Raw genomic sequence first — 144,179 nt, 5'->3', positions numbered from 1 at the left:
AAGAAAGTTGCCAAAAAAGAGGACTAGAAGGGAGGAAAGCGCAGAACACTGCTACCCTCCCCCACTCACAGATTCGGCACTCTCCGACCAACAGAAAGGAGGAAAAAAACAAACTAAACGACCAACAAGAACAAAATATGCATCAAGCGGGACTGTGAGTGGAAAGTAACTATTTCAGCCACCATACCCCGTGAACTGGAGCTGTGGAGAACCCTGCAGGATTCGCCGCGGAGGTGAGCTAATGGCTCCAGGCGCCATTAGAGAACAACAGAGACTCTGGAGTCCTGCACACAGCCCCGGGCTGGCCAGTAAGCTTGCGCGGAAAAGCGACACACTTGAAGATCATGGCTGCCCAGGTACCCGCGCCTACGACCTAGGCTTGTGGGGAAATGCACGGGGGCCCTCACTGAGGTGAAAGTCCCTCACTGAGTTATCAGAAACCAGGGGCCCGGACACGGGAGTGGGGTGCAAAAGGCGCTATTTCTGTGGTCATTGAACTGGGCTACAGCCCGCGTCCTGGACCTGAGGGCTTTGGAACTGAGACCCGGGGCACGAAATTCGGGGCGTAGGTCCTCCACGTCAGTGGGGCACAAGGCAGACACAGCACCCCAAGCAGTTGAGGTTTTCCCTAGCATTCCCACTCTGTTCCCTGTCCCACAGGGTGAAAAAAACAGCTCCCCAAGAACAATAGGAGAGATCTCTGGCGCCACCTAGCGACCAGAAAAAAAGTCACTAACACCCCATAGAACAGGGAGCTTTCTTCAGAAAAGACTGCTTGAAACCGGCAGAAGGCTCCTGGAGGAGCCCATGACCAGCTGGGAAGTTAGACCACCCCATGCCCCTTCAGACCAGCAGTCTGAGCCCACAGGGGGAGCGGGCACCCATGGCGAGGGCAGAACAGGCACGCAGAAGAGTGTGCCTGTGACCGGACGTGCAGGGAGTGCATCCCACATTGCTATTTTATAACAGGTGCATTTCTTCAGTAAAGACTGCCTGCAGAAATCTCCCTCAGGAGCCAGAGGTGAGCGGGGAAGCTTGCCCACGCCAGGCCCCTTCTGGCCTGTAGTCCAAACCCAGAGGGGGAGCGGGAACCCACCGCTGGGGCAGACCAAGCACACAGGGTTGTGGGTCCCAACATCAGCATTTTAGAACAGGGACCTTTCTTCAGTAAAGACTGCTTGAAACCGACAGATGGCTCCCAGAGGAGCTAGAGGGGAGTGGAGAAGTTCACCCAAGATTCCAGCCAGTCCCAGAAAAACAGTGTCCCAATGCATACGACAAATTAGAAAACAAATAGTAGGGAGTAGAAGAACCACACGCAACCTAACAACTCCTCAGGAAAAAAGCACAACACAAAAAGAAAACCACCCCCCAGATTGCAATCACAGTAACTTGGAAGAACTTCTGAGCCTTCCAGAAAGAGAATTTAAAATTGCCGTGATTAAAAAAAAAAAATGACAGAACTCATACAGAAAACAATGATAAGAAGAAGGAAATTGAGTCCCTAAAGAGGGAAGCAAAGGAAACACAGGGGATCAAAGAATTAATGGAGGAACTAAAGAACTCTGGGAAAAGCAATGAAAGCAGAATAGATGAAATGGAAGAAAGAATAAGTACTCTTGAAGACACAGAAATAAAAAGAACCAAAACAGAAAAGGAAAGAGAAGTACGAAGGAAAAAGAACGAAGAAAGACATCGGGAACTATCTGACTCCATGAGGAAAGGAAATATAAGAGTTATTGGAATTCCAAAAGGAGAGGAGAGATATGTAGGGAAAGAGAAAATATTCCAGGAGATAATTGAAGAGAACTTCCCAAATGTGAAGAAGGAGCTGAAAATTGATATACCAGAAGCAAGAAGAACACCAAACTTCCACGACAAAAGGAAAAATACAGCAAGACACATAATAGTAAAGCTCCCAAGAATCCAGGACAATGAAAAAATAATGAAGCTGACAAGAGGGAAGAAACAGATAACATTCAAAGTAAAACCAATCAGGCTGACATCAGACTTCTCTGAAGAAACTCTACGGGCAAGTAGAGAGTGGAGGGACATAGTCAACAGACTCCAAGAAAACAGATGCCAACCAAGAATACTCTATCCCGCAAAGCTCTCCTTCCTCTATGAAGAAAGAATAAGGACCTTCCCAGACAAACAGAAACTCCAGAATTTCATTACTACTAAACCCCCACTCCAAAAAATACTACAAGGAATCCTAAAGAAAGAACCTCAGAGGGACGAATAACAACAACAAAAGAAGGCCAAAAAAGTTATTAAAAGAATAAATATACAAAATGAAAGGAAAGACAAACACAATGGCAAATACAGATGCTAACATATCAATATTAACTCTAAATGTAAATGGACTACACTCTTCAATAAAAAGACACAGAGTTGCACCCTGGATTAAGAAACAAAATCCAACATTTTGCTGTCTCCAGGAAACACATTTAGCTACAAAAGATAAAAATAGACTCAAAGTTAAAGGATGGAAAACAATCCTACAAGCAAATGGACCAAAAAAGAAAGCAGGAATAGCTATTCTTATATCAGATAAAACAGATTTCAAACTCAAAAAGATAAAAAGAGACCCCAATGGTCACTACATTATGATCAAGGGGACAATACTTCAAGAAGAAATAACACTCACTAACATACACTCACCAAACGAAGGAGCACCAAAATATATCATACAACTGTTGTCATCTCTGAAAACAGACATCAGAGAAAACACATACATAGTGGGAGATTTCAACACACCACTATCAACAATGGATAGATCAACAAGACAAAAAGTAAGTAAAGAATATAAAGCTCTAAATGAGGACCTAGAGCATTTGGTCTTAACGGACATCTATAGAACACTAAACCCAAAAAAAAAAAACGGAGTACACATTCTTCTCAAGCGCACATGGTTCATTCTCCAGGATCAATCACATACTGGGGCACAAGACAAACATCAACGGATACACCAAGATTGAAATCATACCAACCATCTTTTCTGACCATGAAGGCATAAATCTAGAAATAAACCATAAAAAGAAGGCAAGGAACTTTCCTACCTCATGGGGATTAAAAACCACACTACTGGAAGACCACTGGACTAATGAGGAGATCAAAGAAGAAATTAAAAAAAATTCTTCGAATTGAATGACAAGGAGGACACAAATTTCCTAAATGTGTGGGATGCAGCAAAAGCAGTATTAAGAGGAAAATATATAGCAATAGAAGCACAAACCAAGAAACAAGAAAGAACTCAAAGACTACCAAATCTCGAAGCTCAAAAATCTAGAAAAAGAACAACAAAAAAACCCAAAAACAGTAGAAGAAAAGCAGAAATAAATGAAATTGAAAGAAAAAAAATCCAAAAGATCAATGAAACCAAGAGATGGTTCTTCGAAAAAAATCAATAAAATAGACAAACCCCTAGCCAGGCTCAAAAAGGAAAAAAGGGAGAAAGCACAAATAAACAGGATCATCAAAGAAAGCGGAGAAATCACAACGGACACAGCAGAAATCAAAAGAATAATCAGTAACTATGAACTATGAACAGTTATATGGAAACAAGTTCAACAATCTCGAGGAGATGGACAAATTCCTACAACTCTACAATCACCCAAAGCTAGATAAAGAAGAATTAGAACACCTAAACAGACCAATTACAAGCAGCGAAATTGAAATGGTAATCAAAAACCTCCCCACAAACAAAAGCCCAGGACCTGATGGATTTACAAATGAATTCTACCAAACATTCAGATACGAATATGTGCCTATACTTCACAATCTCTTCCAAAAAATTGAGAAGGATGGGACAATACCAAACATGTTCTATGAAGCCAGCATTACACTAATAAAAAAAAAAATGAAAAAAGAACAACACAAAAAAGGAAAACTACAGGCCAATCTCCCTAATGAACACTGATGCAAAAATCCTCAATAAAATTTTAGCTATCAGAAATCAACAGTGTATCCATAAGTTAATTCACCATGACCAAGTAGGGTTTATTCCAGCGACACAAGGATGGTTTAACATCCGAAAATCAATCAACGTTATCCAACACATCAACAAAAAAAAAATAAAATAAAAACCGTATGATAATATCAATCAATGCTGAAAAAGCTTTCGACAAAGTGCAACACCCATTCATGATAAAAGCCCTTGAAATTCTTGGGATACAAGGAACATACCTCAAAATCATAAAGGCCATCTATGAGAAGCCAACAGGCAGTATCATTCTCAATGGTGAAAAGCTGAAAGCAATTCCATTAAGATCTGGAACAAGACAAGGATGTCCACTCTCACCACTGCTTTTCAATATAATACTGGAAGTCCTAGCCAGAGCAATAAGACAAGAGAAAGACATACAAGGAATCCAAATAGGAAAAGAAGAAGTCAAACTATCACTATTTGCAGATGATATGATAATATACATAGAGAACCCAAAAAACTCCACAGAAAAACTAATTCAACTCATCAATCAGTTCAGTAAAGTGACAGGATACAAAATCAACACGCAAAAGTCAGTAGCCTTCCTATACACAAACAATAAATCTGAAGGAGAATAAATAAAAAAAAAACATCCTTTTTATTATCAAAACAAAAAAAAATCAAATATTTGGGAATATCTAACAAAAGAGGTAAAGGACCTATACAAAGAAAACTATAAAACACTGTTAAAAGAAATAGAAGAAGACACAAAGAAATGCAAAGGCATCCACTGCTCATTGATTGGAAGAATAACCATTATTAAAATGGCCATCAACCAAAAGCAATATACAGATTTAATGCTATTCCAATCAAAATTTCAAAGTCATTCTTCAAAGAAATATAACAATTTTTGATAAAATTCATATGGAATCACCAAAAACCCCAAATAGCCAAAGCTCTCCTGAAAAAAAAAGGGAGTGGACGTATCACACACCCAGACATCAAACTATACTACAAAGCCATAATCATCAAAACTGCATGGTATTGGAACAAGAACAGACATACAGAACAATGGAATGGAATAGAAAATCCAGAAATAAACCCTTAGATTTATGATCAACTAATCTTTGACAAAGGAGCAAAGACTATGCATTGGAGCAAAGAAAGTTTGTTCAATGAATGGTGCTGGGAAAACTGGGTCACTACATGCAAAAGAATGAAGCTTGACCACTACCTCACACCATACACAAAAACCAACTCAAAATGGATTAAAGAACTAGACTTAATACCTGAAACCATAAAATACATAGAAGGAAATATAGGCGAAACACTACGTGATATTCACATCAAAGGCATCTTTACAGACACGTCACTCAAAGCAGTGATAGTGAAGGCAAAGATAAACTGCTGGGACTACATCAAATTAAAGACCTCTGCACCGCAAAAGAGACAATAACAAAAACAAAGAGAAACCCCACCAACTGGGAGAACATTTTTGCACACAACACTAATGATAAAGGACTGATGACAAAAATCTGCAAAGAGCTGATGAGACTCAACAACAACAAAGAAAATAATCCAGTCAAAAAAATGGGCAGGAGAGCTAAAAAGAAACTTCTTTGAAGAGGAAATGCAAATGGCCAACAGGCCTATGATAAAATGTTCAACATCACTTGTAATCAGGGAAATGCAAATCAAAACTACCATGAGATACCATCTTACACCAGTGAGAATGGCACATATTAAAAAAAAACTAGCAACAACAAATGTTGGCAAAATGTGGAGAAAAAGGAACTCTTCTGCACTGTTGGTGGGAGTGCAAACTGGTCCAACCACTATGGAGAGCTGTGTGGAGATTTCTTGACCTACTAAACATAGAGCTTCCATATGATCTAGCAGTTCCACTCCTAGGTATTTACCCAAAGGACACGGAAACATCAATTCCAAAGAACACCTGCACCCCTATGTTTATCACAGCACTATTTACAATAGCTAATCTTTGGAAACAGCCCACATGCCCAAAAATAGATGACTGTATCAAGAAGATATGGTACATATATATCATGGAATATTACTCAGCAATCAAAAAAGATAAACACATGCAATTTGCAGCAACATGGGTGGCGCTGGAAGGGATCATGCTCAGCGAAATAAGCCAGAAAGAAAAAGAAAAATATCGGATGGTCTCACTCATAGCAGGAATGTAGAAAACTTAAATAAGGAAGCAGTAAAATAAATAAGTATAAGAAAGTGAAAATCAAAATCAACAAAAAAACTATGATCCAGAGACACATTTTGGGGGGTGTGGGGCGGGAGGGGAGGGATTGTGGTCAGAATGGGGGGGCTGCAATTGTATGGGGAATATAAAAATAAAATTTATTTTTTAAAAAAATAAAAAAAATAAAAGCATCAGGAGTGAGTGATAGATGAATTTACAGGGACCCTTGAATCCTGGATTTGCACTACCCCACTCAAGTCTGTACTACATGTATGAGCCCTTTACAGAAATAAAAAATCATTATTCTGAAATCATTATTCTATTTAATCAGTGTCCAAAATGTAAACAAACAGGGCAGATTTGTTCTTCAATAAAATCAGTGTTATGCAATGGAAGGGTTTGATTGCTTAGTATAATAAAACTGCAAGCAGGGTGACCATGTGGTGTCAGTCACAGAACATAATGCAGACACAAAAATGTGAGAGTCTCAACGGGCAGGTATAGACATAGAGATCACAGATGTTTTGGTGGAGGGGCATTCATTATCTACTGAGTGTTTGGTATCCTGAGTCCACCTGGGGCAGGCTCTCCTTGGAAGCATGAAGTTGTCTATCAAAGTCTTGTTCTGGATGTTTCACCTGCAGCCCAGCTTCCCCTTCCTCACCCCCATTCTAATTCAGCCCCCATTTATGTGTCCCACTTTGCCCAATGCAATCCTGGGAAATTATTCAATTCCTTCAGGAAACCCATCCTGTTGTAGAAGATATGAGCTCTATTACCTTGAATCTGTAGGTGACAGTGGGTGTCAGCACTTGATGATAATGGGATTTTGAGGGCACAGCTGGAAAAGGAAGTGTGCTAATTACCCTGACTTAATGAATGCTAGACTGGGAAGGGTTATATAATCACCATCTCTGTTGCAGTCCTCATTTAAAGCTGAATGCATTTTTACCACTTAGGGCAACTCACACAGCCCAAAAGATCCACGCCAGGGCCTGTAGATTTGAGCCAACATTGCTCTTCAGGCCAAAGTTCTTCCCCTCAAAGACTGAAAGCACACTACCACCCAAGGCTTGCCCTTGCTGGTCCTCCTGCTTGTCCTTCCTTGCTTTCAGAGAGGCTTTCCTTGAAGTCTTGATTTAAGACAATATGGCCTTTCTTCTTCCTTGCTTATTTCTTCTCCATAGTGTTAATCGTCAAGCTATCCACCACACGGCCAGCTTAGTGATGATGATGTGTCATCTTTTTAATTTTTATTATAGAAGCACCATTGGTTTACATTTTTGTTAGTGTTTTGGGAGTATAGAATTTCCCCCCGCAGGTGCAAAAACCTGTACTTGTCTGCTTAGCAGAGATGAGTGGACTTCCTCCCCCAAATGGAGTTTTTTCAAGGAATAGAGGAATCAAATGAAAGGATTTTCAGTGGCCATATGGAAGACATAATGTGGTATATATATATATATATATGTATATATATATATATATATATATATACACACACACACACACAATGTAATACTAATCTGCAATCAAAAAAAGATAAATTCACACCATTTATGGCAATATGAATGGAACTGAAAGCTATTATGACAAGCAAAATAAGCCAGAAGGGAAAAGATAAGTACCGGATGATGTTACTTTTCTGTGCAATATCAAGAAACCAAACAAAGTTTGTCAAAGACAAGCTTTAGATTCAATCCCTGGTAATGTGTCTTCTTCCCTAGGACACTAGCACCTTGAGGGCAGGGTACAGCAGAGTTCTTGTACATCTAGTAGTCTGGGTTAACAGTTTAACCAATCAACTCAATGCCTTCCAGGGATGGATCATATTGCACAGGTTATGTTGGACCTGTAGGAATGTTCTGACAGGTCTATGACTCCAACCCCCAATTTAAAAACAAATATCAAGTCCAGGTTTGATTTTACAAAGTGGAGTCAGTCAGAGTTACCTGTGTAGGGGAAGATGTAAGGACTAAAGTTTATTGGAATCTCTTATTTTGACAAGTGCCCTCAAAGACACACTCGTCCCTCAGGTCATTAGCTCATGTTCCTTCATCTAGCAACTTATAAACATGATAGGACTGTGGACTTTCTGGACATTTTCTTTGCTTCTCACCAGAGGAACTCTTCAAAGCAAACAAAGTTATTGCCTTGCTGACTTTATTGTCCCAGGCAGCCTTTCCAGGGTGGAAAGGACATTTCCAGCAGAGCAAACCATATAATTCTTTCCTTCTTTTTGAATCTACAGCACCTTTTCCAAAATTGATTTCTGTAAGCGTGTGTCGTACAATGTAATACAGTTACATTCTATTGTCATCATCTGTGTCACATTCTGGGATACCCAAATTTGCAAAATGATTCTTTAAAATTTAGGTAGAACAAGGGTCATTCTTTGTGCTGTGAGTTCTATGGGTTTTGACAAATGCATGTTGTTAAATGCAGCTATCTTCATAGTATTTTCTCAATAAGTTACTTGTCTTATTAACATCATTTTTGCAGAGCATAAACTTTTAATAAAGTGCAAAGCTCTGTTTATTATTTCATAGGTCATGATTCTACTGTTTTATCTAAAAAGTTATTAGCAAATGCAAAGTCACATCTATTTGTATTATTTTGTCTTATTCGAGTTTTATAGTATTGCGTTTTACTTTCATGTTTATGATTCAATTTGCATTTGTTCATTTTTCAATGAGATTTAGGTCTGTATCTAGGTCCATTTTATTAGTGTTGTTGACTTTCTGTGTATAGGTCCCCTGCAAATTTTGTTAGATTTATGCTTAGGTATTTATTTTTTCTTTCCTTTTTTTTTTCAGTTTTTATTTATTTATTTATTTTTAAAGATTTATTGATTTATTTATACAAGCACTGGGTACAGTCAGAAGCATGGGAGGATGAGAAATTTCACCAGAGATAGAGCAGGGAACAGAACAGGCAGACTGATGAAGTACACTGCTGAGGGGAGCAGCGGTCGTCAGGAGAGGGAATCTTCTATGTGTGCTATGTGGTAACCTTCTTGGTGGCCAGGGATCGAACCAGCACTGCAGAAGCTGCGGGCAGCTTCACAGCCCAGCACTCAACCACTGCGCCACCAGGGGAGGCCCTACTTAGGTATTTCATTTGGGGTAGTATTTTTATAAAAGATAATGTTTCTTTAATTTTAAATTCCAGTTGTTTGTGTTGCTTATGTGGAAACTAATAAAATTTTGTATATTGACCACATACCCTGCAACCTTCCTATAGTTGTTAATTATTTCTGAGACTTTTTTAAGCTTTCTAGTGGTTTTCTACCTGGAATACGTAATTGATTGTTTCATATCAATATGTATTCCCTTTATAGGTTTTCTTTTCTTTTACTTATCATATTAGTTAGGACAGCCCCACAGTTCTGTATTGGTATAGTGGCAGAGGACAAAATGACCTTTTTCTCCATCTGAAGAAGATATCTATTTGGTGGCTCATCTTTAAGTATAATGCTAGCTATATGTTTTCTTTTATACATTTTATGAGTTTAAGGAAAAGCCTTTTAAATCCTTTGTTTTTGATTTTTTTTTTTATTTTTAGAGGCATGTTTTATTTATTTATTTGTTTGTTTGTTTGTTTGTTTGTTTGTTATGGTTATACATGCACTGGGTACAGTCAGAAGCACAGGATGGTGAGAGAATTCTCCAGAGCCAGAGCGGGGAGCAGAGCAGGCAGAAAGACCAAAGAACACTGCTGATGGGAGAAGTGGGTGGCAGGAGAGGTCTGTGCGCCATGTCGGACCCTCCTCTAGTGGCTAGGGAGCAGCCGGGGATCAAACCGGCAACGCAGAGGCTGCGGGCAGCTTCACAACCCAGCGCTCAACTGCTGTGCCACTGGGGAGGCCCTGAATTATTTTTTAAATTTGAATGTGTGGTGAAATATATTGAGTGTTTTTATGTCTGTTGATATAATAATATGTTCTTTTCTTATTCACTCTTAATGTAAACTGTTATATTACTTGATATGTAAGTGTTGAACTGCTTTTGTATTACAGGAATGAACCACACTTAGCCATGATATATATAATTTTTCAATAATTTCAATACAAGTCACTGGACTTGATTTTTTTTACATCTCTAGTTTTTTTCAGTTTTATTGTCTTTTTATTGTATTTAGTTGTTTTGGTTTACAAAGTAAATATGGTCTCAAAAATGAATTGGATTACGTATGAGAGGCAATACGGAGGCTGAGTGAAGACACTGGGCTCACCGACACCATAAACTCACAACACTGTTCAGGACAACATCAATGCCCCTGAAAGAGAAATGGGTGACCAGGGCACACACCAGGAGCAGGGAACAGTGGCAAGAGACAGGGAAAACTTTAACTGACCTGCATCTACAGTTATACTGGAGCAGAATTAAACCCCATAGATATGTGGACTCGGGGACACAAGCCACATTGGGAACTTTGGAGACTCAGCACTTCCCTCAGCGCTGGGCTCAACCCGCTGGGCCATCCGGGAGGCCACATTTTTAAAGACATTGTACCAATTCTCTACAGCTGGGAGTTTTGTTTTGTTTTTTTTTCCTGATGGTAGAAGGTACTTAAATACTTCATACCTAAAGAAGCACACACAAGCCACACTCATGTAGACTCACATGCACACACTTTCACACAGTGTAAGACATGCACATACACCTAAAGAAAATAATGCAAATACCTAATTCCATACTCACAGCTAGCTCTGCTTCACACTCCTGTCTGTCTTATCACCACGTGACCCCTCTGACTTTTCTAAAATTTTCTAAATGCTTTCCAAAATTTTCTAAATTTTCTAAACTTTTCACTGCTGATACAAGAATGTTAAAGGAAATTTAGGTCTCTGGCGTCCGATGTGTTGGAAGTGTGGGTGCAGTCATTAACAGGAAGCAAACGTGGTTGGTTTAATACACCATTTTAATGTGGCCTGGGGTAGACATTTTAACTAAGTTATCCATTTCAGACTGTCTCCTCTAGGCGGAGAAAGAGCATCCAGATGCCTCCATGCCCCAGGGCCCCGCAGGCAGAGCAGGTCACCTGGAGGTGCCCCTGCAGTGGGAACCAGTGTGTCCTCGCCGGCCGCCTCCTTGCGCCCTATTGGACCTGCATGGGAAGAGCAGAGCCAGTGAAGCCCAAGCAGGGAGGAGGCTCTTTCCTTAGTGACACCCCCGGGGAGTGCTGCACGGACTGAGATGTGACAAAGTGCAGATGGAAACCAGGAGGCCCTACCGAGGCACCACTCGCTGGCAGGTGAGCAATTCTCAAACTTAGAATCTCCGTTGTGAAAAGGGGCTCAGTAGTGGGGGACTTCCTACCGTGGATGTCAGTCCCTGACAGCGCCAGTCAGCCCAAAGAGCTCCTGCATCGTCTGTGCCATCTGGGTGCCCAGGGGCCACCAGCAGGGCCCTCACGGGATAGAGCCTAAGATAGGGAAGCAAGGCCCTGGGGTCCCAGTCTCTGGCCCTGGGGCCTCTGGAGGCTCAGCCCACACAGCTCCACTCCAATCCCCGGCCCTACACTTGCTCAGCTGCCCCAAGCCCTCCTCTCCCCCCCTTTCCCCACTCTGCTCTCCTCCAGGTGCTTCACCAGTCCCGTTGCCCTCCCTGCCCTTCACCTGCTCTGCTCCTGGGTCTGCTGTGCTTGCGGACATCTGTGCTCCACGCCTATGTTCTCATGTTGCTCCTGGCCTCTCTGGCTGGGCCCAGCTCCTGAGCCCTCTCCAGGGCCTTGGCCTCCGCTGGTGTGCTCCTTTCACTATGGCCACTGAGTGGCTGCCCTGGAGCGGGAAAGTAAATTCTAGGGAGGTGCTGGTGGCCATCTAATCCCCAGCAGGGTGAACTCTTCTTTTGTGTTTTCCTCCAAAGTGTGAACAGAAAAGGTAACATTTTAAAATTCTATTAAGGATTCCTCGAACTCTGGCCTTGTAGCCTCCGCTGGACTGAAGGGTGGAATGTGAATCTTGTTCATGGCCCAGTGTCTCTGCAGGGGGTGGGCTGAACAGGAGGCGCCTTCTTGGTGTTATTTGGGTGGTGCTGGAGAGCTGGGGGCCTGGGCTGGTGGTCTTCCTAATACTTTCCTGCCCCCCCCAACAGCTGGAGGCCTAGCAAGGTGGTGCTGGGCCGCAGTGCTTCCTCCTGCAGGGGGCCTGGCAGCGATGTGGTGTTGGGCCCCCCAGGCCTCCCGCAGCATGGGCTCTGACCGGGAGGCCATGCTGGGCTTCCAGGAGTCTGGCAGCAAGGTCCCTGAGCCAGAGACAGAGCTCTGCACGCTGGTGTCCTTCTGTGGGATGCCTGGCCCAGAGGTGGTAGGGGGCTTCTGGGCATCCTGCTTCAGGGGCAGTCCAACCCGAAAGGGCTTGCACCCCGAGACATCAGACTGCTGGTGGTCCTCCGGTATTGGGGCGCAGTGGGCCCCATTAGGACTGAGGAGCTTGGCGGAGATGGCGGGTTCCGGCTCCTTGTCCGCCTGCTGCCTGGAGAGAAGCATGAGGTAGAACCCCATCACAGGGTCATACCTGCCCTCCAAAAGCACCCTGTGGATGATTTCTTTCCGGAACCCCTGGCGGACCATGGCTTCCATCACAGCCTTGTGCTGGTCCAGGGACAGCTTGCAGCAGGGCGGGAGTCCGTTCGTCAGCCCCACCCAGGGGTGCTGGATGATGCTATCCAGGTTGCTACTGCTCTGGGGGTCAAGCATCATCATCTTCCTCAGTAGGTCTGGGCACTGCTGGGAGAGGTAGTGCGGCTCGTGGTAGACGCCGCTCAGCAACCTGGCCAGCAGCTCCCCGAGGCTGGTGCCCTTGAAGGGCAGCTCCCCGGTGACAATATCATAGAGGACCACCCCAGGCTCCAGACGTCCGCCGCGGGGCCACTGTACTCTTGGCGATGGAAGAGCTCGGGGGCTGCGAACTCCGGGCAGCCACAGGGGGTCTTGAGCAGCGCCACCCCGGAGAACTGGGTGCTGAGCCCGAAGTCTGCCAGTTTTATGTTTCGGTTCCGGTCCAGGAGCAGGTTCTCCGTCTTCAGGTCCTGGTGTGCCACGCCCCGGGCGTGGCAGTGGCTGAGTGCAGCGAGGATCTGCTGGAATAGGCGGCACGCCTCCATCTCCACCAGGCACCTATGTTTCAACAGGTAGTCCTCCAGGTCGCCCCCCTGCGCGTGCTCCAGGACCAGCAGCACCTCATCCTTGGTGTCCACCACCTGGAAGAGCTGGAGAATGTTCGGGTGCCAAAGGACTTTCATGCAGGCCACCTCGCAGGCCAGGAACCTCTGAGGGGGGCCGCCCTTGGGCACGACCTTTATGGCCACCTCCGTGCCCGTAGGCAGGTGCAGAGACAGCTTGACCTTGCCGTAGCCACCCTCCCCCAGCGTGTGGAGCATCACATACTGTCTCAGGGCCGTTCCCTGGGCAGACGGGCACATCGGGGCAGTGAGGGGCGGACCCGCTCCTATGCTCAGAGGCCCTGGCTGTCTAGAGCTCTCGGCACTAGCTCCTCTACCGGATTAACAAGTGCACTATTAGCCTAGAGCTAGTAGTACGTGAAAAGGATCCCCAAAACTCACTAAATGCTCCCTGCGCTGACTACTCTACCGAAACACTAAGGATGCTAACTTACCTCCACCAGAAACACTAATTATGCTAACCTCACTAGGATACTAATACTAACTAACAAACTACGCACTCAAAAATGAAAACACACAACCAAAAAATTAACAAAGATAAATATTTAAAAATATAATTAAAAATCCAATAACAAACTAACCACTAAAGTTAACAAGAACACAGACAAAACGAACTAACCACAAGCGAACAAACGACAATTACAAACTAACAACTAAAAAAAAAAAAAAACAGACAAACAACAAAGGGGAAAAAACAACACACACAAAAATAACAACTTGAGGGAAAACAGGGGTAATCAAAAAAAAAAAGAAAAGAAAAAATCAAAAAATGAAAATCAAAAACAAATAAAAATTAAAAGAAAAAATAAGCAAATAAAATAATAAAGGGAAATAAAAACAAAAAATAAAAATAAAATAAAAATAAAATAAATAAAATAAAATAAATAAAATAAATAGCTAAATAAATAACTAAATAAGAAATAAACAAACAAAGCAAAGCAATCCAATCCACCAACACGCCTCTCTCTCCCTCCGAGTCCACCTTCACGATCCCAACACTCCTCGCTCTACCTACACCGCCGCGGGCCGCGCCGGGGCTTAAGCAGGCTCTGCGGGTGACATCACAGAGCTCTTTGTGGCGTCAGAGCAGAGGCCACGCCCCTGGCAGAGGGCACCCAGGGGGCCATTCAGCCTTCACCGGACAGCAACCGCCAAGAGGTGTGTGGACAGACGCCCTGGAGACTGGAGTCCACCCCGTTCCAGAAGCCCGCGGGGTGCTGGCGAGGCCGTGTCCTCTGTCGCGAGCACCTGTCCCAGGTTTCGGCTTTTAGGGTCTCTCCGCACCGTCCCCCTCAAACCCTGATGCATCTCACATGACACGACACATCCACAGGCACAATAAACGACACCATGTTGGGAGCATGAGACACGACAGAGTCCGCTCTTCACACCCCGACACTGAAAACTCTCTGGGACATGGTCCCCCCATTTGGCCCTCGAGCTGCGTGTGCCCCTCGGCGTCCTCGCAGGCGGGAGGCCAGGGCGGCTCCCAGGGCGGCAGAGGCTGTAAAGCGGGCCCTGGAGGGGGTGTCCGCCCCAGCCCCCCCACCCCGCTGTGGGGACACCCCCTGACCTGACTCAGCCGGGGCTGGGGGCAGCTGGGGCTGGTCAGATCCCCCCGAGATTTCTGGCTTGGAAATATCTGCGTCTGGGGCTCCCGTTGGCACAGCGGGTTGAGCGCAGCACTGTGGAGCTGTCCGCACCTCTGCAGCGCTGGTTCGATTCCCGGCCCACCAGGCAGGCGAGCAGACCTCTCCTTTCCCACCCGCTGCACCCCTCAGCAGTGTATTTTGTCAGTCTGCCTGTTATGCTCCCCGCTCTGTCTCTGGTGAATCCTCTCACCCTCACACCTCTGGCCTGTACCCCGGTTCTTTTATAAATATATCTTAAAAAAAAAAAAGACCATTTAAAAAGAATCTGCTTCTTGCTCGAACATGGGGTCGGGGAGCAGAGGTTGACAAAGGCCAGGTACACACGCTGTGACACTGCTCCCCGCCGTGAACGGCCTGGCTTCTGGAAGTGGTGGGTTCACGTGAGCAGCGGGGTCCGCTGCTGCTCAGGCTGCAGGTTCCCCCCGCCAGGCCAACCCTGATCACTCACGCACAGAATCCGCTGAGGCCAGGTCTCCCCTGAGCAGCCTGGGGCGCGGCCAGAGCCCCGAGGCTCAGAGCCTGGGCTCTGGGGTCGGGCCCGATGGCTCCAGCGTGCGTGTCCCAGGCCCGGAGGGCGGAGGGTGTCATCCTCTCGGGGGACAGGACACCCAGGGCAGGTTCTCTTGGTTCCGCCCCCCGGGACCTGACCCAGCATCGGCCAGGAGAGGCCATGCTGCTCCTCCTGTGACCACGGCTGCTCCCGGCTGCCACACAGAGAGGTCGCGGCCTCTCAGGTGTCGGGGGCGGACTTGCAGGCCTGTTCCCGTCTTTCTCCCCAACCTCCATGGCCGCCTCGGGGGAGTCCGCGCTCTGTGGCCGCCTGTGTCCACGCCCGCCTCAGCCTCAGAGGCTGCAAACCCCACGGAGGCTCCGCATCCCTCTCGCCTCTGAGAACCCACGATGCCCCCACCAGCCTGGGATGCTGCGCGTCAATGGCCAGGGCTGCGGCCCCGCACTGGTTCCTCCCCTTCCTTCACCCTCCCCCACACCCAGGGAAGAGCGAGAACATCAATCAGATCATCCGCTCGCTGGCCTCACACCTTCCCGTGGCCCAACTGGGCGTGACACTTCCCCAAAACCCCTTTGCACAGGCTTCACTGCCCCGCTGGCCTCAGCCATGTCCCCACCCGCCTCCACTCCCTGTCCAGCCCTGCTGGGTGAGCTGCCCTTCTTTTTTGTTTTTAATTTTATGTATTTTTACATCATTTTTCATTTTTGCCAATGTATGCATTTTCACCTTGGTTATAGTTCCCGTACAATTCCCAGCCCCCTTGATGATCCTACTCCCTCCTCCCCTGCACGGTAGTGTGTCTCTGGCTTGTAGATGCTGTTGATTGTGATTTTTACTTTATTATAATTTACTTTATAATATATTACTTTATTATAATTAGTATTTCCCTTATTTAGATTTTCTAAATTTCTGCTATGAGTAAGACCATCCGGTATTTTTCTTTTTTCTTTCTGGCTTATTTTGCCCAAGCATGACCCCTTCCAGCTTCATCCATGTTGCTGCAAATTGTATGCATTTATCTTTTTTGATTGCTGAGTCATGTTTCATTGTGGATATGCACCACATTTTCTTGATCCTGTCATCTATTTTGGGATATTTGGGTGTTCTTCTTTCTGCCACATCCTGTTGCCACCTGGGGCATTTGCTCTTGTTCTTGCAGAATCCCCAGTCTGCACCTACCAGCTCTCTGACCTTGCTTTCCACCAACCCACATATCACTTCTGACCGCCTTGCAGGCAGGTACTGCACATTTCGTCCTGAACCACATCCTCTCCTCCCTTCACAGTGTCATTGCACCTAAATCATACTAACATGTTTTCAGAATTTCATGGTAGAATGGAATTCCCTCCTGTGTCTTGAAGTCCTGACACAGTTTTGCTTGTGGGAAGAATGCTGTTGACTGACCCAAACCAGTCCTAAAACAAGAACATTCTAAAGAACAGTACATTTTGAATGTTCCCTTGCCTTTTTACATGGGAATATTTTCTCACTCTCCATAGGAATTAGATTCAAACAGTTTGACTAGGGAAACTTTGTTTGAAGCAATATTTCAAAGTACTTCACATGACAAATGTCACGTGCAATGTCATAAAGGTTTACATCATCAGCAACATTGAGTGTTTTTGCTGTATTTTAACCTGTTGGCTTAACTTTAGAAGTGTCTCACCGTCCCAATCTGTGTCAATACCTATGTTTAAACATACAAGGAATGAAGATGGGGAAAGAAGAAGTAAAACTATCACTATTTGCAGATAATACGATAATATACACTGAGAACCTTAAAAACTCCACAGAAAAACTACTCAAAATAATCAACCAGTTCAGTAAAGTGGCAGGATTCCAAATCAACACACAAAAATCAGTAGTCTTTCTATACACAATCAATCTGCAGAAGAAGAAATCAAGAAAAACATCCCTTACGTAATTGAAACAAAAAAATCAAATACTTGGGAATGAACCTAATAAAAGAGGTGAAAAATCTATACAGGGCCTCTATGGTGGTGCAGGCAGTTGAGCACAGCTCTGTGAAGCTGTCCGCAGCCTCTGCAGTGCCTGCTCGATCACTGCCGGCCTCCGAGCTACCCACATGTCACGGCAGACCTCTCCTGTCTCACCCACTGATCCCCTCAGTGGTATATTTCGTCAATCTGCTTGTTCTGCTTCTCACTCTGTCTCTGATGAATCCTCTCACCCTCCCGCATCTCCAGCCAGTACCCCAGTTCTTATAAGCATAAATAAATAAGTCTTAAAAAAAAGAAAAAAAGATTATTTAATTTGCTAGGATAGTCAGTCACAGTGCTCTCAGGACCTTTGTATTTCTCTGCTAGCTGTAGTAATTTCCATCTTTTTTCTTATTCTATTCATACATTTTCTCTTGCTTCCATTGTTAGCCTAGCTAAAGATTTATCAATGCTGTTTATTGAAGAAGTAACTCTTAGTGCATGGATCTTTGTTTTGGCTTTTTGACTTGTGTTTCATTTATTTCTGCTCCAATTTATATAATTTCCCTTCTTTTATTTATTTTAGTTATTCTTTGTTTTATTTCTCAAGTTGCCTGAGGTGTACTGTTTAATTATTTATTTGGGATTTATGTTACTTCTGGGTGTAGGCCCCTTCTGCAATTCCCACTCAAAATCCTTTCTCCCTTACCCCATATGTTATTTTTGTTCAAGGAGTCAATAAAAAAAAAATCTTTTAAAATGTAATTGAGTAAGATTGGTGTCCACGAGTGTTAGTATTTTGTAAGGTCTCTGTTCCCTATGTGCAGTCACCAAAGTGCACCCACTGCAAAAACACCCGCAGTCTGCCCCCATAGCCATTGTGCTTTCTCCCGCATCTTTCTCACCCCTCCCTATTTTTCTTCCCCTTGGGGACATCAGTTCCGTGACCAGGGGCAAGGATTACTTTTAAAGTTTGAGGTTATATGACCCTTTGTTTGTTTTCTCTATAGTCCACATACAAGTGATGCTACTTGGTATTGTCTTTTTCCTAGTGACTTATTTCACGCCGCATAATGCCTTTTAGTTCCATTCATGTTTCTGTAAATAACATGAGTATATTTTTTCATTGCTCAGTAGTATTCCATTGTGTATACACATCACGTATTCTTTTTTTTTTTAAGATTTTTTTTATTTATTTATACAAACACTAGGTACAGTCAGAAGCGCGGGAGGGTGAGAGAATTCACCAGAGCCAGAGCAGGGAGCAGAGCAGGCAGAAGGACCGAGGTACACTGCTGAGGGGAGCAGCGGGCGGCAGGAGAGGTCTGTGCGCTATGTGGGACCCTCCTCCGGTGGCCGGGGAGCAGCCAGGGATCGAACCGGCGCTGCAGAGGCTGCGGGCAGCTTCGCAACCCAGCGCTCAACTGCTGCGCCACCGGGGAGGCCCACATCACATATTCTTGATCCATTTATCTGATCGGGCACTTAAGTTGTCCCCACATCTTGGCTATTGTAAATAGTGCAGCAATAAACATGGGAGACCAAGTTTCCTTTCAAATTAGTGTTTTTGCATTTCAGCAGTAGAAACCTAGGAGTAGGATTGCTGGGTCACGTGGCAGATCCACTTTTAATCTTTTGAGAAAACTCCATACTATTTTCCATAGGAGCGACACCAGACTACCAACACCAACAGTGAAAAAGTGTTCTTTTTACTCCACATCCCCACCAACACTTGTTGCTTCTTGCTTTTTGTTATGTGTAACTTGTGTATATTTTTTTGTCAAAATTATGCACATAGTGTTCTCTTATTTTTTAAGATTTATGTATTTTTGCATACAAGAGCTGGTGTACAAGCCCGAGGTGTGGGTGGTGAGAGGATTCACCAGGTACAGAGTCAGGAGCAGAACAGGCAGATTGACTGAAATATACTGCTGAGGGGAGCAGCGGGAGAGACAGGAGAGGTCTGTCGTGTCATGTGGGCAGCTCCCTGGCCAGGGATCTAACTCGGTGCTGCAAACAGCTTCATAATGCTGAGATTTAATCCTTTGTGCTGTGAGGGAAGGTCTCTTTCCTGTAATTGTGAAGATAATTTTATCTCGATTGAACTTTTGTTTGCTGTAAATTCTTGATAGTTTCCCAGAGTGCCTTCCAAGTTGGTAGAGATGCCTAGAAAAGAATTAGGCCGAGAATTGAACCAGTGCTTAAGTGGCTGTGGGCAGCTTCACAACCCAGTGCTCAAACGTTGTGCCACAGGGGAGGCCCCTCTTATTGTCTTTAGAAGCAGTCTCCGCGTCTTAGCATGACATCAAGGGTTTTTCAGTATGACTCTATTCTCTCCTAACAATCTTACCTTCTCTGTAACTACATACTCAGTTGTACTAAAGTACATATTCCTTCAGCTTTTTCCAGAATGTGCTTCTTCTCTCTGGAATGTCCATTTTTTTCTCTGCAATTAACCTTGTGTCAGGAGTTAGTTTAGCTGTTTGTATCAGGAAACCTTTCCCAGTGTTCTCTGTTGGGGGTGCATCAAGAACCATTGCCCTGATTTCTCAGCTCACACTGTGCAACAGGACCTCCCAATTCTGATATTTCCAAGTCCCTGCTGAGCACAGGGGTAGGCATCCTGACTAGAATTTTTACTTTCTGTGTTTTAGATTTTCCCCCTCAGACACAAACCTGATAAAGCTTCTGTGAATCAAATACCAATAATAATTTATTAGCCACCAAGGTGGCTTGAGTTCTTTAGTTCCAATGGGGGTGGACCTCTCCACTAAGAGGAATCAGGAATTCCTTGCGAACTTTCTGGGCTCAGAAGACCTGAAGACCTAATTCAGCCTTGGAAGAGACATGGTTCAACCTAAAATTGAAGCCCTGGTGAGCAGTGCCTTAGAGGAGTCACTGGGAGCCCTGTGGAAGAGACATCTGGTCCTTGGCAGTGCTTCTGAGGTAAAGCATACACTGTCGGGGTGCTTCAAACAGGATGTGATATTCAGTTAACACAGCTGGTATTTGATATATACATCTACTGAGTGAAAGAAATTACCCCCTAACTTAGAATCATAAACAATAACATTGCTTATTGCCATTCTGAGTAAGAATGGGAGTGTAGTTTTCCTCGGTCTTCCAAGTCAGTGTGGCTAAGCAGCTCTGGTCACAGCACAGTCAAGGTTGTGTGTCCATGTGAAACCATGCAAAGGTGAGGGGATGACACAGTCTGTGGGTCCTTATCTATATGCTCACAACTGCAAGACACAAGTCAGGCTCAGGGTACATTGAGGTGGACCTGGGGAAAAGGAAATTTTCTAAGGCCACGGATGGCTGACTTTCCTACCCCAAAGAGTGCCCACAGCATCCAGTAGTCCCAACCAAAAGCTGCTTATGCAGGATGGCCCCGTCCTCTCAGTGAGAGCCTGTAGGTGGTGCACACCAATAAGTGATGAACCAGGACCTGACTCACGATGGCAGCTGGAGGTAGTCACAGTGCAACAGGGATGCAAGGTCCCTAAAGTCAAAGGGGCCCTAGAGGCTTTCCTGCAGCCTGCTGCCTAAGCAAAGGTGCCTGGAGACTGAGTGGCAGCAGTGATTTCCCACTCCACTATCCCAGTATGTGCAGCCTGCTCTGAAAGCAGCAGAGACCACAAGCTTTTCACTATTTGCCACTCCCAGTGCAAGCAGCCACATTGTTTAATAGGAGGTGCTGAGGCAGAATTCCGAAGGATGGACTGGACAGTGTCAGATACAACTGCACCAAGAGCTTGTGTCAGGCATGCTGGAGGCAGAGGGGGCAGTAAGCAATGGTGCTAAGATCAGAAGATGGTGATTAGAGGTGGTTGTGCTCATGCCTGCAGTGACAGTCATAAGGCATGTGGAAGATCAGGCATTGGTGTTAAACTCTTTAGAGATGCCAAACATAGGCCAACAGGAGACAGCTCTTTTCACAAGTGGTGTCAGAGGACCAGGCACCGATTGACAGCTCTTCCATAGATGCTACACATAGGCCAGGGACACCAGTCAACGTCAACAGGCAATATGGGAGCAGAATTAGAGGCAGAAGCAAATGTCAAACAGTGTTTCCTCGGAGAGATCAGATGCAAAGGTCTCCAATGAAAGAAGGTTTCTATGAATTAAAGTCTCAGTAAATGAATGTCCAAATGGAGTCTCCCAATCAACGAATGAAACCAGCTACTGTCCCAGCTTATACTTCCTTCAGTGTTATCCCCCTTTCAAACTGGATCGGTGCATCTTCAAAACTGACACAATTTCAACATTTGATTGGCTCCTGTGTGTGATAAAATCTGACTGCTCCTTTTACAATGTCACATCTTCTTTAAAACAGAACCCCACCAGCATGTGAAACCCTATCTACCCTGAGGTCCTGTGGTCTTGTGCCAGCAGTGGGCTCTGCAGAAGAGCCAGGCAGGCAGGCACTGGCCAGGTTCAACTTGACTGGCATGTACTCAAAACCACTCTAGTGCAAGGGGTCCCTTCTGCAAGTCATGCCCCATTGCAAATGGCTGCTGGGATAGGGGAGCTGGAAGTTAGGGAGAGGTCTTCCTACACATGCTGCAGATGTAACACCTGCTATATAGTTTGCATGCTGATTTCCAGCAAGGCCTTTCCAGGACTAGACACCTAACTACAGGAGGTGTCACTGATAGTGTTTTCAGTCTGAGAATTCAGATGTCTCTGGACTGGGCTACCTGATTGGATCTGATCTGACCATAGGTGCCGTCTATCCAATGAACCCCCAGATCCTGCATGGCCTTCTGCTCCTCCACGCCTTCTTCAGAAGATGGACTGCCTTGCTCCTGCAACTTGCCAGGTGTCGGCCACCTTATATCCCCCAGTGTCAACAACCCCATCAGACAGAGCATACACCAGATAGAGGGCAGGACTGCATCCCCACCCTGCCCTCCAAGGTTCATTGGGCCACCTTGAGCCGTTTACTCACTCCCCCATCCCCTGAGACTTCTTATTCATTCTTCCATTTGAAAGGCGACCCTGAGGGCATAAAAGTGGGAATGAGACCCAGAATCGCCAAGGGTACTAAAGCCAATTCCATTCATTGGGCAACCCCCAGCAAACCAGAAATTAAGCTGGGGACTATGACACTCAACAACTTCTCCCCTCAGCTCAGTGCCCCTCCCCCCACAGCTCTGGCCCCCTCAGCCAGGACTTTGGGAAAGATATATATTTTTTAATTTCAGTTTCTAAACTTCCTTTGAACGTTGTTGTACATTTTTGTAAGGTATTTGATTTCTCCTCTCAGGTGTAGTGACAGTAATTCCCCACCACCAGAGACTGTATTATCCATCACCATCGTAACCTGGTATTTTTCTCTCCACTGTTTTGAACCTTTTACCACCCCCCCTTCTGCTGTATGTCTCAAATCTAACATGGGTTTGCAAGTTTTGTCTATTTCTTGAGCTTTTGTTTGGTTTCTCTATAGTCCACATGTGAGTGAAACAATCCAACATTTATCTTTTTCCTTCTGACTTATTTCACTGAGCATAATCCCATCCAGCTCCATCCATGTTGCCAGAGATGGCATGAGCTTACCTTTTTTGATTGCCAAGCAGTATTCCATTGTGTATATATCCCACCACTTTCTAATCCATTCGTGTATTTTGTGGCCTTAGTTTGTTTCCATATCTTAGCTATTGTAAATAGTGCTGCAATAAACAGGAGTGCAGGTCTCCTTTTGGATTAGTGCTTTTGTGTCCTTTGGGTAGATTCCTAGGAATGGAGTTCCTGGGTCATATGGTAGATCCATATTCAGTGTTTTGAAGAAATTCCACACAGCTTTCCATTGTGGCTGGACCACTTTACATTCCCACCAGCAGTGTAAGAGGTTTCCTTTTTCACCACACCCTTGTTAGCATTTATTGTTTCCAGTTTTTTTTTTTTAATATAAGCCATTTTCAGTGAGGTGAGGTAGTATCTCATTGTGGTTTTGCTTTGTATTTTCCTGATTATAAGTGATGATGATTTTATTTTTTTTCATATTCCTGTTGGCCATCCACATTTCTTCTTTGGAGAAGTGTCTTTTTAGCTCTTCTGCCCATTTTTTGACTGGATTGTTTACTTCATTTTTGGTGAGTAGTGTTACACCTTTGTTGATCTCTGATATCAGTCCCTTATCAGTTGTATGGAGTGCAAATATTTTCTTCCATTCAGTAGCATATCTCTTTGTTTGGGTTACAGTCTCTTTTACTGTACAGAATCTTTTTTGTTTGGTGTAGTAACACCTATTTATCTTCTTTATTGTCTTTACTTCTGGAGATGAGTCATCTAAGCGTTTTTTGAGGTTTATATCATGGAGTGTTTAGCTTATGTTTTCTTCTATATATTTTATGATTTTAATCTTACATCCAAGTATTTTATCTATTTTGAGTTGATTTGTGTATGGTGTGAGAGAGTAGGTTAGTTCAATCCTTTTGCATGTGACAGTCCAGTTTCCCCAGCACCATTAATTGAGGAAGGTTCCATGCTGCAGTGTATGTTCTTTGCTCCTTTGTTGTGGATTGGATTTGTTGGCCATATATGTTGCTTTTATTTCTGGGCTTTTGATTTTATTCTACTGGTCTATGTTGTCTGTTTCTATTCAAGTACCATGTTGTTTTTATCACAATGGTTTTGTTTTATAGATTGGAGTCTGAGAGTGTAATACCTCTGTTCTTCTCCCACAGGAAAGCTGTGGCCAATGAGTATTTTTTGTGATTCCATATTATTTTAGCAATATATGTTCCATATCTTTAAAGCATGCCATTACTTTTTTTTATTGGAATTGCATTGAATCTGTAAATTATTTTGGTAGGATGGCCATTTAGAGAGTGTTATTTCTAACAGCTCGTGAGCAGGGAATAGATTTACATTTCTATGTTCGGTTTCTTTTAACAGTATTTTGTAGTTTTCCTTGTATAGTTCTCTCACCTCCTTTATTAGGTTTATTTCCAGGTATTAATGGTTTTTTGGTGCAAATGTAAATGGGATGAATTTCTTAATTTTTTCCTATTCAGATTGATTGTTTGCATATAGGAAGGCTTGTGATTTTTGTGTATGCATTTTGTAACTTGCAACTCTATTGAAATGGTTACTTGTTTTCATTAGTTTTTCTGTGGAACTTAGAGTACTTTGTATATTATCATATCATCTGCAAATAATAGTCATTTTAATTCTTCTTTCTCAATTTGGATTCCTTTTATGTCTTCTGTTGCTTAACTGTTCTAGCTAGGACTTCCACTAGTATGTTGAAAGTAGTGGTGAGTGTGGACATCCTTATCTTTTTGCAGATCTTAATGGGAAGGCTTTCAATCATTCACCATAAGAACAATGTTAGATGTGGGTGGTGTCTATAATGTCAAGATAACTACCTCTTCTGCTTAGTTTTTCAAGGGACTTCATCATAAAAGGATGTTGAACTTTAGCAAATGCTTCTTAGCACTTATTGATATGATCATATGTTTTTTTTTCTTTTTCTTTATGTTGATGTGGTGAAATACATTAATTGATTTTTGGATGTTGAACCATCCCTGTATCCCTGGAATACATCCCACTTGGTCATGCTGTATAATCCTTTGAATGGATTCATGTTGCTAAGATTTATTGAGGATTTTACATTAGTGTTCATTAGGGAGATTGATATGTAGATTTCATTATTGGTGTTTTATGTAGTTTTCTTTTGGTTTTGGTGTTAGTATAAAGTTGACTTTGTAAAATGTTTCTGATGGTATTCTTTCTTTCTTGATATTTTCAAAGAGTGTGTGTAGGGAAGGCATTAGTTCATCTTGAACATTTGGTAGAACTCACTTCTGAAAGTATCTGGTCCTGGGTTTTGGCACTTAAAGGGGGTTTTAATTACTCTTTCAGTTTTGCTGCTTGTAATTGGTTTAAATAGTCTATGTCTTCTTTGTTCATCTTTGGGTGATTGTATAGTTCTAAGAGTATGCCCATTTCATCTTGATTGTTGAAATTGTTTGCATATAAGTGTTCTTAAAATCTCTAATTTGCCTCTGGCTCTCTGCTGTGTCTGTTGTAATTTCTCCTCTTTCTTATGATCCTCTTTATTTGAGTTTTCTCCCTCTTTTTCTCTGTGATCCCAGATAACGTTTTGTCTATTTTGTTTATTTTTTCCAGAGAACCAGCTTTTGGTTTCATTGATCTTTTGGGCTGTCTTTTTTTTAATAATAAATTTTATTTTTATATTCCCCCATACAATTGCAAACTCCCCATTCTGACCACAATCCCTCCCCTCCCGGCCCCCACCCCCCATAAAAGTGTCTCTGTTTCATAGTTTTTTGTTGATTTTGATTTTTACTTTCTTATAGTTATTCATTTTCCTGGTCCTTTATTTAAGTTTTCTAGATTCCTGCTATGAGAGAGACCATCCGGTATTTTTCTTTTTCTTTCTGGCTTATTTCGCTGAGCATGATCCCTTCCAGCGCCATCCATGTTGCTGCAAATTGCATGTGTTTATCTTTATTGAATGCTGAGTAATATTCCATGGTATATATGTACCACATCTTCTTGATCCAGTCATCTATTTTTGGGCATTTGGGCTGTTTCCAAAGCTTAGCTATTGTAAACAGTGCTGCTATAAACATAGGGGTGCACGTGTTCTTTGGAATTGATGTTTCTGTGTCCTTTCGGTAAATACCTAGGAGTTGAATTGCTGGATCATATGGAATCTTTATGTTTAGTAGGTCCAGAAATCTCCACACAGCTCTCCATAGTGGTTGGACCAGTTTGCACTCCCACCAACAGTGCAGAAGAGTTCCTTTTACTCCACATTTTCCCAACATTTGTTGTTGCTAGTTTTTTTTTTTTTTAATATGTGCCATTCTCACTGGTGTAAGTTGGTATCTCATGGTAGTTTTGATTTGCATTCCCCTGATTACATGTGATGTTGAACATTTTTTCATATGCCTGTTAGCCATTTGCATTTCCTCTTCAGAGAAGTTTTTTTTTTTTTTTAGCTCTTCTGCGCATTTTTTGACAGAATTATTTTATTTGTTGTTGTTGAGTCTCATCAGCTCTTTGCACATTTTTGTGATAAGTCCTTTATCATTAGTGCTGTGTGCAAAAATGTTCTCCCATATATGATCCAGCAATTCCACTCCTAGGTATTTACCCAAAGGACACAGAAACATCAATTCCAAATAACACCTGCACCCCTATGTTTATAGCAGCACTGTTTACAATAGCTAAGCTTTGCAAACAGCCCAAATGCCCAATAATAGATGACTGGATCAAGAAGATGTGGTACATATAGACCATGGAATATTACTGAGCATTTAAAAAAAGATAAACACATGCAATTTGCAGCAACATGGATGGCGCTGGAAGGGATCATGCTCAGCAAAATAAGCCAGAAAGAAAAAGAAAAATACTGGATGGTCTCACTCATAGCATGAATCTAGAAAATGTAAATAAGGGACCAGGAAAATGAATAACTATAAGAAAGTGAAAATAAAAATCAACAAAAAACTATGAACCAGAGACACTCTATGGGGGTGGAGGGGCTGGGAGGGGAGGGATTGTGGTCAAAATAAGGGGGTTGCAATTGTATGGGGGATATAAAAATAAAACTTATTTAAAAAATACAATAAAAACTTGTTATAGAAAAAAAAAGAAAAAGAAAACAGTCTCTTCTGGGGTGAAAAAACAAGAGCAGATGCTAGGCATTTTCCACTAAGAGCCAGTGTGGTAAAGTCCTTCATTCCTAGAAAACAGTCAATTAGTCGAGGCCAAAAATTATTTAAAAAAGGAAAAGAGAGGAAATATTTTTTCTCCATCTTCATCACAAGTAAGTAATTAATTCTAATTCCCAACTTTTTTTTTTAATCTGTGTTTGCATTAACTCATAGGGCAGAACAACCAAGCAGAATTTTTTTTTGGCTTTAATGGAAATTTACTTAAAGGATTTTAGATTAAGCTCTCAATATTTGGCCAGTACATGCTTCAGGAGCCAGGCCTCAGTCTCCTCAGACACTGTTATTTCGGTTATTTCTCTTCTGAAGGGTTGTATCTGGGGTCACCAGTGCAGGCAAGCTTCCATCCAACTCTGAAATCCTATAAGCACATGGCAGGCTTTTTCTTCTTGGCTCTTCTCAATCCAACTACTAAAAGCAATCTGGTCTGGACTATAATATTTCAATTACAGTGTCTTGTGACACTTAATTATTTATTTAAGGAGAAGGTAATTGAAATTCCTTATTGAAATTATGCAAAGACAGACCATTTTGATGAGTACTATCATACATTTTACTATCTTCCATATTATGATGTTGTGAAGCAGAGAGAAAATGTCAATAGAATTTAGTTCTTTTTCACAAAATGACCATTTAACTTTGCTACAGATACTGGTCAGCTCAAAGAAAAATAAAAAAAACTTCTTCCATGAGGCAAAACAAAAGGAAACTAGTTTCATTCCAAGCAAAACTTATTAAAATTGTTAATCCACTCACACATATGTAGAAATCTCTCCATCTCAAATTACATCTATTACCATGGATCTTAAAAAAATGTCAAGATGTCTCTCTTGTTCATTTCTCCAGAAACAATTTCTACAAGTACCAGAACACTGAGATAACCAAAATCAAAAATCTGATAATAGGGTCTCCCTCCCAGGTGGCACAAGGGGTTAAGACGCCACCAATGAAGTTATCAGCAGCCTCTGCAGCATGAGTTTTATTCCTGGCCAGAGAGTAACCCACATGGCACAGCATACCTCTCCTGTCTGGCCCTCTGCTCCCCTCAGCAGTGTGTTTCTGTCAATCCGCCTGTTCTGTTCCCCACTCTGTCTCTGGTGAATCCTCTCACCCACCGCACCTCTGGCCTATAACCCGGTTCTTATATGCATAAATATATAAATCTTTTTTTTTAAAAATCTGATAATATCATTGACAAGGAAACTTGGTGAATATTGTAACCTACAGCATTCCAAAACTACAATAATCATAATTGACAAGCAATATTATATCAGAATATAGTATATACCTAAGAAGTCTCACAAAAAATTAAGAACCCAATATTAATGTTCATTTACATATAAAGGTTAAATATTTCCATCAAGTGAAAATACTTCCCATTAAGTATGAGTTCATCAGATAAATGCCCAGCAGGCAAGTGTGTTTAATGTCTTTCCCATAAAGAAAAGGAGAAATTTTGTGGGGTGGCTTAGCAGCTCCATGGATGTTCCATAAAATTTCCTCTGATCAATGAAATAAAAGACAACATTATTTCCTGAATTAGATTTCTGGGGACATTTGCCCTAAATACTAAGGGGGGTGGCATTTAATTACTCAATTTAATTACTCAATTTGACAATTTCAAATGCCAAGCTCTGGATAGACTCAGCAGCACAGTGGTGACAAAACGACCTTTCCCATGTCCTATATTGTCTCATTCCAAAAGTAACCATTTTCCTTCCACCAAACTTTCACTGATGTGAAACCCTACTTGTGAAATTTATAAATCCAGGTAAAATAAAACATATTTTTTCACAATCCTATAACTCTACAGGCACACAGTTTCCAGACTAAATTATTTAATTTCAAATTATGTATTTTAATCACCAACTATCAATGGAAAAGCAGAAACATACAAACACATACAGTTGATATCTCTTAGTTTTCGTTAAGCCAGGTGTATACTCTTGTGTAAACTGAAATTTAGTACATTGTGCAGTAGTTGGAGGGTTTGTTCTCTGGCTGCATTGACCTGCAAAAGAAAAAGGGACAAAAAGGGAAGAAAATACTGAAGTTCCACAGAAGTCAAAACTCAAAATCAAAGTAAAATCGCCATTCCCCAAAATGGGTAGGAGTGGAGAGGGAAGATCATACAATTTTGTCTTGCAATGGCGCAATGCCAAACTGTTGGCAAAACCGGGTGCAGTTGCCAGAAAAATGGCCGTGGCATGGCAGAGACTTTTGGTGTGTCTGTGCAACTCATCTCTAATTGCTAATTCAAACATTTGATGATTTGGAACTCTTCCTGTGTGGGAGTGAGCAGTCCTTGTGTCCTCCTTGTTGAACACTTCTCTTTTTTGAGATGGCATTTAAACCATGTGGCAACTTTCTCCACTTGTTGAAAGCCCTCAGGTAACCGCCTGAAAACATCAAGGTTCTAGACTGCAGGAACTGAGGGTGGAGTTCAGCAGCTTGGCTTGGTATATAGTCAGACATGTAGGACTTGGGGGCCTCTTGGTTTTCACCGATCTTCAGCATGCTATTGGGGTTCCAGCTCAGTGGAACTGGTAGGACACATTCACCAATTTCTCTCTCCCTTTTTCTCCCAGATATTCCTTTCTTCATTTTCCCCTTTTTGTAAATAAACCCTTTTGTGTGTGCCTGTAGTTGGGTCTCATGATTAGTCCCTGTAAAGGACACTGGTAATCCAGGAAGGACACCAGTGATCCAGCAGACCGGGTAAAGGAGGAGTCCTGGGGTCCTCAGTGGCTTTTCTGGCTTTTATTGGGATTTACTGGGTACACAGCAGGCAGGGGTTCTGTCTTCAAGTCTTCACTCTGTCTGGGCTCTCTGGCATTCTCTGGCGTTCTCACTGCTTCTCTGTTCTCCTGCATCTCTGCATCTTTCTCGGCTTCTACTGGTGTCCCCGTGATGCTGCCCTTAAAAGCCCAGTCTTAGTCCAGAAGAATCCCATCTACCTATGCCCACACCCTACTTCAGGTGCTGCCATCAGGCATGTATTCAGGGAATGCAGGGTTCTGTCATCCATCCTAATGGTGGGAGGGCGGGAAAGCCTGATACTTTTTATTTTTAATTATTTTTGTTGTTGTTGTTTGTTTTTTATTTATTTATTAATACAAGCACTGGGTACAGTCAGAAGTGCGGGAGGGTGAGAGGATTCACCAGAGCCAGAGCGGGGAGCAGAACAGGCAGACTGATGAAGTACACTGCTGAGGGGTACAGCGGGCATGGCAGGAGAGTTCTGCACGCCATGTGGTTCCCTCACCTGGTTGCTGGGATTGAACTGGCGCTGCATCTCATTTTACAGTTTTCTGAATGAAGATTTTCTGAAGTGTTTGATTCACTAAAATTATTTTCTTTAATACTTTTTAACACACATTTAGATTTTTCAGTGTTGTCAACTGTTGTCCTGTGGGCATCAACATTATCGTTTGAGTAGTGTGCTGTTGTACTGGCCCTTTTTCCTTTCAACTTGCAGAGTCCACACATTTCCAAAACTACCTTGGTCTGCAATTTTTAATGAAATAATCACCACTGTGAAACAAATTCAAAGTTTAATAAAGGAGAAATTTATTAAAGAGATTATTCAGAGTCAAAGTGAGGACCTAGGCCAGGGAGACTGCCATCAGTTTTTTTTTTTTTTTTTTTTTTTTTTTGCGTAATTTCCCCTAACCTCTGAGATGTGGTCTCGGGTTATAAGTTACATTAACAGAAAAAAGTACATTATTATTCTTTAATAAATAAAGGAAGACTTCTAGTTAATTTCTAACATAGTTAAATGAATGAGGTTTCCGACAGATGTAGTTGATGGATAGAGGAGACGCATTGTTATAACCTCAAAGTAACCTCTAGATTTTACAAAGTCAAGTCAGTCGAGTTACCTGTGTAGGGGAAGATGTAAGGACCAAAGGTTGTTGGAATCTCTTATTTTGACAAGTGCCCTCATAGACACGCTTGTCCCTCAGGTCATTAGCTCATGTTCCTTCGTCTAGCAACTTATAAACACGATAGGACTGTGGACTTTCTGGACATTTTCTTTGCTTCTCACCAGAGGAATTCTTCAAAGCAAACAAAGTTATTGTCTTGCTGACTTTATTGTCCCAGGCAGCCTTGCCAGGGTGGAAAGGACATTTCCAGCAGAGGAAACTATAGAATTATTTCCTTCTTTCTGAGTCTAAAGCACCTTTACCAAAATCTCTTTCTGTAAGCATGTGTCATACAATGTAATACAGTTATATTCTATTGTCATTGTCTGTGTCACATTCTGGGATACATGAACTTGCATAATGATTCTTTAAAATGTAGGTAGACCAAGGGTCATTCATAGTGTTGTGAGTTCTTTTGGTTTTGACAAATGCATTTTGTTAAATGCAGCTATTTTCATAGTATTTTCCCAATGAGTTACTTGTCTTTCAAACATCATTTTTGCAGAGCATAAACTTTTAATAAAGTGCAAAGATCTGTTTATTATTTCATAGGCCATGCTTCCAGTGTTTTATCTAAAACGTTATTAGCAAATCCAAAGTCACATCTATTTGTACTATTATGTGTTATTTGAGAAGTTTTATAGTATTGCATTTTACTTTCATGTTTATGACTCAATTTGTGTTTGTTCATTTTTTAATAAGGTTTAGGTCTGTATCTAGGTCCATTTTATGAGTGTTGTTGGCTTTCTGTGTATAGGTGCCCTGCACATTTTGTTAGATTTATGCTTAGGTGTTTCTTTTGGGGTAGAATTATTATTAAATTTAATGTTTCTTTAATTTTAAATCCTAGTTGTTCATGTTGCTTATGGGGAAACTAATAAAACTTGTATATTGACCACATACCCTGCAACCTTCCTATAGTTGATAATTATTTCTGAGTTTTTTTAAGCTTCCTAGTGGTTTTCTACCTAGAATACATAATTTATTGTTTCATATCAATATGTATTCCCTTTATAAGCTTTTCTTTTCCGTCACTTATTATATTAGTTAGAACAGCCCCACAGTTCTTAATTGGTGTAGTGGCAGAGGACAAAATGAGCTGTTTCTCTATTTGTTGACTCATCATTAAGTATAATGTTAGTTACATATTTTCATTTATACATTTTATTATTTTAAGGAAAAGCCCTTTAAATCTTGGGTTTTTGAATTTTTTTTTAATTTTTAATGTGTGTTGAAATATATTGAGTGATTTTATGTCTGTTGATATAGTAATATGACTAGTAAGGGCACCCCCAATATTCTCTATAGGTATTTTTGCAGTGATCTAAGGTTTGATGGTAAAGAAACAAAACAAGGTGTTCACATGGTTAGTAATCAATGAAAGAGTTAGGGTGGGTATGATAGGTGCTGTGCATCTGGCCTGTGGGCACTCCACAGCACCCACCTAGTGGGTGGTCTCAGTGGATCCTGAGACAAAGGTCTCCATGACTTTGAATTTCCATACACAGGACACTGAGCTAGGGGAGATATTGACAATAAATGCACATCCTAGTAGGACCCAGGTTATGACATACATACTGTTTTTCTTCGGGGGCACATTGGACCCGTGATAGATGGTGCCAGGAGGGGTCTCCCAGAAGTTTTACCACTGTAGGCATGGTGAGAACAGTCGTGTGTGGCCCGCTCCACCGAGGCTGTAGTGGCTTTGGCTGAAGCGATTTGAGCAGGACTTGGTCTCCTGGATGCAATGGTGGGGAAGGTTGCTTGAAGAGGTCGAGATCCAAGCAGGACCGGGTAAGTACCAATCTGCATGTTCCCGGAGCAGTTGCCTGAGTAGGGAGAGGTCAATCCTGTCCGGATAGGTGTCCACGCAGTTTGTGAGCTGATTGATGGTAACAGTGGCCTAGGCGGCCCTCCGCTGACCTCGCGCATCTTCGCAAGAGCTGCCGTCTACAAACACAGTAGGCATCTGACAAAGGAGAGTCAGTCTGCAGGTTTGCATTTTTTCCAGGATTTTAGGACATGAATGAGTGGCAGAAGAGGGACCAGAGACAGGCAGGAGAGTGGCTGGGTTAAGAGAATTAGACTGAGTGAGACGCACCAGGGGGGTTTTAATAAAGAGCATATGTAAATACTGTAAACGGGAAGGAGTGAGAGTGGAGAGCTAGCAGTGAGACAGGAGGTCCTGAAGGCGAGGCGAGGAATGTACTTGGATGGGTCTTTCCAGAGTAAGTTTGAGGGATTCCCGGGTGAGTAGGGTTGCCGCCAGGGATCTAAGGCAGGGTTGCCAGCCCCCAACAGTGGGATCCATCTGCTTGGAGAGATAAGTGATAGGACGCAGGGCTGGTCCGAGAGGCTGGGAAAGGACGCCTGCCGCCATACCCCGACGTTCGGCTGTGAACAGGAGCAAAGGCTTTTCTGGATCAGGAAGGGTAAGGACAGGTGCCTTCAGAAGGATATGTGTGAATAAAAGGAAGGCCCTGCAGACTCCCCGGGGGATTGGAGACGTCCTTCAGGGAGACTTTTGCTGTGTCATATAGTGGCTTGGATAAGGAAGCAAAATTAGGGATCCAGTGTCGGAAGAATCCAACCAAACCTAGGCAAGAAAGGATTTGTTTTGCTAATTCAGGGGAGGGAAGGTCCCGGATGGCCTGTTTGTGGTCCACCATCAGCTGTTTGGAGGAAGGAGTTAGTCGAGGACCCAGATAGATGGCTGTGGGAACTGAAAGTTGAGCTTTGGATGGGGAGACATGGTATACTTTGGAGCACAGGAAGCTGAGGAGTTGTGCAGTGTGTTGCTGAGACAGTGGCAGAGAAGGACGGCATAGGAGGAGGTCAGCAGCATGCTGGAGGAGAGTGCTGGGTGGAGTATTACATGATGAGAGATCACTGGCTAATGCCTGACCAAACAGATGAGGGCTGAGGCAGGACAGTCCAGGCCAGTTGCTGGGAGGTGTGTGGGTCCAGATTTTCCCTAGTAAAAGCAAATAGGACATAATATTGAGGATTTTGAGGGATGGTAAAAAAAATACATCTGAGGTGAAGTACAGAGAAGTGTGTGGTAGAAGACAGTATATGAGATAGAAGGGTGTTGGGGTTTGGCACTACAGGATGGATAGGCACCACCACTTTGTTAATGAGGCGAAGGTCTTGAACTAGGGGATAAGAACCACCAGGCTTTTTAAATAGAGAGAATGGGAATATTACAGGGTGAGTTGATAGAAGTAAGGAGTCCCTTTCACAGGAGTCGTTGGCTGATGGGTTTGAGACCCTGATGGTGGGTGAGGGAAATTGGAAATTGGGGGTGAGAGGGAAAAGAAGCGGGATCCTTAAGGCGAATGAGGACTGGGGTAAGATGGGTGCCAGAACATGGAGTTGACAGTGGAATTAGACAGTGGGTAGTCCTGAGGATCAGGAGAAGTTTGGAGCCATGGGAGGATGAGAGAAGCGCTAGGATGTTGTGGAACCATGAGAGAGTAACCCTGAGTTTGGCCAGGAGATTGTGACCCAGGAGTGGTGTGGGGCAGGAAGGCATGACTAGCGGACCAGTGGTCCTGAGCTGAGAAGGAAGGCCATCAACACCTGTAACCAAGGCCTTAGAAGGATAAACTTGATATGAATGAGAGGGGAGGACAGAGAAGGTAGCCCACGTGTCAGCCAGAAAGGAGGTGTACTTATCTGCTACCTGGACCATTACCCTGGGCTCCTCAAAGATTATTGGAGTTGATAAGTCTGGGCCTCTTCAGTCCTCAGCCGCCAAACCCAAGACCGCCGGTGGCAAGAGTTGCAGGGGCTGGAAGGACTGGCCCACCGCAGCCAGGCGTGGAGGGACAGTCACTTTTTCAGTGACCCTGGATGTTTCAGATGAGGCACAGTCCTGGAGGGCGGGGGTTGGTGCATTGTCTGGACCAGTGGCCTTCTTGGCCACATTTGAAGCAGGCTCCTGGTGGCGGTCGGTTGGGGCCCATTGTCGTCCTCTGTCAGGCTGTGGTCATTGGAGGAGCAGGGCCTGGCAGTCTCAAGGCAGCTACTAGGGCCTGATCTTGAAGCTCAGCCTTCTGGCGACCGTGGTGTTCCTTCTCTGTCCTGTCCTGTTCCTCCTGGTTGTTAAATACTTTAAAGGCCGTTTTCAGCAAATCCCGGATAGGGGTTTGAGGACCATGCTCAGCCTTTTGGAAGTCAGGAGGGTTTTTTGAGGAAGACTGGGTAATCTCTCTGAGCTTATGAAAGATTGTAGGTTTAGGCACTGCCGTTTGGAGACCAGCTAGGAGACAGGTCAGAGGTCAGGGTGGAAGAGAAGATAACATGTGATTATGACATGTAAGGTCATAGGCTTGGGTAAGATAATGAAATTTAGGTGTAGGTAGCGGGATCGTTTGTGAAAGAGCCAAGACACTTTTCAAGATGGGAGAGATCAGTCAGAGAAAGAAACATGGACTCTAACTCCTCCTTCAGTCCCACCCACTTTCCTGTGGGGAGGGAGAAGAGCATCAGCAGGGAGAGGGTGTGGCGGCTAAGAGGTGAAAAGAAAGGGGAGGGAGGGCCTGGATTGGGGAGCTGGAGGAGGTGAAGACTGAGAATTTAGAGGATTAGAGAATTTTGAAGAGGGGTCTGGAGAGGGTGAAGAGTGACAGGAGTCTCGAGACTTAGAAAGTAAGGCAGGTTTTCAGGAGGGAGGGACGGGGCGGAGCACAAGAGAAAGACAGCCTGGCCCTAAGGATCTCTGACCTTGTTCCATTGCGGTGACAGAATTGTTTAGGTCTGTAAGGACGGAGAAGTCAAAAGTGCCATGTTTGGGCCAGTGGGAGTCATTGTCCAATTGATACTGAGGCCATGCAGTGTTGCAGTAAAAGACAAGACGCTTAGGCTGTTATGTGGCCTTAGTCCCAATGAACCGAGGTTTGAGAGAAGGCATCCCAGTGGTGTGGCCTGGCTTGGCTTGGATTTTGCGGACCCCATGACTAAGTCGGCTCCTTTCCCAACTAACGGGGGCACAGAGTCAGGACACAGCGTCCCATGAACCTGAACTGGCTGTCGGGGGCGCAGGCCCTGAATCGCGGCATCCCCCAATTCGGTCCTGGCCTTTGGAACAGAGGTGACAAGCAAGGGGGACGTCTCCACCGCTCGGTTGTGCCTAGGATTCGGGCACCTAGTCTGGACGGGCGTCCCCAGATCAGGGTCTAGGTGTAACGGGAGTTGGCTGATGTGGGCCCATGGTTTATGGAATGCCAACCAAGGTAGGGGGTCAGGAGAGGAGCTGAATAGCCAGAGGCGAGGGCCTTCCAGGAAGGATGGACAGGCAGGTGACTTACCCCAAGGATTAGGGCCGGTGGTGGGTGTGAGATATCTGCAATGGAGAGCAGAGGTCCAGGGACGAGAAGGTGGCCCCGGCGCCAGGGGACAAGGCCTTCCTGGGTTTCGGCACCAAGATGAAAGGTTCGGCGCAGTAAAGAAAAGGAGAGCCAGGCTACATTTCTCAAATGGAGGGAAAGTTTATTGCACCCTGGGCGGACCTCACACACCCAAGGTGGGGGGTCAGTGAAGCGTGCATGTTGTTAGGGGGAAGCAGGGTTTTATAGGGTGAAGAGGGGTCAGGTGAGAAACTGGGCTCCTACGGTGGGAAAAAGTTTGTTGGGCGGGGGGAGTTTCGTGAGACAGGTAGAGGTTCTTTGTCTGAGAAGAGACTCATAGGGGGATGGGGGAAGCTCATTGTCTGAGTCTTCCAGGCAGGTATCTGCATTTCTGCCCCCCCCCAGGTGGGTTTTCGGGTAGGCTTTTGCATTCCGGCCTCCTGTATGGACCTTTAATTCACTCATTAAATTTTCTGAGCAGGAAATAGCCAATAACTGGGGGATGTCACAAAAGAACTCACGGACCATGTTGGACCCACAGTAGGACAAGCTGAAGGTTCCAGGTGTGTACATCACAGCATAGAGACCCCCACCCAGCCAGGACACAGCTGTCAGCTGCACACACCTGTCCCTGCTCATGATGACCTCATAGTGCAGGGGTGGCAGATTGCAGCATAGCGGTCAAGGCTTATCACCGTGAGATGGCTCATATCTGTAGCTGCTGACATAACCAGCACAAAGACCTGGAGGACACAGCCCGGGAAGGAGATGGAGCTGCTGTGCCTCAGAGAGTTGGCAATGGACTTGGGGACCGTGGCTGAGATGAGGCAGATTACCGAGAAGGACAGACTCCGTAGGAAGAAGTACATGGGGGTGTGGAGGTGCCAGTCTAGGGTGGTGATGAGGTTGATGAGCCCGTTCCCCAGCAGGGCGAACATGTAGACCAGGGAGAAGAGCAGCGGGTGCTGGAAGCCCATGGTCCCAAGGGTGGGGATCCCCATGAGGACAAATTCTGTCATGGCCATGAGATTGGTCACCCCTGGAGCCATCATCTGCATAAAAGAGGAAAGAGCAACAAAATTTTAATTCTTCCAATATTGAAAATAAAATGGGTTATTAATAAAAGATAACAACTGAATGTATTTTCTACATAATTATTCTTTCAAGTTCTATGGACACTAATATCATCTTACTCTGCTGTTTCATTCAACCCATTTATTACCACCCTATGTGAATATGTCATTATTACACTCTCCACATAAGTCCTGAAAATTGGTGAAAACTGAAAATTTCAACTGACCCCTACAACACTTGAACAATTAGAATCTCATATCTGTCAAAAAAGTCTATAGACACAGCTCCCCCACAACCCCCAAGACCTGCTGCTCCCCCTCCTGCCCAGGCCCCACTGTCTCTGCCCAGCACACCTCCCAGAGGTTGTCCAGGGCACAGCCCCAGAGGACATGTGACCATGTCCAGCCTCTCCCCACCCTGGAGAGCCTGTCCCTGCTCCTCCAGCACAGCCCTGGTCTGGGGTGGCCCCACAGGGACAGATGTGCAGGAGATGGGGTGTGCATTTCCCAATTTTACTGCTACCCAGGACCCGACACTGTCCTGGAACTGAATGATCTGTGCTTGGCTTCCCTGTGCGGTGTGTCCTGATGCCTCCTCTATCAGATTCCTGCCCCTGTGGCCTCACTACTACCTCCTGGTCCATCCCTTCGTGTCCTCATCTCCCTGCCCCTGACTCCCCACATCTGAGGACTCAGATCCCACGTTTCCTGCAGAGTCTCCTCCTGGGTCATAACCACACGTCCCTCCTGCAGGATGGGCTCGTCCACCCCCGGGTCCCTCCAGCCCCTCTGTCCCCCTCAGACTCATGCACATCTATGCACATCTGTGCAGGGAGGAGGCCACACTCCGAGGCTGAGTGGGATGGTCTGTGCATGTGGCTGTCCCTGCCGGTCCCAGGACCCCGGGTCCCCCAGGTGCAGGTTTGTTCCTCACCCCAGGCCCATGCATGAGTGGGGACGTCTGGACACGGGGCAGCCCTGCCCTCTGTCCTCCCCCCAATCGCACCTCTCCCCCTTCTGTGCAGTGATGTGGGCCGTCACTGGTGAGGGCAGGGATTTTGGAGAGTATAGTAATATAAAATAATTGCAGCACATTGGCGGAGATAACTCCAGAAATTTAATAAAAACAAGAAAATAAATCAGGATTCATGGCAGTAAAGAAATGTATTACCTGGTTATTAATAATGTTGACATCTGTTGTGTGACTTTAAATACCTATTTCAAATGGATAAAATCAGTTGACATCTATCTCCTCCAGGCCCTGTTTCTAACTGTGACTTTATGTTACAATATCGCTAACAGTCCCCAAGTGAGGGCATTGGGGAAAAATCCCAAGTTCACATCCATAAATATTCAGATGTCCCTGCCAGCCTCATGTTCATGTCAGAGCCATGAAGCGGTCAACATGCTGCTGTAAGAGTTACTGATTTTCTACTTGACTCATTTTTGTCATAATGTTTGGGACAAAAAGGCATAATGTTCTGAATTTAAACAACTAATTTTATTTTTTAAATTTGCCTGGAATTTATTCTTTACAATCTAATCACATTGATTGTTGTGATTTTATTCAGTGCTCAAAATCCACTGAGTGTGCTGAAGCTACATCCCAGGTCTGAAGCAATAATCGTCACGTCTCCCATAACCAAAGCCTATGATCAATGTATTAAAAGTCAATACTTTTGACCATCGTAAATTACAAGAGAATGTGTTTTCTCTCCCTGAGTCTCACCCAGGCTGACAGGGCAGTGGGACTTGACAACCTGGGCCCCATCAGCATTAGTTGTCGTGATTTACAAAATGAATAGTTTAACACATTCTCAAGTCTAAAAATGAAGCTTGAAATCTAAAAGTTTTCAAGTGTGAGGGGATGCTCCCCTGCAAATAGCTGCAGTCTGGGGGGAAGTTCCCACAATCGTGTTGAGTCTGTGTCCTGAGGTTGTCCCCATGGCGGGACAGAGGGCGTCCGGGCCTCTAACTCCATAGTTGGGTCTCGTGGGGAGCCTCTGAGCAGTCACAGCATGTCCCACCCCGTCCTGTGCTGCCTCATGGACAGAGCAGGGCCTCAGGGCTGGGCTATTTGAGCTCTGGAGCTGGTGTCCATGTGTTGGACACTGTCCAAGATCCATCCATCAAGTGACTTTACTCCAGAGGGACAAGAGCCCTTGTTCAGGTCACTGTCTTAATTGGCGTCGTCCTGTGGCACATCAGTGATAACTGTGTCAGGGGCGATTTTGTTGGTGGTTTTCCATGTGGGGAGGAATGTAATTCATCCTCTTCTCCCAGCCCCATCCCCTCCCCTGACCACAGTGGGGCCTGGGAGTGGCCCCATCGTCAGAACCAGGACAAGCCCAGTCCACAGGTAGCTGACATGTTACCGCCTGCTCCTGTGAGCCCTCCCGGGGCCTGGCAGGTGGTGGATGGGGGGTGAGGGTTGTGTGGAGCAGGAGTGGGAGGGAGGGAGGAAATGAAGAAAGAGAGAGGAGGGGTGAGGTGGGAGACATTCCGCAGAAGCAAGAGAGAATGGTCGAGGTCTGGGTCTCCTGGGATGTGAATTTGTTTATGACTCTGAGAAATGTGACTAGTTTTCCCTTCCGAACCCATTTGTCTGCATTTGTTTGCATTTTTATTTTGTGATTCTGCAACCTTGGTCTCGTAGACAGTGCGTGATTTAGGGGTACAGACTAACATCTCTCACATAGTCACCACAGCCCCCCAAGGCCACAGCCCGCCCCCTCTGTCCACATACCACACCCATTGATGGAAATAAAAAAATCTATGACAATAGAATCGAGGCTCCAGGAGCAGACGGGAAGGAGGGAGGGTCCTGCATGTAAGGTTTAGCTGTGGCCAGAACAGCCTCCTCTTACCTGCTTTTCGCATATAAATTTTAAAACAGCATTTCCAATAAAAGCCAAAATCGTTGCTTTACCCATCAATATGGAAAGGTGAATTTATATACCTTCAAGCACAGAATCAGGGCATCTTTTGTTAGAGTTAAAACTTTATTATTTTATATTGACATTTTAGCAGACGTGGAAAAAATTGTCCCGATGTGAAAAAAAGGTATAATCAGAAATCTCTTGTGCCTGCACGTGCCAGCCGCTGCCTCCTGGCCCTGGCACTCTCTCCATCTTAGGTTGAGGGGGAATAGTAACATGCGTGGGTTGTTAATGAGAATTAATTGAGAGTGTCTTTACTTTGGATAGAAGAATGCTAAAGAGAACACACAGCGACCGTGAAAAGCATCATGCAAAGATTTTTTCCTGGGGATGATGTAGTTGTCAGACTTCATCCGTAGCGTCTGCATTCTCCGTGGACAAGTCAGCACCTTTCTCTAGGCACGCTGCCAGTCTAAGGAGGAGGAAATCGAGAACCTTCCCCTCAAAGTCTATAAATAAATTGACTTTGGGGATAAACAAATCAAGCAAAGAGGTGGAGGACTCAAACAGGAAAACTTCCAAACACTGACAAGGAATATTGGAAGATACAAAGAAGTGGAAGGACATCCCCAGCAGACAGGTCAGTAGGGTCAGTATTATCCAAAAGCCAGCCTACCAAAGAAAAATTCCAGAGCCAGTGACTTTCCGGTGGAAACCTCCATGGCATTCTTGAGAGAAATAGAACAAATACTGCTTCAATTCATAGGGAATCACGAGAAACTCTCAAATAGCCGAAGCTCTCCTGACTAAAAGGTGGAGGAAGGGCAGCATTACTCTCCAGACGTCACACACAGCCACGAACCATAACAGTGAGGAACAGTGTGGTGCGATGAAGCCTGTGGGGAAAGTCTTCTCCAAGCACACTCGGCACATTGGTTCAAAGGGCAAATAGAAAACACACAATGGGGATCAGACCCGGGAAGGGTGTGACGGCAAGGTGGTGGGGACTGTGGTCCTAATACCCCTGTGGTGTGGTGACACTCGGGAGCAGCCCTGAGTGGCTGCTCAGGCCACGCTGGGGAAAATCTACACGCGAGCAACTCCCTGGCCGTGTGACCAGGACCTGGAATGGACTCGAGCTCTTTGCCACTGGGCCTTCTCATTGCGAAGCTCATTCAGGGACTGACGATGGTAGAGCCACCGGGAGAGTGTGGGGCACAGTGACCTGCTCCTGAGAAAGGGTGTGAGGGGCAGAGCATCACAAGCTTGACCTCAGGGTCAGGGAAATGTGCAAGAACCTCGGCCGTGCAGGGCAGATGCCGCGGAGAGACAGAAGTCGGTGACAACACCCTGCTCTCCTCACAGGATATTTAAATAAGGAACGACACAGTCCCCGGCGCAGACACACAGTGAGCACCAGAGTTCTCTGTGGGACAGTCGCGAAGCAGACCTGCTGCACGTCAAGGGGCGACCTGGAACCTGAGGGAAGCTGCCCATGAGCCCGAGGACAGCCCACGGCTTCAACATCATAAATGTGAAAACCACAAAGGTAGCTCTTCACAGCGATGCATTCTCCTAAGAGCTATTTTGTTTTCAAAATACTCCAGCTAGGCAGTGGAGAGACTCGATCGAAACAGGACATGATGGAAGTGAACACTCCCAGCAGCCACAGGCTTCAGTTGTCAATTCTGATTCCTTAAGTATCACCTTCCGCCCGTCTCTGGCAGATTCAGGAGGAGATTCCTTGTCTTTTGAACAGAAACATGAATGTGTCTTAGAGGAAGATGCTTCTGTAGGAATGGTGGGTGGGATCCCACTCACCTGCCCCCCTCCCCTCCACAGGGACGGGGCCCACAGTCTCCACTGATGCTGTGGGAACCAAGTGCCCAGATCTGGGGTCCCATGACCATGTGCTCCCGAGGACAGAACCCCTTCACCACTGCTTGGTTTAGATAAATGTTGGTGATGTGTGAGTTCTAGAACATTCTTTCTACACCAAAAACATATTTTTAACCAGCAGCTGGACTCAGTTTATGAACATCACACAGGGAGAGGTTTGGCAAAGGATTGCGTTATTGTAAGAAAAAAGGAGCCCATTGACAATATGAGAATATGAATTTACAACAAATGAAAAATACTGGGCCTCCCAGGTGGCACAGCGGTTGAGCCCTGGGTTGCGAAGATGCCCACAGCATCTGCAGCGCCATTTAAATCCCCGGCCACCAGGCAAGGGTCCCACATGGCACAAAGACCTCTCCTGCCTCCTGCTGCTCCCTGAGCAGTGTATTTCATCCCTCTTCCTGCTCTGCTCCCCGCTTGGCTCTGGTGAATCCTCTCAATCTCCCGTGCTTCTGACTGTACCCAGTGCTTGTATGTATAAACAAACAAACAAACAAACAAACAAATAAATTAATAAATAAAAAGAAAAATACTAATGGGAAGCATCTTTACTTTATGAATGATGAATGTAGAGTTAGTGGGAAACTGAATAAATTGCTGGTGAATATTTGATGATTACTTATTTGTTGGAGAATAGGCCTTTTATCACTCTCCCCACAGCCGACTTCAAGGCTTTATTCCTCAGACTGCATATAAGGGGATTGAAGGTGGGGGCACCACAGTGTAGAACACAGAAATGACCAGGTCAGACGTGGAAAGGATCCCTGATGTCGGCTTCAGATGATCAAAAAATCCAGTGGAGAGAAACAGCACCAAAACCAGCAGGTGGGGAAGGCAGGTGGAGTAGATTTTGGCCTTCCCTTCTGTGGATGGGATCTTCCTGACAGCAGAGAAGATGTGGACATAGGAAATGATAATGAAAATAAAACAGCAGATACTACAGACTACACTGATGAGAATGGGGAGAAGTTCACTCATCAAATTTCCTGAGTAGTAAATAGCCAATAACTGGCGGATGTCACAGAAGAACTGGTGGACCATGTTGGACCCCCAGTAGGATAAGGAGAAGGTTCCAGTTGTGTGCATCACAGCATAGAGACCCCCCACCCAGCCAGGACGCAGCTGTCAGCTGCACACACCTGTCCCTGCTCATGATGATGTCATAGTGCAAGGGGTGGCAGATGGCAGCATAGCGGTCAAGGCTCATTACCGTGAGGAGGCTCATCTCTGTAGCTCCTGAAATAACCATCATGAAGACCTGGAGGAAACAATCCAGGAAGTAGATGGAGCTGTTGTGTCTCAGAGAGGTGGCAATGGACTTGTGGACCGTGGCTGAGATGAGGCATACGTCCGAGAAGGACAGACTCCGCAGGAAGAAGTACATGGGGGTGTGGAGTTGCCGGTCCAGGGTGGTGATGAGGACGATGAGCCCGTTCTCCAGCAGGGCGCACAGGTAGAACAGGGAGAAGAGCAGTGGGTACAAGAAGCTCATGGTCCCCTGGGTGGGGAACCCCAGGAGGACAAATTCTTTCACAGCTATGAGATTGTTCACCCCTGGTGCCGTCATCTCTGTAAAAGAGGAAAGAGAAACAAAATCTTAATTTTTCCAATATTGAAAATAAAATGGGTTATCAATACAAGATAATAACTCAGTTCATTTTCTACATAGTTATTCCTTCCAGTTCTATGGACACTAATATCATCTAATTCTGCTGTTTCATTCAACCCATTTATTACCACCGCATGTGAATATGTCATTATTACACTCTCCACGTAAGTCTGAATGTTGGTGAAAACAGAATATTTCAACTGTCCCCTACAAAACTTGAACAATTAGATACTCATAACTGTCAAAAAAGTCAATAGACAAAGCTTCCCCATAACCCCACCAGTCCCGCTGCTCCCCCTCCTGCCCAGGCCCCAGCGTCTCTGCCCAGCACACCTCCCACAGGTTGTCCAGGGCACAGTCCCAGAGGACACGTGACCAGGCCCAGCCCCTCCACACCCTGGAGAGCATGTCCCTGCTCCTCCAGCACAGCCCTTGTCTGGGGAGGCCCCACAGGGAGGGGTGTGCAGTGAGATGGGACGTGCGGGTCCAAGTTTTCCTGCCCCCAGGACCAGACACTGTCCTGGAACTGAATGATATGGGCTGCGTGTCCCCGTGTGGCATGTCCTGCTGCCTCCTCTGTCAGATTCCTGCCCCTGCGGCCTCACTGCTGCCTCCTGGTACATCTCCTCATCTCCTTGCCCATGACTCCCCACATCTGAGGACCCCAAGACCATGTTCACGCAGAATCTCCTCCTGGGTCACACCCACACAGCCCTCCTGCAGGATGGGCTCGTTCACCCCCGGGTCCTTCCCTGGCCCCTCTGTCCCCCCCCCAGATTCATGCACGTCTGTGCATGGAGGAGGCCACTCCAGAGCTGAGCCGGACTGTCTGTGCGTGTGGCTGTTCCTGCCAGTCCCAGGGTCCCGGGTCCCCCGGGTGCAGGTTTTTTCTCCCCCCAGGCCCGTGTGTGAGTGGGGACGTCTGGACACATGGCAGCCCTGCCTGCTCCCCTCCTCCCAGTCCACAGTCTCATCCTCGACTCCCTCTGTGTGGTGACGGAGGGGCAGGCCCAGGGGAGGGCAAAAATTTAATAAAATCAAGAAAATAAATCAGGGTATGTGGTGGTGAAAAATGTTGACATCTGTTGAGTGACTTGAAATACATGTTCAAATGGTTAAAATAAATTTAGATATCTCCCCAGGCCTCGTTTAAATACTGTGACTTATTTTACAATTACACTGAAATTCCCTGCGTGTGGAGTTCAGGAAATATCCCAAGTTCACGTCCAGAAATAGACAGTTGTTGGCGCAACCATCATGTTAGTGCCAGAGCCTTTAAGATGTCAACATGTCGCTGACCACCTATTGAATTTCTAACTGACTCATATTTGTCATCATGTTTAGGAGAAAACGCACAACATACTGAATTGAACAATCAGTATAATTTTTAATTCCCTCTGGAATGTCTTCATCACCATCCAATTCTATTGATTGCTGTGATTTTACTCAGTGCCCAGAACCCACTGATTGTGCTGATGGTCATCCCAGGAGTGCCGCAGAAATGATCACGTCTCCCATAAATCAAAGTCTTTCATATGTTCAATGTATTAAAAGTCAATATCTTTGACCATCGTAAATTACAAGAGAATGTGTTTTCTCTCCCTGAGCCTCACCCAGGCTGACAGGGCAGTGGCACGTGATGACTTGGGCCCCGACAGCATTAGTTGTCACGATTTACAAAGTGAATAGTTTAACTAGCATGCATTCTCTAGTCTTAAATGAAGCTTGATCTGAAAACTCTCAATTGTGAGTGGATTCTCCCCTGCAAACGGCTGGGGGCAGATAACTGCAGTCTGGGGGGGAAGTTCCTGCTGCTGTGTCGAGTCTCTCTCCTGAGGTTTTCCCCATGTCAGGACAGAGGGCGTCCCAGCCTCTCAGTCCATGGATGGGTACTCGTGGCACCTCTGAGCACTCACAAGATGTTCCGCCCCATCCTGTGCCACCTCATGGACAGAGCAGGGCCTCAGGGCTGGGCTATTTGAGCTCTGGAGCTGGTGTCCGTGTGTTGGACAGTGTCCAAGATCCATCCATCAAGTGACTTTACTCCAGAGCGACAAGTGCCCTTTTTCAGGACAGGGTCTTAATTAGTGTCGTCCTGTGGCACATCCCAGTGATAATTGGTGTCTAAGTGTGTCAGTGGAAATTTTGCTGGTGGTTTTCACTGTGGGAAGGAATGTAACTTATCCTGTTCTCCAGGCCCCATCCCCTCCCCTGACCACCACGGGGACCAGGGTGGCCCCGTAATCAGAGCCAGGACAAGCCGCCGCCACCCTGGTGGACCCTGCTCGTTCTGGCAGGTGTGGGGAGGCACTGGCAGGGCAGGAGGGCAGAGTGGGTGACAGGGCAAGCAGGACAACTACAGACACCCCGGACCTGGATGAGACAGGGCAGAAGCTGGAGCCCGAAGTGCGAGTTTTAGGTGCCACAACAAGATCCCTGTCCTGATGCTCCTGCCGGCCCCTCTAGTGCCTGAGTGTCTGACTTGCTGCTGACGTCGCCTGGACATCGCCTTTACGTGTACAATCCAGGCCCGGGTGCGGGCAGGGTGGACATGGCGGGGCTGGGGTCTACTGGGGGGAGGAGGGGATCCATGGCCAGCCGTGGTGGGGAGGACAGGGCTCAGGGGACACTGAGGAACCTGCATGCGAGGAGCCTCCTCCAGACAGTGACCGGCGAGAATCACTCTCTGGCGTGGGAGTCAACCAGACAGTGGTCAGCACAGAGCTGGCCGTGCCTGGGGTAGCTGCACCGACCGTGAGGTGGTCGCAGGATGGATACGAAGTGACTGAAGTCCGTTTCCTCCTCTGATGGGAAGTGACCCCTTCGTTTGCGGTCCCGGGGCGCCTGCAGGACCGGAGAACACACATGACAAGTCCCGGAACGTCCCAGATGCATGTTCGTCTTTGACTGAAATGCAGATATTTGTGCCCAAAGGGTTCTGTGAGGCGGACACAGTCCCGAGAGCAGTGCGGGGCGGGGGGATGTCCTGTGGCTTCAGCTCAGGGCCCGGGGCTGGCCAAGGCAGGGGTGAGGGACATGCGCTGCCCAGCGGAGTCCAGCCATGGCAGCAGACATGTTGGCGCCTGGCGCTTCTCCCAACTCCAGTGATCCCCACGGGCGCCTTTAGGGGGACAGGCACTGTGGCCCCGTCCGCCGACCAGTGCTCCGTCATGATCCCACTCGTACTCATAGTCGACACATGACCGCCCCTGGGGGATCCTGTCTCTGAGAACCCCGATGCTCTGGACCCCCGCCCTTCCTGGGAGACAACTCAGCCTTTCCCCTGCTCTGCCTGCGTGGTAGGGGCAGGCGGGGTCAGCGCCAGACAGGGTGTATTTTTGGCCTCAGGGAGAAGGTCGTGGGGGGCTGGAAGGGCTGTTGTGCTGCTCACACGGGTTGTGGAGGATCCCACATCCTCACTTAAACCCTTCTGGTTGAAACTCCTCAGCCCATGAAGAGAATGGTTAGTCCTTCCTGCTCACCCCGGCTGAGAAAAGCTCCTCATCCCAGGAGCACATTCCCCATATTTAAGTCTCTAAGGACACAGACTCGAGTCTGTCCACCGTGTGGACCCTGGAGTCCAGCACACGCTGAGGGAAGGGGACATGATGCAAAGTGTGGGCTTAGTGTGAGTAGGACCTGAACAAACACATCCGTGAGGGGGCTCAGGACGGGACAGCAAGCTCAGAGCAGGGTCAGGAGACTGAAAAACCACCGTCCCGCGTCTCTGCAGGCACCAGGCGTCCTCCTTAGAGACTGTCCACCTAGGCCTTGGCCCGTGTCTTGACTGGGGTGCTGCTCCCTGTTGTGGTGGGGACACACGTGTGTGGATGGACACTCGCCCTTGTCAGGAGTGTGGGTTGCACATGGTTTCTCCCCACACAGGGCCTGTGCTCACATTGTTTTCTGAGACCCAGGAGCGCTCTAGAGTGGGGGGACACTTGTTTATTCCCCTTGGGGCTCCCTGTCCTTGAATTGTGGAGGCAGGAGGGTGTTCACATTGGTGTTCTGTGGAGTGTTAGGGGGGCACCGAACACACAGAGGGGCAGCAATGGAACCCCAACACAAGACAGCAAAGACGTGACAAATGACAATTATAACCATGACCCCACATCACCCCATTTGGGAGGTCAAATCCTCTTCTCATCAGAGTCTAGAGGCTTTGCTCAAAGCCAAGAAAGAAAGTGTGTAAAGGCCATGACCCTAGAGTGATGGAGGCCCGGAGGTAGACACCAGCCATCAGGGTTTTTCATGGAAAGATGAGTAACTTGGGAGACTTCCCCACACAGATTTTATTCTGAAATTTCAGTGGACTCAGTCTGGTCATTAACATGCATGTTATAAGAGAAATTTTGTCTGACTGAGTCTGTTATGATCCGTCAGGCATGTTTGGAGACACCGTGTCCTGCAGCAGAGAGGACATGTGAGGGAGGAGCCTCTCACAGCTCATGTTCTCAGGGTGGGTGAGCAGCCGTGAGACCCCGGAGTTTACAGCACAGAAGCCGTGAATAAAATTTACAGATATTGCCGTGCTTCACTATACATGATGTAGAAAGTGACATAATCCCCGATGTACCAGAAAGTGGAGAAGAAGACCTGGTACAGGACATCCACAAACAACCAGGAAAACTACGGGAACCCCTAAAATTAAACACAACAATGAATGTATTAAGCATTATAATATTTAAAGGATGAAACATAGTTCTTCAATAATAATTCACATAAAATACACCACACCCTGAAGGTGCTGTAACCAGATCAGATGCCGTATAAATGACATCAAGTACAGGTTCAATCACAGATTAAGATATTTTCGCAAACTTACATCTGTCTCCAGGAGATTCATGTCAAGTGCAATTTCTACTTGACCTTTGAGCAGAAACATGAATGTCTCTCAGAGGAAGTTGCCCCATCAGGAATCAGGGGGGTGGGGCCCACCAGCTGTCTCCATCCCTCCACAGGGACAGGCCTCCGGGGAGACACACACATAGGCTGTGGGAACTGAGCCCCAGGACTGGGGTCCCATGACCCTGTGCTCCTCGTGACAGACCCCTTAGCACTGCTGGATATCATGGAAAAGTTGGGGATATGTGTGTTCTAGAACATGCTTTCACAAACCGTAACATTTAAAGACAGAATTCATATCATGTATGTCACATGGATGGGTGTTTTGGAAATGGCTGCATTGGTTTAGGAAATAGAAATTTGAAGACTAGAACAATGTTAAGATTTGTACAAGGAAATCTGTAATGAAATGTCTTATTGTTCTTTAATAAGGTAACTGGTAATGAAGTTAAAAATCTAAATAAATGAGGGGTCCATAAACGTAGATTGTGTAATCAATTAATGAAAACAATGATATCTCACATGCTGGTGTACTGACCCTTCATCAGTCTCCCCACAGACGACTTCATGGCTTGGTTCTTCAGACTGTATATGACGGGATTAATGGTGGGGGCACCACCGTGTAGAACATAGAAATGACCAGGTCAGACGTGGATGGAGACTCTGAGGTCGGCTTCAGAAAATAAAAGCATCGAGTGGAGACAAACAGCACAACCAGCAAGTGGGGAAGGCAGGTGGAGTAGACTTTGGACTTCCCTTCTGTGGATGGGATCTCCCTGACAGCAGAGTAGATGTGGACATAGGAAATGACGATGAAAATTAAACAGCAGATACCCCAGACCACACTAATGAGAATGGGGACAAGTTTCTTCATTAGATTTCCTGAGCAAGAAATAGCCAGTAACTGGGGGATGTCGCAGAAGAACTGGTGGACCACTCTGGACCCACAGTAGGACTAGGAGAAGGTAGCAGCTGTGTTCATCAAAGAGATGGCACCCCCACCCAGCCAGGACATAGCTGCCAGCTGCACACACCTGTCCCTGCTCATGATGACCTCATAGTGCAGGGGGTGGCAGATGGCAGCATAGCGGTTAAGGCTCATCACTGTGAGCAGGTGCATCTCTGCAGTTGCTGACATAATCACCATGAAGACCTGGAGGACACAGCCCAGGATGGAGATGGAGCCGCTGTGCCTCAGAGAGTTGGCAATGGACTTGGGGACTGTGGCTGAGATGAGTCAGAGGTCCGAGAAGGAAAGACTCCTCAGGAAGAAGTACATGGGGGTGTGGAGGTGCTGGTCCAGGGTGGTGAAGAGGACGATGAGCCCGTTCCCCAGCAGGGCACACAGGTAGACCAGGGTGAAGAGCAGCAGGTGCAAAAAGCCCATGGTCCCCTGGGTGGGGAACCCCAGGGGGACGAATTCTGTCATGTCCATGAGAATGGTCACCCCTGGTGCCATCATCTGTACCAAAAAAAAAAAAAAGAGGAAGAAAACATTGTCATTTCTTCCAATTTTGAACACAAAATGGTTTATCAACATAAAACAATCGCATAATCTATGTTTTGTAGTTATCTGAACAAATTTGTATTTTATCTCATGTGAATGCGCTATTGGTGTTTGTCCGAATGGGTGTCAATATATCTGTGAAGAAATTAATTTTTATATGATCATGATAAAACCTGAATATCAGGTCTCTCAGTGAACTGAATTGACAGATCACCAGTGCCCAGTCATTCCCAGGCTCGCAGCCCCCCCTTCTGCCAGGCACCAGCATCTCCGCCCAGCACAGCTCCCAGAGGTTGTCGAGGGCACAACCCCACAGGACACGTGACCATGCCCAGCCCCTCCCCACCCTGGAGATCTTGTCCCTGCTCCTCCAGCACAGCCCTGGTCTGGGGAGGCCCCACAGGGACGGGTGTGCAGGGAGATGGGGTGTGCAGGTCCCTGTTTTCTTACTCCCAGGACCCGACACTGTCCTGGAACTGAATGATCTGGGCTCGGCATCCCCATGTGGCATGTCCTGACACCTCCTCTGTCAGATTCCTGCCCCTGTGGTCTCACTGCTGCCTCCTGGTCCGTCTCCTCCTCCCCTCATCTTCCTACCCCTGACTCCCCACATCTGAGGACCCAGAGACCACGTTTCTCGCAGAGTCTCCTCCTGGGTCACACCCACACGTCCCTCCTGTAGGATGGGCTCGTCCAACCCTGGGTTCCTCCCTGGCCCCTCTGTCCCCCACAGAGTCATGCACATCTGTGCAGGGAGGAGGCCGCTCCGGAGCTGAGCTGGATGATCTGTGCGTGTGGCTGTCCCTGCCAGTCTCAGGGCCCCAGGTCCCCAGGGTGCAGGTTTGTTCCTCCCCCCAGGCCTGTGCGTGAGTGGGTACATCTGGACACGGGGCAGTCCTGCCCACTCTCTTCCCCCTCCAATCTCATTCTCTTCTCTCTCCACGGGGTGATGGATTTGCAGGCCCTGGGGAGGGCTGGATTTTTTCGAGAACATATTATACATAATAATTGCAACACATAGGTGAGAATAATTTCAATATTTAATAAAAAGAAGAAAATAAATCAGGAAACGTGGGGGCAAAGCATGTGTATCTAGTTATTAATAATGTCGACATCTGATGTGTGACTTTAAATACATAATTAAAATTGATAAAATATCATTTGTCATATATGTCCTCCAGGCCCTGTTTTAATACTAGGATTTTATTTTACAAAATCACTAATAATCCCTGTGAGAGGGAGTTGGCAAAAAATCCCAAGTTCATGTCCATAAATAGTCAAACGTCCTTGCCAGCCTCACGTTCCTGCCAGAGCCATGAAGGTGTCAATATGTTGCTGACAATTTATTGAATTTCCACCTGACTCATATCAGTCATCATGTTTAGGAGAAAAGGCATAACATTCTGAATTGAGCAATAAGTATAATTTTTAATTCCCTCTGGAATGTCTACATCACCATCCAATTCTATCAATTGCTGTGATTTTATTCAGTGCCCAGAACCCTCTGAGTGTGCTGATGCTCATCCCAGGTGTGCAGCAGAAATTGTAATGTCTCCCATAAGTCACAATCTCCTAATATGCTCAAAGTATTAAAAGTCAATATCTTTGACCATCGTAAATTACAAGAGAATGTGATTTCTCTCACCGAGTCTCACCCAGGCTGACAGGGCAGTGGGACATTATGACTTGCGCCCCATCGTCATTGGTTGTCACAATTTACAAAATGAATAGTTTAGCTACGGTGTGTTCTCCAGTGTAAAATGATGCTTCACAGCTAAAATATTTCAAGTATGAGTGGATTCTCCCCTGCAAAGGGCTGGGGGCAGATACCTGCAGTCTGGGGGTAAACTTGCCGCTGCTGTGTCAAGTCTCTCTCCTGAGGTTGTCCCCATGGCAGGACAGAGGGCGTCCTGGCCTCTCACTCCATGGTCGGGGCTCGTGGGGCCACCTCTGAGCACTCGCAGGATGTTCCACTCCATCCTGTGCTGCCTCATGGACAAAGCAGGGCCTCAGGGCTGGGCTATTTGAGCTCTGGAGCTGGTGTCCGCATGTTGGACAATGTCCAGATTCCAGCCCTCGGGGACTTTCCTCCGGAGTTAATGTGTGTGTTTACTTGACTGTGTTAATTGGAGTGTCCTGCAGTGTGTCTCAGCGATTAATTATCACACTCGGTGTGCAGATGTGATGTTGTGTCTGGCTCACGCCTCTATGGAAGTGAATAGAAAAATGCTCATGTCCAGGTTCCATTCCCCACCTGTCGTGTCTGCCGTGGTGGGCACCATCAGTTTTAACAGTGCCTTGAGTCCCTGTCTACACAGCTGGACAGTCGCCCATCACCCACCGTGTGCCTTTCACGGAGAGTCCCTGGGGATGGGCGTGAGGGGGATGCAGAAAGGCCTGAAGCGGGTGGAAGGGACATGTAGAGAGGCAGGATGGAGCCAAGGGAGGGGGAGTGGTGCAGAAAGACAATGGACGTCCAGCAGAAGTGAGTGACCATGGGGGTCACCAGCCCTTCGGGAAGAGAAACTTTACTCGTCTCTGAAATTGTGTATCCTGTGGTTCTTTTCCACCCCAGCACCTGTCCCTGCACTTACATTAGAATTGTCCTTTTGTTGGGATAATTTCCTTTTACCCTTAACAAAATGGAGTAGAATATTAGGGTTTCTGCACATGGTGTCATATACTTAGGTTTGTTGCATGACTATAGTGACACATTTGCAAAGAAGTGTTTATTTGCTTGAGTTTACTCTTCTGTAGGGTGTGGGGCAGGACCTGCTTCACTCTGCTGCATGTGTCTGTCTGCTTCTCCCAGCACCATCTCCCCACTTTCCCTCCTCCAGTGCCTGCTCTGGCTCCTCTGTCGTAGAGTCACTGTGCATCCTGATGAGGGTGGGTTCCTGGGCCTCATTATATTCCACAGGTCTGTGTGTCTGTTTTTCTCCAGTACCATGCTGTTTTGATTATTAGGGCTTTATTATATGGACTGGAGTCTGAAGGTGTGCTTCCTCCTTTCTTACTTTTTTGTCAAGACTGTTTTGGCTGTTTGGGGTCTTTTTATTTATTAATTTAATTAATTAATTAATTTATTAATTTATTTTATTTATACAAGCACTGGGTATAGTGAGAAGCACCGGATGGTGAGACAATTCACCAGAGCCAGAGCGGGGAGCAGAGCAGGCAGAAGGACCGAAGCACACTGCTGAGGCGAGCAGCGGGCAGCAGGAGAGTTCTGCACGCCATGCGGGACCCTCCTCTGTTGTCCAGGGAGCAGCCGGGGATGGAACCGGTGCTGCAGAGACTGCGGGCAGCTTCATAGCCCATCGCTTAACCACTGTGCCAATGGAGAGGCTCATGTTTGCGGTCTTTTTAGTACCATATGCTTTTCTGTAATGTTTGCTTCATACAATAGCTGTATGAAGCATTGTACATACAATAGCTGTATGAAGCATATGAAGCTATTGTAATGTAGCTGTAATGTTTGAAAATGCCATTGAAATTTTCACTTGGATCACATGAATCTGTAAATTGCTTTGAGTCCGATGGATATTTTGTAATCCTGATTCTTCCTGTCCATGAGGAGGGTATATTTTTCCCTTTTTTTTGTGTTTCCAATTTATTTTAAGAATGTCTTACAATTTTCTGGGTATCTTGACTTTCTTTGTAGGGTGACTCCTAGGTAATTTTGTGATTATATGTAAGATTTCCTTCTCATTCTTCTCTTCTGATTCCTTTTTTGCACAAAAGAAGGCAATTGATGTTCATGTGTTGATTTTGAACTTTTGAAGTATACTGAAATGGCTTATTTAATTTAATTTGTTTTTTCAGTGGAGTCTTTAGAGTTTGCAATGTATATTACCTTGGTGTCCACAACAATTTTCATTGTGCTTACATTTTTTAAATTCATAAAACCTTGAGACATTCAGTGTTTATTACTTAAATATTTTAATAATGTTATACAAAGTTGGTAGTGAATAGTCTCATAAATGTGTATAATGCTGATTCAGGATCTTAATACGTATATTAAATGCTCATTATAGCCCACCAGTGAACTATAACAGTATCAAGAATTGATATTAAGAAATTAATTTATCAGGGCCTCCCCGGAGGCGCAGAGGTTTAGCGCTGAGTTGTGAAGCTGCCCGCAGACTCGGCAGCACCGGTTCGATCCCGGCTGCTCCCCGGCGACTGAGGAGGGTCCCGCATGGCACGCAGACCTCTCCTGCCGCCCGCTGATCCCCTCATCAGTGTACTTCGGTCCTTCTGCCTGCTCGGCTCCCTCTCCCACCCAGGTGAGGTTGGTCTGAGGAGGGTCACTGTGCATCTCCCTCCTGCCAGGCTCCTGTCGTGGCCCTGGCGCGTATGTCCTCATTTTTCCCTAAGCCACGCCTCTGAGGCCTGGGCACCAGCGTCCCCACCGGGAACAAGCACACGGACTCCTGACACAGGGCCGGGGCACGTCCCTCCCCTGGCAACGGCCTCAGGCTCAGGCGCTGGAGACCTTGCTCCGGGCTCGGCCCAGCCGCTGCCTCAGGCCCCGGGCCAGGCCCGAGCAGACAGCCGTCCAGGGAGAGCGGCCGGTCCCACACGAGGGATGAGAGAATCTCGTTGTCTGTGGCGTGTGGGCGGGTTTCTCCCCAATGGACGCGGGGGTGAGGGTGATGCAGTTCAGGGTCCCGCGGGTTCCACCTCTGAAGTCGTCTCCTGTGTCTGGTGAACACACCCCGCGGCCTCTTACACCAACTATGAAGGAAACGTCCGCCATTTTGTCTCCTGTGTCTTTTGTGTGACGGAGGAACGATCCACCGCTGCTCTGAGGAGATGGGCCGGGACAGGCCACCCGGGACTGCACAGGCCGCGCTGTGGGTGCCAGGTGGGCCCCTCGCTTCCCTGACACGCGTGGGTGCCGGGAGCTTAGGGTGGGTGGGCGGGGGTCAGGGGTCAGGGGCAGCGGGCGCACCAGGGAGCCGGCAGACGGGGAGGCACCCTGAGGCCTTCAGGGGCGTCGCCTCCGAGCTCAGGGCACTGGTGGGCAGCCTGCGGCCCCCAAGGCTGGCCCATGTCTCCCCGGGGCATCGTGATTCTGAGCACTGTGCGGTCAGCAGTTCCTCAAGTCACCTCTGACCAGTGACCGTCCACACTGACAAACGGTGACCCCGGATGCCTCCTGGAGCCGAGCCCCCCTGGAGAGGACACCTTCTTCCCTCCTACTCAACAGGCGGCCCGGTCAGCAGGGCAGGCGGGGTCAGCGCCCAGGCGGGTTGTCCTTCAGGGGCTCAGGGAGAAAGTACAGGGTCAGGGGCCTGGGGAGCTGCTCGTGGGGTTAACTGGGAATCTGCCGGGTCACCAAGACTGTTGTAGCATCTCGGCCAACGAGGGAATGTCTCTCCTTCCCGCCCAACCTGGCTGAGCAGTGTCCAGCCCTGGGTGTCCACGAGTGAGACTCAAAAAGCAGATTCAGGTGCTCTGACTTCTGGGAGGCCTCTGTGGGGAGACAGCGGGACAGCGAGTGGGATGGATGGAGAGGATCAATTTGCAACAGTCAGATGCCGCAGGAAATCACCTGACAGAACTAATTCAGGGGACTCAGATTCTATCCAATATTAAAATCAAAAGAAGCATCAGGAATGCAGGAGACTTTATGTCTCACAAACTTGACCTGTGACTCTCTCAGGGATGTTCCAGTGGCTGCAGGTGTGAGGCAGGTGGACGCGTTCAGGAGCAGAGATGGTTTCAACTTGAATAAAAGGTATGAGAGGCTGCGGGCTCCTGAACTCCCCCAGGAAAATGTCTCTGGGGGTCCGAGGCATGTTGGTTTGGGGTGTCTCTTTCTGTTGCTGGGTTTGTAGGTTTTGTGTACTTTGGACACTCGCCCTTGTCAGGTGTGTGATGTGCACAATATTCTCCCAGTGCAGGGGCCTATTTTGGGGATGGCATTTTCTGAGGCACAGAATTGCTCTAGTGTGGAGGGGACACTTGTTCCTATGTGCTCTTCTTCCCTGGTCCTTGGTGTGTGTCCCCAAGCTCATCTGTGGGGTGAGTGTGCAGTGGGCAGCCACTGTGTGTTCCTTCTGGTATTTTAAGGGTTTGTCTAATGCAAATTTTTAACCCATTCCAAATTGTTCTAATAATAAGAAAAATAGAAATCCAAACTGTTGTCACCTGTGAGAAGGGACCAATCCAGAGACTGGGCAGAGCAAAAAGGTGAGGGAGGGAGAGAAAAGGCCTCTCACCTGTCCTGGGAATTGCGTGGAGACATCTTCAGACACTAACACCAGGACAACCACAGGATGGAGCAACATCATCCGGGTATTTGTCACAGATGCACAGACTCTACAGTGTAGATCACGCACACCTGTGTTCCCAGCAGCACCATCCACTGTTGCCGGCTGTGGCCCCAACCCAAGTGCTGGGGACAGAGGAGAGAATATATAATGTGATTCCATACACCATGTAATACCACACAGCTATTAAAGAGGTGAACTAATGTCCTTAGGGACCAAACTGGACATTGAAGAGCATATGATAGTGAGATAAGTCAAAAAGTGAAAGACATTGGCTGGTCTCACCCATCTGAGGATTATAATATAAAAAGCCAACAATTGAAAAATTATAGTGGCAAACAGCGAAAGGAAAAGTTGGACTAAGTGAAAAAAATTTTTCTTTACCAGACAGAACAGGGCAGGAGAGTAGGAGTGTGGACAGAGGGGCCAGGCACTGGAGTACATTTAGTAGATTCTGAGTGGACACTGGTGCTCGTGGGGGAGTGAAAAGTGACCCACGGTGAAAACAGTAAAAAGTCTAAATGAGTCTACTCCTTTTATAAGAACAAATAAAATTTAACATGATGTTGGGATGAAACACTCATGGTAAAGGTCCCTTCTCAACAGACACTTACTGGATTTGTTCAAGGAAAAGGATGAACTATATCAACAGGAATCTGACCACGGAATGATGTCATATCCCAAGGGATGGGCACTGTGCTCTCATGCTATCACTGAAATGAATATTACTGTGAGTGATTTTCTAACTCAGGTTTCATTCTGAAATTTGAATGGACGAGTCATGTCTGGTGATTAACTACATTTTATTATCACAAATAGTTTCATGGACAAAATGTGCCCATCGGTCTGGAGAATGACCTGCTCCCAGAGTGGAGCAATGTCACTCCCAGTTCACGTTCTCACTGTTAGGGAAAAAAGAAAAAGAACCTCTGTGACTGCAGTGCAGATGTGCGGAATTATTTTAAAAAATTGCAAATATCATCAACCTTTAGATTGCATAATGTTTTACATCATAAACACAACACAGTTCCCAGTGGAAGAAAAGTTAACTTGAGTGTAATCTACAAGATGGTGGAGAAGACCTGGTAGAGGATCAAGATACAATCTGGAAAAGTAAGGGATCCTAAAAATCAACACAATGACAAGTTACAAATTTTAAAATTTTAAGTAGAAACATAGTTCTTCAAAGATAATTCATATAACTTTACTTTTGAAAACGCCACATTGAGGGGGTGCAGTCACATTGGCATCCAAACAGGCATCACAGTTAATATTCCATCCATTCCAGGTTTCACTCATAGATTCCTAATAACCAAGGAAGCTTCCATCCTTCCACCTCTGGCAGAGTCAAGTGTGGTTTCCCTTTGTCCTTCGAGCAGCAACAGGATCTTTTCCTAGAGGAAGATGCCCCATGAGGAATCGTGAGGAATGGGGGGCCTCACTCCCTGACTCCCCTGACATAAACGACGATGACGAGGCACCCAGTGGAGACACACACAGGCTGTGGAAACCGAGCCCCAGTACTAGGGTCCCGTGGCCATGTAGTCCTGAGGACAGACCCATTTACCACTGATTCACGTTATGTAAATGTTGGTGAATGTGAGTTCTAGAACATTCCTTCTACACAAAATACAAGTTTTTAACCACAAGCTTGATTCATTTTATGAACATCACACAGGGAGGGCTTGGAGGAAGGATAGCAGCTATTTAGGAAACAGGAATATAGTGAGGATTATGAGAATATGAATTTGTGACAAGGGAGTAATCCTAATAAAAATAATCTATGCTTGTAAATGATGACATGCAAGAGTTAGGGGGGGGAAAGTTGAATTAATGAGCGGTTATAATTGTAGATTTCTGATATGTCACATCTTGGAGTAATGGCCATTTATCAGTCTCCCCATAGCTGACTTCATGACTTGGTTCCTCAGACTGTATATGACGGGATTAAAGGTGGGGGACATCACCGTGTAGAACATAGAAATGACCATGTCAGACATGGGCAAGGTTCCTGAGGTCGGCTTCAGATAAGCAAAGCATCCAGTGAAGAGAAACAGCACCACAACCAGCAGGTGGGGAAGGCAGGTGGAGTAGGCCTTGGCCTTCCCTTCTGTGGATGGGATCTTCCTGACAGCAGAGAAGATGTGGACATAGGAAATGACAATGAATATGAAATAGCAGAAATCCAACACCACACCAATCGCAATAGGGACAAGTTCATTCATTAAATTCCCCAAGCAGGAAATAGCCAATAACTGGGGGATGTCACAGAAGAACTGGTGTACCAAGTTGGACCCACAGTAGAACAATGAGAAGGTTCCAGCTGTGTGCATCACAGCATAGAGACCCCCACCCAGCCAGGACACAGCTGTCAGCTGCACACACCTTTCCCTGCTCATGATGACCTCATAGTGCAGGGGGTGGCAGATGGTAGCATAGCGGTCAAGGCTCATCACCATGAGCAGGTGAAGCTCTGTAGCTCCTGAAACCATCACCATGAAGACCTGGAGGACACAGCCCAGGAAGGAGATGGAGCTGCTGTGCCTCAGAGAGTTGGCAATGGACTTGGGGACCGTGGCTGAGATGAGGCAGAGGTCCAAGGACAGACTCCTCAAGAAGAAGTACATGGGGGTGTGGAGGTGCCGGTCCAGGGTGGTTATGAGGATGATGAGCCCGTTCCCCAGCAGGGCGCACAGCTAGACCAGGGAGAAGTGCAGGGGGTGCAAGAAGACCATGGTCCCCTGGGTGGGGAACCCCAGGAGGATAAACTCTGTCACAGCTGTGAGATTCGTCACCCCTGGAGCCATCATCTGTGTAAAAACATTGAGCTGAATAAAACAGGACACCTACAAGGACAGTCACAGGTGTGTTCCAGCGGTCACTCTAAGGCTATGGAGTGAAGCAGCTCCATGTCTCTTGCTCTCTGTTGAGCCTTTTGTGTTCAGCTCCAGACACATTCCTTTATCACACTGGATCTGGGGTTGGGAAGGAGGGACATTTCGGTGATCATAAGATTCTGCTCTGGTTGATCTCATAGCCCTACTGACTGCCCCTCCCCACCACCCCAGCCCTGCTCTCCAGCCTCCTGCTCAGGCCTCAGAGTCTCCGCCCAGCACACCTCCCAGAGGTTGTCCAGGGCACAGCCCCAGAGTACACGTGACCATGCCCAGGCCCTCCCCACCCAGGAAAGCCTGTCCCTGCTCCTCCAGCACAGCCCTGTCTGGGGAGGCCCCACAGTGACAGGTGTACAGGGAGATGGGGTGTGCGGGTCCCTGTTTTCCTGCTCCCCAGGACCCAACACTGTCCTGGAGCTGAATGATCTGGGCTCAGCGTCCCTGTGTGGCGTGTCCTGACACCTCCTCTGTCAGATTCCTGCCCCTGTGGCCTCACTGGTGCCTCCTGATCCATCCCCTCATCTCCTCATCTCCCTGCCCCTTACTCCCCATGTCTGAGGACCCAGAGACCACATTTCCCGCAGAGTCTCCTCCTGGGTCACACCCACACGTCCCTCCTGCTGGATGGGCTCGTCCACCCTGGGTCCCTTCCGGCCCCTCTGACCCCCTCAGACTCATGCACATCTGTGCAGGGAGGAGGCCGCTTCGGGGCTGAGCCAGACGGTCTGTGCGTGTGTCTGTCCCTGCCCGTCCCAGGGACCCGGGTCCCCCGGGTTCAGGTTTGTTCCTCCCCCCAGGCCCATGCGTGAGTGTGGACATCTGGACACAGGGCAGCCCTGCCCTCTCTCCTCCCCGCCAGTCTCATCCTCTCCCCCCTATGTGGGGTGACAGAGTGGCAGGTCCTGGGGAGGCAGGACTTTTTAGGGGAATGTGGGGAATAAACTTGTGGCTATACATCAGTGTTCATACAATTCCAAGTAATTTAATAAAAACTAGAAGATAAATGAAAATACCAGGTGGTCATACATGTAGACATCATAGGAGTGATTTAAAATACTATTTGTAATGATGAAATAATTTTTGATACATATCTCTCCAGGTATTGTTAAAATATTGTGTTTTTTCATTTTAATATCACTAACAATCCTTGATTGATGAGTTGGGGAAAAATCCCAATTCCACGTCCAAAAGTAGCAGACGTCCGTGCCACCCTCCCGTTAGTGTTAGAGCCATGCAGTGGTGATCATGTTGCTTTAAAAAGTTTTTGAATTTCCACTTGTCTCATATATCTGTTGCAATAGTTCAGAACAAAATGGCTTAGCATTCTGATTTTTAATTATAAGTATTTTTTATTTGATTTTGAGTTCTTTAATCCCAATTTAATTGCTTCAATTGTTTTGATTTTATTTGACACTTATACACACTTACTCTTTGAGCTGAGTGCCCAGATCATAGTTATGAAGTTATATGCATCGTATATTAAAATCTACTAATATGATGATGCTATTAAAATTCATAATATTTGGATTTTTCTAATAAAAAAAAAATTTCTGTCATTGAATCTTAACCCCAGGATGATAAGGCAGTGCATCGTTGAGGAACTTGTGTAACTCTAGCAGCAATATTTTTCATTATTTATGAAATGACTCTTTTGGATGATGTGCTTTCTCTAATCTACAATTAACCTTGAAATATAAAAACTTTCAAGTCTGAAGGATTTCTATTCTGAAAACTGTTTACGAACAGAATAGCTGCATTCTGAGGGGGGCGTTTCCAGCTGTCCTGACGAGTCTCTGTCCTGAGGTTGTCCTCATGGCAGGACAGAGGGCTCCCGGCCTCTCACTCCATGGTGGGGGCTCATGGGGAGCCTCTGATCACTCATAGGATGTTGCACCCCGTCCCTCGCTGCATCATGGACAGAGCAGGGCCTCATGGCTGAGCTATTTGAGCTCTGGAACTGGTGTCCGCGTGTTGGACACTGTCCAGATTCCAGCCCTCAGGGACCTTCCTCCCGAGGGAAAGTGTGTGTTTACTCGACTGTGTTAATTGGGTCGTCCTATATCACATTCAGTGAGAAATTAGTGCACTGAGTGTGTCAGAGGCATTTTTGTTAGTTTTTACACCTGTTAGGACAGGTCAGTTTTTACTCCTTGCCAGTCTCCATCACCCTGCACTGACCGTCCACGGGGCACCTGGGTGTGGCCCAGCAGAATTCATGCTCTTGCTCTGATATAATCCTGGTTTTTGCTTTTGTTTCCTTAAAAGCCTTAAAAGCTGTCCATCCTTAAAAGCCACAATATGTGCCACATCCAAAGGGAGCTGGAAAGTCACCGTCACCCACTGCGTGCTGGTGGGGGAGGGTGATGAGGCGGGCTGGAGGCAGGGGCAATGGGTGGGGGTAGCGAGGTGGACAGACAAGGGAAAACTCAGCAGATGTGAAGTTTAATGGGTGGAGCCTGGATCTTCTGAAATGTGTGTCTTCATGTCACTTAAATATTATTTACGAGATTTGTTCCACTCTCAATACCTGTAACTCTGCATTTCAGCTTGCGTAGTTACTACTGTTAAGCATTTCACCTTTACCTTAATAAATGAGATAGGTTTGGGCTTCTGTGCATGGTGGCTTTTCCTGGGGTCTTGATCTTGTGATTAGAGTGGCTTTTCATGTTGGAAACTTCTTGTAAAATAACTTTTTTATTTATGGATTCAAATAGTGTAATATGGTTAGATGCAGGCTCATAAAAATTAAAGACATATTTATGTGACAACGTTAGCTAGATTCAAGGTGACTGCATGTGCATGTGTGCGTGGGTTTGCATGTGTACATGTGTGTGCACATGTGGGTGTGTGGGTGTGCGTGCGGGCATGGTCTTTGAAAACTCCTTGTGGGGAGGTTGGAGAACGGATGATAAGTGACCTCTGAGGTTCCGCCAAATCCCGTGGTGTGTATGGTGTTATCCGATGAACATCCCAGCATCTGCTAATATGCATATGCGATGGGTTCTTGTGTGCTCGAAGTAGTTCTGATTATATTTCAACATGACACAGATGTTACAGTAGCATTTATGACAGACTTAGATTAACCTCATTTTCTATCAACTACTGAAGATAATTTCAATACCCTTTCAAAACACACAGTAAAGGAAATGCATTAGTAAAGTCAAAACTTTATTAATTTCTAAAGAACAGAAGACCTGTGCACTGTGGGTTGTGCAGGACCTGGAATGGCCTGGCCTAGGGAGCGGGGCCACATGCCATTCAGTCCGTGCTCCCAGATCGGGGGAATTTCGTCTTTTGTCAAGTGTTTCTGTAGATCTTGTGTCTGCTTTTTCATTGAGTTGTTTGTTTGTTTTTTTGTTGACTCTTTGTTTGAGTATTTATATTTCTTGGGTATTAAGCCCTGGTGGGATGGTGGCTTGCAAATAGCTCCTCCCATTCAGTAAGTTGACTTTTTCTTTTGGATGTTGGTGGTAGAGGAATTCTTGCTCTCATCTAATCCTGGGTTTTTGCTTTTGTTTCCTTTGCTTGTGGCTTTGAATCCACACAGATATATCTGAAGCTGAAGTCAGAGTCTATGTTTTCTTCTCTGTGTTTTATCGTTTTATATCTTACATTAAAATAATAAGTGCATTTAGTAACTTTTGTATATAGTGTGAGATAATGGTCTAGTTTCATTATTTTGCATGTGGTTGTCCAGACTCCCCCGCACCATTTATTGAAGAGACCCCCATTAGTCATTGCTGCAAGAGTTGTGTGTATATATATATGTTGGGGCCTTGTTCCATTGATCCATGTGTGGTTTCCTCCCAACAACGTGCTCTTTTGATTACTATCACTTTGTAGTATGGTTTGAATCAGGATCATAAAACCTCCATTTTGCTTTTATTGCTCAATTGCTTTGCTAGTCAAGATCTTTTGTGCTTCCTGCAAATGTTAAGGATTTCTTTGTTCTAATTCTGTGAAGAATGCTACTGGGATTTTGATAGGCATTGTATGAATTTGTACATTGCTTTATGGATAATGACCTTTTTGAAAATGCTATTTTTTCTGATCCATGAGAAAAGTATGTTTTCCTATTTCTTTGTCCTTTCTAACTTATTTCATTGCTGTCATAGATCTTAGTGTGTGGGTGTTTAACCCACTGATCAAACTTATCCTAGGTATTTTATTCTTGTTAATGTCATTGTAATGGGCTTGTCTTTATTTCTCTTTCAGGTAGTTATTTCTCTTTCAGGTAGTTTCTGTGTACAGAAAAACAACTGAAATTTTATAGTGATTTTGTAGCGTGCAACTTTGCACTATTTATTATTTTCAGTTTGTTGATTGAGTCATCAGTGCGTGCACATCTGCCTCCATGTCACCTGCACAAAGGAGCCACTTTACTCCAGTCTGGATACCCTTTATGTCTCGTAACTGCCTGACCCCTCTGCCGGGACCCGCAGCATCAGGTTGAACAACACTGGTGAGGGAGGCCACTCAATCTCCCTCTTGACCGTAGAGGAGGAGCTTTCAGTTTTTGTTTTTTTGTTTTGTTTTGATTTTTGCCACCAACTGTGATGTTAGGTCTGGATCGTCATTTATGAGTCATTTATTGTTAGCATTTGTTTCTTATACCCATTTTATTCAGAAGATTTTTTTTCTGATCAAATGGATGCTGTGTCTTGCCAATTGTTCCTTCTGAATCTATTCAATTAATTTTATGATGTCCCCTTCATTTCTATTACATTGATTTGACAAGAACCTATACAAAGTTCAACTCCAAATGGATCACTGGCCTTTTGTAAAACACCATAGCATAAACACAGCACTTGACACAGCCTGAAGTCTAGGTAACCTTGAGTGTGGTGATTCTTTGTAGATACATTTCCAAAGACATGAAGCATGAAAAGGAAAAATGATACCCTGGAGTTCAGGAAAATTAAAAACTTACCTGGAGAGGAAAATACCAAGAGAGGAGAAAAAAGCCACACTCTGTGAGAAAATACCTACCAAAGATGCACTTGAAAAAAGACCTTTATACAAAAATAAGCAAATGCTTGTAGGACTCAAGAAGAACAGAGACAGTTCCGGGCCTCCCCTGGTGGCACAGCAGTTAAGCGCTGGGCTGGGAGGCTGCCCACATCCTCTGCAGTGATGGTTCAATGCCCGGCTGCCGGCAAGGGTCCCACAGAAAATAAAAAAAAGAACATAGATGGTTCCACCAGAGGGGCCGGCAAGCTCACTAGACACTCCACAGAGCAGGTGTCACCCAAGCAGGCTGCTGAAAATCGTTTCCCCTCGTCCATCACCAAGAACCGCAGAGAGCATTTGAGATGCCCCCACACACCTGCCCAGAAACCAAGCCCCACACAATAATGATGAAAGGAACATCAGGGCCTCTCACATGTCCCCTGTGGGAAGAAGCCAACTTGACACTCATTTATAAGACAGTTTAATGGGGGTCAGAGGAAGCTGAAGTGTCTCTCAACTCGTGGTCAAGTGTTCACTTATTCTGCATTAACCCAAAGGCGGGAGAAACTTCTGCACTCACACAAAGCTTCACAAGTGTTTACGGTAACTTTATTCTTCTTGCCAAAATTTGGAAGGAAGTGAGTCACACCTCAGAATGGATAAATGGTGGCCAGGTATGCAGACGACGGCTGTCACCCAGTGAGAGCAGAGGGAGCTCCCTGCATAAGAAGGATGTGAAGGAAGCTGAGCTGGACTCTGCGAAGTAGAAGAAGTCAAACTGAAAAGTTGGACCTGTCCAACTCCATGGCCTTCTGGAAAGACCTGAACGATGGAGACAGGGAGAAGATCGGCGGTCTGCAGGGTGAGAGGGTGACAATGGCAGGGTGCAGATGTTCGGGGGACTTGTGAGGTGCACTGGGTGCTGTGATGATGACGAGTGTCTGTCACGATGCATTGGCCCAAACCCACAAAATGTAAAACACCAAGGGGGAAGCCCAAGAGTGAGCCATGGGCTGGACTCCATGATGAGGCGCCAAAGTGGACACATCCTCAGTTAAAACTGCATGATTCTGATGAATCTTGCTGCTTTGGGAGTGAGATGGTGCATTTGTGAGTTGAAGAGAGTATGGAAAACCTGCATCTCCCTCACACTATTTGTGTTTAGAAACTACTGCAAATCTTCAAGTCTTGGAAAACAAATATTCAAATTAAAATATTAAGAAATATTGTAAATAGAGCTGTACAAGGTAACTATTATTGTAAAGAAGAAGTAGAGTTTTCACATTTTGGTGAGTATCCCCTTGAACAGCATGACCACCGCTGACTTCATGGCCTGGTTCCTCAGACTGTATATGATGGGATTAAAGGTGGGGGGCACCACCATGTAGAACATAGAAATGACGAGGTCAGACGTGGATGGAGTCCCAGAAGTCGGCTTCAGGTAAGCAAAGCATCCAGTGGAGAGATACAGCACCACAACAAGCAGGTGGGGCAGGCACGTGGAATAGACTCTCTGCTGTTGGAGCCAACCGGACAGTGGTCAGGTGGAGCTGGCCATGCCTAGGGTAGCTGCATGGACCATGAGGCCAGGCGTGGAGGGACATGGAGTGACCAAAGTCCATTTCCTCCCCTGTAGGGAGTGACCCCTTCATGAGCAGTCCCGGCTGGTCCAACGATGGGAGGACACGCAGGACAGTCCCGGAACCTCCCTGATGCGTGTTCGCCTTTGACTGAGATGTGGGTATTTGTGCCCAAAAGGCTCTGCGAGGTGGATGCGGCCCTGAGGACAGTGTGGGGGTGGGGGGCAGTTAGGGGGCATACAATTGGAGCCCCGGGCTGGCCAAGGCCAGTGTGAGGGACACGCGCTGCCCATCGTGGATGGCCATGGATGCAGGCAGGAGGGCACCTGACGCTTCTCCCAACTCCAGGCATCCCCACGGTTGCCTTTAGAGGGACACACACTGTGGCACAGTCTGATTACCAGTGCTCCTGCGTGTCCCCCCCTCAGAATAGGGGTCAACACATGACCGCCCCGGGGGATCCTGCCTCTGGGCACTGTGAACCCCGTTGCTCTGGACCCCCGATACCACCCCAGAGATGACACCCACATCCTCCTGCGCTGCCTGCATGGTAGGGGCAGGGGGGTCAGAGTTGAGTGGGGTGTCCTTTAGGCTTCAGGGAGGTCGTTGGGGGCTGGAGGGGCTGGGGTGTTGCTCATGGTGGTTGGGAGGATCCTGCGTCCTCACTTAAAAACTTCTGGTTGAAACTCCTCAGCCAATGAAGGGAATGGTCAGTCCTTCCTGCTCACGCAAGCTGAGGAAAGCTTCTCAGCCCAGGAGTACATTCCCCACATTTAATCTCACCGGACTCAGACTCGAGTCTGTCCACCATGTGGATCCCAGTGTCCAGCACCCGCTGAGGGAAGGGGACATGGTGGAAATTGTGGGCTGAGTGTGAGGAGCTGAAGCTTCATCATTGGGAGCTCTCAGAGGTCCCAGGAAGCAGCAGGACAGACTCTGCCCAGCTTATTAGACATTAATGCTGAATAATGACACGATCACGCCCTGGACTGAGCTGGCCCCGCAGGATGAGCCCATCCTGGGAACAAACACATCCATGTAGGGGTCAGGACGCGCCACCGACCTCGAAGCAGGGTCTGGAGACTGAATCCACCTGCCCGCGATTCTGCAGACACCGGGCATCCTCTGTAGAGACTGTCCACCTGGGCTTTGGCCCGTGTCTCGACTGGGGTGCTGCTGCCTGTTGTGGTGGGGACACACTTGTGTGGATGGACACTCGCCCTTCTCAGGAGTGTGGGGTGCACATGGCTTCTCCCTGTGCAGGGCCTGTGCTCACAGCGGGTTCTGAGGCCCAGGAGTGCTCTAATATGGTAGGGCCACTTTTTATTACCCTTGGTGTTCCCTGTCCTTGAATTGTGGAGGCAGGAGGGTTTTCACATGGTTGTTCTGTGGAGTGTTAGGGGGCCACCACACACACAGAGGGGCAGCAATGGAACCCCAAAACAAGACATGCCAAATGACAATTATTACCATGACCCCATATCACCCCTCTGGGGAGGTCAAATCCTCTTCTCAACAAGTCTAGGGGCTTCGCTCAAAGCCAAGACAGAAAGTGTGTAAAGTCCATGGCCCGAGAGTGATGGAGGCCCGGGGAGAGACACCTGCCATCAGGGTCTTTCATGGAAAGATGAGTAACTTGGGGGACTTCCCCACACAGATTTTATTCTGAAATATCAATGGACTCGGTCTGCGGTTAACGTGCATTTTAAAGAATGTTAAAAAACATTCTTAAATGTTAAGAAACATACATTTTATGAGAGAAATATTTTCTGGACTGAGTCTGTTATGATCCGTCAGGCGTGATTGGAGACACCGTGTCCTGCTGCAGAGAGGACGCATGAGGGAGGAGCCTCCCCCAGCTCATGTTCTCAGGGTGGGTGAGCAGTCGTGAGGCCCCAGAGTTTATAGCACAGAAGCTGCCGGAGAATAAATATTTACAGATATCGCCCTGCTTCACTTTACATGATGTAGAAAGTGACATAGTCCCCGAAGTACCAGAAAGTGGAGAAGACCTGGTACAGGACATCCACAGAAAACCTGGAAAACTACGGGAACCCCTAAAAATAAACACAACAAGAAGTGTCTTAAAAATTATAAAATTTAAAAGATGAAACAAAGTTCTTCAAAAGTAATTCACTTCAAAAAATACTACACCCTCAAGGTGCTGTAACCAAATCAGACACCGTATAAATGAACATCAAGTACAGGTTCAATCACAGATTAAGATTCTTTCGCAAACTTCCATCCATCTCCAGGAGATTCACATCAAGTGTAATTTCTACTTGACCTTTGAGCAGAAACATGAATGTCTCTCAGAGGAAGTTGCCCCATCAGGAGTCAGGTGTGTGGGACCCTCCAGCTGTCTCCCTACCTCCACAGGGACAGGCTTCAGGGGAGACACACACAGGCTGTGGGAACGGAGCCCCAGGACTAGGGTGCCGTGACCGTGTGCTCCCGGGGACAGACCCCTTACCACTGCTGGATTTCATGAAAATGTTGGGGATGTGTGAGGTAGAACATACTTTCATATACCAACCGTAATATTTAAAGAACAGAATTCATATCATGTATGTAACATGGATGGGTGTTTTGGAAATGTCTGCATTAGTTTAGAAGATAGAAATTTGAATAATAGAACAATGTTAAAATTTGTCCAAGGAAATCTGTAATGAAAGTCTTATTGTTCTTTAATAAGGGGACTGGTAATGGAGGTAAAATCTAAATAAATGAGGGGTCCAAAAATGTAGATTGCATAATTAATTAATGAAAACAATGATATCTCACATGCTGGTGTACTGGCCCTTCATCAGTCTCCCCACAGCCGTCTTCATGGCTTGGTTCCTCAGACTGTATATGACAGGATTAAAGGTGGGGGGCACCATCGTGTAGAACATAGAAATGACCAGGTCAGAGGTAGACGAGGTCCCTGAGGTCGGCTTCAGATAAGCAAAGAATCCAGTGAAGAGAAATAGCACCACAACCAGCAGGTGGGGAAGGCAGGTGGAGTAGGCCTTGGCCTTCCCTTCTGTGGATGGGATCTTCCTGACAGCAGAGAAGATATGCACATAGGAAATGACGATAATAGTGAAACAGCAGATACCCCAGACCACACTAATGAGCATGGGGACAAGTTCGCTCATTAAATTTCCAGAGCAGGAAATAGCCAATAACTGGGGGATGTCACAGAAGAACTGGTGGACCACATTGGACCAACAGTAGGACAAGGAGAAGGTTCCAGCTGTGTTCATTACAGCAAATAGGCCCCCACCCAGCCAGGACACAGCTGTCAGCTGCACACACCTGTCCCTGCTCATGATGACCTCATAGTGCAGGGGGTGGCAGATGGCAGCATAGCGGTCAATGCTCATCACCGTGAGGTGGTTCATCTCTCCACATGCTGAAAGAATAAGCATAAAGACCTGGAGGACACAGCCCTGGAAGGAGATGGAGCTGCTGTGCCTCAGAGAGTTGGCAATGGACTTGGGGACCGTGGCTGAGATGAGGCAGAGGTCCGTGAAGGACAGACTCCTCAGGAAGAAGTACATGGGGGTGTGGAGGTGCCGGTCCAGGGTGGTGATGAGGACGATGAGCCCGTTCCCCAGCAGGGCACACAGGTAGACCAGGGAGAAGAGCAGCGGGTGCAAGAAGACCATGGTCCCCTGGGTGGGGAACCCCAGGAGGACGAATTCTGTCAAGGCTGTGAGATTGGTCAGCCCTGGAGCCATCATCTGTATAAAAAATAAAGAGGCAGATAACATTTCATATTCGCCAATTTTGAACACAAAATGTGTTATCAACATAAAACAAATGTGCAATCTATTTATGGTTTATCGTTAGCTGAGCAAATTCATGTTTTACCTCATGTGAATGCACTATTGAAGTATTGTCCAAACATGTGTCTATAAATTTCTGAAGAAATTAATTTTGAATGACCTTGATAAAACCTGAATATCAGGTCTCTCAGTGAACTGAACTGACAGATCACCAGTGCCCAGTCATTCCCAGGCCGGTGGCTCCCCCTCCTGCCAGGCCCTGGCGACTCTGCCCAGCACACCTCCCAGAGGTTGTTCAGGGCACAGCCCCATAGGACACCTGCGGAAACCCAGCCCCTCCCAACCCTGGAGAGCCTGTCCCTGCTCCTCCAGCACAGCCCTGGTCTGGGAAGGCCCCACAGAGACGGGTGTTTAGTGAGATGGGGTGTGCGGGTCCCCATTTTCCTGTTCCCCAGGACCCGACACTGTCCTGGAACTGTATGATCTGGGCTCTTCGTCCCTGTGCAGCATGTCCTGATGCCTCCTCTGTCAGATTCCTGCCCCTGTGACCTCACTGCTGCCTCCTGGTCCATCTCCTCATCTCCTCATCTCCTTGCCAGTGACTCCCCAAATCTGAGGATGTCAGTGCCACCATCATGTTAGTGCCAGAACCATGAAGGTGTCAACAGAGTCGCTGACAAGTTACTGAATTTCTTCCTGACTCATATCTGTCATCATGTTTAGGAGAAAAGGCATAACATTCTGAATTGAACAATAAGTGTAATTTTTAATTCCCTCTGGAATGTCTTCATCACCATTCAATTCTATTAATTGCTGTGATTTTATTCAATGACCAGAACCCACTGAGTGTGCTGATGCCCATCCCAGGTGTGCGGCAGAAATCATCACATCTCCCATGTATCAAAACCTATGCTCAATGTATTAAAAGTCAATATCTTTCACCATCGTAAATTACATGAGAATGTGTCTTCTCTCACCGAGCCTCACCCAGGCTGACAGGGCAGTGGGACATGATGACTTGACCCATCAGCATAGGTTGCCATGATTTACAAAGTGAATAGTTTAAATTCGGCACATTCTCCAGTCTAAAATGAAGCTTGACATGGGAAATTTTCCAAATGTGAGTGGATTCTCCCCTGCAAACGGCTGGGGGCAGATACCTGCTGTCTGGGAGTAAAGTTGCCAGTGCCGTGTCGAGTCTCTCCCCTGACGTTGTCCCCATGGCAGGACAGAGGGTGACCTGGCCTCTCACTCCATGGTCGGGGCTTGTGGGAAGTCTCTGAGCACTCACAGGATGTTGCACCCCGTCCTGCGCCACCTCAAGGACAGAGCAGGGACTCAGGGCTGGGCTATTTGAGCTCTGGAGCTGGTGTCCATGTGTTGGACACTGTCCAGATTCCAGCCCTCAGGGACCTTCCTCCAGAGGGAAAGTGTGTGTTTACTTGACTGTGTTAATTGGAACATCCTGCAGTCTGTTTCAGCGAGTAATTATCACACTCAGTGTGTAGATGTGATTTGTGTCTGGCTCACGCCTCTATGGATGTGAATAGACAAATGCTCATGTCCAGGTTCCATTCCCCACCTGTCGGTCCCGCCGTGGTCACCATCAGTCATAACAGTGCCCTGAGTCCCTGTCTAGACAGCTGGACAGTCACCCATCACCCCCCATGTGCCCTTCACGGAGAGGCCCTGGGAATGGATGTGAAGGGGATGTGGGTAGGCCTGAGGCCAGTGGGAAGTGACAAGGAGAAAGGAAGGTGGGATTCCAGGGAGGGGAGTGGAGTGGAAAGACAATGGACATCCAGCAGAAGTGAGTGACCACGGGGGTCACCAGCCCTTCGGGAATAGAAACTTTACTGGTCTCTGAAATAGTGTATCCTGTGGTTCTTTTCCACCCCAGCCCCTGTCCCTGCACTTACATTAGAATTGTCCTTTGTTGGGATCATTTGCTTTTAATCTTTAGGAAACAGTATTATAGGGTTTCTGCTCATGGTGTCATATCCTTAGGTTTGCTGCATCACGATGGTGATGTCACACATGGAAACAGGCATTTATCTGCTTGAGTTTACTCTTCTGCAGGGGGTGGGGCAGGACCTGCTTCACTCTGCTGCATGTGTCTGTCTGCTTCTCCCAGAACCATCTCCCCACTTTCCTGCTCCAGTGCCTGCTCTGGCTCCTCTGTCGTAGAGTCATTGTCCCTCCTGATGAGGGTGGGTTCCTGGGCCCTTGTTATATTCCAGGGGTTTGTGTGTCTGCTTTTCTCCAGTGCCATGCTGCTTTAATTATTAGAGCTTTATTGTATGGACTGGAGTATGAAAGTGTGTTTCTTCCTGTCTTACTCATTTTTGTCAAGACTGTTTGGATAGTTGTCCTATTTTGTAGTTCCATATGCAGGCCCATCAGCAGTTTGCTCAAGGGCGGGGCGGCCAGAGCCTGCTCCAGTGGTCCTGACGCTGCGTGCCCTGAGCACTTCAGGGTATCTGGGCAGGGACACAGGTGCTTCAATGCCCAGTTGAGACGTGGGTCAGCACGTCTGCTGCAGCTGCATCTGGGCTCGGAGCCAGCATGATAACAGGGAGTGCCCTGGGCCTGCTCTCCTGTGGCTCATGCCAGGCTGGGTACAACTGGCACGTCAACGCAGGGCTAGTGCCCATCCTAGCCACCGTGCCGTGGCCTTGCACCTCTCGGGTAGGGCTCCTGGAACACCGAGACTGGGCAGAAGGACACTGAGGACTCACAGAGGCTGAGGAGACTCCAGTCACTCAAGGCCAGCCCTGAGGTCAGTTGGTGGCTTGAACTTGGGGGACCCCCTCCAGCAGCAGGAGGCACAGAGCTTTGCCCTTGGTCTTCTGCCAGATCTGCTTCCTCCCGCTTCTGCCCATGGGGCTGACCTGAGGTGCAGGTCACTGTCCTCTTGCCCGTGTTCGGGAGTCCACCTGCCCCCTTCGAGGCGTCATCACTTTCTCTTCCCCAACCCCTCAGTGTGGAACGGGCAGTGTCCCCCTTGCTGGGCTCTCCCGGTGGGCATGGGCACAACATTCTCCCTGCCTCCTCCGCAGAGGCCGCTTGTTTTGAGTCCGTTTCCTGAGGACACCGCCCGCCACCCCCTCTGTTGCGTCCTTGACCGGCGACTGGCCCTGAGAGTGGGCACCGTGGGGACACACTCGCCATCGGGCACGGCGCCCTCTAAGGCTCCCTCTCCCATACTGGCTGAGGTTTGGTCTGAGGATGGTCACTGTGGTGTCTCCCTCCCGCCGGGCTCCTGTCCCAGCCCTGGCGAGTCTGTCTTCGTTTCCTCCCCCGCCCCCCCCCCCCCCCCCGCGCTGCGCGCTCTGAGGCCCAGGCATCAGCTGGCCCAGCCGGAGACAAGCACGTGGACTCCTGACGCAGTGCCAGGACACGTTCCTTCCCCAGGGGAGTAGCCTCTGGCTCAGGCTCTGGAGACCTCACCCCGGGATCAGCCCAGCCGCTGCCTCAGGCCCCGGGCCAGGCCCGAGCCGGCAGCCGTCCAGGGAGAGCAGCCGGGCCTGCGCTCTAGGGAGGAGGAGAATGTCAGCGTTGTCTGTGTGCATGTGAGTGGGTTTCGCCCTGATGGATGCGGGGGTGAGGGAGATGCAGTTTAGGGTCCCACATATTCTGCCTTTGAAGTCGTCTCCTCTGTCTTGTGAATACACCCCGTGGCCTCTTTTCATCCACGATGAAGTAAACGTCCTCTATTTTGTCTCATGTGTCGTTCGTGTGACAGAGGAACAATCCACCGCTGCTCTGGGGAGACAGGGGCAGGGACGAGGCCACCCGGGTCTGCGCAGGCCATGCTGCGAGTGGCGGGTGGGCCCCTCGCTTCCCTAACACCCGTGGGTGTTGTGAGCTTGGTGGGGAGGGGGGCCCGGGGTCAGGGGTCAGGGAAGCGGGGCACACAGGCAAGCTGGCAGACGGGGCAGGCGCCCAGAGGCCAGCAGGTGTGTCGCCTCCGAGCTCAGGGCACAGTTGGACAGCCTACAGCCCCCAAGGCTTGCCTGTGTCTCCCTGGGGCATCGCGATTCTGAGCACCACGCGGTCAGCAGTTTCTCAAGTCACCTTTGACCAGTGACCGTCCACACTGATGACGGTGGCCCCGGACCCTCCCGGAGCCGAGCCCCCCGGGAGAGGACACCCCTTTCCCTCCTACTCAGCAGGCGGCCTGGGCAGCATGTCAGGCAGGGTCAGCGCCCAGGTGGGGTGTCCTTCAGGGGCTCAGGGAGAAGGTACAGGGGCAGGGGCTGGGGAGCCGCTCGTGGGGTTAACTGGGAACCCGCATGGTCACCGAGATTGTCATGTCTCAGCCAACGAGGGAATGTCCGTCCTTCCTGCCCAACCTGGCTAAGCAGCGTCCAGCCCCGGGTGCCCACAAGTGAGACTCAGAAATTAGACTCATGTGCTCTGATTCCTGGGAGGCCTCTGTGGGGAGATAGCGGGACAGCGAGTGGGATGGATGGAGAGCATCAATTTGCAACAGTCAGATGTCGCAAGAAATCACCTGATAGAACTTATTTAGGAGACTCAGATTCTATCCAATATTAAAATCAAAAGAAGCATCAGGAATGCAGGAGACTTTATGTCTCACAAACTTGACCTGTGACTCTGTCAGGGATGTTCAAGTGGCTGCAGGTGTGAGGCAGGTGGACACGCTCAGGAGCCAAGACGGTTTCAACCTGAATAAAAGGTGTGAGAGGCTGGGGGCTCCTGAACTCCCCCGGGAAAATGTCTCCGGGGGTCCGAGGTGTGTTGGATTGGGGTGTCTCTTTCTGTTGCTGGGTTTGTAGGTGGTGTGTACTTTGGACACTCGCCGTTGTCAGGTGTGTGAAATGCATGGAGCAACCTCATCTGGGTATTTGTCCCATATGCGCAGACTCTACAGTGCAGACCATGCACACCTATGTTCCCAGCAGCACTGTTCACCGTTGCCGGCCATTGTCCCAACCCAAGTGCTGGGGACAGAGGAGAGAATACATAATGTGTGTCCATACTCCATGGAATACCCCACTGCTATTAAAGAGTTGAACTAGTGTCCTTTGGGACCAAAGTGGACGTTGAAGAGTGTATGCTAGTGAGATAAGTCAAAAAGTGAAAGACATTGGCTCGTCTCACCCATCTGTGGATTATAATATAAAAAGCCAACAATTAAAACATTATAGTGGCAAACAGCGAAAGGAAAAGTTGGACTAAGTGAAAAAATTTTCTCTTTACCAGACAGAACAGGGCAGGAGAGCAGGAGTGTGGACGTAGGGGCTGGACACGGAAGGGCGTTTAGTAGATTCTGAGTGGACACTGGTGCTCGTGGGGGAGTGAAAAGTGACCCATGGTGAAAACAGTAAAAGTTCTAAATGAGTCTACTCCTTTGATAAGAACAAATAACAAATTAACATGATATTGGGATGAAACACTCATGGTAAAGATCCCTTCTCAACAGACACTTACTGGATTTTTTCAAAGAAAAGGAGAAAATACATCGACAGTAATCTGACCACGGAAAGACGTCATATCCCAAGGTCATGGGGACTGTGCTCTCATGCTATCACTGAAATGAATATTACTGTGAGTGATTTTCTAACGCAGGTTTCATCTGAAATTTGAATGGACGAGTCATGTCTGGTGATTAACTTCATTTTATTATTATAAATAGTTTCATGGACAAAATGTGCCCATTGGTCAGGAGAGTGACCTGCTCCCAGAGTGGAGCAACATCGCCCCCAGCTCACGTTCTCACTGTTAGGGAAACAAGAAAGAGAACCTCTGTGACTGCAGTGCAGATTGTGAAATTATTTTTAAAAACTGCAAATATCACCAAGCTAATGTTTGCATAATGTTTTACATCATTAAAAAAAAAAAAAGCACAGTTCCCAAGTGGAAGAAAAGTGAACTTAAGTGTAATCTACAAGAAGGTGGAGAAGACCTGGTAGAGGATCAAGATACAATCTGGAAAAGTAAGGGAACCTAAAAATCAACACAATGACAAGTTACACATTATAAACTTTTAAGTAGAAACATAGCTCTTCAAAGATAATTCATATAACTTTAGTTTTGAAAATGCCACATCGAGGGGGTGCAGTCACATTGGCATCCAAACAGGCATCATAGTTAACATTCCACCCATCCAGGTTTAACTCATAGATTCCTACTAACCAAGGAAGTGTCCATCCTTCCACCTCTGGCATAGTCAAGTGTAGTTTCCCTTTGTCCTTTGAGCAGCAAGAGGAAATTCTCCTAGAGGAAGATGCCCCATAAGGAATCATGAGGGACAGGGGCCCCACTCTCTGTCTACCCTGCCATCAACGAGGACAAGGCCCTCGGTGGAGACACATGCAGGTTGTGGGACCCGAGCCCCAGGACTGGGCTCCCGTGGCCATGTGGTCCTGAGGACAGACCTTTTTACCACTGCTCACGTTATGTAAATGTTGGTGAATGTGAGTTCTAGAACATTCTTTCTACACCAAATACAAATTTTTAACCACGAGCTGGATTCAGTTTATGAACATCACACAGGGAGGGCTTGGGGGAAGGATGCAGCAATTTAGGAAACCAGAGTATAGTGAGGATTATGAGAATATGAATTTGTGACAAGGGCCTAATCCTAATGCGAAATCTATGCTTATAAATGATGACATGTAAGAGTTGGGGGACAAAGCTGAATGAATGTGGGGTTATAATTGTAGATTTGTGATATCTCATATCTTGGAGTAATGACCATTTATCAGTCTCCCGACAGCTGATTTCATGGCTTGGTTCCTCAGACTGTATATGACGGGATTAAAGATGGGGGTCACCACTGTGTAGAACATAGAACTGACCAGGTCAGACATGGACGGGGTCCCTGAGGTTGGCTGTATGTAAGAAAAGCATCCAGTGAAGAGATATAGCATTACAACCAGCAGGTGGGAAAGGCAGGTGGAGTAGGCCTTGGCCTTCCCTTCTGTGGATGTGATCTTCCTGACAGCAGAGAAGATGTGGACATAGGAAATGATGATAAAGATGAAAGAGCAGACAGTCAACACCACACTAATGAGAATGGGGACAAGTTTGCTCATTACATTTTCTGAGCAAGAAATAGCCAATAACTTGGGGACGTCGCAGAAGAACTGGTGGACCACGTTGGACCCACAGTAGGACAAATAGAAGGTTCCAGCTGTGTGCATCACAACATAGAGACCCCCACCCAGCCAGGACACAGCTGTCAGCTGCACATACCTGTCCCTGCTCATGATGACCTCATAGTGCAGGGGGTGGCAGATGGCAAGCATAGTGGTCATGGCTCATCACTGTTAGCAGGGTCAGCTCTGAACCTGCTGAAAAAACATCATGATTACCTGGATGACACAGAGTCTTTCTTGGAAGGATGAGCAACTTGGGAGACTTCCCCACACAGATTTTATTCTCAAATCTCAATGGACTCGGTCTGGCGGTTAACATGCATTTATCTGGAGATGGAGCTGTTGTGCTTCAGAGAGCTGGCAATGGACTTGGGGACCGTGGCTGAGATGAGGCAGAGGTCCGTGAGGGACAGACTCCTCAGGAAGAAGTACATGGGGGTGTGGAGGTGCCAGTCCAGGGTGGTGATGAGGACGATGAACCCGTACCCCAGCAGGGCGCACAGGTAGACCAGGGAGAAGAGCAGTGCGTGCTAGAAGCCCATGGTCCACTGGGTGGGGAACCCCAGGAGGACAAATTCTGTCACAGCCATGAGATTGGTCACCCCTGGAGCCCTCATCTGTATTGAGAAAGGTGAAGGGAAGAAAATGTAAAAATCTTCCAAGATGCAATTTATGGGTTATCATATTGGTAATAAATCAATCTATTTTCTGCATAATTACTCCTTCTACCTCCTATTGAGTCAAAAATCATCATCTGCATAGACTTAAATATTCAGCCCATGTATTTCCATGCATGTGAATGTGCCATTATTATATTTTCTAAATAAGTCCTGAAAATTGGTGAAAACTGAAAAAATTCAACTCTCCCCTACAAAATTTGAAAAACTGAAAATCTCATGTCAGTCAACAAACTCAGGTGACAATCAGCTGACAACCTCAGCCACGGAGCTCCCTCCTCCTGCCCTGGCCCCGAGTCTCAGCCCAGCACACCACCCAGAGGTTGTCCAGGGCACAGCCCCAGAGAACATGTGACCGTGCCTAGCCCCTCCCCACCCTGGAGAGCTTGTCCCTGTTCCTCCAGAACAGCCCTGGTCTGGGGAGGCCCCACAGGGAAGGGTGTGCAGGGAGATGGGGTGTGCAAGTTGTTGGTGCCACAACAAGATTCCTGTCCTGTCTCTCCTGCCAGCCCCTCTAGTGCCTGAGAGTATGACTTGCTGCTGATGTCGCCTGGACATCGCCTCAACGTGGACAATCCAGGCCCGGGTGTGGGCAGGGTGGACATGGCGGGGCAGGGATCCCCTGGGGGCCGGAGGGGATCCATGGCCAGCCGTGGTGGGGAGGACAGGGCTCAGAGGACACTGAGGAACCAGCATGCGAGGAGCCTCCTCGAGACAGTGACCAGCGGGAATCACACTCTGGCGTGGGAGCCAACCAGATGGTGGTCAGCGCAGAGCTGGCCAAGCCCGGGGTAGCTGCACAGACCATGAGGGGGTCGCAGGATGGATAGAAATTGACTCAAGTCCATTTCCTCCCCTGATGGGAAGTGACCCCTTCTATATGCATGCCCGGGGGCGCCCACGGAACAGGAGGACACACATGACAAGTCCCGGAACGTCCCAGATGCATGTTCGTCTTTGACTGAAATGCAGATATTTGTGCCCAAAGGGTTCTGTGAGGCGGACACGGTCCCGAGGGCAGTGCAGGGCGGGGGGATGTCCTGTGGCTTCCGCTCAGGGCCTGGGGCTGGCCGAGGCCGGGGTGAGGGACATGCGCTGCCCAGCAGTGTCCAGCCATGGCCATAGACGTGATGGCACCTGGCGCTTCTCCCAACTCCAGGGATCCCCGTGGGTGCCTTTAGGCAGACAGACACTGTGGCCCCATCCGCCTACTAGTGCTCCCTCATGACCCCCCCATCCTCATGGTCGACACATGACCGCCCCTGGGGGATCCTGCCTCTGGGAACCCCGATGCTCTGGACCCTGCACTGCCCGGGAGACAACGCTGCCTTTCTCCTGCTCTGCCTGCATGGTAGGGGCAGGAGGGGGTCAGAGCCAGACAGGGTGTCATTTGGCCTCAGGGAGAAGGTCGTGGGAGGCTGGAGGGGCTGCTCACATGGGTTGTGGGATATCCTGCTTTCTCACTTAAACTCTTCTGGTAGAAACACCTCAGCCAATGAAGAGAATGTTTAGCCCTACCTGCTCACTCCGGCTGAGAAAAGCTCCTCAGCCCAGGAGCACATTCCCCACATTTAATCTCTCTGGACTCAGACTCGAGTCTGTCCTCCGTGTGGACCCCGGTGTCCAGCACACACTGATGTGATGGAAAGTGTGGGCTGAGTGTGAGGAGCTAAGCATCATCATCAGCAGCTCTCAGGGGTCCCAGGAAGCAGCAGGACAGAGTCCGCCCAGCTAATTAGACATTAACGCTGAATAATGACACGATCACGCCCTGGACTCCGCTGGTCCCTCAGGATGAGCCCATCTGTGGACGGATCAAACACATCCGTGCAGGGGTCAGGACGCGCCATCGAACTCTGAGCAGGGTCTGGAGTCTGAATCCACCTGCCCACATCTCTGCAGGCACTGGGTGACCTCCTTAGAGACTGTCCGCCTAGGCCTTGGCCCGTTTCTCAACTGGGGTGCTGCTCATTGTTGTGGCGGGGACACATGTGAGTGGTGGACACTCGCCCTTGTCAGGGGTGTGGGGTACACATGGCTTAAACCCGTGCAGGGCCTGTGCTCACAGTGGTTTCTGAGGCCCAGGAGCGCTCCAGTGTGGTGGGGCCACCTGTTTATTACCCTTGGGTTTCCCTGTCTTTGAATTGTGGAGGCATGAGGTGTCCACATGGGTGTTCGGTGGAGTGTGAGGGGGGCACTGCACAAACAGAGGGGCACAAATGGAACCCCAAAACAAGATAGCAAAGATGTGACAAATGGCAATTATTAAGATGACCCCACGTCGCCCCACTCGTGGGGTCAAATCCTCTTCTCAACAGAGTCTAGAGGCTTCGCTCAAAGCCAAGACAGAAAGTGTGTAAAGGCCGTGTCCCGAGAGTGATGGAGGCCCAGGGGGGAGACACCTGCCTTCAGAGTCTTTCATGGAAAGATGAGCAACTTGGGGGAATTCCCCACAGAGATTTTATTCTGAAATCTCAATGGACTCGGTCTGGCGGTTAACATGCATTTTAAAGAATATTAAAAAAAAAAAACATTTCATAAGAGAAATATTGTCTGACTGAGTCTGCTAAGATCCATCAGGCGTGTTTGGAGACACCATGTCCTGCTGCAGAGAGGACACGTGAGGGAGGAGCCTCCCCCAGCTCATGTTCTCAGGGTGGGTGAGCAGCCGTGAGGCCCCGGAGTTTACAGCACAGAAGCTGCTGGAGAATAAAAGTTACAGATATTGCTGTGCTTCACTTTACATGATGTAGAAAGTGACATAATCCCAGACGTACCGGAAAGTGGAGAAGAAGAACTGGAGCAGGACATCTACAAACAACCTAGAAAATTACAGGAACCCCTAAAAATAAACACAACAACAATGAATGTCTAAAATATTTAAAATTTAAAGGTGAAACATAGTTCTTCAAAAATAATTTGCATTAAAAAATCCACACCCTGAAGGTGCTTTAACCAGATCAGACTTTGTGTAAATGAACATCAAGTACAGGTTCAATCACAGATTCAGATTCTATCAGAAACTTCCATCCGTCTCTGGAGATTCATGTCAAGTATAATTTCTACTTGATCTTTGAGCAGAAACATGAATGTCTCTCAGAGGAAGTTGCCCCATCAGGAATCGGGGGGGTGGGGCCCACCAGCTGTCTCCCTCCCTCCACAGGGACGGGCCTCAGGGGAGTCACACACAGGCTTTGGTAACCGAGCCCCAGGACTGGGGTCCTGTGACCATGTGCCTCCAGGGACAGACCCCTTACCACTGCTGGATTTCATGAAAATATTGGGGATGTGTGAGTTCTAGAACATGCTTTCACATACCAGCTGTAATATTTAAAGACAGAATTCATATCATGTATGTCACATGGATGGGTGTTTTGGAAATGGCTGCATTGGTTTAGGAAATAGAGATTTGAAGACTAGAACAATGTTAAAATTTGCAAAGGAAATCTGTAATGAAACGTCTTATTTTACTTTAACATGTTGAATGGTAATAGAGGGAAAATCTAAACTAAGGGGCGCATAAATGTAGATTGGGTAATTAGTTAATGAAAACAATGATACCTCAAATGCTGGTGTACTGGCCCTTCATCAGTCTCCCCACAGACGACTTCAAGGCCTGGTTCCTTAGACTATAGATGACGGGATTAAAGGTGGGGGGCACCACCGTTTAGAACATAGAAATGACCAGGTCAGACAAGGACGGAGACACTGAGGTTGGCTTCAGATAAGGAAAGCATCCAGTAAAGAAAAACAGCACCACAACCAGCAGGTGGGGAAGGCAGGTGGAGTAGACTTTGGCCTTCCCTTCTGTGGATGGGATCTTCCTGACAGCAGAGAAGATACTGACATAGGAAATGATGACGAAAATGAAACACAGATACCCCAGACCACACTGATGAAAATGGGGACAAGTTCGCTCATTAAATTTTCTGAGCAGGAAATAGCCAATAACTGGTGGATGTCACAGAAGAACTGGTGGACCACGTTGGACCCACAGTAGGACAAGGAGAAGGTTCCTGCTGTGAACATCACAGCATAGAGACCGCCACCCTGCCAGGACACAGCTATCAGCTGCACACACCTGTTCCTGCTCATGATCACCTCATAGTGCAAGGGGTGGCAGTTGGCAGCATAACGGTCAAGGCTCATCACCGTGAGCAGGTGAAGCTCTGTAACTACTGAAATAATCATCATGAAGACCTGGAGGTCACAGCCTGGGAAGGAGATGGAGCTGCTGTTCCTCAGAGAGTTGGCAATGGACTTGGGGACCGTGGCTGAGATAAGGCAGAGGTCCGTGAGGGACAGACCCCTCAGGAAGACGTGCATAGGGGTATGGAGTTGCCAGTCCAGGGTGGTGATGAGTTCGATGAGCCTGTTCCCCAGCAGGGATCACAGGTAGACCAAGGAGAAGAGCAGCGGGTGCAAGAAGCCCATGGTCCCCTGGGTGGGGAATGCCAGGAGCACGAATTCTGTCATTGCCGTAAGATTCATCCCCCCTGGAGCCATCATCTGTATAAAAAAATAAGGAGGAAGAAAACATTGTCAAATCCTGCATAATTGAACATAAGTGCATTATCAGCATAGGATAATGATTCAATCTATTTAGCCGGTAATTACTCCTTCTATGTCCCACGGAGTCTAGTACCCTCATCTGCGTGTGCTGCTGTGTTCAAAATTACATTTCCATCTCCTGTGAGGGGACGTTATCACACTGTCCAAATATATCCTGAAAATTTGTGAAGGCTTGAAGATTTCAATTGACCCTATAGAACTTTAAGAATTACTATCTCAGGCCTCCTTGGTGGTGCATCGGTTGAGCGCTGGGTTGCAAAGCTGCCTGCAGCCTCAGCAGCACCGGTTTGATGCCCGGCTGCTCCCTGGTCCCTGGCGGAGGGTCCCACATGGTGCGCAGACCTCTCCTGCCGCCCGCTGCTCCCCTCAGCAGTGTACTTCGGTCCTTCTGCCTGCTCTGCTCCCTGCTCTGGCTCTGGTGAATTTTCTCACCCTCCCACACTTCTGACTGTACCCAGTGTTTGTATAAATTAAAATAAATAAATAAATAAATAAATAAATAAATAAATAAAAGCACAAATGTTACAAAAAAAAAAGAATTACAATCTCAAACCTCTCAACAAACCCGACTGACCGACTTCCTGACTGTCACAGGCCCGCGGCTCCACCTCCTGCCCAGGCCCCGCTGTCTCTGCCCAGCATACTTCCCAGAGGTTGTCTAGGGCACAGCCCCAGAGGACACGTGACCATGCCCAGCCCCTCCCCACCCTGGAGTGCCGGCCCTTGTTCCTCCAGCACACCCCGGTCTTGGGAGGCCCCACAGTGATAGGTGTGCAGGGAGATGGGGTGTGCGGGTCCCTATTTTCCTGCTCCTCAGGACCCAACACCATCCTAGAACTGAATGACCTGGGCTCATCGTCCCTGTACGGCATGTCCTGATGCCTCCTCTGTCAGATTCCTGCCCCTGTGACCTCATTGCTGCCTCCTGGTCCGTCCTCTCATTTCCTCATCTCCCTGCCCCTGACTCCCCACATCTGAGGACCCAGAGACCACGTTTCCCGCAGAGTCTCCTCCTGGGTCACACCCACACGTCCCTCCTGCAGGATGGTCTTGTCCACCCGGGTCCCTCCGGGCCCCTCTGTCCCCCTCAAACTCATGCACATCTGTGCAGGGAGGAGGCCGCTCCGGCGCTGAGCCGGACAGTCTGTGCGCGTGGCTGTCCCTGCCAGTCCCAGGACCCTTGGTCCCCTTGGTTCAGGTTGGTTCCTCCTGGGTCACACCCCTTGGTTCAGGTTGGTTTCCTCCTGGGTCACACCCACACGTCCCTCCTACAGGATGGGCTCGTCCACTCCGGGTCCCTCCCGGCCCCCCTGTCCCCCTCAGACTCATGCACATCTATTGCGTGTGGCTGTCCCTGCTGGTACCAGGGCCCCGGGTCTCCCATTTGCGTGTTTGTTCCTCCCTCAGGCCCGTGTGTGAGTGGGGATGTCTGGATGCGGTACAGCCCTACCCTCCCCAAGCTCATTCTCTCTGCCCTCTGTGGGGTGAAGGAGGGGCAGGCCCTGGGGATGCAGGATTTTTAGGAGAATGTGGTTAATATAAAATAATTGCAACACATTGGTGGGAATAATTCCTGAAATATAATAAAAACAAGGAAATAAATTAGTGTACTTAGTTGTTAATAATGTTGACATCTGTTGAGTGATTTATATATAAATTTAAAATGATAAAATAACATTTCACATCTATCTCCTCCAGGCCCTGTTTAAATATTGTGACTTTATTTTACAATATTACCAACAATCCCTGAGTTGGGGAAAATCCAAATGGAGATGGGGAAAATCCCAAGTTCAAGTCCATAAATAGTCACACGTCCCTGCCAGCCTCATGCTAGTAAATGCTTAACATTCTGAATTTAACAATAAGTATTTTTTTTAATTTCCTTTAGCATTTCTTCATTACACTCTAATTCCGTTAATTGTTGTGTTTTTGTTTAGTATCCAAAACACTCTGAGTATGCTGATGCTAAAATCCTAGGTATTAACATTAATTGTCACATCTCCCATAAATCAAATTCTTTTAATATGATCAATGTATTAAGTCAATATTGTTGACCATCCTAAATTAAAAAAAGAATGATTTCTCTCATTGAGTCTCACCCAGGCTGACACGGCAGTGGGACATTGAGCAACGTGGGCACCTTCAGCATTATTTGTCATGATTTAGAAAATTAATAGTTTACCTAGGCACATTCTCAAGTCTAGAATTAAGCTTGAATCTGAAAACTTTCAAGTGTGAGTGGATTCTCCCCTGCAAATGGCTGGGGGCAGATACCTGCAGTTTTGGGGGAAAGATCTAGCTCCTGTGTCGAGTCTCTCTCCTGAGGTTGTCCCCATGGTGCGGACAGAGGGCGCCCTGGCCTCTCACTCCATGGTCGGGGCTCGTGGGGAACCTCTGAGCACTCACAGGATGTTCCACCCCGTCCTGCGCCGACTCATGGACAGAGCAGGACCTCATGGCTGGGCTATTTGAGCTCTGGAGCTGGTGTCTGTGTGTTGGCACAGTCCAGATTCCAGCCCTCAGGGACCTTTCTCCCGAGGGAAATTGTGTGTTTACTTGACTGTGTTAATTGGAGCGTCCTGCAGTGCTTCTCGGGGGATTCATTATCACACTCGGTGTGTAGATGTGATTTTGTGTCTGGCTCACACCTCTATGGAAGTGAATAGACAAATCCTCATGTCCAGGTTCCATTCCCCACCTGTTGGGTCCACCGTGGTGGGCACCATCAGTCATAACAGTGCCCTGAATCCCTGTCTATACAGCTGGGCATTCGCCCGTCACCCCCCATGTGCCCTTCACGGAGAGGCCCTGGGTATGGGTGTGAGGGCGGATGTGGAAAGGCCTGAGGCGGGAAGGAAGGGATATGGAGAGAGGCAGGAGGGAGCCCAGGGAGGGGGATTTGTGTGGAAAGACAATGGACGTCCAGCAGAAGTGAGTGACCACAGGGGTCACCAGCCCTGGGGGAAGAGAAACTGGTCTCTGAAATTGTGTATCCTTCGGTTCATTTCCACCACAGCACCTGTCCTTGCACTTACATTAGAATTGTCCTTTTGTTGGGATCATTTGCTTTTACCATTAAAAAAATTGAGTAGAATATTAGGGTTTCTGCACAAGGTGTCATATCCTTAGGTTTGCTGCATGACGATGGTGACATCACACATGGAAACAGGTGTTTATCTGCTTGAGTTTACTCTTCTGTAGGGGGTGGGGCAGGACCTGCTTCACTCTGCTGCGTGTGTCTGTCTACTTCTCCCAGCACCATTTCCCCACTTTCCCTGCTCCAGTGCCTGCTCTGTCTCCTCTGTCATAGGGTCACTGTCCATCCTGATGAGGGTGGGTTCCTGGGACCTCGTTTTTTTCCAGGGGTCTGTGTCTGCTTTTGTCCCAGTGCCATGCGGCTTTAACTATTAGAGCTTTATTGTATAGACTTGAGTCTGGAATGCGCTGCCTCCATTCTTCCTCATTTTTGTCAGGATTATTTTGGGTTCTGTTCTTTTGTGGTTCTATATATATTTAAATATTATTTGTTTCATATCTGTGAAGAATACCATTGAAATGTTCATTTGGATTGCATTGAATGTGTAAATTTCTTTGGGTCTGATGGATATTTTGAAATGTTGATTCTTAAATCCATGAGGAGGGGTTTTCTTTCCATTATTTGGGCATTTCCTATTTAAGAATGTCTTACAATTTTCCATCTTTAGGTTTACTCGTAGGTACTTAATTTTGTGATTACATATAGGATTGCTTTCTCAACTTCTCTTCTTCATATTTTAATTTATTTTTTTTCTGAGTCTCTAGAGTTCTCAATGTATAATAACATGTTGTCCAACAATTTTAAATGTCTAAATTCAAACAAACTTGAGGTATTTAATGGTTTGTTCACTTACATATTTTAATTATGCTATACAATGACTTGAATAGTCTCAGTGAATGTTTATCATGCTCTGAGTCAGGTTCTTAATTCAATACATATATTGGATATTTATTGTATCCCAAAACTTTATACCTGTAAAGCATAAGAGTACCAAGAATTAATATGAAGAATGTCATTTATTGGCAGAAAAGTTAAAATTTCCTGTCACTTAAAGGAGAGAATGAAGTTGTCATCCCAGACTTTCAAAGGTGGAGATGTTGGCATTTTCTAACTGTTCCTGGCTGCCTCCTTATTTACTTTGTGCCCACATGGGTCTCACCTGGGCTGGAGTCCAGGTAGGCCTGACTAGTGGCCTCGCAAGGTGAACTCTGTGAGAATGACTTAAATGTCTTACATCCAATTGGAACTACATTTTCATCATTAAATATTTTGGTGTGAAATTTTCAATTGTGGGACGTCACAGACGGGAAAGCAAAGGTGGATGCAGTCAGCAGAGAGGAGCTGAGGCCAGACAGAAAGTGACAATCATGGGGGCATTTCGCTTCCCAAATTGAAATCTCCTTCAAATTATTTATTGCCTTTATGTGTACACTGAATGATAATATTATTTTATCGTATGTCAATCTGATGGGTTTTTTTATTTCAATATTTTCGTAAAAAATACAGTCATTCTAGGTAAGATTACTCTTGATAACCTGCCCAGCCAGGGTATTGTGCTGTCATCCCGCCCACTCTAGTGATGAAATAAATGGGGGCAACACTCCTGTAAAGTTTGGGGTGAGGTCATGGATGGCATCCCTAACACATTTCTGGAAATATTAGATATGAGGTTGGCTACTAGCTATTAATTTGTTTAGAGCATCATAACGTGCTAAGTTCTCTTATTCCTTCTAAAAAATTTCCACACAATGTGTTTTGTATTTTTTTTTAGTAATTACAGTGCACATGAACTTAACTTTCTTATTTCTCGTGTCCACCATGTGCTGAGTGTGTTTATGGTAAATGTCGGCAGTACCCACCCACACCAGAGCTTCCAGGAGTGTCTCCACCATGTCACATGTGTGGGTCTTTGTCCACAGAAGGTTGTGACTACTCAGATCCCAACTTGGACCAAAGGCCTTATTTATGCTGTGAAGGCCCCACTCACCAAGGGGCCTCTGTCCTCCCTGACATCCCTGACCATGTTACCGAGAATGTCATGACATGAAAGGGGAAGCCGCATCAGAGACTGGAGGGGCTGCCCAGTGAGAGAACTTCTGCTGACCCCTGAGATGAAACCCAACCAGCGCCCCTCTCTACCGGGAGCACAGAAATGGAGATCAGCAAAGAGTGTCTGGAAGTTCCCTCCAGTACACTCAGAATCTCACAGTGAAACCTAAGTGTTAAAAAGAGGAATAATTATTGCTAATAGAGTATATGAGCAGCAGACTGTATGAAGTTATCATAAATGTAATTTAAAAATGAGCATATATTTTTAAATTTTACAATGAAATTACATGAACTTAGAAAAACATAAAGGCCAGTATTATGTGAAAATTTAAAATAAGTCTCTCATAATGGAGTCATGAAGTCATCTTCTCTATTACATTTTGGTGAGTCTCCCCTTCATCAGTCTCCCCACAGCCGTTTTCAAGGCTTGGTTCCTCAGACTGTATATGACGGGATTAAAGGTGGGGGGCACCACCGTGTAGTACATAGAAATGACTGGGTCAGACATGGAGGGGGTCTCTGAGGTTGGCTTCATATAAGCAAAGCATCCAGTGTAGAGAAACAGCAACACAACCAGCAGGTGGGGAAGGCAGATGGAGTAGACTTTGGCCTTCCCTTCTGTGGACGGAATCTTCCTGATAGCAGAGAAGATGTGGGCGTAGGAAATGACGATGAAAATGAAAGAGTAGATACTCAACACCACACTAATGAGAATGGGGACAAGTTCGCTCATCAAATTTCCTGCCTTTTGCACCCCGCTCCTGTGTCTGGGCGCCTGGTTTCTGATTACTCAGTGAGGGACATTCACTTTAGTGACAGCTCTGTTGCATCTCCCCACAAACCTATGTTGTGGGCGCAGGGACCTGGGCAGTTGTGATACACGTTTTTTTTTTCTTTTTAGATTTATTTATTTATTTATACAAGAACCAGGGTACAGACCAGATGCATGGGAGGGTGAGAGGATTCACCAGAGACAGAGTGGGGAGCAGAACAGGCAGACTGACAATATACACTGCTGAAGGGAGCAGCGGGTGTGACATGAGAGGTCTGCGCGCCATTTGGGACCCTTGCCTGCTGGCCAGGATCGAACCTGCGCTGCAGAGGCTGCGTTCAGCTCCACAGTGCTGCACTCAACCACCTGCGCTGCCAGTGGAGGCCCGATACACGTGTATTTTTCCAGTGTGCGTTGTTTTTTTGCACAAGCTTACCAGCTGGCCTTGGGCTATTTGCAGGTCTCTGGAGGAGTCCTTGTCTTCCTCTAATGGCGCCTGGAGCTGTTTGCTCACTTCCTGGCAATTCCTTCACGGTTCTCCACAGTTCCCATTCACGGGGTGCCGTGCCTGAAATAGTTCTTTTCTGTGCAGTGCCCCCCTTGATCTGTAATTTGTTCTTGTTTTATTTTCTTTCTTTCTTTTTTTCCTAATTTCTGTTGGTCAGAGAGCGCCGACTTTGTTGTTGGGGAGGGTAGCAAGGTTCTCTGATCTGTCATGTTGATATTGCTAGTTCCTTCACACTAAAGCAGAGACACCTGTGGAAATCTATTATGGATGTGATCTTGTTTTTATTTTAATTCCACACAACAAAGCTATGTAAAATCTAATTTTGTTAATATAAATATGGATTCCAGACTGCTGAAAGAGCTTTTTCCCTAGGCTACAACATTTTTTGAGTTGATTTTTTTCTTGTTTTCATTAAATTAGCTGGAATTGTTTCTCTTATATCTTACAGTAGTCATATACTACTACATTCTCCTAAAAATTTTACAGTCACAAGGACCTGCCCCTGTGTCACCCCCACAGAGGGAGGAGAGGATGAGATTGGGGGGAGGAGGGGAGTGGGCGGGGCTGCCCGATGTCCCCACTCACGCACGGGCCTGAACAAACCTGCACCCAGAGGTTGAGCAGTGGGGCTAGGGTGATAGGGAGGGGCTGTCGGTCGACTATGAGATTCAACCAGAGCAGAAGCCTAAGATCAGGTGAAATGTCCCTCATTTCCCGATCCCAGATCCTGTGTGATAAAGGCACATTTCTGGAGCTGAACACAAAAGGCTCAACAGAGAGCAAGAGACACGGAGCTGCTCCACTCCACACCCTGGGAGTAACCTCTGGGGCATGCCTGTGACTGTACTTGCAGGTGTCATGTTTTATTCTGCTCAATATTTTTATACAGATGATGGCTCCAGGGGTGACCAATCTAACGGCCGTGACAAAATTTGTCATCCTGGGTTTCCCCACCCAGGTGACCATGGGCTTCTTGTACCCGCTGCTCTTCTCCCTGGTCTACCTGTGCGCCCTGCTGGGGAACGGGCTCATCGTCCTCATCACCACCCTGGATCGGCACCTCCACACCCCCATGTACTTCTTCCTGAGGGTTCTGTCCTTCACGGACCTCTGCCTCCTCTCAGCCATGGTCCCCAAGTCCATTGCCAACTCTCTGAGGCACAGCAGCTCCATCTGCATCCTGGGCTGTGTCCTCCAGGTCTTTATGGTGGTTATTTCAGCAGGTGTAGAGATGAAACTGCTCACGGTGATAAGCCTTGACCGCTATGCTGCCATCTGCCACCCCCTGCATTATGATGTCATCATGAGCAGGGACAGGTGTGTGCAGCTGACAGCTGTGTCCTGCCTGGATGGGGGGGGTGTCATCTCTGTGATGCATACAGCTTGAACATTTTTGTTTTCCTACTGTGGGTCCACTGTGGCCCCCCAATTCTTTTGTGACATCCCCTAGTTATTGGCTATTTCTTGCTCAGAAAATCTAATGTGCGAACTTTCCCCATTCTCATTAGTGTGACTTTGGATGTGGATTATTTTACTTTTATCATCATTTCCTATGTCCACATCTTCCCTGCTTTCAAGAAGATCCCATCTACAGAACGTAAGGCCAAGGCCCACTCCACCTGCCTTCCCCACCTGCTGGTTGTGGTGCTATTTCTCTCCACTGGAAGCTTTGCTTATCTGAAGCCGACTTCAGAGATTCCGTCCATGTCTGACTTAGTCATTTCTTTGTTCTACACAGTGGTGCCCCTTTAACCCCTTCATATACAGTCTGAGGAACCAAGCCATGAAGTCGGCTGTGGGGAGACTGCTGAAGGGCCAATACTATAAGATGTGAGATATCACAATCTAAAATTACAGCCCCTCATTTATTCAATTTTTTCCCTTTAACTTCTACATGTTATCATTTATAAAGTACAGAGTTCTTGCATCAGGATTTTTCATTTTCCAGAAATTTATATTCTCATATTCTTCCATAAGCTGTAAAGGTTTCCTAATTACTGCTATCATTTGCCAATTATGTGATATTCATAAAATGATTTCCCACTTGTGTTTGAAAAAAGGAAAGAATGCTCTAGAACTCACACTTCACCAACATTTACGTGAAACCAAGCAGTGGTAAACAGGATTTGTCCTCGGGAGCACACTGTCACTGGACCCTAGTTCTGGGGCACTTGGTTCCCTCAGCCTGTGTGTGTCTCCACTGAGGGCCCCATCCTGTAGAGGGGAGGGGAGACAGCTGAGTGGGGTGCCCCACCACATTTCCATTTGTCTTTTGAACAGAAACATGAATGTCTCTTAGAGGGAGAAGCCCCATTATAAATGTAAGGGGTGGGTTCTTGGGATACAAGGAACGTACCTCAACATCATAAAGGCCATATATGACAAGCCAACAGCCAGTATCATTCTCAATGGTGAAAAGCTGAAAGCAATTCCATTAAGATCTGGAACAAGACAAGGATGTCCACTTTCACCACTGCTTTTCAACATAATACTGGAAGTCCTAGCCAGAGCAATAAGACAAGAGAAAGACATCCAAGGAATACAAATAGGAAAAGAAGAAGTCAAAATATCACTCCTTGCAGATGATATGATAATATACATAGAGAACCCCAAAAACTCCACAGAAAAACTAATTCAACTCATCAATCAGTTCAGTAAAGTGGCAGGATACAAAATCAACACGCAAAAGTCAGTAGCCTTCCTATATACAAACAATAAATCTGAAGAAGAAGAAATCAAAAAAAAAACATCCCTTTTATTATTGAAACAAAAAAAATCAAATATTTGGGAATAAATCTAACAAAAGAGGTAAAGGACCTATACAAAGAAAACTATAAAACACTGTTAAAAGAAATAGAAGAAGACACAAAGAAATGGAAAGACATCCCCTGCTCATGGATTGGGAGAATAAACATTATTAAAATGGCCATCCTACCAAAAGCAATATACTGATTCAATGCTATTCCAATCAAAATTTCAATGTTATTCTTCAAAGAAATAGAACAATTATTGATGAAATTCATATGGAATCACAAAAAACCCCAAATAGCCAAAGCTCTCCTGAAAAAAAAGAAGGGAATGGAGGCATCACACTCCCAGACTTCAAACTCTACTACAAAGCCATAATCATCAAAACTGCATGGTATTGGAACAAGAACAGACATACAGACCAATGGAATCGAATAGAAAATCCAGAAATAAACCCACATATTTATGGTCAACTAATCTTTGACAAAGGAGCAAAGACTATGCATTGGAGCAAAGAAAGTTTGTTCAATAAATGGTGCTGGGAAAACTGGGTCGCTACATGCAAAAGAATGAAGCTTGACCACTACCTCACACCATATACAAAAATCAACTCAAAATGGATTAAAGAACTAGACATAAGACCTGAAACCATAAAATACATAGAAGGAAATATAGGCGAAACACTACGTGATTTGCATATCAAAGACATCTTTACAGACACATCACCCAAAGCAGTGATAGTGAAGGCAAAGATCAACAGTTGGGACTACATCAAATTAAAGAGCTTCTGCACAGCAAAAGAGACAATAACAAAAACAAAGAGAAACCCCACCAACTGGGAGAACATTTTTGCATACAACACTAATGATAAAGGACTGATCACAAAAATCTGCAAAGAGATGATGAGACTCAACAACAACAAAGAAAATAATCCAGTCAAAAAATGGACAGAGAAACTAAAAAGAAACTTCTCTGAAGAGGAAATGCGAATGGCCAACAGGCATATGAAAAAATGTTCAACATCACTTGCAATCAGGGAAATGCAAATCAAAACTACCATGAGATACCATCTTACACCAGTGAGAATGGCACATATTAAAAAAACTAGCAACAACAAATGTTGGCGAGGTTGTGGAGAAAAAGGAACTCTCCTGCACTGTTGGTGGGAGTGCAAACTGTTCCAACCACTATGGAGAGCTGTGTGGAGATTTCTGGACCTACTAAACATAGAGCTTCCACAGGATCCAGCAATTCCACTCCTAGGTATTTACCCAAAGAACACAGAAACATCAATTCCAAAGAACACCTGCACCCCTATGTTTATAGCAGCACTGTTTACAATAGCTAAGCTTTGGAAACAGCCCAAATGCCCAAAAATAGATGACTGGATCAAGAAGATGTGGTACATATACACCATGGAATATTACTCAGCATTCAAAAAAGATAAACACATGCAATTTGCAGCATCATGGATGACGCTGGAAGGGATCATGCTCAGTGAAATAAGCCAAAAAGAAAAAGAAAAATACCGGATGGTCTCACTCATAGCAGGGATCTAGAAAACTTAAATAAGGGACCAGGAAAATGAATAACTATAAGAAAGTGAAAATCAAAATCAACAAAAACTATGAACCAGAGACACTTTTTGTGGGGTGGGGGGCGGGAGGGGAGGGATTGGGGTCAGAATGGGGGGATTGCAATTGTATGGGGAATATAAAAATAAAATTTATTAATTAAAAAAAAAAAAGACAAATGGAAACCACAGTTGCCTCTGCCAGATATGGAAGGATGGAAGCTTCCTTGGGGAAATGGAGTCTATGCTAAACCCTACAACTCATGTGAATATTAATTTCTATGATGCCTGATTCGATTGTAATAAGACCACACTGTTTAAGTACTATAATAAATGTAAAAAGTGTATGATATTTATTGAGGAACTACAATTTTACTTTTAAAATGTATTTTTATACACATAATTTGTTATACACATCAAATAAAGGGTATATTTTTGGGTTCCTTTAGTTTTTGAAATTGTATTTTTTGAATTTTTTTTTAATAGAGGCATGCTTTATTTATTTATTTATTTATTTATTTTATTTGTTTGTTTGTTTTGTTTATACATGGACTGCTAACAATCAGAAGTGCGGGAGGGTGAGAGAATTTTCCAGAGCCAGAGCGGGGGGCAGAGCAGGCAGAAGGACAGAAGTACACTGCTGAGGGGAGCAGCGGGCAGCAGGAGAGGTCTGCGCGCCATGTGGGACCCTCCTCCAGTGGCCGGGGGGGGGGGCAGCCGGGGATCGAACCGGTGACGCAGATGCCACGGGCAGCTTCCAAACCCAGTGCTCAACCGCTGCATCACCGGGGAGGCCCTTGAAACTGTATTTTGAGTCTTACGCCAGGAATTCTTGTTGACTCTGGTAGATGACATTCACTTCCCTTTTCTTCTACTTTAGAAATAGCTATTTATTATACTATGTAAAGTACATTATGTAAAGGTCAGCATGACAGTATTTGTAAATATTTATTCTTGTACATCATTTGTACCCTAAATACTCAGCTTCTCATTATTGTCTTCCTTCTACTGAGACCCTGAGCTGGGTTGATGTTCTTCCCTCAAGAGTATTTTCAGGGAGCAGGTCACTGTGTCTCCACACTCTCCTGACTGATCATTACATACTCAGTCCAGAAAACCTTTCTTTTAAAAATATATATGGGAACCACCAGACCAAGTTCATTCAGATTTTGGAATTGAACATGTGCTAGAAAATCACTCAAATAAGCATTCATTTCAATGAATGTATTTGATCAAAGATCTATTCCCTTGGGATCCTTATTTCAGTCTCCTCTGTTTCTTAAAACATTTTCAGTTCTTCACTTGGACAAAACTTCTGTCTTTTGAGATGGGGTTTTGATTTCATGAGAGACATAATATGAAGTCATGTGAAATTATAACTTGCCACCATCAAATAAATGCTATATTCATGGTTTTGGTGGCTTTCATTTGGGGGTTAGTTTCCCACTCTGTATTCACAGGGACCCTGCACTCTGCAAAACACCCATTACTACCTCATCTACTTCCATGCCCACCCTCTATCCCCTGTTACCTCTGGTAACTACATGTTTTCCCTAGTCCAAGATTTGCTTTTGCCACATTTTGTACTATAGGATTTCTGTATTTTCTATTCCCAGATGAGTGAGACCATCCACTATCTGTCTCTTGCTGTCTGTTATTTCACTTTATAAAATCACCACAAGGTCCATCCGTGTTAACACATATACATGAGTTCATGTTTTTAATAGCTGTATATTATTTCATTGAGTGTGGACCCACATTATTTATTCCTTCCTCTGTACACAGCACTTGTTTTGGGGCCACGAACAGCAATGGTGGACGGTGTGCCTGTGAACATGGGTGTACGTGGTCTGCCTTGTAGTGTCTGGGCATCTGGGACAAACACCTAGCAGAGGTTGCTCCATCCTATGGTTGTTCTGTTTTTGTTGTCTGAAGAAATCTCCAAGCCATTTTCCCAAAAGAGATGAGAGGCACTTTCTCTCCCTCCCTCACCTCCTGTTTTGTCCAGTCTCTTGATTGGTCCCTGCTTGCAGGGGAGAGTGACAAGTCACTGCAGTTTAACTTGTGTTCTCTCACCATTAGTGCTGTTGAACAATATTGTGTGGATTAAAATCACGATAGGACCCAAAACCATAAAATAGCAGAGAGAAAACATGGGGTGATGTCCTAGTGGACACAGACCCCAGAATGTTTACAGGGATACAAGTCTAAGGAGAAGGGAACAAGAGCATGTAGGAACAAGTGGCCCCCCCACACTAGAGTGCTCCTGGGCCTCAGAAACGGCTGTGAGCATAGGCCCTGCACAGGGAGAAGCCACGTGCACACCACACTCCTGGCAAGGGCGAGTGTCCATCACACAAGTTTGTCCCCACCACAACAGGGAGCAGCACACCAGTTAATACACGGGCCAAGGCCGACACAGACAGTCTCTAAGTAGGACACGCTGGTGCCTGCAGAGTCACTGGCAGGTTGGATTCAGGCTCCAGACCCTGATCCGAACTTCGCAGGCACGTCCTGACCCCTGCACGGATGTGTTTGTCCCAGTCCCAGGATGGGCTCACCCTGCGGGGCCAGTGGAGTCCAGGGCGTGATCGTGTCATTATTCAGCGTTAATGTCTAATAAGCTGGGGGGACTCTGTCCTGCTACATCCTGGGACCTCTGAGAGCTGCAGGTGACAACACTTCCGCTACTCACACTCAACCCACACTTTCCATCATGTCACTTTCCCCTCACAGAGTGTGCTGGACACCCAAATCCACGTGGTCTGAGTCTGTTTTCTGAGAGACTTAAATGTGGAGAATGTGCTCCTGGATGCCGAGAAGCTTTTCTCAGCCGAGATTAGCAGGAAGGACTAACTATACTTTTTCTCAAGTCATGAAAAGAACATTCAGATGACACCATTACCCCATGATACCCGGGGGTAACAGCCACAGTTGCTCCTCCCTCAGGTACCTCACAACTTTCTCCCTGTGCCTCTATACAGACACCAGCCCAGCGTTATCTCCTGGCCCTGTTCCCGCAGTCATATCCTCCATTGAGTAGGAGCAAAGGGGGTGTCCTCTCCCAGGAGGTAACCCGCCTGACAGAGTGTGCAGGGGACCCCCTTTCTGTAGGCAGGAGCCTCCCAGGGCAACCGGGAGAGCCAGGCCCAGCCCCAGGTAGGGAGCTGGGGGACAACCTCGGGTGGAAAGGGGGGAATTGCAGGCCTGGAAGGAGGGCCTCTCCTCAGCAACCACATGCCGTAAGCTGAGGTCAAAGTTCTGTGCCCTCGAGTCTGGGGAGTTCATCAAGGGTCATGGACCCCATGGACACTGAGCTGGGCCCACCCACCACGTGGACCCAAACTGTCTTTAATAATGGGACCAGCACCTGGTCCCCACGGCAGGTCAGTGGAGACTGATGGAGTCTGAGGAGGAGGAACCACAGTACAGTCCCCACAGGAGTCAAGACTAACAGAACTGCCTCTGGCACCCTCAGCGCACTAATTATCACTGGGATGTGCTGCAGGACGACGCCAATTAAGACAGTCAACAACAATAAAAAATGCACTTGTCCCTCTCGAGGAAGGTCCCCGAGGGCTGGAATCTGGACAGTGTCCAACACACAGACACCAGCTCCAGAGCTCAAATAGCCCAGCCCTGAGGCCCTGCTCAGTCCATGAGGCGGCACAGGACGGAGTGGAACATGCTGTGAGTGCTCAGAGTCTCCCCACGAGCCCCTACCATGGAGTGAGAGGCCGGGACACCCTCTGTCCACGCCACAGGGACAATCTCAGGACAGATACTCGACACGGCAGTGGAATCTTTCCCCCCAGACTGCAGGTATTTAGCTCTTAAACAGTTTCCAAGGAGAATCCATTCAGATTGAAAGATTTCAGATTTCAAGCTTCCTTTCACATCTCCGAAAGTACTGGAGTTAAAATATTCTTTCAGAATAGAACTACACATTCTCAAGTTTCCCAAATAGTTCCATTTCACACCACAATATTTTTATGGGATGAGTTTCAATGGGAGAAATAAAATTTTTCATTAACTCTTCCAAAGTCTGTGACATTTAATTCATTTTTCATAAAGTGTTGAATTGTGGCCAATAACAATATTGTTTAATAATTGATTTTAGCATTCAGCACAGTGAGTGAATATCAAGTATTAAATAAAATCACAACAACTAATGGACATATAATGATAATGAAATATAAGATAAAAAATAGAAATATAAACGGAAATTTAATATACTTATTGTTAAAATTCGGAGCATTATGCCTTTTTTCCCAAAATTTACAACACATAGGTGTCAAGCAGAAATTCAAAAACATTTTAAGCAACAACTGTTGAAGGTTTCATGGCTCTGACACTAATGTGAGCCTGGCAGAGATGTCTATTTATGGACATGAACTTGGAATTTTTCTGAAACTTCGTCACTCACAGATTGTTAGCGATATTGTAAAATGAAGAAGTGACAGTATTTTAACAAAATTATATGTCAAAATTTATCTTATTATTTTAGATATTTAAATCAATAAAAAATATTTGACATCTAGACTACTTTGTGCCCTTATTGATAATAATAATTTATTAAAGTACTTTTAAATGTTCAAACTAATGTATACCTACAAGTTTATTTTCCACATTCTCTTTAAAAATTCTGCTTCCACAGGGCCTGCCCCTCCATCACCCCACAGAGCTGGGAGAGGATGAGGTTGGGGAGAGGAGAGTGGGCAGGGCATCCCCGTGTTTAGGTGTCCCCACTCATGCACGGGCCTGGTGTGAGGAACAAACCTGCACCCGGGAGACCCAGGGCCCTGGGACCGGCAGGGACAGCCACAGGCACAGACTGTCCGGCTCAGCTCCGGAGCGGCCTCCTCCCTGCACTGACGTGCATGAGTCTCAGGGGGACAGAGGGGCCTGGAGGGACCCGGGGTGGACGAGCATATCCTGCAGGAGAGACGTGTGGGTGTGACCCGGGAACAGAGTCTGTGGGAAACATGGTCTCTGGGTCCTCAGATGTGGGGGAGTCAGGGGCAGGGAGATGAGTAGACGAGGGGATGGACCAGGAGGCAGCCGTGAGGCCACAGGAGCAGGAATCTGACAGAAGAGGCATCAGGAAACGCCGCACGTGTCCAGATCATTCAGTTCCAGGACAGTGTTGGATCCTGGGGAGCAGGCAAACAGGGACCTGCACACCCCACCTCCCTGCACACCCGTCCCTGTGGGGCCTCCCCAGACCAGGGCTGTGCTGGAGGAGCAGGGACAGGCTCTCCAGTGTGGGGAGGGGCTGGGCATGGTCAAGTGTCCTCTGGGACTGTGCCCTGGACAACCTCTGGAAGGTGTGCTGGGCGGAGACGCTGGGCGTGGCAGGAGGGGGAGCTGAGCGACTGGGGCAGTGGGGAGGGGCATTCACTTGGGTTTATTGACACATGTGAGATTCTAATTTGTTCAAGTTTGTGGGGGAGAGTTGAAATTTTCTGGTCTTTACCAAATTTCAGAAACAATTTGGACAACATAAAAATGACACATGAGAGGGAAATAAAAGGTTGAATTAGCAGGATACGCAGAGGAGGATATGAGACTCCATAGCACCTAGAAGGAGTAATTACCTGGTAAATAGATTGAATCATTATCCTATACTTATAACTCATCTTATACTCAATACTTGAAGATTTGACAATTCTTGCTCTTCTCTTTCATACAGATGATGTGTCCAGGGGTGACCAATCTCACGGCCATGACATGATTTGTCCTCCTGGGGTTCCCTACACAGGGGACCATGGGCTTCCTGCACCCGCTGCTCTTCTCACTGGTCTACCTGTGTGCCCTGCTGGGGAACGGGCTCATCGTCTTCATCACTACGCTGGACCGGCACCTCCACACCCCCATGTACTTCTTTCTGAGGAGTCTGTCCCTCTCGGAACTCTGCCTCATCTCAGCCACGGTCCCCAAGTCCATTGCCAACTCTCTGAGGCACAGCAGCTCCATCTCCTTCCCAGGCTGTGTCGTCAGGTCTTTGTGCTGTTTCTTTCAGTAGGTGCCGAGCTGCACCTGCTCACAGTGATGAGCCTTGACCGCTATGCTGCCATCTGCCACCCCTTGCACTCTGAGGTCATCATGAGCAGGGACAGGTGTGTGCAGCTGACAGCTGTGTCCTGGCTGGGTGGGGGTCTCGATGCTGTGATGCACACAGCTGGAAACTTCTCCTTGTCCTACTGTGGGTCCAACGTGGTCCACCAGTTCTTCTGTGACATCCCCCAGTTATTGGCTATTACTTGCTCAGGAAATTTGATAAGCGAACTTGTTCCCATTCTCATCAGTGTGGTCTGGGGTATGTGCTGTTTCATTTTCATCATCATTTCCTATGTCCACATCTTCTCTGCTGTCAGGAAGATCCCATCCACAGAAGGGAAGGCCAAAGTCTACTCCACCTGCCTTCCAACCTGCTGATTGTGGTGCTGTTTCTCTCCACTGGATTCTTTGCTTATCTGAAGCCGAACTCAGGGACCCCATCCATGCCTGACCTGGTCATTTCTATGTTCTACACGGTTGTGCCCCCCACCTTTAATCCCATCATATACAGTCTGAGGAACCAAGCCTTGAAGACAGCTGTGGGGAGACTGATAAATGGCAAATACTTTTAGATGTGAGATTTCATAATGTAAAATTATAACTCTTCATTAATTCAGCTTTTCCCCTCTTACTCTTACATCTCATCATTTATAAAGCATAGGAATTTTTCATTTTCCATAAATTCATATTCTCATATTCGTCCATAAACTCCTGTTTCCTAAAATACTACAATCCTTTCCCCAACCCCTCCCTACATGGTATGCATAGACTGAAACCAGCTCATGGTTAAAAACATGTATTTGGTGTAGAAAGAATGTTCAAGAACTCAGGCATCACCAATTCTACAAAAATGAAGCAGTGGTAAAAGGGGTAGTCCTTGAGAGTGCATGGTCACGAGATCCCAGTTCTGGGCACTGTGTTCCCACAGCCGATGTGTGTCTCCACTGGGAGGCCCATCTTTGTGGAGTGGAGGGAGACAGAGAGTGGGGTCCCCGCATCCCTCACAATTTCTTTTTTTTTTACATGCTGATGAACTTGGCCTCTCAAGTTAGTTTTTTTTAAAGATTTATTGATAGATTGATTGATTGATTGATTGTTTGATTTATACAAGCACTGGGTACAGTCAGAAGCGCGGGAGGGTGAGTGGATTTACCAGATTAAGAGTGGGGAACAGAACAGGCAGACTGACGAAGAACACTGCTGAGCGGAGCAGCGGGTGGCAGGAGAGGTCTGCTTGCCACGTGGGACCCTCGCAGGCAGCCTGGGATCGAACCGGCACTACAGAGGCTGTAGGTAGCTTTTGGACTCTGCGCTCAACTGCTGCACCACAAGGGGAGGCCCCTTCAAAATTTCTAACAGAGCATTTTCCTCTAGGAGAAGTTCATGTTTCTACTCCAAGGACAAAGGGAAACCACATTTGACTCTGCCAGAGATAGAAGGATGGAGGTGCCTTGGTTAGTCGGAATCTGTGATTGAACACTAAATTGATGGGAACATTAATTTATATGATGCCCTGTTTTGATGATAATGTAAATAACATTCCCTTGATGTGGAATTTTCAAAAGTAAAGTTATTGGAGAACTGGGACACGGAAGATAAACGGGTGACGCCAGCAAACTGCCCGAAGAAGAAAGTTGCTATAAAAGAGGACCAGAAGGGAGGAAAGCGCAGAACCCTGCTCCCCTCCCCCGCCCACAGAGTTGGCACTCTCCGACCAGCAGAGAGGAGGAAAAAAAAAAAAAACAAACTAAAACGACCAACAAGAACAAACTACGCAGCAAGCGGGACTGTGAGTGGAAAGGAACTATTTCAGCCACCACACCCCGTGAACAGGAGCTGTGGAGAATCCTGCAGGATCCGCTGCGAGGTGAGCTCCAGGCATCATTAAAGGGACACCCCGCCCCCCAGGAGGAGGCCAGGACCAGCACACAGCCCCGGGCCACTGGTAAGCTTGCGCGGAAAAGCGGCGCGCTGGAAAAGCAGACGCGGATCGGAATCGGGATCGCACGGAAAAGCAGTGAGGTTGAAAAGCAAACGCGGATCCGGATCACAGCTGCCAGGTCCCCGCGCCTGCGACCTAGGCTTGTGGGGAGACGCGCGGAGGCCCTCACTGAGTGAGCAGGAACCAGGCGCCCAGGCACGGGAGCAGGATTCAAAAGGCGCCATTCCCGCGCCACTGTACTGGGCTACAGCCCACGTCCTGGAACTGAGGGCTTTGGAGCTGAGACCCGTGGCACGAAATTAGGGGCGTGGGTTCCCCACGACGGTGGGGCACAAGGCAGACAGCACCCCAAAGCCGTTGAGGTTTACCCTACCATTCCTGCTCTGTTCCCTGTCCCACGGGGTGGAAAATCAGCTCCCCAAGGGCTCTAGGAGAGATCTCTGGCGCCACCTAGCGACTTGAAGCCAGCAGAGGCTCCTGGAGGAGCCAGTGGCCAGCTGGGGAATTAGCCCACGCCAGACCCCTTCCGACCAGTAGTCTGAGCCCACAGGGGGAGCGAGCACCCACAGCCGGGGCAGACCAGGCGCGTAGAAGAGTGTGCCTGAGACCGGATGCGCAGGGAGTGTGTCCCACATCACCATTTTAGAACAGGGACATCTCTTCAGTAAAGACTACCTGCAGAAGGCTTCCTCAGGAGCCAGAGGTGAGTGGGGGAAGTTTGCCCACGCCAGACCCATTCTGGCCTGCAGTCCAAGCCCAGAGGGGGAGCAGGAACCCACCGCCGGGGCAGACCAGGCGCACAGGGGAGTGTGTCCCCACATTGGCATTTTAGAACAGGGACCTTTCTCCAGTAAAGACTGCTTGAAACTGACATATGGCTCCTGGAGGAACCAGAGGGGAGCAGAGAAGCTCACCCAAGATGCCGGCCAGTCCCAACAACACAGTGTCCCAATGCATACGGCAAATTAGAAAACAGACAGTAGGGAGTAGAAGAACCACATGCAACCTAGCAACTCCCCAGGGAAAAAGCACACCACAAAAAGAAAACCAGCCCCCAGATTGCAACGACAGTAACTTAGAAGAACTTCTGAGCCTTCCAGAAAGAGAATTTAAAATTGCTGTGATTAAAAAAACTGACAGAAGTCATAAAGGAAAACAATGATAAGGGAAAAATAATCAACGATCAGAAGAATGAAATTGAGTCCCTAAAGAGGGAAGTAAAAGAAATGCAGGAGATCAAAGAATGAATGGAAGAACTAAAGATTTCTGGGAAAAGCAATGAAAGCAGAATAGATGAAATGGAAGAACGAATAAGTACTCTTGAAGACACAGAAATAAAAAGAACCAAACAGAAAAGGAAAGAGAAGTATGAAGGAAAAAGAACGAAGAAAGACTTCGGGAACTATCTGACTCCATGAGGAAAGGAAATATAAGAGTTACAGGAATACCAGAAGGAGAGGAGAGAGATGTAGGAACAGAGAAAATATTCAAAGAGATAATTGAAGAGAACTTCCCAAATGTGAAGAAGGAGCTGAAAATTGATATACAAGAAGCAAGAAGAACACCAAACATCCACGACGAAAGGAAAAATACAGCAAGACACATAATAGTAAAGCTCCCAAGAATCCAGGACAAGGAAAAAATAATGAAGCTGGCAAGAGGGAAGAAACAGATAACATTCAAAGGAAAGCCAATCAGGCTGACATCAGACTTCTCCGAAGAAACACTACGGGCAAGGAGAGAGTGGAGGGACATAGTCAACAGACTCCAAGAAAACAGATGCCAACCAAGAATAATCTATTCTGCAAAGCTCTCCTTCCACTTTGAAGAAAGAATATGGACCCTCCCAGACAAACAGAAACTCCGGAATTTCATTACAACTAAACCCCCACTCCAAAAAATACTACAAGGAGTCCTAAAGCCAGAACCTCAGAGGGACGAATAACAATGAAAGAAGGCCAAAAAAAGTTATTAAAAGAATAAATAAATAAAATCAAAGGAAAGACAATCACAATGGCAAATACAGATGCTAACATATCAATATTAACTCTAAATGTAAATGGACTAAACTCTTCAATAAAAAGACACAGAGTTGCAGCCTGGATTAAGAAACAAAACCCAACCTTTTGCTGTCTCCAGGAAACACATTTAGCTACAAAAGATAAAAATAGGCTCAAAGTTAAAGCATGGAAAACAATCCTACAAGCAAATGGACCAAAAAAGAAAGCAGGAACAGCTATACTTATATCAGATAAAACAGATTTCAAACACAAAAAGATAAAAAGAGACCCCAATGGTCACTACATTATGATCAAGGGGACAATACTTCAAGAAGAAATAACACTCATTAACATATACTCACCAAACGAAGGAGCACCAAAATATATCAGACAACTGTTGTCCTCTTTGAAAACAGACATCAGAGAAAACACATACGTAGTGGGAGACTTCAACACACCACTATCAACAATGGATAGATCAACAAGACAAAAAATAAGTAAAGAAACCAAAGCTCTAAATGAGGACCTAGAGCAATCGGGCTTAACAGACATCTATAGAACATTAAACCCCAAAAAATCGGAGTACACTTTTTTCTCAAGCGCACACGGATCATTCTCCAGGATCGATCACATACTGGGGCACAAGACAAACATCAACAGATACACCAAGATTGAAATCATACCAACCATTTTTTCTGACCATGAAGGCATCAAACTAGAAATAAACCATAAAAAGAAGGCAAGGAACTTTCCTACCTCATGGAGATTAAAAACCACACTACTGGAAGACCACTGGACTAATGAGGAGATCAAAGAAGAAATTTAAAAAATTCTTTGAATTGAACGACAAGGAGGACACCAATTTCCTAAATGTATGGGATGCAGCAAAAACAGTAATAAGAGGAAAATATATAGCAATAGAAGCTCACCTCAAGAAACAAGATAGAACTCAAAGAAACAACCTAATCTTGAAGCTCAAAGATCTAGAAAAAGAACAATAAAAAACCCCAAAACCAGAAGAAGAAAAGAAATAATTAAAACCAAAGCAGAAATAAATGAAATTGAAACTAAAAAAAAAAAAAAAAAAAATCCAAAAGATCAATGAAACCAAGAGCTGGTTCTTTGAAAAAATCAATAAAATAGACAAACCCCTAGCCAGGCTCACAAAGGAAAAAAGGGAGAAAGCACAAATAAACAGGATCATCAATGAAAGAGGAAAAATCACAACGGACACAGCAGAAATCAAAAGAATAATCAGTAACTACTATGAACAGTTATATGGAAACAAGTTTAACAATCTAGAGGAGATGGACATATTCCTACAACTCTACAACCACCCAAAGCTAGATAAAGAAGAAATAGAACACCTAAACAGACCAATTACAAGCAGCGAAATTGAAATGGTAATCAAAAAACCTCCCCAAAAACAAAAGCCCAGGACCTGATGGATTTACAAATTAATTCTACCAAACATTCAGAGACGAATTAGTGCCTATCCTTCACAAACTCTTCCAAAAAATTGAGAAGGAAGGGACAATACCAAACACGTTCTATGAAGCCAACATTACACTAATACCAAAACCGAACAAGGACAACACAAAAAAGGAAAACCACAGGCCAATCTCCCTAATGAACACTGATGCAAAAATCCTCAATAAAATTTTAGCTATCAGAATCCAACAATGTATCCATAAGATAATTCACCACGACCAAGTAGGATTCATTCCAGGGACACAAGGATGGTTTAACATCCGAAAATCAATCAACATTATCCAACACATCAACAAAAAGAAATATAAAAAACATATGATAATATCAATAGATGCTGAGAAAGCTTTCGACAAAGTGCAACACCCATTCATGATAAAAGCCCTTGAAATTCTTGGGATACAAGTAACATACCTCAACATCATAAAGGCCATCTATGACAAGCCAACAGCCAGTATCATTCTCAATGGTGAAAAGCTGAATGCAATTTCATTAAGATCTGGAACAAGACAAGGATGTCCACTCTCACCACTGCTTTTCAATATAATACTGGAAGTCCTAGCCAGAGCAATAAGACAAGAGAAAGACATCCAAGGAATCCAACTAGGAAAAGAAGAAGTCAAGCTATCACTATTTGCAGATGATATGATAATATACATAGAGAACCCCAAAAACTCCACAGAAAAACTAATTCAACTCATCAATCAGTTCAGTAAAGTGGCAGGATAAAAAATCAACACGCAAAAGTCAGTAGCCTTCCTATACACAAACAATAAATCTGAAGAAGAAGAAATAAAAAAAAATCCCTTTTTTTATTGAAACAAAAAAAATCAAATATTTGGGAATAAATCTAACAAAAGAGGTAAAGGACCTATACAAAGAAAACTATAAAACACTGTTAAAAGAAATAGAAGAAGACACAAAGAAATGGAGAGACATCCCCTGCTCATGGATTGGAAGAATAAACATTATTAAAATGGCCATCCTTCCAAAAGCAATATACAGATTCAATGCTATTCCAATCAAAATTTCAATGTCATTCTTCAAAGAAATAGAACAATTATTGATGAAATTCATATGGAATCACAAAAAACCCCGAATAGCCAAAGCTCTCCTGAAAAAAAAAAAAAAAAAAAGAAGGGAATGGAGGCATTACACTCCCAGACTTCAAACTATGTGCACTTTGATATTCTGTGTATACTGGAGGGAACTGAACTTCCAACCACTCTTTGCTGGTCTCCATTGCTTTAGCTCCCAGCTGAGAAAGGAGATGTTTGGGCTTCTTCTCAGTTGTCAGCAGTTCTCTCACTGGGGCAGCATCTCCAGTCTCTAAGGCGGCTTCCCCTCTAATGTCACAGACCCTCTCGGTCACTTATGGGACCAGGGGCCACTGTTGGGGCCGAGGCCCCTGTACTTAGTGAGTGAGGCCTTCATAGCATCAACAAGGCTTTAGGGTACAAGTTAGAATCTGAATATTCACCATCTACTGTCAGTAAGGACCACAAGTGCCATGGTAGAGACCCTCCTGTAAGCACTGGTGTGGGTGCCACCAGCATTTACCATAAACACACTTAGAAATAAGAATGTTAATTTCCTGTGCAGTATGATTACTAAAATATTACAAAAATGTTTTAAATATTTATATAATAAGTTCAAAAAAATTTAGATAATATTTAAATTCAAATATTATCTAAAATATTTTTAATTTAAATATTATTAAAACATTAGTATTTTATATAATAAAATTTTAAATAAACTTTTGTTTTAAATAATAAATTTTATTTTTATATTCCCCATACAATTGCAACCCCCATTATTACCCCAGTCCTTCCTTCCTGCCCCCCACCCCCCAAAAATTATCTCTGGTTCATAGTTAAATAAACTTTTAAATGAAATTTTAAATAAAGTTTTAAATATTTAGATAAAATTTTAAAATATTAATATTTTAAATAATAAAAAATAATATTTTAAATATTAAAATATTAAATATTGACATTTGGAGACCAGGCAGGGACTGTAGAACACATGGCAGAATCCTGATCTTTGAACTTCTGGGCTGGCAACTTGTTATATTATAAAGTGTTCAAATGATTGGCCATTTTATGTTTTCTGTCGATAAATAAATTTGCTAACATTAATTGTTGATACTGTTATAATTTGCCCATCAATATTTAAAATTTTTAAACATTAAAATATTTTTAAAAATATTTAAAATATTACAAAAATGTAAAGCATAGAAATTTTTTGGAACAAATAAGAGAAATTAATAAGTTATATTTATAAAAGCAAAATTAAAAGAGTAACCTACATCAATTCTACTATTTCCAGAAATCACTGAGGAATGGCACCGCAGCATCACCCCACACTATTGTCCCCATCTATTTAATTACCTGGGTGCCTGGGAATTTGGGGACAAGTCCTGTGGGCACCTCATAGGAAAATTACCCAGAGTGTCTCCGTTTCTATGGACATATTCAAACGAGAAAGCTCATCAGATTAGTGTATAATAAAATAATACTATTATTTAGTGTTGACATAAAGATACAAAGGATTTGAAGAAGATATAATTTGGGAAAGTAAAATGCCCGTGGGTGTGGCTACTGTCTGGCCTCAGCTCCTCTCTGCTGACAGTATTGACCTTTGCTTTCCTGTCTGTGATGCTTGATCTTTGAAAAGTTCACACCAAATATTTCATGATAAAATGTAGTTCCAATTGGATACCAGACATTCAGTCACTCTCAAACAGTTTGCTCTGTGAGGAGTGAGTGAGGCTGACCTTGCCTCCAGCCCAGGAGAGTCCCATGTGGCACAAGGGAAATCTGGAAACCAGCCAAGGACAGTAGAAGAGGTGGCAGAATCTTGATCTTTGAACTTCTGGGCTGACAACTTGCTATACTATAAAGTGTTCAAATGATTGGCACTTTTATGTTTTCTGTCAATAAATAACTTTGTTAACATTAATTTTTGATACTGTTAATAATTTACCCATCAATGACAGTTATGGGATATAATAAGAATGTAATATATGTATTGAATTAAGAAGCTCAATCAAACCATTATGCTGAGAATATTCATTGCCAACATTTTTGCCATCTTTTTACAACATAATTAAAATATTTACCTTAATAAAATATGAAATGTCTCAAGGTTGTATGAATTAAAACTGTTAATTTCTAGACCATGGGCACAGGGGAATACCCTCTTGACTCACCATTTTAGACCAGGTATATTTGCGTCCGGAATCCACCTAGACTGTGTGAAACTGGGAAAGTGCTCCCCCCACAGCCAGAGGTGAGCCGAAAAGCCCCACAATCCAGGCCCCTGTCTGGCAGCCAGTCGGAGCAGCAGATGGGGGATCCAGTGATTTGGAGCCAAGTGGGCAATCCAGCCAAGGCCAGGGCAGTCTGTGGGACTGCAAGACCCACCTCTGGAATTAAACAAATACAGAAGGAGGAGATTTTCTGTGACAGTAACCACTAACATATTCATAGTACCACTGCACTACTGGACTTCTGGTATAACAGTTTTTGACTTGACTGGACCACCAGTTTTCAACATCTCAGAAAGAGCACACCAAAAAATGCCGGCCAGTACCAGTGATACAATGTCCCAACACATAGGACATATTAGAAAACAAGCAGCAGGGAGAAGAAAAACTACAAGCAACCAAGCAAGTCCTCAGGGAAAAGACACACCAAATAAAGAAAATCACCCACCAGATTGCAACAACAGTGACTTGGGAGAACTTCTGAGCCTTCCAGATAGAGAAATTAAAATTGCCATGATTGAAAAATTGAAAGAAGTCATAAAACAATGATAAGGGAAAATAATCAATGATCAGAAGAATGAAATTGAGTCCCTAAAGAGGGAAGTGAAAGAAATGCAGGAGATCAAAGGATTAATGGAGGAGCTAAAGAACTCCGGGAAAAGCAGTGAAAGCAGAATAGTTGAAATGGAAGAATGAATAAGCACTCTTGAAGACCCAGAAATAAAAAAAAGAAGATTCAAAACAGAAAAGGAAAGAGAAGTACAAAGGAAAAAGAAAGAAGAAAGACTTCGGGAACTATCTGACTCCATGAGGAAATGAAATATACGTTATAGGAATCCCAGAAAGAGAGGATATAGACATAAGAACAGAGAAAATATTCAAGGAAATAATTGAAGAGAACTTCCCAAATGCGAAGAAGGAGCTGAAATAGATGTAGGAAAAGCAAAAATAACACCAAACTTCCACGATGGAAGGAAAAAGTCAGCAAGACATAATAGTAAAACTCCCAAGAATCAGAGACAAGGAAAAAATAATGATGCTGACAAGAGGGAAGAAACAGATAACGTTCAAAGGAAAACCAAACAGGCTGACATCAGACTTCTCTGAAGAAACACCATGGGCAAGAAGAGAGTGGAGGGACATAGTCAACAGGCTCCAAGACAACAAATGCCAACCAAGAATACTCTATCCTGCAAAGTTTCCCTTCCTCTATGAAGAAAGAATAAAGACCTTCTCAGACAAATGGAAACTCTGGAATGCCATTATGACTAAACCCCCAGTCCAAAAAATACTACAAGGATTCCTAAAGACAGAACCAACAGAGGGATGAATAAGAATGAAACAAGACCAAAAATTTTAATTAAAAAATAAATAAAACCAGAGAAAAGACAAACAAAATGGAAATACAGACACTAACATATCAATATTAAATCTAAATTTAAATGGACTAAAATCTTCAATAAACAGACACAGCATCACAGCCTGGATTAAGAAACAAGATCCAACCTTTTGCTGTCTCCAGGAAACACATTTAACTACAAAAGATAAAAATAGACTGAAAGTAAAAGAATGGAAAACAATCCTACAAACAAACGGACCAAAAAAGAAGGTAAGAACAGCAATACTTATGTAAGATAAAATAGATTTCAAACTCAAAAAGGTAAAAAAATAAAGACCCAGACGGTCACTACACCATGATCAAGGAGACATTACTTCATTAACATATACTCACCAAACGAAGGAGCACCAAAATATATCAGACAAATATTATCATCTCTGAAAACCAACATCAGAGAAAACATGTATGTAGTAGGAGACTTCAACACACCACTATCAACAATGGATGGAGCAAAGAGACAAAAAAAAATAAGTAAGGACACTAAAGTTCTAAGAAAGGATCTAGAGCTCATGTGCTTAACAGACACCTATAGAACACTAAACCAAAAAAAAATCTGAGTACACATTTTTCTCGGGTGCACACAGATCATTCTCCAGGATGGATCACATACTGGGACACAAGACAAATATCAACAGATACTCCAAGGTTGAAATCATACCAATCATCTTCTCTTACCACGAATAAATCAAACTAGAAATAAACCATAAAAAGAAGGCAAGGAACCCTTCTAATTCACGGAAATTGAAACCCACACTACTGGAAGACCATTGGACTAATGAGGAGATCAAAGAAGAAATTAAAAAAAAAATACTTTAAGTTGAATGACAAGGAGGACACTGATTTCCAAAATGTGTGGGATACAGCAAAAGCAGTAATAAGAGGAAAATATACAGCAATACAGGCTCACATAAACAAACAAAAAATAACTCAAAGAAATAACCCAATCACACATCTCAAAGAACCAGAAAAAGAACAACAAAAAAACCCAAAACCAGTAGAAGAAAGGAAATACTAAAAATCAAAGCAGAAATAAATGAAATAGAAATGAAAAAAAATAAGATCAATGAAATAAAAAGTTGGTTCTTAAAAAATAATAATTAAAATAGGCAAACCCCTAGCCAGGCTCACAAAGGAAAATGGGAGAAAGAACAAATAAATAGGATCACAAATGCAAAAGGAGAAATCCCAGCAGACACAGCAGAAATCTAAAGAATAATCAGAAACTAATATGAACAGTTATACACAAACAAACTCAACAATCTAGAAGAGATGGACAAATTCCTACAACTCTGCAGTCACCCAAAGCTAGCTAAAGAAGAAATAAAACACCTAAACAGTCCAATTTCAAGCAGTGAAATTGAAATGGTAATTAAAACCCTCCCCAAAAACAAAAGCCCAGGAGCAGATGGATTTACAAATGAATTCTACCAAACATTCAGAACGAATTAGTGCCCATCCTTCTAAATTATTTCAAAAAATTGAGAAGGTGTTTACTTTCTTATAGTTATTCTTTTTCCTGGTCTCTTATTTAAGTTTTCTAGATTCCTGCTAAGAGTGAGACCACCCAGTATTTTTCTTTTTCTTTCTGGTTTATTTCGCTGAGCATGATCCCTTCCAGTGCCATCCATGTTGCTGCAAATTGCATGTGTTTATCTTTTTTGAATGCTGAGAAATATTCCATTGTGTATATGTACCAGATGGTCTTGATCAAGTCATCTATTTTTGGGCATCTGGGTTGTTTCCATAGCTTAGCTATTGTAAACAGTGCTGCCATAAACATAGGGGTGCAGGTGCTCTTTGGAATTGATGTTTTCATGTCCTTTGGGTAAATACCTAGGAGTGGAATTGCTGGATCATATGTAAGGTCTATGTGTAGTAGGTCAAGTAAAAATCAAAAGCAACCAACAACTATGAACTGGAGACACTCTATGAGGGTTGGGGGGTGAGGAAAGGAGAGATTGAGGTCAAAATAAGGGGTTGCAATTGTATGGGGAATATAAAAATAAAGTAAAAATTAAAAAAAAATAAAAAATAAAATAAAATGCATATCAAATGTGAAAAAAAATAAGATATGTTGGAGTCCTAATCCTCAGTGCCTCAGAATATGACCTTATTGGGAAATATAATCTTTATAGAGATTCTCAAGCTAAAATAAGTTATTAGGTGGACTTAATCCAGATGTCTTTATTAAAAAAAAATCTGAACACAGAGACAGATGCACACAGAGGGACGATGATGCGAAAACACAGGGAGAAGGCAGCCATGTGACTAGAGAGATGTACCTACAAGCCAACAGGAGCTTGAGGCTACCAAAAGCTATGAGAAAGGCAAGAAGCAGTTCCTTTCCCAGAGCATGACAGAGGCCAGAGGACAGAGGCTTTGCTATCACCTTAATTTTGGACTTCTGGCCTCCAGAATTATGAGCCAATAAATTTCTGATGTTTTATACCAAGAAAAAAATTGAGAAGGTAGGGATAATACCAAACAAGTTCTATGAAGCCAACATTACACTAATTCCAAAACCAAACAAGGACAACACAAAAAAAGAAAACTGCAGACCAATCTGTCTAATGTACACTGATTCAAAAATCCTTAATAAAATCTTAGCTATCAGAATCCAACAGTGCATCCATAAGATAATTCACCACGACCAAGTAGCATTTATTCTGGGGACACAAGGATGGTTCAACATCTGAAAATCAATCAATGCAATCCAACACATCAACAAAAAGAAACATAAAAACCATATGATAATATCAATAGATGCTGACAAAGCTTTTGACAAAGTACAACACCCATTTATGATAAAGGCCCTTGAAATTCTTGGAAAGCAAGGAACATACCTCAACATCATAAAGACCATATATGACAAGCCCATAGCCAGTATCATCCTCGCCTTTTCAATGGTGAAAATATGAAAGCATTTCCATTTAGATCTGGAACAAGACAAGGATGTACACTCTCACCACTGCTTTTCAGCATAATACTGGAAGTCCTAGTCAGAGCAATAGGACAGGAGAAAGACATACAAGGCATCCAAATAGGAAAAGAAGATGTCAAAATATCACTATTTGCAGATGATATGATACTATACATAGAGAACCCCAAAAACTCCACAGAAAAACTAATTAAACTAATCAATCAGTTTAGTAAAGTAGCAGAATACAAAATCAACACGCAAAAATCAGTAGCCTTCCTATACACAAACATTAAATCTGAAGAAGAAATCAAGAAAAAAACATCACTTTTATTATTGAAACAAAAAAAAAATCAAATACCTGGGAATAAACCTAACAAAAGAGGCAAAGGACCTATACAAAGAAAAGTATAAAACATTGTTAAAAGAAATAGAAGAAGACACAAAGAAATGGAAAGACACCCCCTGCTCATGCATTGGAAGAATTACCATTATCAAAATAGCCATCCTCCCAAAAGTAATTTACAGATTCAGTGCTATTCCAATAAAAATTTCAATGTCATTCTTCAAAGAAATAGAACAAATACTGATGAAATTCATATGGCACCACCAAAAACCATGAATAGCCAAAGCTTTCCTGAAAAAAAAAAGAGAAAAAAGCTCTCCTTATAAAATAAAATAAAGATAGGAATGGAGGCATCACTTGCCCAGATTTCAAACTATACTACAAAGGCATAATAATCAAAACTGCATGTATTGGAACCAGAACAGACTCACGGATCAATGAAACCGAATAGAAAAACCAGATGCAGCTCCATCTCCTTCCCGGGCTGTGTCCTCCAGGTCTTCATGATGGTTATTTCAGCAGCTGCAGAGCTTCACCTGCTCACGGTGATGAGCCTTGACTGCTATGCTGCCATCTGCCACCCCCTGCACTATGAGGTCATCATGAGCAGGGACAGGTGTGTGCAGCTGACAGCTGTGTCCTGGCTGGGTGGATGTTTCATCTCTGTGATGCTCACAGCTGGAACCTTCTCCTTGTCCTACTGTGGGTCCAACGTGTTCCACCAGTTCTTCTGTGACGTCCCCCAGTTATTGGCTATTTCATCCTCAGAAAATGTGATGAGTGAACTTGTCCCCCTTTTTATGTGTATGACATTGGATATGTTCTGCTTCATTTTCATCATCATTTCCTATGTCCACATCTTCTCTGCTGTCAGGCAGATCCCATCCACAGAAGGGAAGGCCAAAGTCTACTCCACCTGCCTTCCCCATTTGCTGGTTGTGTTGCTATTTGTCTCCATTGGGCTCTTTGCTTATCTGAAGCCGACCTCAGAGACCCCGTCCATGTCTGACGTGGTCATTTCTATGTTCTACACGACGGTGCCCCCCACCTTTAATCCTGTCATATACAGTCTGAGGAATGAAGCCATGAAGTCGGCTGTGGGGAGACTGATGAAGGGCCAGTACGCCAGCAAGTAAAGCTCGCCTTTCTTTCCCTCAGTCACAGAGACTGTCTACAAGTGCACGCCCGGGTCCTCCAGCCACCCTCACAGGTGGTTGTGTCACAGGGACACCAGCCCCTCCTTTGTCCCCATGCCCTCCCGTCCCTCTCAGAGCCTCAAGGGGTTGTTCCCCATGACTTTTCATGTTTTTCCCTGCTCAAATGCCTGTGTTCTGCCGCCCCCTGATTGTGTGTCCATGTCTGACTTGCTTTGCTGTGTGTATTTCTAAAACTCCCTCCTTTTGCACGGCCCTGCCCTCGCCCTGTCCGTGCCCACCCGGGTGTGGATGTGCTACCATCTGTGTGGATGTGCCACCATCTGGTCCTTGGTCCGTGGGCCGAGCGGGCCTGCTGGGGATGATTCCACCGTGATGATGGCAGAGCTGTGAGAGAATCCTGCTGCCCATGCCCGCGTGTGACCCGCTGCTTGATCCATTCTGGAGTTTTAAGCCAAGGTAGTTGCTCTGCATAGTTTCTCTGTCTCCCCAGCCATCTAACGGGGCCCTTTCTCCACACCCTCTAGTGCCTGTGGGCCCCTGTGACATGGCCGTTGCCCCGGGATGAGGGGTGTCTCCTTGTACCAAAATGCTTGTCTCTGGTGAACAGTGGGGCAGCTTGTTACCCCATAGACTCAGGGTCCCTCAGGGGGAGTCGCCCCTCCCACGGGCAGCTGGGTCCACCCAGGCCTGGGAGCAGGTGTCCTCTCTGTCCTTTGCAGACCAAGCACTAACTGTCCTTTGCCCAAACCCGGGGGCATCGTCAGACCTGGAAAAGTGACAGTGGCCTGGGCACAGCTTCTTCAACAGGTTCCCAATGGCCCTCGGCCCATCTGAGCAGTCCGTCTCCTGGGAGCTGGTTCTGGGGACTCTGGCACCAGCATTTGGGGTTTCAGGGAAAGGAGAGGAAGACCCAGGCAGGTCTGGGTTGAGGGTGGGCGGGTCCCACCTTGGTTCACAGACACAGTGGAGCTGCCCACCTCCTGCAGTGGACACAGGGCTGGGTGGACGCTGCCGCCCACCCTGGTCTGAGGGGCCAGCCCAAACCCACGACCCCCACAGGCGCAGGCGCACATTCCTCAGGGAACGCTGCATGGCACATGGCCTCAGAGTGGGCGGCCCGGAAAGGGGTGAACAGGCCGTCAGGGGTCCATGAGCCGGGGCTGCCACAGGGCCTGGAGTCAGCACCCACACACCCCCCCAAGCCTGGATGCACCCCCAACCTAGTCCATCCTGGGCCTCCAGCTCCACCTCCCTCAGGGAGGCGCCATCTTTCTGGGCAGCTGTGGGATGGGCCTGGCAGACGCTGTGGACACAGGTAGGACAGTGTTTTGGCCCAGGACTGTAATCCCCTGTCTCCTCAGTCAGTAACCGCCAACCCGTTGTCTGTGCCTGACCTGGTGGGCCCTATGAGGACTCTGCGGGAGACCCACAGCTGCAAGAGGGTCCCCCACTCTGCTGTGTCAGAGCCCTAGACCCAGACCACCCCATGGACACACCGGACAGCTCTGCCTCAGGACTGACCCGCAGTGGAAGATAAACACAAGCTTCCCTCACACACGACAACAGTTCAAATGTGATGAAAGAGTTATAGGTGCTGAGAGTAAATGCCATTTTTAAATAAACAAATTCTGAGTCACACAAACAAATTCTCGTGTCAGAAGATCCAGGTGCTTCCCCTTCTCGCTCCTGGGGGATCTCATCCTGGTTTTTCAACTCCCTCCCCCTCCTGCCCCTACAAGGCCCTTGTCCACCCCCCACACCTGCCAGGCCCCAGGATGGTGCACAGGGGGAGGCAGAGACTTTCCAGCTTCCTGTGAAGTGGGCTCATCTGTGGATTTGACGACGTGGCCACACCCGGGTGCCCCATAGTAGGCTCAGTCTATGGTGGTGGAGCCTGAAAGGGGATGAATTACATTCCTTTCCACTGAGGTGCAAACCACTAACACAACTGCCTTTGGCACACTCAGTGCACCAATTACCCACTGAATGTGCTACAGGATGACGCCAATTAAGACAGTGACCTGAAAAAGGGCGCTTGTCCCTCTAGAGGAGGGTCCCTGAGGGCTGGAATCTGGACAGTGTCCAACCCGCGGACACCAGCTCCAGAGCTCAAATAGCCCAGCCCTGAGGCCCTGCTCTGTCCACGAGGTGGCACAGGACAGAATGGAACTTCCTGTGAGTGCTCAGAGGCATCCCCACGAGCCACGACCATGGAGTAGGAGGTTGGGACACCCACTGTCCATGCCATGGCCACAACTTCAGGAGAGGGACAGGACACGGCAGCGGGAACTTTCCTCCCCAGATATCAGGTATCTGCCCCCAGCTATTTGCAGAGGAGAATCCACTCACACTTGAAAGATTTTAGATTCCAAGCTTCTTTTTACATTGGAGAGTGCATAGCAGTTAAAATCTTATTTTATAAATAATGAAACTAATAAATTCTTAAGATGCACAAGTTGCTGGATTTCACAATTCCGTATTCTCCTGGGATGAATTTCAATGGGAGAAAATAACTTTTTTTTATTTTAACTGTTCCAAGTACTATGACGTTTTATAGCATTATCATAAAGTAGATCTTGACTTACAGTACATATAACATCACATCCTCACTGTGGTTGGGCACTCAGCACAGTGTGTCCGTGTGTGTTCAGTGTCAAATACAATCAAAACATTTGATGACATTAATGTGAGGGATGCTAAACTTAATATGAATTTAAAATAATACTTATTGTTAAAAATCAGAATGTTATGTCATTTTGTCCTTAAATCCTATGACCAATATGTCAAGTAGAGATTCAATAACTTTTTACTCAACTTTGGGGAGAGTTTCATGGCTCTGATGATGAAGTGCGGGTGGCAGGGACATCTGACTATTTATGGACCTGGACTTGGGGTTTTTCTCCAACTCTGTCACTCAAGGATTGTTAGTGATATTGTAAAAGGAAGAGAAACAGGTTTTTTTTTTTTTAAATGTCAGGAAGAGATCTATGCAAAACATACTTCATCATTACATTTAGGGTAATCAAATGATTTCTACAACTAGACCAAATTGTATCCTAATTTATTTTGTAATTAAATGATATTGGATTGTTTACACTAATGTATATCCACAAAGTTATTTCCTGTATTCTACTCCAAAATCCTGCCTCCCCAGTGCCTGCCCCTCCTTCACCCCACAGAAGGGGGAGAGGGTGAGATTGGGGGCGGGAGAGAGGGCAGGGCAGCCCCATATCTAGACGTCCCCAAGCATGCACGGGGCTCGGGGGAGGAACAAACCCGCACCCAGGGGACCCGGGCCCTGGGACCAGCAGGGACAGCCACATGCACAGACTGTCCAGCTCAGCCCCGGAGCCGCCTCCTCACTGCACAGATGTGCATGAGTCTGAGGGGGACAGAGGGGCCGGCAGGGTCCCGGGGTCGAAGAGCCCATCCTGTAGGAGGGACGTGTGGGTGTGACCCAGGAGGAGACTCTGCGGGAAACGCGGTCTCTTGGTCCTCAGATGTGGGGAGTCAGGGACAGGGAGATGAGGAGACGAGGGGACAGACCAGGAGGCAGCAGTGAGGCCACAGGGGAAGGAATCTGACAGAGGAGGTGTCAGAACATGCTGCATGGGGACGCCGAGCCCAGATCATTCAGTTCCAGGACAGTGTCGGGTCCTGTGGGCAGGAACAGGGACACGCACACCCCATCTCCCTGCACACCCGTCACTGTGGGGCCTCCCCAGACCAGGGCTGTGCTGGAGGAGCAGGGTCAGGCTCTCCAGGGTGGGAAGGGGCTGGGCATGGTCACGTGTCCTCTAGGCTGTGCCCTGGACAACCTCTGGGAGATGTGCTGGGCAGAGACGCTGGGGCCTGGGCAGGAGCAGGAGCAGTGAGACTGGGGCGGGGTGCGTAGTGTGGGAGGTTTGTTGACATATAAGGGATTCTAATGTGTTCAAGTTTTGTAGGGGACAGTTGAAATTTGAGTCTCTCACCAATCTGGCAGACATATTTGGAGAATATAATAATGGCACTTTCACATTAGAAGGAAATAAATGAGTTGAATAAAACTTTATACACAGATGCGCCTAGAAGGAATAAGTATGTAGAAAATACATTGAATTTTTAACTTATATTGATAACCCCTTATATTTTCAATATTGGATGATTGAGGCTTTTCCCATTTTCTTCTTTTACACAGATGATAGCTCCGGGGGTGACCAATCGCACAATCATGACAGAATTCATCCTCCTGGGTTTCCCCACCCAGGGGACCATGGGCTTCCCTCACCTGCTGCTCTTCTCCCTGGTCTACCTGTGCGCCCTGCTGGGGAACGGAATTATCATCCTCATCACCACCCTGGACTGGCACCTCCAAACCCCCATGTACTTCTTCCTGAGGAGTCTGTCCTTCTCGGACCTCTGCCTCATCTCAGCCAAGGTCCCCAAGTCCATTGCCAACTCTCTGAGGCACAGCAGCTCCATCTCCTTCCCAGGCTGTGTCGTCCAGGTGTTTGTGCTGATTCTTTCAGTAGGTACAGACTTGTACCTGCTCACAGTGATGAGCTTTGACCGGTATGCTGCCACCCCCTGCACTATGAGGTCATCATGAGCAGGGACAGGTGTGTGCAGCTGACAGCTGTGTCCTGGCTGGGTGTGGGCATCATCTCTGTCATGCTAATAGCTGGAACCTTCTCCTTGTCCTACTGTGTGTCCAACGTGGTCCACCAGTTCTTTTGTGACATCCCCCAATTATTGGCTCTTTCCTGCTCAGGAAATGTGATGAACAAACTTTCACCCATTCTCATAACTGTGGTGTTGAGTATCTGCTACTTTATTTTCATTGTCATTTCCTATGTCCACATCTTCTCTGCTGTCAGGAAGATCCCATTCACAGAATGTCAGTCCAAAGTCCATTCCACCTGCCTTCCCCACCTGCTGGCTGTGGTGCTGTTTCTCTCCACTGGATGCTTTGCTTATCTGAAGCCAACCTCAGTGACCCAGTCCCTTTCTGATCTGGTCATTTCTATGTTCTACACGATGGTGCCCCCCACCTTAAATCCCATCATATACAGTCTGAGGAACCAAGCCTTGAAAATGGTTGTGGGGAGACTGATAAATGGCCAATACACCAACAAGTGAGATACCACAAGCTAAAAGAAACTCCTCATTCATTCTGTTTTTCCCCTCTAACTCTTACATGTCATAATTTATATAGTATAGACTCTTGCATTAGAAATTCTCCTTTTCCAGAAATTTATATTCTCATATTCTTCCATTAACTGTAGTTTCCTAATCCTTTACCAAACCTCAACTGTGTTACATTCAAATAAACTGAATTCTCACTCATTGTTTAACTATGTATTTGGTGTAGAAAGAATGTTCTAGAACTCACACATTACCAAAAGTTATGTAGAGTGAAGCTGTGGTAAAAGGGATCGCTCCTTGGGAGCCTTTGGGTCACCAGACTGCAGTTCTGGGCTTCAGTTCCTTCTTTCCTGTGTGTGTCTCCACTGAGGGGCCTTCGTGCTAGTGGAGGGGAGGGGGGTACCTTTGAGTGGATCCCTCACCTTCACGAATGTAATGGGTCACCTCCCTCTGAGACAAATTCATATTTCTGTTCAAAGGACAAGGAGCATCTGCTCCTGAATCTGCCAGAGATGGAAGGACCAACACATCTTGGGAAAGGAATCTGTGATTGAAACTGACAGTTGATGTGAATATTAATCCAGATGTCGGATTTGTTTCTAACAGGACTACTCTCTTTGATGTACTATAATAAAAACAAAATATCCATGAATTCTTACTGAAACTGCATATGTACAGTGAAAGTGTTTAGCTCGGAGACATTGGTTTGTCTGTGTGTTTAGGCTCCCTTAGCTGTCAAAATTGTATTTTGATGTCTCATGCCTAGAATTCTTGTCAACTTCCCTGTGGGTAATATTTGCATCCTCTTCTTCTACTTTGGAACTACGTTATATTTTACACTATGTAAGGTATATTACATAAAAATTAAGCACGGCAATATTTTAAATGTTTCATCTCCAGCAGCTTCTGTGCGATGGATTCCGGGACCTCAAGGCTCTGTCTCCACCCTGAGACCATGCACTGGGGGTGAGGTTCCTCCTCTCCAGTGTTTACTCTGGGAGCCGTCACTTGTCTCCATGCTCTCCTGACTGCTTATAACACACGAGGTCCATGAAAATATCTTAAACATGAGTGTTATTAACCTGCGGATGCGATACTTGTGGTGATGGCACTGTGTCCACCACGTCCACCTCGAGCAGCACCACAGCTGCCCCTTGGTCTCATGACCTCCCCTGAGCCAATAAAGACTCTCCTCAGAGGCGACGACCCTGCCCTTGCCCCTGCAGCCGCACCCCCTGCTGAGCAGGAGAAAATGGGGTGTCACTCCCGGGAGTGCCTCGGCTCCAAGGAGAGCCCAGGTGTTGCGGTGACACCCTGGGGAGTGGGAGCTGGGAGCAGGTTGCATAGGGCAGGGCGCTGCTGATGAGCCAGGCCCAGACCCTTGGTCCTGGAACCAGGACCCGGGGCAGCTGTGGGGCTGGAGGACAACGGGGAAAGGGAGGGCGAGGAGAGAAATGTGCTGGCATCTGAGGGCAGGGGTCGGGCATCCCCAGGCCCTCTCACTGCGGGACCACATGGCACTGAGATGGGGACCCAGCCCTCATCCTGGCCACGTTGTCAGTCTTATCACGGCGTCCATGCCTCAGTTTCTGGGGTCCCTTGTCCTGCCTCAGTTACCAGCCCCCGGCATTCTGGGTCACCCCTCGCGATGCACGCCCTTCCCGGTGCCCCACTTTCATTGCTTGGCTGATCTGAGGGCAACCCACAGTGTTGGGATCCTGAGGCTATGGGCCCGGCAGCCCTGACGTGGACAGGGAACACACCCACAGGCGACAACGACAGGGCCTCTCAGGAGGAACAACCACAGGGGTTGACCCCACCGCAGGCACATCCTTCTGTGGGTCCCAGTGAAGAGCCAGGTGTGCCTCCCGTCTCAGCTGTGTCCCGGCCGCTGCTGGGCAGTGCGTGTCCCTCACACCCTCAGCCTCAGGCTTCCCGCTGAGCCTGCAGAGGGGCTTCTCCACCATGGCACTGCCGAGAGGCTGGTTTCTGTCTAGTCAGCACTTTCTGGGACAATGTTATCAAGTTCTAGTCATATTTGTCAGGAAATATTACAGAAGTCATAATTTTTCCTGATTTACATCATTTTCCTTAAACTCTCACTCCCCTTAAGAGCATGAAGTTTGTGAACATAGAAACGTGAAAATATTTCCCTTCAGTTGGGCTAAAATGTTACAATATCATTTTATTTTAAGCTGCCCTGTTGGGGACCACGAGGGGGTCCTCATATCTCGGGAGAGGAATTTCTCGAAGCCCCAGGACAAGGGCAGCTCCACAGCTGGTGGAAAGCACAGCTGGAGAGGCCGGGCAGAGTGGGGAGGGGGTGAGCAGCGAGCAGCGGTCCCTTGGGTCACTGTGCTGCCACTCCTGATTCTGGACTAAGTGGGGAGCCCCCCACACCGCACCTTTTCCACTTGCCAGATGCCATCCAGAAACAGAGCCAAGCCCAGGCATGGGAGACAGGGCAGGCGTCCTTAGGCAAGTGTCCGGGCTGCCGGGAAGGCCTGGCCCCGGGGGAGATGAGGCTCTCCCACCCTGGGTCACCTCCTCTTCCAACCAGGCCTCGAGTGTTGATTCTCTGTCTGACATGCTTGTTTCCCCTCTAAAATTCCAAACAATATTTTGAAGTTTTATAAATAAATGTTCCTTGTGTAATAATTCTGCCTCTCGCATAACACTATTCACAAAGTTTCTCTATGTTCTCTTTGCTTTTTATCTATCTAAAATTAAAAGTACCCATTCTCACTAAAAACACATATTTAAGAACTTATCCTCAACCTGAAGCTGGAGGATGGTTTGGCTGAGGGGGGCAGATTGAATCCTACTATGATTTTCTGCTTGTGCTTCTGCACCTTTGGTATAAATGAATAAAGTTTGGGCCTCTAGGGTAGTTGAGTTAAAAATCAGGCTTCTTTTCCAGCACTCCTGCCATCAGCCTCTGTGGTGGCCTCTGTGGTCTTGCCCATGTGCCTGTGATGGTGGGCACCTGGGCCAGAGTGCACAGGGCATGCACATGTAACAGGGACCCCAGTGCCCTCAGGCGAGGGAGTGTAAGGGTGTGGTCACTCTAGATCCAGGGGGAGGGGAGACAGCCAGAGAAATGAGGGTGAGAGCTGCTCAGTCCCGTGAGTCAGCATTAAAGGCCTGAAAAATCTAAAGGCCACACAATTCCCTTTTGTCTGTGAGAAGCGACAGTGGACCTCCTCGAGCTGAATGGGTGGAAAACAAGTGGTGCAGGTGGCAGGATTTTTCACAGAGAGAAGACGCACCAAGTGGCCTCTGTCACTGGAGTCAAACATATTGTTGGAGTCCCTGCGGGAGCACAGCTGGCGGCCAATGTCCAGGAAGAGCGGCTGAGTGCAGGAGGCAGACGAGGCCCTGGAGATGCAGGGCAATATGCTGGGAAACACCTAGAACCTTGCGGGAGGCAGAGGCAGCCAGACAGCACCTGCCCCCCCACCCCTGAGGCTGCAGACTTGATAGGGAAACCGAGGCCCTGCCAATCATTCAGAGCTCGCCAGTGGCAAATTTCATACTGATGACCCCAAGAGGCAATCCTGCTGAGGCCGGGCTTGGGCACATTGATGGCTGATTATGGGGCCCGGGGGGACAGGGTCATGTGCAGACCCCGGGACATGAAGATCCAAGGGCGACCACTGGGCCATGCTGGCCTATGGCCACCTATCGTGGGAGCTGTCGTGCGTTTAGCCTGGCGTGGCAGTGTGCCCCTGGGACGGCTGACAGTGGGACAGGGTGAGTGTGCCAGCAGCCCTGGGCTGGCAGAGCTTGGCGCCCTCGCCAGGTCTCTGTAGCCAGGCAGGAGATGCATCAGGAAGCCAACTCGGAGAAGGCCAACCACTGGTGCCAAGGTCAGGAGGTCCTGAGAGGTTGAGAAGCAGCCAAAAGGGATGCTGAAGAGGACAGTGGGCCTCTTCAAATCACCCAGGGATGATGCCCAATCCATTTTGAGTGTCAGATGCGAAATAACCCATCCACTGGGGGACAAGCGGGGAACATGGCTTGTGGTGGAGAACAGAGCTGGCAGGGCCCAGAGAAAGGCAGCACAATGAGTGCTGTCCTCAGGTCCCCTCCTGTGACGTGCATTTAAATCAGATTCACTTCTCTTGCTTGCCTGCCCTTTGTTTTCCTCCCTCCTCTATGAGGTCAAAATGAGCAGGGAAAGGTGTGTGCAGCTGACAGCTGTGTCCTGGCTGGGTGGGGGTCTCTATGCTGTGATGCACACAGCTGGAACCTTCTCCTTGTCCTACTATGGGTCCAGCGTGGTCCACCAGTTCTGTGACATCCCCCAGTTATTGGCTATTTCCTGCTCAGGAAATGTAATGAACAAACTTGCCCCCGTTCTTTTTGTTGCATTGTTGTGTATCTGCTACTTTATTTTCATTGTCATTTCCTATGTCCACATCTTCTCCGCTGTCAGGAAGATCCCATCCACAGAAGTGAAGGCCAAGGCCTACTCCACCTGCCTTCCCCACCTGCTGGTTGTGGTGCTGTTTGTCTCCACTGCATTCTTTGCTTATCTGAAGCCGGCCTCAGGGACCCCATCCATGTCTGACCTGGTCATTTCTATGTTCTACACGACCGTGCCCCCCACCTTTAATCCCGTCATATACAGTCTGAGGAACCAAGCCATGAAGTCGGCTGTGAGGAGACTGATAAATTGTCAATATTCCAAGACATGAGCTATCACAACCTACAATTATAATCCATGACTAGTTTTTCCCTCTGTATCTACATGCCATCATTTATAAAGTACAGATTTCTTGCATTACAAATTTTCCTTTCCCAGAAATTTATATTCTCATGTTTTTCCATAAGCTTTAGTTTCCTAAATACTGCTCTCATTTGACAAACTTCCAACTTGTGATGTTCATAAACTAAACTCCCACTCATCATTGAAAACAATGTATGTGGCTTAGAATGTTCTAGAACTCACACATCACCAATTTTAACATAAAATTAAGCAGTGGTAAATGTCTTCGGGAGCAGATGTTCAAGGGACCCCAGTCCTGGGCACTCGGTACCCCCAGCCCATGTGTGTCTCCACTGACGGTTCCGCCCATGTGGAGGGGAGGAGAGACAGAGAGTGGGGCCTCCCATCCCTCATGATTCCTAATGGGGCGTCTTCCTCTAGGAGAAGGTCATGTTTCTGCTCACAGGACAAAGGGAAACCACACTTGACTCTGCCAGAGGTGGAAGGATGGAACCTTCCTTGGTTTGTAGGAATCTATGACTGAAACCTGGAATGGATGGAATATTAATTTCTATGATGCCTGTTTTGATGCCAACGTGACTACACTCCCTCGATGTGGTGCTTTCAAAAGTAAAGTTAGATGAATTATCTTTGAAGAACTAAATTTCTACTTAAAACTTTATAATGTATAATTTGTTTTGTTTTAGGTTCCTTATTTTCCAGATTGTATCTTTTTTTTTAAGATTTATTTATTTATACAAGCACTGGGTACAGTCTGAAGTGCGGGTGGGTGAGAGAATTCACCAGAGCCACAGCAGTACAGACAGACTGACTTAAATACACTGCTGAGGGGAGCAGCGGGCTGCAGGAGAGGTATGCATGCCATGTGGGACCCTAGCCCAGTGGCCAGGGAACGAACCGGCACTGCAGAGGCTGCAGGCAGCTTTGCAGCCCAGGGCTCAACCTCTGCACCACCAGGGGAGGCCCTCCATATTATATCTTGATTGTATACCAGGTATTTGTCTCGACCTTCTTGTAGATTAAAATAAAGTTCATTTTTCTTCTACTTTGGGAACTATGTTTAATTATGTACAACATTATGGAAAATAAAGCACGGCGATATTTATTAATTCTACACATGTGCACTGCACATGCAGATGTTCTCATATTGTTTCCCTAACACTGAGATTGTGAGCTGGGCGTGATGTTCTTGCTCTCAAGCACTTTCTCTGGGAGCAGGTCACTATGTCTCCAAACTCTCTGATTATCCCATATTTGTGCGTGCAAATATTTTTATGATAATACATGTAGTTAACCACAAGATCTGACTGTCCATTCAAATTTCAGAATTAAACATGAGTTAGAAAATCACTCACAGTAGCTCCATCTCGTTCCCGGGCTGTGTCCTCCAGGTCTTCACGATGGTTATGTCAGCAGGTACAGAGATGCACCTGCTCACGATGATGAGCCATGACCACTATGCTGCCATCTGCCACCCCCTGCACTATGACGTCATCATGAGCAGGGACAGGTGTGTGCAGCTGACAGCTGTGTCCTGGCTGGGTGGAGGTCTCGATGCTGTGATGAACACAGCTGGAACCTTCTCCTTATCCTACTGTGGGTCCATCGTGGTCCACCAGTTCTTCTGTGACATCCCCCAGTTACTGACTATTTCCTGCTCAGAAAATTTGATGAGTGAACTTGTCCCCCTTCTTATTAGTGTGACATTGGATATGGGTTATTTTATTTCCATCGTCATTTCCTATATCCACATCTTCTCTGCTGTCAGGAAGATCCTATCCACAGAAGGCATGGCCAAGGCCTACTCCACCTGCCTTCCCCACCTGCTGGTTGTGGTGCTCTTTCTTTCCGCTGGATACTTTGCTTATCTGAAGCCGACCTCAGGGACCCCGTCCATGTCTGACCTGGTCATTTCTATGTTCTACACGGTGGTGCCCCCCACCTTTAATAAGGTCATATACAGTCATGGCTGTGGGGAGATTGATGAAGGGCCGTTTCACCAGCAAGAATAGCTTGCCCTTCTTTCCCTCAGCCACAGAGACCGTCTACAGGTGCACACCTATGTCCTCCAGCCAGACACATGTGGTTGGGTCACAGGGACACCAGCCCTGGGGTCACGGGGGACCAGCCCTCTTTGTTCCCCGTGCCCTCCCCTCCCTTCTCAGAGCCCTCAGGAGGTTGTTCCCCAAGACTATTACAGGTTTCCCTTCTCAAATGCCTGTTCTCTGCCTCCCCCCACAAGTGTGTGTCCATGTACGACTTGCTTTGTTGTGTGTATTTCTCAAACCCTCTCCTTTCACAGGACTCTGCCCTCTTCCTGGCCGTGTCTGCCTGGGTGTGGATGTGCCACCATCTGCTCCTTGTCCCGTGGGTCGAGTGGGGCTACTGTGGACAACGCCTCCATGTGGATCACAGAGCCGTGGACTCAAGGAGAGTCCTGTGCTGCCCGTGCCCGCGTGTGACCTGCTGCTGGAATCTGTTCTGGATTTTTTTAAGGAAATGTGGGGTGCTCTGTGCAAAGTTTCACTGTCCCTGTCCACTAGCAGTACAACGGGGTCCTTTCTCCACACCCTCTACTGCCTCTGGGCACCTATGACATGGCTGTTGTCCTGGGGTGTGGGGGTGTCTCCTTGTCTCAATCAGCCTGTCTCCTGTGTGCAGTGGGGCAGCTTATTACCCTATAAAATTAGGGTTGTACAGGGGGAGCCGCCAGTCCCACAGGCAGCCCGGTCCAGACAGGGTGGGGGGCTGGTGTCCTGGATGGCCTGCTCGAGTCAAGCACTAACTATCCTTTGCCCAAATCCCAGTGGGTCATCATCAGACCTTGATCAGTGACCGTGGCCTGGGCTCTGGCTTCCTCCATGGCTGAGCAGCCCAGTCAGTCGCCCCCTGGGAACGGTGTCCCGGGAACTCTGGCACAGCTGGTTGGGGTTTTAGGGAACAAGAGAGAAAGGCTCAGGGAGGTCTGGGACACGGGTCAGGTGGGTCTACTCTCAGCCTCGCATACACAGTGGTGCGGCGCGTCCTCTGCAATGGACACAGGGCAGGGCTCGGGTGGACACTGCGTCCTGGGCTGGTCGGATCGGGGCCCAGGCCGACCCCAGGGCCCCCATGGGTGGGGTGCACTCCTAGTCAGGAAACCGATGTTGGTGTGTGGTCTCAGGGAGGGTGAGCCCGGAAGAGGATGGTGAGGCTGTCAGAGGGTCCAGGGGCAGGGGCTGTGGCGGAGCTTAGGGAGCAGTGCCCCCGAGCATCCCCAAGCCGCGATGGGCCCCCCTAGCCATGCCCACCCAAGGACTCCAGCTCTGCTTCCCTCATGGCGGCGCCATATTGCTGGGCAGTTGTTGGCATGGCCAGGCGGATGCTGCAGAGACTGGCAGGACAGTGGGTGGGCCCTGGGACTGTCCTGGGTCTCCTTCACCAATACCCCCCGTTGTCTGTGAGCGCGCATGGGGAGCTGGAAAGACTGTGAGCGCGTGGGGTGAGACACACCTGGGAGAGGGAACCCCCACTCTGCTGTGTCAGACCTCAGGACAGACCCGCAGTGGAAGATAAACACAAGCCTCTGTCACGAACACCACAGTTCAAATTTAGTGACAGATTTATCGGTGCTGAAAATAAATGGCGTTTTTAAATAAACAAATTCTGAGACACGAACAAATTCTCGTGCCCAAGATCCAGGGGCTTCCCCTTCTCACTCCTGGGGAATTTCTTCCTGGTTTTCCTCCCTCCTCCCTCTCCTGCCTCCACCACTGCCCCCTCCTCCTGCCCCACCTCCCACCTCCCCCATGAAGGGTGCACAGGGGTTGACGGTGACTTTCCAGCTCCCTGTGGACGTGGCTCATCCGTGGCTCTGAGCACAGGCCACACCTGTCCCCGCGGCAGTCAGGGGAGGGGATGGGGCCTGCGGGGGAACCAGGTCCAGTCCTCCCTGGGTGAAAACTAAGGAATCTCCTCTGGCACACTCAGGGCCTTCATTGCTCATTGGCAGTTGTTTGAGGTCAAGGCCAGTTCAGCAGATGAGCGGGAGAGAGCCTGGCCCTCCTCCCACGGGATGACCTGGGTGGGGCTGGCGGATGGAGAGCACCTGGGGGACCAGCAGGAAGGTCAAAGCTCCTCAGGCCCCTGTCCTGGAGTCAGACTCGTGCCTGCCCCGAGTTTTCTGTGGCCTCAGAGCCAGTGTCATGGCCATGCAGCTGGGATCTGGCATCTCTTCTGCGGACGCCACTTGCTTGCTTCGCAGGAAGCAAAATTTAAAAGACAACTTGCCTCGCAGGCTGCGGGGGCTGTGCTGGTGTGTGTCCGGGAGAGTCACTTGGGTTAGGGGGATGGTGCTATGTCATGGAAGCCAGAGTTGGAAGAGACCCAGAGGCCCTCCGGGGCGGCCCGGACCCGAACGCGGAGCTGACCCAGTCACCGACGTGCCGGGCAGGACCGCAGGGCACAGGGCAGCATATGAGGCCAGGTGAGTTCTGTGGTGCCGGGGTGATGGGTGTGGAGACGCCACGGCAGGGGGACTAGCCCCTAGGTCATGTTCACCCTGTCAAGTGATGTTACCTCAGCGATGAAAACATTACAATTTTTAAAATTCCATAGGTTTTAAAAATTCTACTTTTGAGAACAAAGTAGAAATTGTTCATTTCACAGTAAAAGTAGTGATAGCTAATGGGGTATTGCCTGTTGCAAAAATTGTGCAGTTTTCTTTTTTTTTAGATTTATTTATGCACACAAGAACTGGGGTACAGGCCAGAGGTGTGGGGGGTGAGAGGATTCACCAGAGAAAGAGCGGGGAACAGAACAGGCACACTGACTGAAATACACTCTAAGCGGAGCAGCGGGGAGACAGGAGAGGTCTGCTGCGCCATGGGGTTAGCTCTCTGGCTGGGGATCGAACTTGTGCTGCAGAGGCTGTGGACAGCTTCATAGTGCTGTGCTTAACCCCTTGCACCACCAGGGAGGCCCAGAAATTGTGCAGTTTTCAACGCCAACTCTTGGGAGCATTTTCAGTGGGGAAAATAGTTTTTTCTCTCTTTAATTGAAGTTATAGCTATGATTGTGATTTTAACAGTTTTGCACCATTACTGAGTACATATAACAATCATCTGGTTCTACAGCTGCCCGAGTATATTAATGACATAACTGACTCGGATGAAAATTCAAGAGTATTGAGACAATGTCTGATGACTTGAGACCTTTCATGTTGTGGTGAATATTGATTCTGTGAATGAGAGGAGCACAACCAGGTCAGTGTCTCCTTAATCTCCTAGTAAAAGCTCAGAGCTCTGAACCCCTCTGCATGGGGTTTTGCAAACAGCAGGCAGGGACCTGTTGCATGGGGCTGGCAGAGCTGGTTCTGGCAGAGGGCGCTGCTCGCCAGGGTTTGCTGACACTGGATTCCCGGACGCGGGCCATGGGCTGGCTTGGCACAGCCCTGGAGGAAGGGACAGACACAGGCAGGCCTGGTCCCCTGGTCATTCGATTTATTGGAAAATATGGGAGGGTACTTCCAGGCCTTGTTACTACTGTAAGTTGAAATTTCAAATCTTTGGTGTGATTCATATCAAAAGCTTGGACGATGTAACAGCACATTCAGAGTGAAAATGCAATATTTTTTAAGATTTATTTATTTATACAAGAACTGGGGTACAGACCAGATGCACGGGAGGGTGAGAGCATTCACCAGAGACAGAGCAGGGAATAGAACAGGCACACTGATGAAACACACTGCTGAAGGGAGCAGGAGGCGTGACAGGAGAGGTCTGCTTGGCCATGTGGGACCCTCGCCAGCCAGCTGGGATTGAACTGGCACTGCAGAGGCTGCGGACAGCATCACAGCGTGGCGCACAACCAACTGACCCACAAGGGGAGGCCTGAAAAAGCTACTTGGTGAATGACTTGGGATGAGATTCGGGAGGACAGGGAGTGTGGGTGGTGAGCTGCTGCTGTGATTGTCGTGAGGCACTCAGTTACACTCAGCCTGGGGAGACTGGACAGGGCTGATTTCATCCACATTTTCATGCATATGATGTCTCCAGTGGTTCCGAATCTCACAGCTGTGATAGAATTCGTCCTACTGGGCTTCCCCACCCAGGGGACCATGGCCTTCCTGCACCCGCTGCTCTTCTCCCTGGTCTTCCTGTGCGCCCTGCTGGGGAATGGGCTCATCATCCTCATCACCACCGTGGACCAGCACCTCCACACTCCCATGTACTTATTCCTGAGGAGGCTATCATTCTCGGACCTCTGCCTCATCACAACCATGGTCCCCAAGTCCATTGCCAACTCTCTGAGGCACAGCATCTCCATCTCCTTCCCGGACTGTGTCGGCCAGGTCTTCATGATTCTTGTGTCAGCAGTTACAGAGCTTCACCTGCTCACAGTGATGAGCCTTGACCGCTATGCTGTCATCTGCCACCCCCTGCACTATGAGGTCCTCATGAGCAGCGGCAGGTGTGTGCAGCTGACAGCTGTGTCCTGGCTGGGTGGGCGTCTCTATGCTGTGATGCACACAGCTGGAACCTTCTCCTTGTCCTTCTGTGGGTCCAACGTGGTCCACCAGTTTTTCTGCGACATCCCCCAGTTATTTGCTATTTCCTGCTCAGGAAATTTAATGAGTGAACTTGTCCCCATTCTCATCAGTGTGGTCTGGGGTATCTGCTATTTCATATTCATCACCATTTCCTATGTGCACATATATGCTATCAGGAAGATCCCATCCACAGAAGGGAAGGCCAAAGTCTGCTCTACCTGCCTTCCCCACCTGCTGGTTGTGGTGCTGTTTGTCTCCACTGGGCTCTTTGCTTATCTGAAGCCGACCTCAGGGACTCCATCCGTGTCTGACCTGGTCATTTCCATGTTCTACAAGGTGGTGCCTGTAGGAAAATAAAATGTTAATGTTGTTTTGCCGGGGACATTGGAAGATGTGCGACCGCCTTTTGGCCTCTTGATCTGGGAGCCTGGCCAGCACCCAGACCGGGAGCCAAAAGATAGGGCTGGTTATGTAAGTGTTCTGTTCACGACGTCCAGGACCACCAAGAAATATGGCTGGTTATGTAACTCCGGGGCGTCTTGCACAGAAATATGAACAGCCCACCATGAATCCCTGAGCTTGGATACTGGCCGCATCCAACCTTGAGAGATAAAAACACAGTGGTCGCCTAGCTGCTGCTGAACTTGGATACATCTCCCATGCTGTTCTCCGGAGTGCTGACTTTTTGCCTCCGTGATCCTGTTTTCTGGAGTGCTGACTCTTTGCCTCCGTGATGCTGATTTCTGAGGAAACTGTGCAGTATGTATGCATGATCATAGGTTTGGTTGGGTTTGGGGCACTGTTTATAATTTTGCTAGCACATTGACTCTGTTGCTCACAATAAATCCTTTTTCCTTTAATACGGTGTGGTCATTGAATCCCACGGAATTGAGCCTCCCTCAAACACCTGTGCACAGGGATAGCAATTATATTTTATTGCTAGTTACAGTGCCCCCCACCTTTAATCCCGTCATATACAGTCTGAGGAACCAAGCCATGAAGTCGGCTGTGGGAAGACTGATGAAGGGCCAGTCCACCAGCATGTGAGGTATCATTGTTATCATTAACTAATTCCCCAATTTACATTCATGTGCCCCTCAGTTATTTAGATTTTACATCCATTACCAGTCACCAAGTTAAAGTAAAATAAGACTTTTCATTACAGATTTCCTTTGCAAATTTTAACATTGTTCTATTCTTCAAACCTCTATTTCCTAAAATAATGCAGCCATTTCCAAAACACCCATCCATGTGACATACATGATATGAATTCTGTTCTTTAAATGTTACGGCTTTTATGTGAAAGCATGTTCTAGAACTCACAAATCCCCAACGCTTTCCCTGGACAGCTGCTGGCTCGGGCCTGGCCCGGGGCCTGAGACGGCGGCTGGGCCGAGCCTGGGGCTAGGTCTCCGGCGCCTGGAGCCCGAGGCTGCTGGCCAGGGGAGGATGTGTCCGCGTCAGGGTCCACGTGCTTGTCCCTGGCGGGGCCGCTGATGCCCACACCTCAGAGTGCATGGCACGTGGGAAAAGCAAAGACAGACGCGCCAGGGCAGGGACAGGAGGCCGGCAGGAGGGAGACGCCACAGTGACCATCCTTAGACCAAACCTCAGCTGGGACGGGAGAGGGAGCCGCAGAGGACACCGTCCCTTATGGCCAGTGCGATCCCCATGGCGCCCACTATCAGGGCCGGTTGCCTATTAAAGGTCGCAACAGAGGGGGTGGCGAGTGGTGTTCTCAGGAAATGGACTCAAAACAAGCGGCCTCTGTGGAGGAGGCAGGGAGAATGATGTGCCCGTGCCCACCAGGAGTCCCAGCGAGGGGACACTGCCCGTTCCACACTGAGGGGTGAGGAAGAGAAAGTGATGATGCCTCGGCGGGGGCAGGTGGACTCCTGGACACGGGCAGGAGGACAGTGACCTGCACCTCAGGTCATCCCCGTGGGCAAAAGTGGGGGGAGGCGGACCTGGTAGAGGCCAAGGGCAAATCTCTGGGCCTCCTGCTGCAGGAGGGTGTCCCCCGAGGTCACGCCACCAACTGACCTCAGAGCTGGGCTTGAGTGACTGGAGTCCCTCAGCCTCCATGAGTCTTCAGTGTCCTTCTGTCCAGTCTTGGTGTTCCAGGGGCCCTGCCCACAGGTGCAGCCCGGGGTATGGCGAGATGGCTGGGCACTAGCCCTGGGTTGACGTGCCAGGTGTACCCAGCCTGGCATGAGCAACAGGAGAGTAGGCCCAGGGCACTCCCTGTCATCATGGTGGCTCCAAGCCCAGATGCAGTGGCTGGACCCACCTCTCAGCTGGGCAGTAAGGCACCTGCATCCCGGCCCAGATACCCTGAAGTGCTTGGGGCATGCAGCTTCAGGCCCACCAGTGCCGGCTCTGGCTGTGCCTCCCCTGAGCAAACTGCTGATGAGCCTGCATTGGAACTACAAAAGACAACAACTATACAAAGAGTCTTGATAAAAATGAGTAAGACAGGAATAAGCACACTTTCATACTCCAGTCCATACAATAAAGCTCAAATAACCAAAACAGCATGGTACTGGTGAAATGCAGACACACAGCCCCCTGGATGTAAGGAGGGCCCAGGAACCCACCCCCATCAGGATGGACGGTGACTCTACGACAGAGGAGCCAGAGCAGGCAATGGAGCAGGAAAGTGAGGAGATGGTGCTGGGAGAAGCAGACAGACACACACAGCAGAGTGAAGCAGGTCCCATCCCACCCCCTACAGAAGAGTAAACTCAAGCAGATAAACACCTGTTTCCATGTGTGACATCACCATCGTCATGCAGCAAACCTAAGCATATGACACCATGAACATAAACCCTAATATTCTACTCCATTTTGTTAAGTTAAAAGTAAAATTATTCAAACCTAATAACAGTTATAATGTAAGTGCTGTGACAGGGGCTGGGGTGGAAAAGAACCGCAGGGTACACAATTTCAGAGATGAGTAAAGTTACTCTTCCCGCAGGGCTGGTGACCCCCATGGTCACTCACTTCTGCTGGACATCCATTGTCTTTCCACCCCACTCCCCTCCCTGGGCTCCCTCCTGCCTCTGTCCATGTCCTTTCCCTCCCGCCCCCGGCCTTTCCACATCCCCCTCACACCCATACCCAGGGCCTCTACCTGAAGGGCACATGGGGGGTGACGGGCAACTGTCCAGCTGTCTAGAAAGGGACTCAGGGCACTGTTATGACTGATGGTGCCCACCACGGCAGACCTGACAGGTGGGGAATGGAACCTGGACATGAGGATTTGTCTATTCACGTCCATAGAGGCGTGAGCCAGACACAAACATCACATCTACACACCGAGTGTGATAATTACTCGCTGAGACACACTGCAGGACACTCCAATTAACACAGTCAAGTAAACACACACTTTCCCTCGGGAGGAAGGTCCCTGAGGGCTGGAATGTGGACATTGTCCAACACGCGGACACCAGCTCCAGAGCTCAAATAGCCCAGCCCTGAGTCCCTGCTCGGTCCATGAGGCAGCGCAGGACGGGGTGGAACCGCCTTTGAGTGCACAGAGTCTCCCCATGAGACCTGACCAAGGAGCGAGAGGCTGGGACACCCTCTTTCCCACCATGGGGAAAACCTCAGGAGAGAGACTCCACACGGCAGCTGGATCTTTACTCCCAAGACTGCAGGTGTCTGCCCCCAGCCATTTGCAGGGGATAATCCACTCACAATTGAGGGTTTTCAGATCAAGCTCCATTTTAGACTGGAGAATGTGTCATAGTTAAACTATTCACTTTGTAAATTAGAACAACTAATGCTGACGGGGCCCAAGTCGTCATGTCCCACTGCCTTGTCAGCCTGGGTGAGACTTAGGGAGAGAAAATATATTATCTTGGAATTATGATGCTCAAAGATACTGACTTTTAATACAGTGCTCTTGGTTTTGATATATGGGAGATGTGACGATTATTGCTTCAAACCTGGGTTTTTAGCTTCAGGACACTCTGTGTCTTGGGCACTGAATAAAATCACAACGATGAATGGGATTAGACTGTAACAAAGGAATTCCAGAAGAAATTAAAAAAATAAAACTAGTTGTTAAATTCAGAACGCTGTGCCTTTGTGCCCCAAACATTATAACAAAAATGAGTCAAGTAGAAAATCAATAATTTTTGCAGCAACATGTTGACGGCTTCATGTCTCTGACATGAACGTGACTCTGGCAGGGACATGTGACTATTTATGGATGTGAACTTAGGTTTTTTACCCAACTCGGAACACAGGGATTGTCCGTATAATTGCAAAATGAGTCACAGTATTACTTTATTTATTTTAAAGGTTTATTTTATTTATTTATGCAAGCACTGGGTACAGTCAGAAGCGCAGGGGGGGGGCGAGAGAATTTACCAGAGCTAGAGCAGGGAGCAGAGCAGGCAGAAGTACGGAAATACACTGCTGTGGGGAGCAGCACATGGCAGGAGAGGTCTGTGCGCCATGTGGGACCCTCCTCTGGTGGCCACGGAGCAGCCGGAGATCGAACCGGTGCTGCAGAGGCTGCGGGCAGCTTCGCAACCCAGCGCTTAACTGTTGCACCACCGGGGAGGCCCTGAGTCACAGTATTTAAACAGGGCCTGGAGGAGACGTGACAAGTTATTTTATCCATTTTTATATGTACTTAAGGTCACTCAGCAGATGTCAACATTTTTTACCACCAATATCCTGATTTATTGTCCTGTATTTATTAAATTTTGGGAATATTCAAACCCATGTGATTCAATTATTTTACATTACTATAGTCTTCTAAAAAACCTGCCTCCTCAGGGCCTGCCCCTCCGTCACCCCACAGAGGGGGTAGAGGATAAGATTTGGGGGAGGAGAGAGGGCAGGGCTCCAACGTGTCCACACGTCCTCACTCATGCATGGGTCTGGGGGGAGGAACAAACCAGCACCCGGGGGACTTGGGGCCCTGGGACCGGCAGGGACAGCCACACGCACAGACCTTCCAGCTCAGCTCCGGAGCGGCCTCCTCCCTGCACAGATGTGCATGAGTCTGAGGGGGACAGAGGGGCCGGGAGGTATCCGGGCTGGACGAGCTCATCTTGCAGGAGGGATGTGTGGGTGTGACCGAGGAGGAGACTCTGCGGGAAACGTGGTCTCTGAGTCCTCAGATGTGGGGAGTCAGGGGCAGGGAGATGAGGAGACGAGGAGAAAGACCAGGAGGCAGCAGGGAGGCCACGGGGGCAGGAATCTGACAGAGGAGGCGTCAGGACATGCTGCACGGGTATGCTGAGCCCCGATCATTCAGTTCCACGACAGTGTCAGTTCCTGGGGAGCAGGGAAATGAGGACCCACACACCCCACCTCCCTGCACACCTGTCCCAGTGGGGCCTCCCCAGACAGGGCTTTGCTGGAGGAGCAGGGACAGGCTTTCCAGGGTGGGGAGGGTCTGGACATGGTCACGTGTCCCCTGAGGCTATGCACTGGACAACCTCTGGGAGGTGTGCTGGGCTTAGACCCTGGGGCCTCTGCAGCAGGCGGGATCAGTGCAACTGGGGCAAGGAGCGTAGCGTGGGAGCTCTGTTGAGATTTTAGTCAAATACGAGATTTTAATTTGTTCATGTTTTGTAGGGGAAAGATAAAAATTTCAGTTTTCACCAATTTTCAGGACTTATGTGTAGAGTGTAATAATGACATATACACATGAGTTGGTAATAAATGGGTTGAATGAAACAGCAGACATAGATGATGTTAATGTCCATAGAACTGGAAGGAAAATTATATAGAAAATACATTCAGTAATTATCTTATATTGATAACCCATTCTATTTTCAATATTGGAAGACTTAAGATTTTGCTGCTCTTTCCTCTTCTATACAGATGACAGCTCCAGGGGTGACCAATCTCACGTTCGTGACAGAATTCGTGCTCCTGGGGTTCCCCACCTAGGGGACCATGGGCTTCCTGCACCCGCTGCTTTTCTACCTGGTCTATCTGGGCACCCTGCTGGGGAACGGGCTCATCATCCTTATCACCACCCTAGACTGGCACCTCCACACCCCCATGTTTTTCTTCCTGAGGGTTCAGTCCCTCACGGACCTCTGCCTCATCTCAGCCATGGTCCCGAAATCCATTGTCAACTATCTGAGGAACAGCAGGTCCATCACCTTCCCAGGCATTGTCGTTTAGGTGTTTGTGCTGATTATGTCAGCAGGTGCAGAGCTTCACCTGCTCACGGTGATGAGCCTTGACCACTATGCTGCCATCTGCCACCCCTGCACTATGAGGTCATCATGAGCAGGGCCAGGTGTGTGCAGGTGATGGCTGTGTCCTGGCTGGGTGGGGGGTCTCTATGCTGTGATGAACACAGCTGGAAACTTCTTCTTGTCCTACTGTGGGTCCAACGTGGTCCACCAGTTCTTCTGTGACATCCCCCAGTTATTGGCTATTTCCTGCTCAGGAAATTTGATGAACAAACTTGTCCCCATTCTCATTATTGTGGTTTTGGGTATCTGCTGTTTCATTTTCATCGTCATTTCCTGTGTTCGCATCTTCTCTGCTGTCAGGAAGATCCCATCCACAGAAGGGAAGGCCAAAGTCTACTCCACCTGCCTTCCCCACCTGCTGGTTGTGGTGCTGTTTCTCTCCACTGGATACTTTGCTTATCTGAAGCCGACCTCAGAGACCCCATCCATATCTGACCTGGTCATTTCTATGTTCTACATGGTGGTGCCCCCCACCTTTAATCCCGTCATATACAGTCTGAGGAACCAAGCCATGAAGTTGGCTGTGGGGAGACTGATGAAGGGCCAGTACACCAGCATGTGAGATATAGTTCTTTTCCTAATTTTTTTAAGAGGTATGTATTATTTATTTATTTATTTGTTTGTTTGTTTGTTTGTACATGCACTGGGTACAGTCAGAAGCGCGGGAGGGTGAGAGAATTCACCAGAGCCAGAGCGGGGAGCAGAGCAGGCAGAAGGACCGAAGTACACTGCTGAGGGGAGCAGCAGGCAGCAGGAGAGTTCTGCATGCAATGTGGGACCCTCCTCTGGTGGCCGGGGAGCAGCCAGGGATCGAACCAGTGCCTCAGAGGCCGTGGGCAGCTTCACAATCCAGCGCTAAAACGTTGCACCACTGGGAAGGCCCTCTTTTCCTAAATTAATTACACTATCAACAATCAGGAATCCAGCAGTTATTTAGATTTCTCTCTAACTATTACCATCACCATTTTAAAGTAAATAAGACTTTTCATTACAGTTTGCCTTTGACAAATTTTAACATATTTCTATTCTTCAAAAATATATTTCCTGGGCCTCCCAGATGGCACAACGGTTGAGCTCTGTGTTGCAAATCTGCCGCAGTCTCTGTAGTGCTAGTTCGATCCCCGGTCCCCGGCTAGGGTCCCACATGCAGTGTATTTCCTCGTCGGCCTGTTCTGCTCCCTGCTCTGGCTCTGGTGAATTCTCTCACCCTCCCGTGCTTCTGACTGTACCCAGTGCTTGTATAAATAAATAAAAAACTCTTTAAACAAATATATTTCCTAAAATAATGCAGCCATTTCATTTCTCCAAACTCATGTCTGTGTGGCATTCAATATATGAATCCTAGTTTTTTAAATATTATGGCTGGTATATGAAAAAATGTTCTAGAACTCACTCATCTCCAACTTGATTTACATAAAATCAAGAAGTTCTAAAGTGGGTTTGTCCTTGGGAGTACACGGTCACAGGACCCCAGTTCTGGGAACTCGGTACCCACAGCCCCTGTGTGTGTCTCCATTGAGGACCCTGCTTTGTGGAGAGGAGGGGAGGGGAGATAGAACTTGGGGCCTCCCTACCCTCACAATTCATAATGGGGCAACATCCTACAAGAGAAATTCATTCTTCTATTCAAAAGTCAAGTAGGAATTGCACTTGAAATGAATCTCCCACAGATGGGTGGAAGTTTCTTAAACAATCTGAATAGCCTACCTATTGTAAACAGTGCTGCAATAAACTAGCGGTGCAGGTGTCCTCTTGAATTAATGTGTTTTTGTCCCTTGGGTAGATCCCTAGTTGTGGAATTGCTGCATCGTATGGGAATCTCCATTTTTATCAGCTTGAGGAATCTCCACACAGCTCTCCATAGTGGTTGGACCAGTTCATACTCCCACCAGCAGAGCACAAGAGTTCGTTTTTCTCCACATTGGATGCCCCCTCATCGATGACTGGATCAAGAAGATGTGGTCTATGCACACAATGGAATATTACTCAGCAATCAAAAAGATAAACCCATGCCATTCACAGCAACATGGATGGAGCTGGAAGGGATCATGCTCAGTGAAATAAGCCAGACAGAAAAAGAAAAATACCAGATGGTCTCACTCATGGCAGGAACATAGAGGATCCAAATAAGAGAACAGGAAAAAAAAAGTAGTTATAATGAAGTAACAATCAACACCAACAGGCGTCTATAAACCAGACTCACTACAACGGGGACAAGGGAGCCGGATCAGAACGGGTGGGAAGGGCACAGGGGACGGCAGTGATGCTCGCCAGGGAGTGGGTGCTGCGTTTCACAGGGACTACACCTGTGATGAGAAAGCATACATTGTGCAAAAAATGAAGAACGATGTAAAAATATACAAAAAATTAGTAAAAATAAAAAAGAATCGGAGTCTATGATTGAAACCTCTGTTTCATGGTCATTTATACAGCATTCGGATTTGATTACAGTCCTTCAAAAGCTTGTTTTTTTTTTTTTTTAAGTGTGAACTATTTTTGAAGAACTACGTTTCGTCAATTAAGTTTTATAATTTTTAAGACATTTGATGCTCTTTTGTTTATTTTTAGGAGGTCACATTTCAGGGGTTCACAAGGTTGTCTGTTGATGTTGATGTCCTGCACTAGGTCTTCTTCTCCACTTTCTGGTATGTCTGGGATTATGTCACTTTCTACATCATGTAAAGTGAAGCACGGCCATATCTGTAAATTTTATTATCAGCAGCTTCTGTGCTGTCAACGCCAGGGCCTCTCAGCTGCTCACCCACCCTGAGAACATGAGCTGGGGGGAGGCTCCTCCCTCACACATACACTCTGTAGCAGGACATGGTGTCTCCAAACACGCCTGACAGATAATAAAAGACTCAGTCAGACAATATTTCTCTTATGCATGTCAATGACCAGACTGAGTCCATCGAGATTTCAGAATAAAATCTGTGTGGGGAAGTCCCCCAAGTTGCTCATCTTTCCATGAAAGACCCTGAAGGCAGGTGTCTCCCCACTGGGCCTTCATCACTCTCGGGCCATGGCCTTTACACACTTTCTGTCTTGGCTTTGAGTGAAGCCTCTAGACTCTGTTGAGAAGAGGATTTGACCTCCCAAGTGGGGTGACGTGGGGTCATGTTAATAATTGCCATTATTCAGGTCTTTGCTATCTTGTTTTGGGGCTCCATTTCTGCCCCTATGTGTGTGGTGCCCACCTCAGACTCCATGGAACACCCATGTGAACACCCTCCTGCCTCCACAATTCAAGACCAGGGAACCCCAAGGGTAATAAACAAGAGGCCCCACCACATTAGAGCACTCCTGGGCCTCATAAATCACTGTGAGCACAGGCCCTGCGAGGGGAGAAGCCATTTGCACCCCACACTCCTGACAAGGGCGTGCGTACATCCACACACGTGTGTCCCCACCACAACAGGCAGCAGCGCCCCTGTCAATACGTGGAACAAGGCCTAGGCGGACAGTCTCTAAGGAGGTCGCCCGGGGCCTGCAGAATCAAGGGCAGGTGGATTCAGGCTCCAGAACCTGCTCTGAGATCGCTGGCGTGTCCTGACCCCCGCATGGATGTGGTTGTTCACGTCCCGGGATGGGCTCATCCTGCAGAGCCAGCGGAGTCCAGGGCGTGATTGTGTCATTATTCAGCGTTAACGTCTAATAAGCTGTGCAGACTCTGTCTTGCTGCTTCCTGGGACCTCTGAGAGCTGCTGATGAGGACGCTTCAGCTCCTCACACTCAGCCCACACTTTCCACCATGTCCCCTTCCCTCAGCAGATGCTGGACACCAGGATCCACAAGGTGGACAGACTCGAGTCTGTGTCTGGAGAGACTTAAATGTGGGGAATGTGCTCCTGGGCTGAGAAGCTTTTCTCAGCCATGGTCAGCAGGAAGGACTGACCATTCACTTCATTGGCTGAGGAGTTTCAACTAGAAGAGTTTAAGTGGGAACGCAGGATCCCCAAAGCCCCGCGAGCAGCACCCCAGCCCCTCTAGCCACCCACAACCTTCTCCCTGAGGCATAAAGGACTCCCCACCTGGTGATGACTCCACCTGCCCCGACCACACAGGCAGAGCAGGAAGATGTGGGTGTCGTCTCCCGGGCAGTCTAGGGCATCCACAGCATCAGGGGTCACAGACCCAGAGGTAGGATCCCCCAGGGGTAGGCATGTGCCGTTTGCAAGGCCAAGGCAGGGAGGACATGTGGGCACACCAGCGGACAGACGGGGTGCAGAGTCTGTCCCCCTAAACGGCACCAACGTGGATCCCCAGAGTTGGGTGAAGTGCCAGGTGCCCTCCCGTCTGCGGCCATGATCCATCCATGCTGGGCAGCACGTGATCCCTCACCCCGGACTCGGCCAGTCCTAGGCTCCGAGCAGATACTCCCTGACCTCACCCCATGCCCTCGGGGCTGCCTCCACCTCGCAGAGCCCTTTGGGGAGTTCTGGGACTGTCCTGTGTGCACTCCCGTCCTGTGTGCCCAGCCGGGACCTCACATGAAGGGGTCACTTCTCGTCAGGGAAGGAAAAGGACTTCAGTCACTTTGTGTCCCTCCCCTGGCCTCAGGGGCCACACAGCTCCCCCAGCGCGGACAGCTCTCCTCTGAGCACTGTCAGGTTGGCTCTGACACTGGAGAAGGACCTCCTGCCGGCTGCTCACATAAAGTAGGCTTCTGGCATGCAGGTTCCTCAGTATCCCCTGAGTCCTGTCCTCCCCTCCCAGCGGCTGACTACGATCCCCGAGCTGCTGGCCAAGCTCCGGCGGCCGAGGCGGCGGCCTGGGTGGCACAGGCAGACTCAGACCCCTGCCCCCCAGGGGACCCCAGCCCAGCCGTTTCCACCCCACGCTCACCCGGGCAGGACGGTCCACGTGAAGGCGATGTTCACACAAGGTTAGCAGCAAGTCAAACTCTCAGGCACTAGAGGGGCTGGCGGGAGCGTTAGGACAGGGAGAGTAGGTGTGGCACCAAAAAATTGGCTTCGGAGTCCAGCTTCTGCCACTCTCTTTCCCAGACTGGGGAGTCTGCTCATTGTCCGGCTCGCCATGTCCCCCATGCTGCCCCCCCACCGCCCTGCCAGTGCCTACCCCACCGGCCAGGCCCATAGTGCACCGGCGGGTATCAGCGACTTTCCTGCTCCCTGTGGCCGGGCTCATCCTAGCTCTGACAACGGGGCCACCCCGGTCCCCGAGGAGCTCAGGGGGGTGATGGGCCTGAGTGGGGACCAGGTCCTGTCCTCACAGGGGTAAAAACTAAGGAAATGGCCTGTGACACACTCAGGACACTAATGATCACTGGGATGAGCCACAGGACAACGCCACTTAAGTCAATGACCTGAACAAGGGCACTTGTCCCTCTGGAGTAAAGTCACTTGATGGATGGATCTTGGACAGTGTCCAACCCGCGAACACCGGTTCTAGAGCTCAAATAGCCCAGCCCTGAGGCACTGCTCTGTCCATGAGGTGGCGCAGGACGGGGTTGAACATCCTGTGAGTGCTCAGAGGCTCCCCATGAGCCCTGACCATGGAGTGCGAGGCCAGAACGCCCTCTGTCCCACCATGGGGACCACCTCAGGAGAGATTCGACACGGCAGCGGGAACTTCCCCCCAGACTGCAGGTATCTGTCCCCAGCCGTTTGCAGGGGAGAATCCGTCCACAATTGAGAGTTTTCAGAACAAGCTTCATTTTAGACTTTAGAATGTGCCATAGTTAAAATATTCACTTTGTAAATCATGACAACTAATATTGACAGGGCCCAAGTCATCATGTCCCACTGCCCTGTCAGCCTGGGTGAGGCTCAAAGAGAGAAAACGCATTTTCTTGTAATTTACGATGCTCAAACACATTGACTTTTAATACTTTGAATATATTAGAAGATTGTGACTTATGGGAGATGTGACAATTTCTGCCGCACACCTGGGATGAGCATCGGCAAACTCACTGGGTTCTGGGCACTGAATAAAATCGCAGCAATCAATAGAATTGGATGGTGATGAAGACATCCCAGAGGGAATTAAAAATTACACTTATTGTTCAATTCAGAATGTTATGCCTTTTCTCTTAAACATGATGACAGATGTGAGTCAGGAAGAAATTCAGTAACTTGTCAGCAACACTGTTGATTCCTTCATGGTTCTGGCACTAACATGATGGTGGCGCCGACATCTGCCTATTTGTGGACGTGAACTTGGGATTTTTCCTCAGCTCTACACTCAGGGATTGTCAGTGTAATTGAAAAATGAGTCACAGTATTTACACAGGGCCTGGAGGAGATATGTCAAGTTATTTTATCTGATTTAAAAATATATTTAAGGTCACTTGACAAATGTCAACATTTTTCACAACAAAGTACCCTGATTTATTTTTTTGTGTTTTCATGAAATTTCTGGAATTATCCCCACCAATGTGTGGCAATAATTTTATATTACTATATTCTCCTAAAAATATGCCTCTCCAGGGCCTGCCCCTCAGTCACGCCACAATAGAGGGAGAGGCTAAGACTGGGGAGGGGTGTTAGAGAGGACAGGGATGCCCCATGTCCAGGCATCCCCACTCACGCACGGGCCTGGGGGGAGGAACAAACCCGCACAGGGGGACCCAGGGCCTTGGGACCGGCAGGGACAGCCACACACAAAGACCATCCATCTCAGCTCCGGAGCGGCCTCCTCCCTGCACAGATGTGCATGAGTCTGAGGGGGACAGAGGGCCTGGGAGGGACCCGGGGTGGACAAGCCCATCCTGCAGGACGGATGAGTGGGTGTGACCCAGGTGGAGACTCTGCGGGACACGTCGTCTCTGGGTCCTCAGATGTGGGGAGTCAGGGGCAGGGAAATGAGGAGACGAGGGGACGGACCAGGAGGCAGCAGTGAGGCCACAGGGGCAGGAATCTGACAGAGGAGGCTTCAGGACACACCACACCAGGACGCCGAGCCCAGATCATTCAGTTCCAGGACAGTGTCGGGTCCTAGGGAGTAGGAAAACAGGGACCCGAACACCCCATCTCCCGGCACACCCGTCCCTGTGGGGCCTCCCCAGACCAGGGCTCTCCTGGAGGAGCAGGGACAGGCTCTCCAGGGCGGGGAGGGGCTGGGCATGGTCACATGTCCTCTGGGACTGTGCCCTGGACAACCTCTGGGAGGTGTGCTGTGCAGAGATGCCAGGGCCTGGCAGGAGGGGGAGCTACAGGCCTGCGAATGGCTGGACACTGCTGGTCTGTCAATAAAGTTCACTGAGAGACCTGATATTCAGGTTTTATCATGGACATTTAAAAATTCATCTCTTCACATATTTATAGACACATGTTGGGACAATACATCAATAGTACATTCACATGAGATAAAATATGAATTTGCTCAGATAACGGTAAAGCATAGATTGCGTGACTGTTATATATTGATAACCCATTTTGTGTTCAACATTGGAAGATATGACAATGTTTCTTCCTCTTTTTTTTGTACAGATGATGGCCCCAGGGGTGACCAATCTCACGGCAGTGACAGAATTCGTCCTCCTGGGGTTCCCCACCTAGGGGACCATGGGCTTCTTGCACCCGCTGCTCTTCTCCCTGGTCTACCTGTGCGCCCTGCTGGGGTACGGGTTCATCGTCCTCATCACCACCCTGGACCGGCAACTCCATACCCCCATGTACTTCTTCCTGAGGAGTCTGTCCCTCACGGACCTCTGCCTCATCTCAACCACGGTCCCCAAGTCCATCGCCAACGCTCTGAGGTTCAGCAGCTCCATCTCCTTCCCGGGCTGTGTCCTCCAGGTCTTCATGATGGTTATGTCAGGAGGTGTAGAGCTGACCCTGCTCACGGTGATGAGCTATGACCGCTATGCTGCCATCTGCCACCCCTTGCACTATGAGGTCATCATGAGCAGGGACAGGTGTGTGCAGCTGACAGCTGTGTCTTGGCTGGGTGGGGGTCTCTATTATGTGATGCACACGGCTGGAACCTTCTCCTTGTCCTTCTGTGGGTCTAACGTGGTCCACCAGTTCTTCTGTGACATCCCCCAACTAATGGCTATTTCTTGCTCTGGAAATTTTAGAGAGCGAACTTGTCCCCATTCTCATCAGTGTGGTCTGGGGTATCTGCTGTTTTATTTTCATCATCATTTCCTATGTCCACATCTTCTCTGCTGTCAGGAAGATCCCATCTACAGAAGGGAAGGCCGAAGTCTACTCCACCTGCCTTCTCCACCTGCTGGTTGTGGTG

At 47.1% G+C, this 144,179-nt stretch overlaps 1 protein-coding gene across 1 annotated transcript; it reads right to left on the bottom strand.

The window, feature by feature from the left end:
- Positions 1 to 58,378: 58,378 nt before the first annotated feature.
- LOC311175195 (olfactory receptor 14A16-like) lies at positions 58,379 to 124,575 on the bottom strand (the record flags this gene model as incomplete). The annotated part of the gene is made up of 3 exons (XM_084240108.1): positions 58,379 to 59,209; positions 121,747 to 121,855; positions 124,565 to 124,575. The coding sequence occupies 3 exons, from the start codon at positions 124,573 to 124,575 to the stop codon at positions 58,379 to 58,381; spliced, it is 951 nt and encodes a 316-aa protein (XP_084096234.1).
- Positions 124,576 to 144,179: the final 19,604 nt, after the last annotated feature.

Source organism: Talpa europaea (genome assembly GCF_964194135.1).
Source record: "Talpa europaea genome assembly, chromosome: 8".
Classification (NCBI taxonomy): domain Eukaryota; kingdom Metazoa; phylum Chordata; class Mammalia; order Eulipotyphla; family Talpidae; genus Talpa; species Talpa europaea.
Note: the sequence above shows the minus strand (reverse complement) of the source record. Positions and strands in the feature narration are given on the sequence as shown.